We start from the raw sequence: 138391 nt of genomic DNA, 5'->3' as shown, positions 1-138391 counted from the left end.
CCGAGTTTTCAGTCTTCTGCCATGGTGGCTAGGGGTATATTTAGGGTTGCTCGTAAACAGTGAACAAGGAGGGTCCAGTTGCATGTGGGGCTGCGTAAAGGCTCCCCTGGGGAGTTCAGTTGTACCCAAAGCCTTCCTTTGGGGGCACTTTTGGATGGGCGAATGGGGCTCGTAACACATTTTCTGTGGCCCGAGCTTACAGTCGACTGCCAGGCGGGCCAGGGCTATATTTAGGGTTGCTGTGAAAGAGCGAATACGGAGGGTCCAGTTGCATGTGGGGCTGCGTTAAGGCTCCCCTGGGGAGTTCAGTTGTACCCAAAGCCTTCCTTTGGGGGCACTTTTGGATGGTCCAAGGGGAATCGCAATGCGTTTTCTGAGGCCCGCTTTTTCAGTCTTCTCCCATTGCGCCGAGGGCTATATTTAGGCTTACTGTGAAAGAGCGAATACGGAGGGTCCAGTTGCATGTGGGGCTGCATAAAGGCTCCCCTGGGGAGTTCACTTGTACCCAAAGCCTTCCTTTGGGGGCACTTCTGGATGGGTGAATGGGGCTTGAAACGCATTTTCTGGAGCCCGAGTTTTCAGTCTTCTGCCATGGTGGCTAGGGGTATATTTAGGGTTGCTCGTAAACAGTGAACAAGGAGGGTCCAGTTGCATGTGGGGCTGCGTAAAGGCTCCCCTGGGGAGTTCAGATGTACCCAAAGCCTTCCTTTGGGGGCACTTTTGGATGGGCGAATGGGGCTCGTAACACATTTTCTGTGGCCCGAGCTTTCAGTCGACTGCCAGGCGTGCTAGGGCTATATTTAGGGTTGCTGTGAAAGAGCGAATACGGAGGGTCCAGTTGCATGTGGGGCTGCGTTAAGGCTCCCCTGGGGAGTTCAGTTGTACCCAAAGCCTTCCTTTGGGGGCACTTTTGGATGGTCCAAGTGGAATCGCAATGCGTTTTCTGAGGCCCGTTTTTCAGTCTTCTCCCATTGCGCCGAGGGCTATATTTATGCTTGCTGTGAAAGAGCGAATACGGAGGGTCCAGTTGCATGTGGGGCTGCATAAAGGTTCCCCTGGGGAGTTCACTTGTACCCAAAGCCTTCCTTTGGGGGCACTTCTGGATGGGTGAATGGGGCTTGAAATGCATTTTCTGGAGCCCGAGTTTTCAGTCTTCTGCCATGGTGGCTAGGGGTATATTTAGGGTTGCTCGTAAACAGTGAACAAGGAGGGTCCAGTTGCATGTGGGGCTGCGTAAAGGCTCCCCTGGGGAGTTCAGTTGTACCCAAAGCCTTCCTCTGGGGGCACTTTTGGATGGGCGAATTAGGCTTTTAACAGTTTTTCTGTGGCCCGAATTTTCAGTCGACTGCCAGGCGGGCCAGGGCTATATTTAGGGTTGCTGTGAAAGAGTGAATACGGAGGGTCCAGTTGCATGTGGGGCTGCGTTAAGGCTCCCCTGGGGAGTTCAGTTGTACCCAAAGCCTTCCTTTGGGGGCACTTTTGGATGGTCCAAGGGGAATCGCAATGCGTTTTCTGAGGCCCGCTTTTTCAGTCTTCTCCCATTGCGCCGAGGGCTATATTTAGGCTTGCGGTGAAAGAGTGAACCCGGAGGGTCCAGTTGCATGTGGGGCTGCATAAAGGCTCCCCTGGGGAGTTCACTTGTACCCAAAGCCTTCCTTTGGGGGCACTTCTGGATGGGTGAATGGGGCTTGAAACGCATTTTCTGGAGCCCGAGTTTTCAGTCTTCTGCCATGGTGGCTAGGGGTATATTTAGGGTTGCTCGTAAACAGTGAACAAGGAGGGTCCAGTTGCATGTGGGGCTGCGTAAAGGCTCCCCTGGGGAGTTCAGTTGTACACAAAGCCTTCCTCTGGGGGCACTTTTGGATGGGCGAATGGGGCTCGTAACACATTTTCTATGGCCCGAGCTTTCAGTCGACTGCCAGGCGTTCTAGGGCTATATTTAGGCTTGCGGTGAAAGAGTGAACCCGGAGGGTCCAGTTGCATGTGGGGCTGCATAAAGGCTCCCCTGGGGAGTTCACTTGTACCCAAAGCCTTCCTTTGGGGGCACTTCTGGATGGGTGAATGGGGCTTGAAACGCATTTTCTGGAGCCCGAGTTCTCAGTCTTCTGCCATGGTGGCTAGGGGTATATTTAGGCTTGCTCGTAAACAGTGAACAAGGAGGGTCCAGTTGCATGTGGGGCTGCGTAAAGGCTCCCCTGGGGAGTTCAGTTGTACCCAAAGCCTTCCTCTGGGGGCACTTCTGGATGGGTGAATGGGGCTTGAAACGCATTTTCTGGAGCCCGAGTTTTCAGTCTTCTGCCATGGTGGCTAGGGGTATATTTAGGGTTGCTGTGAAAGAGCAAATACGGAGGGTCGTTGCATGTGGGGCTGCGTTAAGGCTCCCCTGGGGAGTTCAGTTGTACCCAAAGCCTTCCTTTGGGGGCACTTTTGGATGGTCCAAGTGGAATCGCAATGCGTTTTCTGAGGCCCGCTTTTTCAGTCTTCTCCCATTGCGCCGAGGGATATATTTAGGCTTGCGGTGAAAGAGTGAACCCGGAGGGTCCAGTTGCATGTGGGGCTGCATAAAGGCTCCCCTGGGGAGTTCAGTTGTACCCAAAGCCTTCCTTTGGGGGCACTTCTGGATGGGTGAATGGGGCTTGAAACGCATTTTCTGGAGCCCGAGTTTTCAGTCTTCTGCCATGGTGGCTAGGGGTATATTTAGGGTTGCTCGTAAACAGTGAACAAGGAGGGTCCAGTTGCATGTGGGGCTGCGTAAAGGCTCCCCTGGGGAGTTCAGTTGTACCCAAAGCCTTCCTCTGGGGGCACTTTTGGATGGGCGAATTAGGCTTTTAATGCATTTTCTGGGGCCCGAGTTTTCAGACGACTGCCAGGCGGGCCAGGGCTATATTTAGGGTTGATGTGAAAGAGCGAATACAGAGGGTCCAGTTGCATGTGGGGCTGCGTTAAGGCTCCCCTGGGGAGTTCAGTTGTACCCAAAGCCTTCCTTTGGGGGCACTTTTGGATGGTCCAAGTGGAATCGCAATGCGTTTTCTGAGGCCCGCTTTTTCAGTCTTCTCCCATTGCGCCGAGGGATATATTTAGGCTTGCGGTGAAAGAGTGAACCCGGAGGGTCCAGTTGCATGTGGGGCTGCATAAAGGCTCCCCTGGGGAGTTCACTTGTACCCAAAGCCTTCCTTTGGGGGCACTTCTGGATGGGTGAATGGGGCTTGAAACGCATTTTCTGGAGCCCGAGTTTTCAGTCTTCTGCCATGGTGGCTAGGGGTATATTTAGGGTTGCTCGTAAACAGTGAACAAGGAGGGTCCAGTTGCATGTGGGGCTGCGTAAAGGCTCCCCTGGGGAGTTCAGTTGTACCCAAAGCCTTCCTCTGGGGGCACTTTTGGATGGGCGAATTAGGCTTTTAACAGTTTTTCTGTGGCCCGAGTTTTCAGTCGACTGCCAGGCGGGCCAGGGCTATATTTAGGGTTGCTGTGAAAGAGGGAATACGGAGGGTCCAGTTGCATGTGGGGCTGCGTTAAGGCTCCCCTGGGGAGTTCAGTTGTACCCAAAGCCTTCCTTTGGGGGCACTTCTGGATGGTCCAAGGGGAATCGCAATGCGTTTTCTGAGGCCCGCTTTTTCAGTCTTCTCCCATTGCGCCGAGGGCTATATTTAGGCTTGCGGTGAAAGAGTGAACCCGGAGGGTCCAGTTGCATGTGGGGCTGCATAAAGGCTCCCCTGGGGAGTTCACTTGTACCCAAAGCCTTCCTTTTGGGGGCACTTCTGGATGGGTGAATGGGGCTTGAAACGCATTTTCTGGAGCCCGAGTTTTCAGACTTCTGCCATGGTGGCTAGGGGTATATTTAGGGTTGCTCGTAAACAGTGAACAAGGAGGGTCCAGTTGCATGTGGGGCTGCATAAAGGCTCCCCTGGGGAGTTCAGTTGTACCCAAAGCCTTCCTCTGGGGGCACTTTTGGATGGGCGAATGGGGCTCGTAACACATTTTCTATGGCCCGAGCTTTCAGTCGACTGCCAGGCGTGCTAGGGCTATATTTAGGCTTGCGGTGAAAGAGTGAACCCGGAGGGTCCAGTTGCATGTGGGGCTGCATAAAGGCTCCCCTGGGGAGTTCACTTGTACCCAAAGCCTTCCTTTGGGGGCACTTCTGGATGGGTGAATGGGGCTTGAAACGCATTTTCTGGAGCCCGAGTTTTCAGTCTTCTGCCATGATGGCTAGGGGTATATTTAGGGTTGCTCGTAAACAGTGAACAAGGAGGGTCCAGTTGCATGTGGGGCTGCGTAAAGGCTCCCCTGGGGAGTTCAGTTGTACCCAAAGCCTTCCTCTGGGGGCACTTTTGCATGGGTGAATTAGGCTTTCAATGCATTTTCTGTGGCCCGAGCGTTCAGTCGACTGCCAGGCGTGCTAGGGCTATATTTAGGGTTGCTGTGAAAGAGCAAATACGGAGGGTCCAGTTGCATGTGGGGCTGCGTTAAGGCTCCCCTGGGGAGTTCAGTTGTACCCAAAGCCTTCCTTTGGGGGCACTTTTGGATGGTCCAAGGGGAATCGCAATGCGTTTTCTGAGGCCCGCTTTTTCAGTCTTCTCCCATTGCGCCGAGGGCTATATTTAGGCTTGCTGTGAAAGAGCGAATACGGAGGGTCCAGTTGCATGTGGGGCTGCATAAAGGCTCCCCTGGGGAGTTCACTTGTACCCAAAGCCTTCCTTTGGGGGCACTTCTGGATGGGTGAATGGGGCTTGAAACGCATTTTGTGGAGCCCGAGTTCTCAGTCTTCTGCCATGGTGGCTAGGGGTATATTTAGGGTTGCTCGTAAACAGTGAACAAGGAGGGTCCAGTTGCATGTGGGGCTGCGTAAAGGCTCCCCTGGGGAGTTCAGTTGTACCCAAAGCCTTCCTCTGGGGGCACTTTTGGATGGGCGAATTAGGCTTTTAACAGTTTTTCTGTGGCCCGAGTTTTCAGTCGACTGCCAGGCGGGCCAGGGCTATATTTAGGGTTGCTGTGAAAGAGTGAATACGGAGGGTCCAGTTGCATGTGGGGCTGCGTTAAGGCTCCCCTGGGGAGTTCAGTTGTACACAAAGCCTTCCTCTGGGGGCACTTTTGGATGGTCCAAGGGGAATCGCAATGCGTTTTCTGAGGCCCGCTTTTTCAGTCTTCTCCCATTGCGCCGAGGGCTATATTTAGGCTTGCGGTGAAAGAGTGAACCCGGAGGGTCCAGTTGCATGTGGGGCTGCATAAAGGCTCCCCTGGGGAGTTCACTTGTACCCAAAGCCTTCCTTTGGGGGCACTTCTGGATGGGTGAATGGGGCTTGAAACGCATTTTCTGGGGCCCGAGTTTTCAGTCTTCTGCCATGGTGGCTAGGGGTATATTTAGGGTTGCTCGTAAACAGTGAACAAGGAGGGTCCAGTTGCATGTGGGGCTGCGTAAAGGCTCCCCTGGGGAGTTCAGTTGTACAAAAAGCCTTCCTCTGGGGGCACTTTTGGATGGGCGAATGGGGCTCGTAACACATTTTCTTTGGCCCGAGCTTTCAGTCGACTGCCAGGCGTACTAGGGCTATATTTAGGCTTGCGGTGAAAGAGTGAACCCGGAGGGTCCAGTTGCATGTGGGGCTGCATAAAGGCTCCCCTGGGGAGTTCAGTTGTACCCAAAGCCTTCCTTTGGGGGCACTTCTGGATGGGTGAATGGGGCTTGAAACGCATTTTCTGGAGCCCGAGTTTTCAGTCTTCTGCCATGGTGGCTAGGGGTATATTTAGGGTTGCTCGTAAACAGTGAACAAGGAGGGTCCAGTTGCATGTGGGGCTGCGTAAAGGCTCCCCTGGGGAGTTCAGTTGTACCCAAAGCCTTCCTCTGGGGGCACTTTTGGATGGGCGAATTAGGCTTTTAATGCATTTTCTGGGGCCCGAGTTTTCAGACGACTGCCAGGCGGGCCAGGGCTATATTTAGGGTTGCTGTGAAAGAGCGAATACGGAGGGTCCAGTTGCATGTGGGGCTGCGTTAAGGCTCCCCTGGGGAGTTCAGTTGTACCCAAAGCCTTCCTTTGGGGGCACTTTTGGATGGTCCAAGTGGAATCGCAATGCGTTTTCTGAGGCCCGCTTTTTCAGTCTTCTCCCATTGCGCCGAGGGCTATATTTAGGCTTGCGGTGAAAGAGTGAACAAGGAGGGTCCAGTTGCATGTGGGGCTGCATAAAGGCTCCCCTGGGGAGTTCACTTGTACCCAAAGCCTTCCTTTGGGGGCACTTCTGGATGGGTGAATGGGGCTTGAAACGCATTTTCTGGAGCCCGAGTTCTCAGTCTTCTGCCATGCTGGCTAGGGGTATATTTAGGGTTGCTCGTAAACAGTGAACAAGGAGGGTCCAGTTGCATGTGGGGCTGCGTAAAGGCTCCCCTGGGGAGTTCAGTTGTACCCAAAGCCTTCCTCTGGGGGCACTTTTGGATGGGCGAATGGGGCTCGTAACACATTTTCTGTGGCCCGAGCTTTCAGTCGACTGCCAGGCGTGCTAGGGCTATATTTAGGGTTGCTGTGAATGAGCGAATACGGAGGGTCCAGTTGCATGTGGGGCTGCGTTAAGGCTCCCCTGGGGAGTTCAGTTGTACCCAAAGCCTTCCTTTGGGGGCACTTTTGGATGGTCCAAGGGGAATCGCAATGCGTTTTCTGAGGCCCGCTTTTTCAGTCTTCTCCCATTGCGCCGAGGGCTATATTTAGGCTTGCGGTGAAAGAGTGAACCCGGAGGGTCCAGTTGCATGTGGGGCTGCATAAAGGCTCCCCTGGGGAGTTCACTTGTACCCAAAGCCTTCCTTTTGGGGGCACTTCTGGATGGGTGAATGGGGCTTGAAACGCATTTTCTGGAGCCCGAGTTTTCAGTCTTCTGCCATGGTGGCTAGGGGTATATTTAGGGTTGCTCGTAAACAGTGAACAAGGAGGGTCCAGTTGCATGTGGGGCTGCGTAAAGGCTCCCCTGGGGAGTTCAGTTGTACCCAAAGCCTTCCTCTGGGGGCACTTTTGGATGGGCGAATGGGGCTCGTAACACATTTTCTATGGCCCGAGCTTTCAGTCGACTGCCAGGCGTGCTAGGGCTATATTTAGGGTTGCTGTGAAAGAGCGAATACGGAGGGTCCAGTTGCATGTGGGGCTGCATAAAGGCTCCCCTGGGGAGTTCACTTGTACCCAAAGCCTTCCTTTGGGGGCACTTCTGGATGGGTGAATGGGGCTTGAAACGCATTTTCTGGAGCCCGAGTTTTCAGTCTTCTGCCATGGTGGCTAGGGGTATATTTAGGGTTGCTCGTAAACAGTGAACAAGGATGGTCCAGTTGCATGTGGGGCTGCGTAAAGGCTCCCCTGGGGAGTTCAGTTGTACACAAAGCCTTCCTCTGGGGGCACTTTTGGATGGGCGAATGGGGCTCGTAACACATTTTCTGTGGCCCGAGCTTTCAGTCGACTGCCAGGCGTGCTAGGGCTATATTTAGGCTTGCAGTGAAAGAGTGAACCCGGAGGGTCCAGTTGCATGTGGGGCTGCATAAAGGCTCCCCTGGGGAGTTCAGTTGTACCCAAAGCCTTCCTTTGGGGGCACTTCTGGATGGGTGAATGGGGCTTGAAACGCATTTTCTGGAGCCCGAGTTCTCAGTCTTCTGCCATGGTGGCTAGGGGTATATTTAGGGTTGCTCGTAAACAGTGAACAAGGAGGGTCCAGTTGCATGTGGGGCTGCGTAAAGGCTCCCCTGGGGAGTTCAGTTATACCCAAAGCCTTCCTCTGGGGGCACTTTTGAATGGGCGAATTAGGCTTTTAACAGTTTTTCTCTGGCCCGAGTTTTCAGTCGACTGCCAGGCGGGCCAGGGCTATATTTAGGGTTGCTGTGAATACGGAGGGTCCAGTTGCATGTGGGGCTGCGTTAAGGCTCCCCTGGGGAGTTCAGTTGTACCCAAAGCCTTCCTTTGGGGGCACTTTTGGATGGTCCAAGGGTAATAGCAATGCGTTTTCTGAGGCCCGCTTTTTCAGTCTTCTCCCATTGCGCCGAGGGCTATATTTAGGCTTGCGGTGAAAGAGTGAACCCGGAGGGTCCAGTTGCATGTGGGGCTGCATAAAGGCTCCCCTGGGGAGTTCACTTGTACCCAAAGCCTTCCTTTGGGGGCACTTCTGGATGGGTGAATGGCGCTTGAAATGCATTTTCTGGAGCCCGAGTTTTCAGTCTTCTGCCATGGTGGCTAGGGGTATATTTAGGGTTGCTCGTAAACAGTGAACAAGGAGGGTCCAGTTGCATGTGGGGCTGCGTAAAGGCTCCCCTGGGGAGTTCAGTTGTACCCAAAGCCTTCCTCTGGGGGCACTTTTGGATGGGCGAATGGGGCTCGTAACACATTTTCTGTGGCCCGAGCCTTCAGTCGACTGCCAGGCGTGCTAGGGCTATATTTAGGGTTGCTATAAAGAGCGAACACGGAGGGTCCAGTTGCATGTGGGGCTGCGTTAAGGCTCCCTTGGGGAGTTCAGTTGTACACAAAGCCTTCCTCTGGGGGCACTTTTGGATGGGCGAATTAGGCTTTTAACGCATTTTCTGGGACCCGAGTTTTCAGTCGACTGCCAGTCGGGCCAGGGCTATATTTAGGGTTGCTGTGAAAGAGCGAATACGGAGGGTCCAGTTGCATGTGGGGCTGCGTTAAGGCTCCCTTGGGGAGTCCAGTTGTACCCAAAGCCTTCCTTTGGGGGCACTTCTGGATGGGAGAATGGGGCTTGAAACGCTTTTTCTGTGGCCGGAGTTTTCAGTCTTCTGCCATGCTGGCTAGTGTTATATTTAGGGTTGCTTGTAAACAGCGAACACGGGGGGTCCAGTTGCGTATGGGCCTGCATAAAGGCTCCCCTGGGGAGTTCAGTTGTACCCATAGCCTTCCTTTGGAGGCACTTCTGGATGGGCGAATGGGGCTTGAAGCACGTTTTCTGGGGCCTGATTTTTCAGTCGTCTGCCATGCGGGCCAGGGTTATATTTAGCGTTGCTGTAAAAGAGCGAATACGAAGGGTCCAGTTGCATGTGGGGCTGCATAAAGGCTCCCCTGGGGAGTTCACTTGTACCCAAAGCCTTCCTTTGGGGGCACTTCTGGATGGGTGAATGGGGCTTGAAACGCTTTTTCTGTGGCCTGAGTTTTCAGTCTTCTGCCATGCTGGCTAGTGTTATATTTAGGGTTGCTGTAAAGAGCGAACACGGAGGGTCCAGTTGCATGTGGGGCTGCATAAAGGCTCCCCTGGGGAGTTCAGTTGTACCCAAAGCCTTCCTCTGGGGGCCCTTTTGGATGGGCGAATTAGGCTTTTAATGCATTTTCTGGGGCCCGAGTTTTCAGTCGACTGCCAGGCGGGCCAGGGCTATATTTAGGGTTGCTGTGAAAGAGCGAATACGGAGGGTCCAGTTGCATGTGGGGCTGCGTTAAGGCTCCCCTGGGGAGTTCAGTTGTACACAAAGCCTTCCTCTGGGGGCACTTTTGGATGGGCGAATTAGGCTTTTAACAGTTTTTCTGTGGCCCGAATTTTCAGTCGACTGCCAGGCGGGCCAGGGCTATATTTAGGGTTGCTGTGAAAGAGTGAATACGGAGGGTCCAGTTGCATGTGGGGCTGCGTTAAGGCTCCCCTGGGGAGTTCAGTTGTACCCAAAGCCTTCCTTTGGGGGCACTTTTGGATGGTCCAAGGGGAATCGCAATGCGTTTTCTGAGGCCCGCTTTTTCAGTCTTCTCCCATTGCGCCGAGGGCTCTATTTAGGCTTGCGGTGAAAGAGTGAACCCGGAGGGTCCAGTTGCATGTGGGGCTGCATAAAGGCTCCCCTGGGGAGTTCACTTGTACCCAAAGCCTTCCTTTTGGGGGCACTTCTGGATGGGTGAATGGGGCTTGAAACGCATTTTCTGGAGCCCGAGTTTTCAGTCTTCTGCCATGGTGGCTAGGGGTATATTTAGGGTTGCTCGTAAACAGTGAACAAGGAGGGTCCAGTTGCATGTGGGGCTGCATAAAGGCTCCCCTGGGGAGTCCAGTTGTACCCAAAGCCTTCCTCTGGGGGCACTTTTGGATGGGCGAATGGGGCTCGTAACACATTTTCTATGGCCCGAGCTTTCAGTCGACTGCCAGGCGTGCTTGGGCTATATTTAGGCTTGCGGTGAAAGAGTGAACCCGGAGGGTCCAGTTGCATGTGGGGCTGCATCAAGGCTCCCCTGGGGAGTTCACTTGTACCCAAAGCCTTCCTTTGGGGGCACTTCTGGATGGGCGAAAGGGGCTTGAAACGCTTTTTCTGTGGCCCGAGTTTTCAGTCTTCTGCCATGCTGGCTAGGGTTATATTTAGGGTTGCTGTAAAGAGCGAACACGGAGGGTCCAGTTGCATGTGGGGCTACATAAAGGCTCCCCTGAGGAGTTCAGATGTACCCAAAGCCTTCCTTTGGGGGCACTTTTGGATGGGCGAATGGGGCTCGTAACACATTTTCTTTGGCCCGAACTCTGAGTCGACTGCCAGGCGTGCTACGGCTTTATTTAGGCTTGCGGTGAAAGAGTGAACCCGGAGGGTCCAGTTGCATGTGGGGCTGCATAAAGGCTCCCCTGGGGAGTTCAGTTGTACCCAAAGCCTTCCTTTGGGGGCACTTCTGGATGGGTGAATGGGGCTTGAAACGCATTTTCTGGAGCCCGAGTTTTCAGTCTTCTGCCATGGTGGCTAGGGGTATATTTAGGGTTGCTCGTAAACAGTGAACAAGGAGGGTCCAGTTGCATGTGGGGCTGCATAAAGGCTCCCCTGGGGAGTTCAGTTGTACCCAAAGCCTTCCTCTGGGGGCACTTTTGGATGGGCGAATTAGGCTTTTAATGCATTTTCTAGGGCCCGAGTTTTCAGTCGACTGCCAGGCGGGCCAGGGCTATATTTAGGGTTGCTGTAAAGAGCGAATACGGAGGGTCCAGTTGCATGTGGGGCTGCGTTAAGGCTCCCCTGGGGAGTTCAGTTGTACACAAAGCCTTCCTCTGGGGGCACTTTTGGATGGGCGAATGGGGCTCGTAACACATTTTCTGTGGCCCGAGCTTTCAGTCGACTGCCAGGCGTGCTAGGGCTATATTTAGGCTTGCAGTGAAAGAGTGAACCCGGAGGGTCCAGTTGCATGTGGGGCTGCATAAAGGCTCCCCTGGGGAGTTCACTTGTACCCAAAGCCTTCCTTTGGGGGCACTTCTGGATGGGTGAATGGGGCTTGAAACGCATTTTCTGGAGCCCGAGTTCTCAGTCTTCTGCCATGGTGGCTAGGGGTATATTTAGGGTTGCTCGTAAACAGTGAACAAGGAGGGTCCAGTTGCATGTGGGGCTGCGTAAAGGCTCCCCTGGGGAGTTCAGTTGTACCCAAAGCCTTCCTCTGGGGGCACTTTTGGATGGGCGAATTAGGCTTTTAACAGTTTTTCTCTGGCCCGAGTTTTCAGTCGACTGCCAGGCGGGCCAGGGCTATATTTAGGGTTGCTGTGAATACGGAGGGTCCAGTTGCATGTGGGGCTGCATAAAGGCTCCCCTGGGGAGTTCACTTGTACCCAAAGCCTTCCTTTGGGGGCACTTCTGGATGGGTGAATGGGGCTTGAAACGCATTTTCTGGAGCCCGAGTTTTCAGTCTTCTGCCATGGTAGCTAGGGGTCTATTTAGGGTTGCTCGTAAACAGTGAACAAGGAGGGTCCAGTTGCATGTGGGGCTGCGTAAAGGCTCCCCTGGGGAGTTCACTTGTACACAAAGCCTTCCTCTGGGGGCACTTTTGGATGGGCGAATTAGGCTTTTAACGCATTTTCTGTGGCCCGAGTTTTCAGTCTTCTGCCATGCTGGCTTGCGTTATATTTAGGGTTGCTGTAAGAGCGAACACGGAGGGTCCAGTTGCATGTGGGGCTGCATAAAGGCTCCCCTGGGGAGTTCAGATGTACCCAAAGCCTTCCTTTGGGGGCACTTTTGGATGGGCGAATGGGGCTCGTAACACATTTTCTTTGGCCCGAGCTTTCAGTCGACTGCCAGGCGTGCTAGGGCTATATTTAGGCTTGCGGTGAAAGAGTGAACCCGGAGGGTCCAGTTGCATGTGGGGCTGCATAAAGGCTCCCCTGGGGAGTTCACTTGTACCCAAAGCCTTCCTTTGGGGGCACTTCTGGATGGGTGAATGGGGCTTGAAACGCATTTTCTGGAGCCCGAGTTCTCAGTCTTCTGCCATGCTGGCTAGGGGTATATTTAGGGTTGCTCGTAAACAGTGAACAAGGAGGGTCCAGTTGCATGTGGGGCTGCGTAAAGGCTCCCCTGGGGAGTTCAGTTGTACCCAAAGCCTTCCTCTGGGGGCCCTTTTGGATGGGCGAATTAGGCTTTTAATGCATTTTCTGGGGCCCGAGTTTTCAGTCGACTGCCAGGCGGGCCAGGGCTATATTTAGGGTTGCTGTGAAAGAGCGAATACGGAGGGTCCAGTTGCATGTGGGGCTGCGTTAAGGCTCCCCTGGGGAGTTCAGTTGTACACAAAGCCTTCCTCTGGGGGCACTTTTGGATGGGCGAATGGGGCTCGTAACACATTTTCTGTGGCCCGAGCTTTCAGTCGACTGCCAGGCGTGCTAGGGCTATATTTAGGCTTGCAGTGAAAGAGTGAACCCGGAGGGTCCAGTTGCATGTGGGGCTGCATAAAGGCTCCACTGGGGAGTTCACTTGTACCCAAAGCCTTCCTTTGGGGGCACTTCTGGATGGGTGAATGGGGCTTGAAACGCATTTTCTGGAGCCCGAGTTTTCAGTCTTCTGCCATGGTGGCTAGGGGTATATTTAGGGTTGCTCGTAAACAGTGAACAAGGAGGGTCCAGTTGCATGTGGGGCTGCGTAAAGGCTCCCCTGGGGAGTTCAGTTGTACACAAAGCCTTCCTCTGGGGGCACTTTTGGATGGGCGAATGGGGCTCGTAACACATTTTCTGTGGCCCGAGCCTTCAGTCGACTGCCAGGCGTGCTAGGGCTATATTTAGGGTTGCTATAAAGAGCGAACACGGAGGGTCCAGTTGCATGTGGGGCTGCGTTAAGGCTCCCCTGGGGAGTTCAGTTGTACCCAAAGCCTTCCTCTGGGGGCACTTTTGGATGGGCGAATTAGGCTTTTAACGCATTTTCTGGGACCCGAGTTTTCAGTCGACTGCCAGTCGGGCCAGGGCTATATTTAGGGTTGCTGTGAAAGAGCGAATACGGAGGGTCCAGTTGCATGTGGGGCTGCGTTAAGGCTCCCTTGGGGAGTCCAGTTGTACCCAAAGCCTTCCTTTGGGGGCACTTCTGGATGGGAGAATGGGGCTTGAAACGCTTTTTCTGTGGCCGGAGTTTTCAGTCTTCTGCCATGCTGGCTAGTGTTATATTTAGGGTTGCTTGTAAACAGCGAACACGGGGGGTCCAGTTGCGTATGGGCCTGCATAAAGGCTCCCCTGGGGAGTTCAGTTGTACCCAAAGCCTTCCTTTGGAGGCACTTCTGGATGGGCGAATGGGGCTTGAAGCACGTTTTCTGGGGCCCGATTTTTCAGTCGTCTGCCATGCGGGCCAGGGTTATATTTAGCGTTGCTGTAAAAGAGCGAATACGAAGGGTCCAGTTGCATGTGGGGCTGCATAAAGGCTCCCCTGGGGAGTTCAGTTGTACCCAAAGCCTTCCTTTGGGGGCACTTCTGGATGGGCGAAAGGGGCTTGAAACGCTTTTTCTGTGGCCTGAGTTTTCAGTCTTCTGCCATGCTGGCTAGTGTTATATTTAGGGTTGCTGTAAAGAGCGAACACGGAGGGTCCAGTTGCATGTGGGGCTGCATAAAGGCTCCCCTGGGGAGTCCAGTTGTACCCAAAGCCTTCCTTTGGGAGCACTTTTGGATGGGCGAATTAGGCTTTTAACGCATTTTCTGGGGCCCGAGTTTTCAGTCGACTGCCAGGTGGGCCAGGGCTACATTAAGGGTTGCTGTGAAAGAGTGAACCCGGAGGGTCCAGTTGCATGTGGGGCTGCATAAAGGCTCCCCTGGGGAGTTCACTTGTACCCAAAGCCTTCCTCTGGGGGCACTTTTGGATGGGCGAATGGGGCTCGTAACACATTTTCTGTGGCCCGAGCTTTCAGTCGACTGCCAGGCGTGCTAGGGCTATATTTAGGCTTGCGGTGAAAGAGTGAACCCGGAGGGTCCAGTTGCATGTGGGGCTGCGTAAAGGCTCCCCTGGGGAGTTCAGTTGTACCCAAAGCCTTCCTCTGGGGGCACTTTTGCATGGGTGAATTAGGCTTTTAATGCATTTTCTGGGGCCCGAGTTTTCAGTCGACTGCCAGGCGGGCCAGGGCTATATTTAGGGTTGCTGTGAAAGAGCGAATACGGAGGGTCCAGTTGCATTTGGGGCTGCGTTAAGGCTTCCCTGGGGAGTCCAGTTGTACCCAAAGCCTTCCTCTGGGGGCACTTTTGGATGGTCCAAGGGGAATCGCAGTGCGTTTTCTGAGGCCCGCTTTTTCAGTCTTCTCCCATTGCGCCGAGGGATATATTTAGGCTTGCGGTGAAATAGTGAACCCAGAGGGTCCAGTTGCATGTGGGGCTGCATAAAGGTTCCCCTGGGGAGATCACTTGTACCCAAAGCCTTCCTTTGGGGGCACTTCTGGATGGGCGAATTAGGCTTTTATCGCATTTTCTGTGGCCCGAGTTTTCAGTCGTCTGCCATGCGGGCCAGGGTTATATTTCGGGTTGCTGTGAAAGAGCGAATACGGAGTGTCCAGTTGCATGTGGGGCTGCATAAAGGCTCCCCTGGGGAGTTCACTTGTACCCAAAGCCTTCCTTTGGGGGCACTTCTGGATGGGTGAATGGGGCTTGAAACGCTTTTTCTGTGGCCCAAGTTTTCAGTCTTCTGCCATGCTGGCTAGGGTTATATTTAGGGTTACTGTAAAGAGCGAACACGGAGGGTCCAGTTGCATGTGGGGCTGCATAAAGGCTCCCCTGGGGAGTTCAGATGTACCCAAAGCCTTCCTTTGGGGGCACTTTTGGATGGGCGAATGGGGCTCGTAACACATTTTCTGTGGCCCGAGCTTTCAATCGACTGCCAGGCGTGCTGGGGCTATATTTAGGCTTGCGGTGAAAGAGTGAACCCGGAGGGTCCAGTTGCATGTGGGGCTGCATAAAGGCTCCCCTGGGGAGTTCAGTTGTACCCAAAGCCTTCCTTTGGGGGCACTTCTGGATGGGTGAATGGGGCTTGAAACGTATTTTCTGGAGCCCGAGTTTTCAGCCTTCTGCCATGCTGGCTAGTGATATATTTAGGGTTGCTTGTAAACAGAGAACACGAGGGGTCCAGTTGCGTATGGGCCTGCATAAAGGCTCCCCTGGGGAGTTCAGTTGTACCCAAAGCCTTCCTCTGGGGGCACTTTTGGATGGGCGAATTAGGCTTTTAACGCATTTTCTGGGGCCCGATTTTTCAGTCGTCTGCCATGCGGGCCAGGGTTATATTTAGGGTTGCTGTAAAGAGCGAATACGAAGGGTCCAGTTGCATGTGGGGCTGCATCAAGGCTCCCCTGGGGAGTTCTCTTGTACCCAAAGCCTTCCTTTGGGGGCACTTCTGGATGGGCGAAAGGGGCTTGAAACGCTTTTTCTGTGGCCCGAGTTTTCAGTCTTCTGCCATGCTGGCTAGGGTTATATTTAGGGTTGCTGTAAAGAGCGAACACGGAGGGTCCAGTTGCATGTGGGGCTGCGTAAAGGCTCCCCTGGGGAGTTCACTTGTACCCAAAGCCTTCCTTTGGGGGCACTTCTGGATGGGTGAATGGGGCTTGAAACGCTTTTTCTGTGGCCCGAGTTTTCTGTTTTCTGCCATGCTGGCTAGGGTTATATTTAGGGTTGCTTGTAAACAGCGAACACGGGTTGTCCAGGTGCATATGGGCCTGCATAAAGGCTCCCCTGGGGAGTTCAGTTGTACCCAAAGCCTTCCTTTGGAGGCACTTCTGGATGCTCGAATGGGGCTTGTAGCACGTTTTCTGGGCCCGAGTTTTCAGTCTTCTTCCATGCGGGCCAGGGTTATATTGAGGGTTGCTGTGAAAGATCGAACACGGAGGGTTCAGTTGCATGTGGGGCTGCGTTCAGGCTCCCTTGGGGAGTCCAGTTGTACCCAAAGCCTTCCTTTGGGGGCACTTCTGGATGGGCGAAAGGGGCTTGAAACGCTTTTTCTGTGGCCCGAGCTTTCAGTCGACTGCCAGGCGTGCTAGGGCTATATTTAGGCTTGCGGTGAAAGAGTGAACCCGGAGGGTCCAGTTGCATGTGGGGCTGCATCAAGGCTCCCCTGGGGAGTTCACTTGTACCCAAAGCCTTCCTCTGGGGGCACTTTTGCATGGGTGAATTAGGCTTTCAATGCATTTTCTGGGGCCCGAGTTTTCAGTCGACTGCCAGGCGGGCCAGGGCTATATTTAGGGTTGCTGTGAAAGAGCGAATACGGAGGGTCCAGTTGCATTTGGGTCTGCGTTAAGGCTTCCCTGGGGAGTCCAGTTGTACCCAAAGCCTTCCTCTGCGGGCACTTTTGGATGGTCCAAGGGGAATCGCAATGCGTTTTCGGAGGCCCACTTTTTCAGTCTTCTCCCATTGCGCCGAGGGCTATATTTAGGCTTGCGGTGAAAGAGTGAACCCAGAGGGTCCAGTTGCATGTGGGGCTGCATAAAGGCTCCCCTGGGGAGTTCAGTTGTACCCAAAGCCTTCCTTTGGGGGCACTTCTGGATGGGCGAATTAGGCTTTTATCGCATTTTCTGTGGCCCGAGTTTTCAGTCGTCTGCCATGCGGGCCAGGGTTATATTGAGGGTTGCTGTGAAAGATCGAATACGGAGGGTCCAGTTGCATGTGGGGCTGCGTTAAGGCTCCCTTGGGGAGTCCAGTTGTACCCAAAGCCTTCCTTTGGGGGCACTTCTGGATGGGCGAAAGGGGCTTGAAACGCTTTTTCTGTGGCCTGAGTTTTCAGTATTCTGCCATGCTGGCTAGTGTTATATTTAGGGTTGCTTGTAAACAGCGAACACGGGGGGTCCAGTTGCGTATGGGCCTGCATAAAGGCTCCCCTGGGGAGTTCAGTTGTACCCAAAGCCTTCCTTTGGAGGCACTTCTGGATGGGCGAAAGGGGCTTGAAACGCTTTTTCTGTGGCCTGAGTTTTCAGTCTTCTGCCATGCTGGCTAGTGTTATATTTAGGGTTGCTGTGAAAGAGCGAACACGGAGGGTCCAGTTGCATGTGGGGCTGCATAACGGCTCCCCTGGGGAGTTCAGTTGTACCCAAAGCCTTCCTCTGGGGGCACTTTTGGATGGGCGAATTAGGCTTTTAATGCATTTTCTGGGGCCCGAGTTTTCAGTCGACTGCCAGGCGGGCCAGGGCTATATTTAGGGTTGCTGTGAAAGAGCGAATACGGAGGGTCCAGTTGCATGTGGGGCTGCATAAAGGCTCCCCTGGGGAGTCCAGTTGTACACAAAGCCTTCCTTTGGGAGCACTTTTGGATGGGCGAATTAGGCTTTTAACGCATTTTCTGTGGCCCGAGTTTTCAGTTTTCTGCCATGCTGGCTAGTGTTATATTAGGGTTGCTTGTAAACAGCGAACACGGAGGGTCCAGTTGCATGTGGGGCTGCGTAAAGGCTCCCCTGGGGAGTTCAGATGTACCCAAAGCCTTCCTTTGGGGGCACTTTTGGATGGGCGAATGGGGCTCGTAACATATTTTCTTTGGCCCGAGCTTTCAGTCGACTGCCAGGCGTGCTAGGGATATATTTAGGCTTGCGGTGAAAGAGTGAACCCGGAGGGTCCAGTTGCATGTGGGGCTGCATAAAGGCTCCCCTGGGGAGTTCACTTGTACCCAAAGCCTTCCTTTGGGGGCACTTCTGGATGGGTGAATGGGGCTTGAAACGCATTTTCTGGAGCCCGAGTTTTCAGTCTTCTGCCATGGTGGCTAGGGGTATATTTAGGGTTGCTCGTAAACAGTGAACAAGGAGGGTCCAGTTGCATGTGGGGCTGCGTAAAGGCTCCCCTGGGGAGTTCAGTTGTACACAAAGCCTTCCTCTGGGGGCACTTTTGGATGGGCGAATGGGGCTCGTAACACATTTTCTGTGGCCCGAGCCTTCAGTCGACTGCCAGGCGTGCTAGGGCTATATTTAGGGTTGCTATAAAGAGCGAACACGGAGGGTCCAGTTGCATGTGGGGCTGCGTTAAGGCTCCCCTGGGGAGTTCAGTTGTACCCAAAGCCTTCCTCTGGGGGCACTTTTGGATGGGCGAATTAGGCTTTTAACGCATTTTCTGGGACCCGAGTTTTCAGTCGACTGCCAGTCGGGCCAGGGCTATATTTAGGGTTGCTGTGAAAGAGCGAATACGGAGGGTCCAGTTGCATGTGGGGCTGCGTTAAGGCTCCCTTGGGGAGTCCAGTTGTACCCAAAGCCTTCCTTTGGGGGCACTTCTGGATGGGAGAATGGGGCTTGAAACGCTTTTTCTGTGGCCGGAGTTTTCAGTCTTCTGCCATGCTGGCTAGTGTTATATTTAGGGTTGCTTGTAAACAGCGAACACGGGGGGTCCAGTTGCGTATGGGCCTGCATAAAGGCTCCCCTGGGGAGTTCAGTTGTACCCAAAGCCTTCCTTTGGAGGCACTTCTGGATGGGCGAATGGGGCTTGAAGCACGTTTTCTGGGGCCCGATTTTTCAGTCGTCTGCCATGCGGGCCAGGGTTATATTTAGCGTTGCTGTAAAAGAGCGAATACGAAGGGTCCAGTTGCATGTGGGGCTGCATAAAGGCTCCCCTGGGGAGTTCAGTTGTACCCAAAGCCTTCCTTTGGGGGCACTTCTGGATGGGCGAAAGGGGCTTGAAACGCTTTTTCTGTGGCCTGAGTTTTCAGTCTTCTGCCATGCTGGCTAGTGTTATATTTAGGGTTGCTGTAAAGAGCGAACACGGAGGGTCCAGTTGCATGTGGGGCTGCATAAAGGCTCCCCTGGGGAGTCCAGTTGTACCCAAAGCCTTCCTTTGGGAGCACTTTTGGATGGGCGAATTAGGCTTTTAACGCATTTTCTGGGGCCCGAGTTTTCAGTCGACTGCCAGGTGGGCCAGGGCTACATTAAGGGTTGCTGTGAAAGAGTGAACCCGGAGGGTCCAGTTGCATGTGGGGCTGCATAAAGGCTCCCCTGGGGAGTTCACTTGTACCCAAAGCCTTCCTCTGGGGGCACTTTTGGATGGGCGAATGGGGCTCGTAACACATTTTCTGTGGCCCGAGCTTTCAGTCGACTGCCAGGCGTGCTAGGGCTATATTTAGGCTTGCGGTGAAAGAGTGAACCCGGAGGGTCCAGTTGCATGTGGGGCTGCGTAAAGGCTCCCCTGGGGAGTTCAGTTGTACCCAAAGCCTTCCTCTGGGGGCACTTTTGCATGGGTGAATTAGGCTTTTAATGCATTTTCTGGGGCCCGAGTTTTCAGTCGACTGCCAGGCGGGCCAGGGCTATATTTAGGGTTGCTGTGAAAGAGCGAATACGGAGGGTCCAGTTGCATTTGGGGCTGCGTTAAGGCTTCCCTGGGGAGTCCAGTTGTACCCAAAGCCTTCCTCTGGGGGCACTTTTGGATGGTCCAAGGGGAATCGCAGTGCGTTTTCTGAGGCCCGCTTTTTCAGTCTTCTCCCATTGCGCCGAGGGATATATTTAGGCTTGCGGTGAAATAGTGAACCCAGAGGGTCCAGTTGCATGTGGGGCTGCATAAAGGTTCCCCTGGGGAGATCACTTGTACCCAAAGCCTTCCTTTGGGGGCACTTCTGGATGGGCGAATTAGGCTTTTATCGCATTTTCTGTGGCCCGAGTTTTCAGTCGTCTGCCATGCGGGCCAGGGTTATATTTCGGGTTGCTGTGAAAGAGCGAATACGGAGTGTCCAGTTGCATGTGGGGCTGCATAAAGGCTCCCCTGGGGAGTTCACTTGTACCCAAAGCCTTCCTTTGGGGGCACTTCTGGATGGGTGAATGGGGCTTGAAACGCTTTTTCTGTGGCCCAAGTTTTCAGTCTTCTGCCATGCTGGCTAGGGTTATATTTAGGGTTACTGTAAAGAGCGAACACGGAGGGTCCAGTTGCATGTGGGGCTGCATAAAGGCTCCCCTGGGGAGTTCAGATGTACCCAAAGCCTTCCTTTGGGGGCACTTTTGGATGGGCGAATGGGGCTCGTAACACATTTTCTGTGGCCCGAGCTTTCAATCGACTGCCAGGCGTGCTGGGGCTATATTTAGGCTTGCGGTGAAAGAGTGAACCCGGAGGGTCCAGTTGCATGTGGGGCTGCATAAAGGCTCCCCTGGGGAGTTCAGTTGTACCCAAAGCCTTCCTTTGGGGGCACTTCTGGATGGGTGAATGGGGCTTGAAACGTATTTTCTGGAGCCCGAGTTTTCAGCCTTCTGCCATGCTGGCTAGTGATATATTTAGGGTTGCTTGTAAACAGAGAACACGAGGGGTCCAGTTGCGTATGGGCCTGCATAAAGGCTCCCCTGGGGAGTTCAGTTGTACCCAAAGCCTTCCTCTGGGGGCACTTTTGGATGGGCGAATTAGGCTTTTAACGCATTTTCTGGGGCCCGATTTTTCAGTCGTCTGCCATGCGGGCCAGGGTTATATTTAGGGTTGCTGTAAAGAGCGAATACGAAGGGTCCAGTTGCATGTGGGGCTGCATCAAGGCTCCCCTGGGGAGTTCTCTTGTACCCAAAGCCTTCCTTTGGGGGCACTTCTGGATGGGCGAAAGGGGCTTGAAACGCTTTTTCTGTGGCCCGAGTTTTCAGTCTTCTGCCATGCTGGCTAGGGTTATATTTAGGGTTGCTGTAAAGAGCGAACACGGAGGGTCCAGTTGCATGTGGGGCTGCGTAAAGGCTCCCCTGGGGAGTTCACTTGTACCCAAAGCCTTCCTTTGGGGGCACTTCTGGATGGGTGAATGGGGCTTGAAACGCTTTTTCTGTGGCCCGAGTTTTCTGTTTTCTGCCATGCTGGCTAGGGTTATATTTAGGGTTGCTTGTAAACAGCGAACACGGGTTGTCCAGGTGCATATGGGCCTGCATAAAGGCTCCCCTGGGGAGTTCAGTTGTACCCAAAGCCTTCCTTTGGAGGCACTTCTGGATGCTCGAATGGGGCTTGTAGCACGTTTTCTGGGCCCGAGTTTTCAGTCTTCTTCCATGCGGGCCAGGGTTATATTGAGGGTTGCTGTGAAAGATCGAACACGGAGGGTTCAGTTGCATGTGGGGCTGCGTTCAGGCTCCCTTGGGGAGTCCAGTTGTACCCAAAGCCTTCCTTTGGGGGCACTTCTGGATGGGCGAAAGGGGCTTGAAACGCTTTTTCTGTGGCCCGAGCTTTCAGTCGACTGCCAGGCGTGCTAGGGCTATATTTAGGCTTGCGGTGAAAGAGTGAACCCGGAGGGTCCAGTTGCATGTGGGGCTGCATCAAGGCTCCCCTGGGGAGTTCACTTGTACCCAAAGCCTTCCTCTGGGGGCACTTTTGCATGGGTGAATTAGGCTTTCAATGCATTTTCTGGGGCCCGAGTTTTCAGTCGACTGCCAGGCGGGCCAGGGCTATATTTAGGGTTGCTGTGAAAGAGCGAATACGGAGGGTCCAGTTGCATTTGGGTCTGCGTTAAGGCTTCCCTGGGGAGTCCAGTTGTACCCAAAGCCTTCCTCTGCGGGCACTTTTGGATGGTCCAAGGGGAATCGCAATGCGTTTTCGGAGGCCCACTTTTTCAGTCTTCTCCCATTGCGCCGAGGGCTATATTTAGGCTTGCGGTGAAAGAGTGAACCCAGAGGGTCCAGTTGCATGTGGGGCTGCATAAAGGCTCCCCTGGGGAGTTCAGTTGTACCCAAAGCCTTCCTTTGGGGGCACTTCTGGATGGGCGAATTAGGCTTTTATCGCATTTTCTGTGGCCCGAGTTTTCAGTCGTCTGCCATGCGGGCCAGGGTTATATTTAGGGTTGCTGTGAAAGATCGAATACGGAGGGTCCAGTTGCATGTGGGGCTGCGTTAAGGCTCCCTTGGGGAGTCCAGTTGTACCCAAAGCCTTCCTTTGGGGGCACTTCTGGATGGGCGAAAGGGGCTTGAAACGCTTTTTCTGTGGCCTGAGTTTTCAGTATTCTGCCATGCTGGCTAGTGTTATATTTAGGGTTGCTTGTAAACAGCGAACACGGGGGGTCCAGTTGCGTATGGGCCTGCATAAAGGCTCCCCTGGGGAGTTCAGTTGTACCCAAAGCCTTCCTTTGGAGGCACTTCTGGATGGGCGAAAGGGGCTTGAAACGCTTTTTCTGTGGCCTGAGTTTTCAGTCTTCTGCCATGCTGGCTAGTGTTATATTTAGGGTTGCTGTGAAAGAGCGAACACGGAGGGTCCAGTTGCATGTGGGGCTGCATAACGGCTCCCCTGGGGAGTTCAGTTGTACCCAAAGCCTTCCTCTGGGGGCACTTTTGGATGGGCGAATTAGGCTTTTAATGCATTTTCTGGGGCCCGAGTTTTCAGTCGACTGCCAGGCGGGCCAGGGCTATATTTAGGGTTGCTGTGAAAGAGCGAATACGGAGGGTCCAGTTGCATGTGGGGCTGCATAAAGGCTCCCCTGGGGAGTCCAGTTGTACACAAAGCCTTCCTTTGGGAGCACTTTTGGATGGGCGAATTAGGCTTTTAACGCATTTTCTGGGGCCCGAGTTTTCAGTCGACTGCCAGGCGGGCCAGGGCTACATTTAGGGTTGCTGTGAAAGAGTGAACCCGGAGGGTCCAGTTGCATGTGGGGCTGCATAAAGGCTCCCCTGGGGAGTTCACTTGTACCCAAAGCCTTCCTTTGGGGGCACTTCTGGATTGGTGAATGGGGCTTGAAACGCTTTTTCTGTGGCCCGAGTTTTCAGTTTTCTGCCATGCTGGCTAGTGTTATATTAGGGTTGCTTGTAAACAGCGAACACGGAGGGTCCAGTTGCATGTGGGGCTGCGTAAAGGCTCCCCTGGGGAGTTCAGATGTACCCAAAGCCTTCCTTTGGGGGCACTTTTGGATGGGCGAATGGGGCTCGTAACATATTTTCTTTGGCCCGAGCTTTCAGTCGACTGCCAGGCGTGCTAGGGATATATTTAGGCTTGCGGTGAAAGAGTGAACCCGGAGGGTCCAGTTGCATGTGGGGCTGCATAAAGGCTCCCCTGGGGAGTTCACTTGTACCCAAAGCCTTCCTTTGGGGGCACTTCTGGATGGGCGAAAGGGGCTTGAAACGCTTTTTCTGTGGCCCGAGTTTTCAGTCTTCTGCCATGCTGGCTAGGGTTATATTTAGGGTTGCTGTAAAGAGCGAACACGGAGGGTCCAGTTGCATGTGGGGCTGCGTAAAGGCTCCCCTGGGGAGTTCACTTGTACCCAAAGCCTTCCTTTGGGGGCACTTCTGGATGGGTGAATGGGGCTTGAAACGCTTTTTCTGTGGCCCGAGTTTTCAGTCTTCTGCCATGCTGGCTAGGGTTATATTTAGGGTTGCTTGTAAACAGCGAACACGGGTTGTCCAGGTGCGTATGGGCCTGCATAAAGGCTCCCCTGGGGAGTTCAGTTGTACCCAAAGCCTTCCTTTGGGGGCACTTTTGGATGCTCAAATAGGGCTTGTAGCACGTTTTCTGGGCCCGAGTTTTCAGTCTTCTTCCATGCGGGCCAGGGTTATATTGAGTGTTGCTGTGAAAGATCGAATACGGAGGGTCCAGTTGCATGTGGGGCTGCGTTCAGGCTCCCTTGGGGAGTCCAGTTGTACCCAAAGCCTTCCTTTGGGGGCACTTCTGGATGGGCGAAAGGGGCTTGAAACGCTTTTTCTGTGGCCCGAGCTTTCAGTCGACTGCCAGGCGTGCTAGGGCTATATTTAGGCTTGCGGTGAAAGAGTGAACCCGGAGGGTCCAGTTGCATGTGGGGCTGCATCAAGGCTCCCCTGGGGAGTTCACTTGTACCCAAAGCCTTCCTCTGGGGGCACTTTTGCATGGGTGAATTAGGCTTTCAATGCATTTTCTGGGGCCCGAGTTTTCAGTCGACTGCCAGGCGGGCCAGGGCTATATTTAGGGTTGCTGTGAAAGAGCGAATACGGAGGGTCCAGTTGCATTTGGGGCTGCGTTAAGGCTTCCCTGGGGAGTCCAGTTGTACCCAAAGCCTTCCTTTGGGGGCACTTTTGGATGGTCCAAGGGGAATCGCAATGCGTTTTCTGAGGCCCGCTTTTTCAGTCTTCTCCCATTGCGCCGAGGGCTATATTTAGGCTTGCGGTGAAAGAGTGAACCCAGAGGGTCCAGTTGCATGTGGGGCTGCATAAAGGCTCCCCTGGGGAGTTCACTTGTACCCAAAGCCTTCCTTTGGGGGCACTTCTGGATGGGCGAATCAGGCTTTTATCGCATTTTCTGTGGCCCGAGTTTTCAGTCGTCTGCCATGCGGGCCAGGGTTATATTTAGGGTTGCTGTGAAAGAGCGAATACGGAGTGTCCAGTTGCATGTGGGGCTGCATCAAGGCTCCCCTGGGGAGTTCAGTTGTACCCAAAGCCTTCCTCTGGGGGCACTTTTGGATGGGCGAATTAGGCTTTTAACGCATTTTCTGGGGCCCGAGTTTTCAGTCGACTGCCAGGCGGGCCAGGGCTATATTTAGGGTTGCTGTGAAAGAGTGAACCCGGAGGGTCCAGTTGCATGTGGGGCTGCATAAAGGCTCCCCTGAGGAGTTCACTTGTACCCAAAGCCTTCCTTTGGGGGCACTTCTGGATGGGTGAATGGGGCTTGAAACGCTTTTTCTGTGGCCCGAGTTTTCAGTCTTCTGCCATGCTGGCTAGGGTTATATTTAGGGTTGCTGTAAAGAGCGAACACGGAGGGTCCAGTTGCATGTGGGGCTGCGTAAAGGCTCCCCTGGGGAGTTCAGATGTACCCAAAGCCTTCCTTTGGGGGCACTTTTGGATGGGCGAATGGGGCTCGTAACATATTTTCTTTGGCCCGAGCTTTCAGTCGACTGCCAGGCGTGCTAGGGATATATTTAGGCTTGCGGTGAAAGAGTGAACCCGGAGGGTCCAGTTGCATGTGGGGCTGCATAAAGGCTCCCCTGGGGAGTTCACTTGTACCCAAAGCCTTCCTTTGGGGGCACTTCTGGATGGGCGAAAGGGGCTTGAAACGCTTTTTCTGTGGCCCGAGTTTTCAGTCTTCTGCCATGCTGGCTAGGGTTATATTTAGGGTTGCTGTAAAGAGCGAACACGGAGGGTCCAGTTGCATGTGGGGCTGCGTAAAGGCTCCCCTGGGGAGTTCACTTGTACCCAAAGCCTTCCTTTGGGGGCACTTCTGGATGGGTGAATGGGGCTTGAAACGCTTTTTCTGTGGCCCGAGTTTTCAGTCTTCTGCCATGCTGGCTAGGGTTATATTTAGGGTTGCTTGTAAACAGCGAACACGGGTTGTCCAGGTGCGTATGGGCCTGCATAAAGGCTCCCCTGGGGAGTTCAGTTGTACCCAAAGCCTTCCTTTGGGGGCACTTTTGGATGCTCGAATGGGGCTTGTAGCACGTTTTCTGGGCCCGAGTTTTCAGTCTTCTTCCATGCGGGCCAGGGTTATATTGAGTGTTGCTGTGAAAGATCGAATACGGAGGGTCCAGTTGCATGTGGGGCTGCGTTCAGGCTCCCTTGGGGAGTCCAGTTGTACCCAAAGCCTTCCTTTGGGGGCACTTCTGGATGGGCGAAAGGGGCTTGAAACGCTTTTTCTGTGGCCCGAGCTTTCAGTCGACTGCCAGGCGTGCTAGGGCTATATTTAGGCTTGCGGTGAAAGAGTGAACCCGGAGGGTCCAGTTGCATGTGGGGCTGCATCAAGGCTCCCCTGGGGAGTTCACTTGTACCCAAAGCCTTCCTCTGGGGGCACTTTTGCATGGGTGAATTAGGCTTTCAATGCATTTTCTGGGGCCCGAGTTTTCAGTCGACTGCCAGGCGGGCCAGGGCTATATTTAGGGTTGCTGTGAAAGAGCGAATACGGAGGGTCCAGTTGCATTTGGGGCTGCGTTAAGGCTTCCCTGGGGAGTCCAGTTGTACCCAAAGCCTTCCTTTGGGGGCACTTTTGGATGGTCCTAGGGGAATCGCAATGCGTTTTCTGAGGCCCGCTTTTTCAGTCTTCTCCCATTGCGCCGAGGGCTATATTTAGGCTTGCGGTGAAAGAGTGAACCCAGAGGGTCCAGTTGCATGTGGGGCTGCATAAAGGCTCCCCTGGGGAGTTCAGTTGTACCCAAAGCCTTCCTTTGGGGGCACTTCTGGATGGGCGAATCAGGCTTTTATCGCATTTTCTGTGGCCCGAGTTTTCAGTCGTCTGCCATGCGGGCCAGGGTTATATTTAGGGTTGCTGTGAAAGAGCGAATACGGAGTGTCCAGTTGCATGTGGGGCTGCATCAAGGCTCCCCTGGGGAGTTCAGTTGTACCCAAAGCCTTCCTCTGGGGGCACTTTTGGATGGGCGAATTAGGCTTTTAACGCATTTTCTGGGGCCCGAGTTTTCAGTCGACTGCCAGGCGGGCCAGGGCTATATTTAGGGTTGCTGTGAAAGAGTGAACCCGGAGGGTCCAGTTGCATGTGGGGCTGCATAAAGGCTCCCCTGGGGAGTTCACTTGTACCCAAAGCCTTCCTTTGGGGGCACTTCTGGATGGGTGAATGGGGCTTGAAACGCTTTTTCTGTGGCCCGAGTTTTCAGTCTTCTGCCATGCTGGCTAGGGTTATATTTAGGGTTGCTGTAAAGAGCGAACACGGAGGGTCCAGTTGCATGTGGGGCTGCGTAAAGGCTCCCCTGGGGAGTTCAGATGTACCCAAAGCCTTCCTTTGGGGGCACTTTTGGATGGGCGAATGGGGCTCGTAACATATTTTCTTTGGCCCGAGCTTTCAGTCGACTGCCAGGCGTGCTAGGGATATATTTAGGCTTGCGGTGAAAGAGTGAACCCGGAGGGTCCAGTTGCATGTGGGGCTGCATAAAGGCTCCCCTGGGGAGTTCACTTGTACCCAAAGCCTTCCTTTGGGGGCACTTCTGGATGGGCGAAAGGGGCTTGAAACGCTTTTTCTGTGGCCCGAGTTTTCAGTCTTCTGCCATGCTGGCTAGGGTTATATTTAGGGTTGCTGTAAAGAGCGAACACGGAGGGTCCAGTTGCATGTGGGGCTGCGTAAAGGCTCCCCTGGGGAGTTCACTTGTACCCAAAGCCTTCCTTTGGGGGCACATCTGGATGGGTGAATGGGGCTTGAAACGCTTTTTCTGTGGCCCGAGTTTTCAGTCTTCTGCCATGCTGGCTAGGGTTATATTTAGGGTTGCTTGTAAACAGCGAACACGGGTTGTCCAGGTGCGTATGGGCCTGCATAAAGGCTCCCCTGGGGAGTTCAGTTGTACCCAAAGCCTTCCTTTGGGGGCACTTTTGGATGCTCGAATGGGGCTTGTAGCACGTTTTCTGGGCCCGAGTTTTCAGTCTTCTTCCATGCGGGCCAGGGTTATATTGAGTGTTGCTGTGAAAGATCGAATACGGAGGGTCCAGTTGCATGTGGGGCTGCGTTCAGGCTCCCTTGGGGAGTCCAGTTGTACCCAAAGCCTTCCTTTGGGGGCACTTCTGGATGGGCGAAAGGGGCTTGAAACGCTTTTTCTGTGGCCCGAGCTTTCAGTCGACTGCCAGGCGTGCTAGGGCTATATTTAGGCTTGCGGTGAAAGAGTGAACCCGGAGGGTCCAGTTGCATGTGGGGCTGCATCAAGGCTCCCCTGGGAGTTCACTTGTACCCAAAGCCTTCCTCTGGGGGCACTTTTGCATGGGTGAATTAGGCTTTCAATGCATTTTCTGGGGCCCGAGTTTTCAGTCGACTGCCAGGCGGGCCAGGGCTATATTTAGGGTTGATGTGAAAGAGCGAATACGGAGGGTCCAGTTGCATTTGGGGCTGCGTTAAGGCTTCCCTGGGGAGTCCAGTTGTACCCAAAGCCTTCCTTTGGGGGCACTTTTGGATGGTCCAAGGGGAATCGCAATGCGTTTTCTGAGGCCCGCTTTTTCAGTCTTCTCCCATTGCCCCGAGGGCTATATTTAGGCTTGCGGTGAAAGAGTGAACCCAGAGGGTCCAGTTGCATGTGGGGCTGCATAAAGGCTCCCCTGGGGAGTTCAGTTGTACCCAAAGCCTTCCTTTGGGGGCACTTCTGGATGGGCGAATCAGGCTTTTATCGCATTTTCTGTGGCCCGAGTTTTCAGTCGTCTGCCATGCGGGCCAGGGTTATATTTAGGGTTGCTGTGAAAGAGCGAATACGGAGTGTCCAGTTGCATGTGGGGCTGCATCAAGGCTCCCCTGGGGAGTTCAGTTGTACCCAAAGCCTTCCTCTGGGGGCACTTTTGGATGGGCGAATTAGGCTTTTAACGCATTTTCTGGGGCCCGAGTTTTCAGTCGACTGCCAGGCGGGCCAGGGCTATATTTAGGGTTGCTGTGAAAGAGTGAACCCGGAGGGTCCAGTTGCATGTGGGGCTGCATAAAGGCTCCCCTGGGGAGTTCACTTGTACCCAAAGCCTTCCTTTGGGGGCACTTCTGGATGGGTGAATGGGGCTTGAAACGCTTTTTCTGTGGCCCGAGTTTTCAGTCTTCTGCCATGCTGGCTAGGGTTATATTTAGGGTTGCTGTAAAGAGCGAACACGGAGGGTCCAGTTGCATGTGGGGCTGCGTAAAGGCTCCCCTGGGGAGTTCAGATGTACCCAAAGCCTTCCTTTGGGGCACTTTTGGATGGGCGAATGGGGCTCGTAACACATTTTCTTTGGCCCGAGCTTTCAGTCGACTGCCAGGCGTGCTTGGGTTATATTTAGGCTTGCGGTGAAAGAGTGAACCCGGAGGGTCCAGTTGCATGTGGGGCTGCATAAAGGCTCCCCTGGGGAGTTCACTTGTACCCAAAGCCTTCCTTTGGGGGCACTTCTGGATGGGTGAATGGGGCTTGAAACGCATTTTCTGGAGCCGAGTTTTCAGTCTTCTGCCATGCTGGCTAGGGTTATATTTAGGGTTGCTCGTAAACAGTGAACAAGGAGGGTCCAGTTGCATGTGGGGCTGCATAAAGGCTCCCCTGGGGAGTTCACTTGTACCCAAAGCCTTCCTTTGGGGGCACTTTTGGATGGGCGAATGGGGCTCGTAACACATTTTCTTTGGCCCGAGCTTTCAGTCGACTGCCAGGCGTGCTAGGGCTATATTTAGGCTTGCGGTGAAAGAGTGAACCCGGAGGGTCCAGTTGCATGTGGGGCTGCATAAAGGCTCCCCTGGGGAGTTCACTTGTACCCAAAGCCTTCCTTTGGGGGCACTTCTGGATGGGTGAATGGGGCTTGAAACGCTTTTTCTGTGGCCCGAGTTTTCAGTCTTCTGCCATGCTGGCTAGGGGTATATTTAGGGTTGCTGTAAAGAGCGAACACGGAGGGTCCAGTTGCATGTGGGGCTGCGTAAAGGCTCCCCTGGGGAGTTCAGATGTACCCAAAGCCTTCCTTTGGGGGCACTTTTGGATGGGCGAATGGGGCTCGTAACACATTTTCTTTGGCCCGAGCTTTCAGTCGACTGCCAGGCGTGCTAGGGCTATATTTAGGCTTGCGGTGAAAGAGTGAACCCGGAGGGTCCAGTTGCATGTGGGGCTGCATAAAGGCTCCCCTGGGGAGTTCACTTGTACCCAAAGCCTTCCTTTGGGGGCACTTCTGGATGGGTGAATGGGGCTTGAAACGCATTTTCTGGAGCCGAGTTTTCAGTCTTCTGCCATGCTGGCTAGGGGTATATTTAGGGTTGCTCGTAAACAGTGAACAAGGAGGGTCCAGTTGCATGTGGGGCTGCATAAAGGCTCCCCTGGGGAGTTCACTTGTACCCAAAGCCTTCCTTTGGGGGCACTTTTGGATGGGCGAATGGGGCTCGTAACACATTTTCTTTGGCCCGAGCTTTCAGTCGACTGCCAGGCGTGCTAGGGCTATATTTAGGCTTGCGGTGAAAGATCGAATACGGAGGGTCCAGTTGCATGTGGGGCTGCATAAAGGCTCCCCTGGGGAGTTCACTTGTACCCAAAGCCTTCCTTTGGGGGCACTTCTGGATGGGTGAATGGGGCTTGAAACGCTTTTTCTGTGGCCCGAGTTTTCAGTCTTCTGCCATGCTGGCTAGGGTTATATTTAGGGTTGCTGTAAAGAGCGAACACGGAGGGTCCAGTTGCATGTGGGGCTGCGTAAAGGCTCCCCTGGGGAGTTCAGATGTACCCAAAGCCTTCCTTTGGGGGCACTTTTGGATGGGCGAATGGGGCTCGTAACACATTTTCTTTGGCCCGAGCTTTCAGTCGACTGCCAGGCGTGCTTGGGCTATATTTAGGCTTGCGGTGAAAGAGTGAACCCGGAGGGTCCAGTTGCATGTGGGGCTGCATAAAGGCTCCCCTGGGGAGTTCACTTGTACCCAAAGCCTTCCTTTGGGGGCACTTCTGGATGGGTGAATGGGGCTTGAAACGCATTTTCTGGAGCCGAGTTTTCAGTCTTCTGCCATGCTGGCTAGGGGTATATTTAGGGTTGCTCGTAAACAGTGAACAAGGAGGGTCCAGTTGCATGTGGGGCTGCATAAAGGCTCCCCTGGGGAGTTCACTTGTACCCAAAGCCTTCCTTTGGGGGCACTTTTGGATGGGCGAATGGGGCTCGTAACACATTTTCTTTGGCCCGAGCTTTCAGTCGACTGCCAGGCGTGCTAGGGCTATATTTAGGCTTGCGGTGAAAGAGTGAACCCGGAGGGTCCAGTTGCATGTGGGGCTGCATAAAGGCTCCCCTGGGGAGTTCACTTGTACCCAAAGCCTTCCTTTGGGGGCACTTCTGGATGGGTGAATGGGGCTTGAAACGCTTTTTCTGTGGCCCGAGTTTTCAGTCTTCTGCCATGCTGGCTAGGGGTATATTTAGGGTTGCTGTAAAGAGCGAACACGGAGGGTCCAGTTGCATGTGGGGCTGCGTAAAGGCTCCCCTGGGGAGTTCACTTGTACCCAAAGCCTTCCTTTGGGGGCACTTCTGGATGGGTGAATGGGGCTTGAAACGCTTTTTCTGTGGCCCGAGTTTTCAGTCTTCTGCCATGCTGGCTAGGGTTATATTTAGGGTTGCTTGTAAACAGCGAACACGGGTTGTCCAGGTGCGTATGGGCCTGCATAAAGGCTCCCCTGGGGAGTTCAGTTGTACCCAAAGCCTTCCTTTGGGGGCACTTTTGGATGCTCAAATAGGGCTTGTAGCACGTTTTCTGGGCCCGAGTTTTCAGTCTTCTTCCATGCGGGCCAGGGTTATATTGAGTGTTGCTGTGAAAGATCGAATACGGAGGGTCCAGTTGCATGTGGGGCTGCGTTCAGGCTCCCTTGGGGAGTCCAGTTGTACCCAAAGCCTTCCTTTGGGGGCACTTCTGGATGGGCGAAAGGGGCTTGAAACGCTTTTTCTGTGGCCCGAGCTTTCAGTCGACTGCCAGGCGTGCTAGGGCTATATTTAGGCTTGCGGTGAAAGAGTGAACCCGGAGGGTCCAGTTGCATGTGGGGCTGCATCAAGGCTCCCCTGGGGAGTTCACTTGTACCCAAAGCCTTCCTCTGGGGGCACTTTTGCATGGGTGAATTAGGCTTTCAATGCATTTTCTGGGGCCCGAGTTTTCAGTCGACTGCCAGGCGGGCCAGGGCTATATTTAGGGTTGCTGTGAAAGAGCGAATACGGAGGGTCCAGTTGCATTTGGGGCTGCGTTAAGGCTTCCCTGGGGAGTCCAGTTGTACCCAAAGCCTTCCTTTGGGGGCACTTTTGGATGGTCCAAGGGGAATCGCAATGCGTTTTCTGAGGCCCGCTTTTTCAGTCTTCTCCCATTGCGCCGAGGGCTATATTTAGGCTTGCGGTGAAAGAGTGAACCCAGAGGGTCCAGTTGCATGTGGGGCTGCATAAAGGCTCCCCTGGGGAGTTCACTTGTACCCAAAGCCTTCCTTTGGGGGCACTTCTGGATGGGCGAATCAGGCTTTTATCGCATTTTCTGTGGCCCGAGTTTTCAGTCGTCTGCCATGCGGGCCAGGGTTATATTTAGGGTTGCTGTGAAAGAGCGAATACGGAGGGTCCAGTTGCATGTGGGGCTGCATCAAGGCTCCCCTGGGGAGTTCAGTTGTACCCAAAGCCTTCCTCTGGGGGCACTTTTGGATGGGCGAATTAGGCTTTTAACGCATTTTCTGGGGCCCGAGTTTTCAGTCGACTGCCAGGCGGGCCAGGGCTATATTTAGGGTTGCTGTGAAAGAGTGAACCCGGAGGGTCCAGTTGCATGTGGGGCTGCATAAAGGCTCCCCTGGGGAGTTCACTTGTACCCAAAGCCTTCCTTTGGGGGCACTTCTGGATGGGTGAATGGGGCTTGAAACGCTTTTTCTGTGGCCCGAGTTTTCAGTCTTCTGCCATGCTGGCTAGGGTTATATTTAGGGTTGCTGTAAAGAGCGAACACGGAGGGTCCAGTTGCATGTGGGGCTGCGTAAAGGCTCCCCTGGGGAGTTCAGATGTACCCAAAGCCTTCCTTTGGGGGCACTTTTGGATGGGCGAATGGGGCTCGTAACATATTTTCTTTGGCCCGAGCTTTCAGTCGACTGCCAGGCGTGCTAGGGATATATTTAGGCTTGCGGTGAAAGAGTGAACCCGGAGGGTCCAGTTGCATGTGGGGCTGCATAAAGGCTCCCCTGGGGAGTTCACTTGTACCCAAAGCCTTCCTTTGGGGGCACTTCTGGATGGGCGAAAGGGGCTTGAAACGCTTTTTCTGTGGCCCGAGTTTTCAGTCTTCTGCCATGCTGGCTAGGGTTATATTTAGGGTTGCTGTAAAGAGCGAACACGGAGGGTCCAGTTGCATGTGGGGCTGCGTAAAGGCTCCCCTGGGGAGTTCACTTGTACCCAAAGCCTTCCTTTGGGGGCACTTCTGGATGGGTGAATGGGGCTTGAAACGCTTTTTCTGTGGCCCGAGTTTTCAGTCTTCTGCCATGCTGGCTAGGGTTATATTTAGGGTTGCTTGTAAACAGCGAACACGGGTTGTCCAGGTGCGTATGGGCCTGCATAAAGGCTCCCCTGGGGAGTTCAGTTGTACCCAAAGCCTTCCTTTGGGGGCACTTTTGGATGCTCGAATGGGGCTTGTAGCACGTTTTCTGGGCCCGAGTTTTCAGTCTTCTTCCATGCGGGCCAGGGTTATATTTAGGGTTGCTGTAAAGAGCGAATACGGAGGGTCCAGTTGCATGTGGGGCTGCGTTCAGGCTCCCTTGGGGAGTCCAGTTGTACCCAAAGCCTTCCTTTGGGGGCACTTCTGGATGGGCGAAAGGGGCTTGAAACGCTTTTTCTGTGGCCCGAGCTTTCAGTCGACTGCCAGGCGTGCTAGGGCTATATTTAGGCTTGCGGTGAAAGAGTGAACCCGGAGGGTCCAGTTGCATGTGGGGCTGCATCAAGGCTCCCCTGGGGAGTTCACTTGTACCCAAAGCCTTCCTCTGGGGGCACTTTTGCATGGGTGAATTAGGCTTTCAATGCATTTTCTGGGGCCCGAGTTTTCAGTCGACTGCCAGGCGGGCCAGGGCTATATTTAGGGTTGCTGTGAAAGAGCGAATACGGAGGGTCCAGTTGCATTTGGGGCTGCGTTAAGGCTTCCCTGGGGAGTCCAGTTGTACCCAAAGCCTTCCTTTGGGGGCACTTTTGGATGGTCCAAGGGGAATCGCAATGCGTTTTCTGAGGCCCGCTTTTTCAGTCTTCTCCCATTGCGCCGAGGGCTATATTTAGGCTTGCGGTGAAAGAGTGAACCCAGAGGGTCCAGTTGCATGTGGGGCTGCATAAAGGCTCCCCTGGGGAGTTCACTTGTACCCAAAGCCTTCCTTTGGGGGCACTTCTGGATGGGCGAATCAGGCTTTTATCGCATTTTCTGTGGCCCGAGTTTTCAGTCGTCTGCCATGCGGGCCAGGGTTATATTTAGGGTTGCTGTGAAAGAGCGAATACGGAGGGTCCAGTTGCATGTGGGGCTGCATCAAGGCTCCCCTGGGGAGTTCAGTTGTACCCAAAGCCTTCCTCTGGGGGCACTTTTGGATGGGCGAATTAGGCTTTTAACGCTTTTTCTGTGGCCCGAGTTTTCAGTCTTCTGCCATGCTGGCTAGGGTTATATTTAGGGTTGCTGTAAAGAGCGAACACGGAGGGTCCAGTTGCATGTGGGGCTGCGTAAAGGCTCCCCTGGGGAGTTCAGATGTACCCAAAGCCTTCCTTTGGGGGCACTTTTGGATGGGCGAATGGGGCTCGTAACACATTTTCTTTGGCCCGAGCTTTCAGTCGACTGCCAGGCGTGCTTGGGTTATATTTAGGCTTGCGGTGAAAGAGTGAACCCGGAGGATCCAGTTGCATGTGGGGCTGCATAAAGGCTCCCCTGGGGAGTTCACTTGTACCCAAAGCCTTCCTTTGGGGGCACTTCTGGATGGGTGAATGGGGCTTGAAACGCATTTTCTGGAGCCGAGTTTTCAGTCTTCTGCCATGCTGGCTAGGGGTATATTTAGGGTTGCTCGTAAACAGTGAACAAGGAGGGTCCAGTTGCATGTGGGGCTGCATAAAGGCTCCCCTGGGGAGTTCACTTGTACCCAAAGCCTTCCTTTGGGGGCACTTTTGGATGGGCGAATGGGGCTCGTAACACATTTTCTTTGGCCCAAGCTTTCAGTCGACTGCCAGGCGTGCTAGGGCTATATTTAGGCTTGCGGTGAAAGAGTGAACCCGGAGGGTCCAGTTGCATGTGGGGCTGCATAAAGGCTCCCCTGGGGAGTTCACTTGTACCCAAAGCCTTCCTTTGGGGGCACTTCTGGATGGGTGAATGGGGCTTGAAACGCATTTTCTGGAGCCGAGTTTTCAGTCTTCTGCCATGGTGGCTAGGGGTATATTTAGGGTTGCTCGTAAACAGTGAACAAGGAGGGTCCAGTTGCATGTGGGGCTGCATAAAGGCTCCCCTGGGGAGTTCAGTTGTACCCAAAGCCTTCCTTTGGGGGCACTTTTGGATGGGCGAATGGGGCTCGTAACACATTTTCTTTGGCCCGAGCTTTCAGTCGACTGCCAGGCGTGCTAGGGCTATATTTAGGCTTGCGGTGAAAGAGTGAACCCGGAGGGTCCAGTTGCATGTGGGGCTGCATAAAGGCTCCCCTGGGGAGTTCACTTGTACCCAAAGCCTTCCTTTGGGGGCACTTCTGGATGGGTGAATGGGGCTTGAAACGCATTTTCTGGAGCCGAGTTTTCAGTCTTCTGCCATGGTGGCTAGGGGTATATTTAGGGTTGCTCGTAAACAGTGAACAAGGAGGGTCCAGTTGCATGTGGGGCTGCATAAAGGCTCCCCTGGGGAGTTCAGTTGTACCCAAAGCCTTCCTTTGGGGGCACTTTTGGATGGGCGAATGGGGCTCGTAACACATTTTCTTTGGCCCGAGCTTTCAGTCGACTGCCAGGCGTGCTAGGGCTATATTTAGGCTTGCGGTGAAAGAGTGAACCCGGAGGGTCCAGTTGCATGTGGGGCTGCATAAAGGCTCCCCTGGGGAGTTCACTTGTACCCAAAGCCTTCCTTTAGGGGCACTTCTGGATGGGTGAATGGGGCTTGAAACGCTTTTTCTGTGGCCCGAGTTTTCAGTCTTCTGCCATGCTGGCTAGGGTTATATTTAGGGTTGCTTGTAAACAGCGAACACGGGTTGTCCAGGTGCGTATGGGCCTGCATAAAGGCTCCCCTGGGGAGTTCAGTTGTACCCAAAGCCTTCCTTTTCGGGCACTTTTGGATGCTCGAATGGGGCTTGTAGCACGTTTTCTGGGCCCGAGTTTTCAGTCTTCTTCCATGCGGGCCAGGGTTATATTGAGTGTTGCTGTGAAAGATCGAATACGGAGGGTCCAGTTGCATGTGGGGCTGCGTTCAGGCTCCCTTGGGGAGTCCAGTTGTACCCAAAGCCTTCCTTTGGGGGCACTTCTGGATGGGCGAAAGGGGCTTGAAACGCTTTTTCTGTGGCCCGAGCTTTCAGTCGACTGCCAGGCGTGCTAGGGCTATATTTAGGCTTGCGGTGAAAGAGTGAACCCGGAGGGTCCAGTTGCATGTGGGGCTGCGTAAAGGCTCCCCTGGGGAGTTCAGTTGTACCCAAAGCCTTCCTTTGGGGGCACTTCTGGATGGGCGAATTAGGCTTTTATCGCATTTTCTCTGGCCCGAGTTTTCAGTCGTCTGCCATGCGGGCCAGGGTTATATTGAGGGTTGCTGTGAAAGATCGAATACGGAGGGTCCAGTTGCATGTGGGGCTGCGTTAAGGCTCCCTTGGGGAGTCCAGTTGTACCCAAAACCTTCCTTTGGGGGCACTTCTGGATGGGCGAAAGGGGCTTGAAACGCTTTTTCTGTGGCCCGAGTTTTCAGTTTCCTGCCATGCTGGCTAGTGTTATATTTAGGGTTGCTTGTAAACAGCGAACACGGGGGGTCCAGTTGCATGTGGGGCTGCATAAAGGCTCCCCTGGGGAGTTCAGTTGTACCCAAAGCCTTCCTTTGGAGGCACTTCTGGATGGGCGAATGGGGCTTGTAGCACGTTTTCTGGGGCCTGATTTTTCAGTCGTCTGTCATGCGGGCCAGGGTTATATTTAGCGTTGCTGTAAAAGAGCGAATACAGAGGGTCCAGTTGCATGTGGGGCTGCATAAAGGCTCCCCTGGGGAGTCCAGTTGTACCCAAAGCCTTCCTTTGGGGGCACTTTTGGATGGGCGAATTAGGCTTTTAACGCATTTTCTGGGGCCCGAGTTTTCAGTCGACTGCCAGGCAGGCCAGGGCTACATTTAGGGTTGCTGTGAAAGAGTGAACCCGGAGGGTCCAGTTGCATGTGGGGCTGCATAAAGGCTCCCCTGGGGAGTTCAGTTGTACCCAAAGCCTTCCTCTGGGGGCACTTTTGGATGGGCGAATTAGGCTTTTAACGCATTTTCTGTGGCCCGAGTTTTCAGTCTTCTGCCATGCTGGCTAGGGTTATATTTAGGGTTGCTGTAAAGAGCGAACCCGGAGGGTCCAGTTGCATGTGGGGCTGCGTAAAGGCTCCCCTGGGGAGTTCAGATGTACCCAAAGCCTTCCTTTGGGGGCACTTTTGGATGGGCGAATGGGGCTCGTAACACATTTTCTGTGGCCCGAGCTTTCAGTCGACTGCCAGGCGTGCTAGGGCTATATTTAGGCTTGCGGTGAAAGAGTGAACCCGGAGGGTCCAGTTGCATGTGGGGCTGCGTAAAGGCTCCCCTGGGGAGTTCAGTTGTACCCAAAGCCTTCCTCTGGGGGCACTTTTGCATGGGTGAATTAGGCTTTCAATGCATTTTCTGGGGCCCGAGTTTTCAGTCGACTGCCAGGCGGGCCAGGGCTATATTTAGGGTTGCTGTGAAAGAGCGAATACGGAGGGTCCAGTTGCATTTGGGGCTGCGTTAAGGCTTCCCTGGGGAGTCCAGTTGTACCCAAAGCCTTCCTTTGGGGGCACTTTTGGATGGTCCAAGGGGAATCGCAATGCGTTTTCTTAGGCCCGCTTTTTCAGTCTTCTCCCATTGCGCCGAGGGCTATATTTAGGCTTGCGGTGAAAGAGTGAACCCAGAGGGTCCAGTTGCATGTGGGGCTGCATAAAGGCTCCCCTGGGGAGTTCACTTGTACCCAAAGCCTTCCTTTGGGGGCACTTCTGGATGGGCGAATTAGGCTTTTATCGCATTTTCTGTGGCCCGAGTTTTCAGTCGTCTGCCATGCGGGCCAGGGTTATATTTAGGGTTGCTGTGAAAGAGCGAATACGGAGGGTCCAGTTGCATGTGGGGCTGCATCAAGGCTCCCCTGGGGAGTTCAGTTGTACCCAAAGCTTTCCTCTGGGGGCACTTTTGGATGGGCGAATTAGGCTTTTAACGCATTTTCTGTTGCCCGAGTTTTCAGTCTTCTGCCATGCTGGCTAGGGTTATATTTAGGGTTGCTGTAAAGAGCGAACACGGAGGGTCCAGTTGCATGTGGGGCTGCGTAAAGGCTCCCCTGGGGAGTTCAGATGTACCCAAAGCCTTCCTTTGGAGGCACTTCTGGATGGGCGAATGGGGCTTGTAGCACGTTTTCTGGGGCCTGATTTTTCAGTCGTCTGCCATGCGGGCCAGGGTTATATTTAGGGTTGCTGTAAAGAGCGAATACGGAGGGTCCGGTTGCATGTGGGGCTGCATAAAGGCTTCCCTGGGGAGTCCAGTTGTACCCAAAGCCTTCCTCTGGGGGCACTTTTGGATGGTCCAAGGGGAATCGCAATGCGTTTTCTGAGGCCCGCTTTTTCAGTCTTCTCCCATTGCGCCGAGGGCTATATTTAGGCTTGCGGTGAAAGAGTGAACCCGGAGGGTCCAGTTGCATGTGGGGCTGCATAAAGGCTCCCCTGGGGAGTTCACTTGTACCCAAAGCCTTCCTTTGGGGGCACTTCTGGATGGGCGAATTAGGCTTTTATCGCATTTTCTGTGGCCCGAGTTTTCAGTCGTCTGCCATGCGGGCCAGGGTTATATTTAGGGTTGCTGTGAAAGAGCTAATACGGAGTGTCCAGTTGCATGTGGGGCTGCATAAAGGCTCCCCTGGGGAGTTCAGTTGTACCCAAAGCCTTCCTCTGGGGGCACTTTTGGATGGGCGAATTAGGCTTTTAACGCATTTTCTGTGGCCCGAGTTTTCAGTCTTCTGCCATGCTGGCTAGGGTTATATTTAGGGTTGCTGTAAAGAGCGAACACGGAGGGTCCAGTTGCATGTGGGGCTGCGTAAAGGCTCCCCTGGGGAGTTCAGATGTACCCAAAGCCTTCCTTTGGGGGCACTTTTGGATGGGCGAATGGGGCTCGTAACACATTTTCTTTGGCCCGAGCTTTCAGTCGACTGCCAGGCGTGCTTGGGCTATATTTAGGCTTGCGGTGAAAGAGTGAACCCGGAGGGTCCAGTTGCATGTGGGGCTGCATAAAGGCTCCCCTGGGGAGTTCACTTGTACCCAAAGCCTTCCTTTGGGGGCACTTCTGGATGGGTGAATGGGGCTTGAAACGCATTTTCTGGAGCCGAGTTTTCAGTCTTCTGCCATGGTGGCTAGGGGTATATTTAGGGTTGCTCGTAAACAGTGAACAAGGAGGGTCCAGTTGCATGTGGGGCTGCATAAAGGCTCCCCTGGGGAGTTCACTTGTACACAAAGCCTTCCTTTGGGGGCACTTCTGGATGGGTAAATGGGGCTTGAAACGCTTTTTCTGTGGCCCGAGTTTTCTGTTTTCTGCCATGCTGGCTAGGGTTATATTTAGGGTTGCTTGTAAACAGCGAACACGGGGGGTCCAGTTGCGTATGGGCCTGCATAAAGGCTCCCCTGGGGAGTTCAGTTGTACCCAAAGCCTTCCTTTGGGGGCACTTCTGGATGGGTGAATGGGGCTTGAAACGCTTTTTCTGTGGCCCGAGTTTTCAGTCTTCTGCCATGCTGGCTAGGGTTATATTTAGGGTTGCTTGTAAACAGCGAACACGGGTTGTCCAGGTGCGTATGGGCCTGCATAAAGGCTCCCCTGGGGAGTTCAGTTGTACCCAAAGCCTTCCTTTGGGGGCACTTTTGGATGCTCAAATAGGGCTTGTAGCACGTTTTCTGGGCCCGAGTTTTCAGTCTTCTTCCATGCGGGCCAGGGTTATATTGAGGGTTGCTGTGAAAGATCGAATACGGAGGGTCCAGTTGCATGTGGGGCTGCATAAAGGCTCCCCTGGGGAGTTCAGTTGTACCCAAAGCCTTCCTTTGGGGGCACTTCTGGATGGGCGAAAGGGGCTTGAAACGCTTTTTCTGTGGCCCGAGTTTTCAGTCTTCTGCCATGCTGGCTAGGGTTATATTTAGGGTTGCTGTAAAGAGCGAACACGGAGGGTCCAGTTGCATGTGGGGCTGCATAAAGGCTCCCCTGGGGAGTTCAGATGTACCCAAAGCCTTCCTTTGGGGGCACTTTTGGATGGGCGAATGGAGCTCGTAACACATTTTCTGTGGCTCGAACTTTCAGTCGACTGCCAGGCGTACTAGGGCTATATTTAGGGTTGCGGTGAAAGAGTGAACCCGGAGGGTCCAGTTGCATGTGGGGCTGCATAAAGGCTCCCCTGGGGAGTTCACTTGTACCCAAAGCCTTCCTTTGGGGGCACTTCTGGATGGGCGAATTAGGCTTTTATCGCATTTTCTGTGGCCCGAGTTTTCAGTCGTCTGCCATGCGGGCCAGGGTTATATTTAGGGTTGCTGTGAAAGAGCGAATACGGAGGGTCCAGTTGCATGTGGGGCTGCATCAAGGCTCCCCTGGGGAGTTCAGTTGTACCCAAAGCCTTCCTCTGGGGGCACTTTTGGATGGGCGAATTAGGCTTTTAACGCATTTTCTGGGGCCCGAGTTTTCAGTCGACTGCCAGGTGGGCCAGGGCTATATTTAGGGTTGCTGTGAAAGAGTGAACCCGGAGGGTCCAGTTGCATGTGGGGCTGCATAAAGGCTCCCCTGGGGAGTTCACTTGTACCCAAAGCCTTCCTTTGGGGGCACTTCTGGATGGGTGAATGGGGCTTGAAACGCATTTTCTGGAGCCCGAGTTTTCAGTCTTCTGCCATGGTGGCTAGGGGTATATTTAGGGTTGCTCGTAAACAGTGAACAAGGAGGGTCCAGTTGCATGTGGGGCTGCATAAAGGCTCCCCTGGGGAGTTCACTTGTACCCAAAGCCTTCCTTTGGGGGCACTTTTGGATGGGCGAATGGGGCTCGTAACACATTTTCTTTGGCCCGAGCTTTCAGTCGACTGCCAGGCGTGCTAGGGCTATATTTAGGCTTGCGGTGAAAGATCGAATACGGAGGGTCCAGTTGCATGTGGGGCTGCGTTAAGGCTCCCTTGGGGAGTCCAGTTGTACCCAAAACCTTCCTTTGGGGGCACTTCTGGATGGGCGAAAGGGGTTTGAAACGCTTTTTCTGTGGCCCGAGTTTTCAGTTTTCTGCCATGCTGGCTAGTGATATATTTAGGGTTGCTTGTAAACAGCGAACACGGGGGGTCCAGTTGCGTATGGGCCTGCATAAAGGCTCCCCTGGGGAGTTCAGTTGTACCCAAAGCCTTCCTTTGGAGGCACTTCTGGATGGGCGAATGGGGCTTGTAGCACGTTTTCTGGGGCCTGATTTTTCAGTCGTCTGCCATGCGGGCCAGGGTTATATTTAGCGTTGCTGTAAAAGAGCGAATACAGAGGGTCCAGTTGCATGTGGGGCTGCATAAAGGCTCCCCTGGGGAGTTCACTTGTACCCAAAGCCTTCCTTTGGGGGCACTTCTGGATGGGCGAAAGGGGCTTGAAACGCTTTTTCTGTGGCCTGAGTTTTCAGTCTTCGGCCATGCTGGCTAGTGTTATATTTAGGGTTGCTGTAAAGAGCGAACACGGAGGGTCCGGTTGCATGTGGGGCTGCATCAAGGCTCCCCTGGGGAGTTCACTTGTACCCAAAGCCTTCCTCTGGGGGCACATTTGGATGGGCGAATTAGGCTTTTAATGCATTTTCTGGGGCCCGAGTTTTCAGTCGACTGCCAGGCGGGCCAGGGCTATATTTAGGGTTGCTGTGAAAGAGCGAATACGGAGGGTCCAGTTGCATGTGGGGCTGCATAAAGGCTCCCCTGGGGAGTCCAGTTGTACCCAAAGCCTTCCTTTGGGGGCACTTTTGGATGGGCGAATTAGGCTTTTAAAGCATTTTCTGGGGCCCGAGTTTTCAGTCGACTGCCAGGCGGGCCAGGGCTATATTTAGGGTTGCTGTGAAAGAGCGAATACGGAGGGTCCAGTTGCATTTGGGGCTGCGTTAAGGCTTCCCTGGGGAGTCCAGTTGTACCCAAAGCCTTCCTTTGGGGGCACTTTGGGATGGTCCAAGGGGAATCGCAATGCGTTTTCTGAGGCCCGCTTTTTCAGTCTTTTCCCATTGCGCCGAGGGCTATATTTAGGCTTGCGGTGAAAGAGTGAACCCAGAGGGTCCAGTTGCATGTGGGGCTGCATCAAGGCTCCCCTGGGGAGTTCAGTTGTACCCAAAGCCTTCCTCTGGGGGCACTTTTGGATGGGCGAATTAGGCTTTTAACGCATTTTCTGGGGCCCGAGTTTTCAGTCGACTGCCAGGCGGGCCAGGGCTATATTTAGGGTTGCTGTGAAAGAGTGAACCCGGAGGGTCCAGTTGCATGTGGGGCTGCATAAAGGCTCCCCTGGGGAGTTCACTTGTACCCAAAGCCTTCCTTTGGGGGCACTTCTGGATGGGTGAATGGGGCTTGAAACGCTTTTTCTGTGGCCCGAGTTTTCAGTCTTCTGCCATGCTGGCTAGGGTTATATTTAGGGTTGCTGTAAAGAGCGAACACGGAGGGTCCAGTTGCATGTGGGGCTGCGTAAAGGCTCCCCTGGGGAGTTCAGATGTACCCAAAGCCTTCCTTTGGGGGCACTTTTGGATGGGCGAATGGGGCTCGTAACATATTTTCTTTGGCCCGAGCTTTCAGTCGACTGCCAGGCGTGCTAGGGATATATTTAGGCTTGCGGTGAAAGAGTGAACCCGGAGGGTCCAGTTGCATGTGGGGCTGCATAAAGGCTCCCCTGGGGAGTTCAGTTGTACCCAAAGCCTTCCTTTGGGGGCACTTCTGGATGGGCGAAAGGGGCTTGAAACGCTTTTTCTGTGGCCCGAGTTTTCAGTCTTCTGCCATGCTGGCTAGGGTTATATTTAGGGTTGCTGTAAAGAGCGAACACGGAGGGTCCAGTTGCATGTGGGGCTGCGTAAAGGCTCCCCTGGGGAGTTCACTTGTACCCAAAGCCTTCCTTTGGGGGCACTTCTGGATGGGCGAAAGGGGCTTGAAACGCTTTTTCTGTGGCCCGAGTTTTCAGTTTCCTGCCATGCTGGCTAGTGTTATATTTAGGGTTGCTTGTAAACAGCGAACACGGGTTGTCCAGGTGCGTATGGGCCTGCATAAAGGCTCCCCTGGGGAGTTCAGTTGTACCCAAAGCCTTCCTTTGGGGGCACTTTTGGATGCTCGAATGGGGCTTGTAGCACGTTTTCTGGGCCCGAGTTTTCAGTCTTCTTCCATGCGGGCCAGGGTTATATTGAGTGTTGCTGTGAAAGATCGAATACGGAGGGTCCAGTTGCATGTGGGGCTGCATAAAGGCTCCCTTGGGGAGTCCAGTTGTACCCAAAGCCTTCCTTTGGAGGCACTTCTGGATGGGCGAAAGGGGCTTGAAACGCTTTTTCTGTGGCCCGAGCTTTCAGTCGACTGCCAGGCGTGCTAGGGCTATATTTAGGCTTGCGGTGAAAGAGTGAACCCGGAGGGTCCAGTTGCATGTGGGGCTGCATCAAGGCTCCCCTGGGGAGTTCACTTGTACCCAAAGCCTTCCTCTGGGGGCACTTTTGCATGGGTGAATTAGGCTTTCAATGCATTTTCTGGGGCCCGAGTTTTCAGTCGACTGCCAGGCGGGCCAGGGCTATATTTAGGGTTGCTGTGAAAGAGCGAATACGGAGGGTCCAGTTGCATTTGGGGCTGCGTTAAGGCTTCCCTGGGGAGTCCAGTTGTACCCAAAGCCTTCCTTTGGGGGCACTTCTGGATGGGTGAATGGGGCTTGAAACTCTTTTTCCGTGGCCCGAGTTTTCAGTCTTCTGCCATGCTGGCTAGGGTTATATTTAGGGTTGCTGTAAAGAGCGAACACGGAGGGTCCAGTTGCATGTGGGGCTGCGTAAAGGCTCCCCTGGGGAGTTCAGATGTACCCAAAGCCTTCCTTTGGAGGCACTTCTGGATGGGCGAATGGGGCTTGTAGCACGTTTTCTGGGGCCTGATTTTTCAGTCGTCTGCCATGCGGGCCAGGGTTATATTTAGGGTTGCTGTAAAGAGCGAACACGGAGGGTCCGGTTGCATGTGGGGCTGCATAAAGGCTTCCCTGGGGAGTCCAGTTGTACCCAAAGCCTTCCTCTGGGGGCACTTTTGGATGGTCCAAGGGGAATCGCAATGCGTTTTCTGAGGCCCGCTTTTTCAGTCTTCTCCCATTGCGCCGAGGGCTATATTTAGGCTTGCGGTGAAAGAGTGAACCCGGAGGGTCCAGTTGCATGTGGGGCTGCATAAAGGCTCCCCTGGGGAGTTCACTTGTACCCAAAGCCTTCCTTTGGGGGCACTTCTGGATGGGCGAATTAGGCTTTTATCGCATTTTCTGTGGCCCGAGTTTTCAGTCGTCTGCCATGCGGGCCAGGGTTATATTTAGGGTTGCTGTGAAAGAGCTAATACGGAGTGTCCAGTTGCATGTGGGGCTGCATCAAGGCTCCCCTGGGGAGTTCAGTTGTACCCAAAGCCTTCCTCTGGGGGCACTTTTGGATGGGCGAATTAGGCTTTTAACGCATTTTCTGTGGCCCGAGTTTTCAGTCTTCTGCCATGCTGGCTAGGGTTATATTTAGGGTTGCTGTAAAGAGCGAACACGGAGGGTCCAGTTGCATGTGGGGCTGCGTAAAGGCTCCCCTGGGGAGTTCAGATGTACCCAAAGCCTTCCTTTGGGGGCACTTTTGGATGGGCGAATGGGGCTCGTAACACATTTTCTTTGGCCCGAGCTTTCAGTCGACTGCCAGGCGTGCTTGGGCTATATTTAGGCTTGCGGTGAAAGAGTGAACCCGGAGGGTCCAGTTGCATGTGGGGCTGCATAAAGGCTCCCCTGGGGAGTTCACTTGTACCCAAAGCCTTCCTTTGGGGGCACTTCTGGATGGGTGAATGGGGCTTGAAACGCATTTTCTGGAGCCGAGTTTTCAGTCTTCTGCCATGGTGGCTAGGGGTATATTTAGGGTTGCTCGTAAACAGTGAACAAGGAGGGTCCAGTTGCATGTGGGGCTGCATAAAGGCTCCCCTGGGGAGTTCACTTGTACCCAAAGCCTTCCTTTGGGGGCACTTTTGGATGGGCGAATGGGGCTCGTAACACATTTTCTTTGGCCCGAGCTTTCAGTCGACTGCCAGGCGTGCTAGGGCTATATTTAGGCTTGCGGTGAAAGATCGAATACGGAGGGTCCAGTTGCATGTGGGGCTGCGTTAAGGCTCCCTTGGGGAGTCCAGTTGTACCCAAAACCTTCCTTTGGGGGCACTTCTGGATGGGCGAAAGGGGTTTGAAACGCTTTTTCTGTGGCCCGAGTTTTCAGTTTTCTGCCATGCTGGCTAGTGATATATTTAGGGTTGCTTGTAAACAGCGAACACGGGGGGTCCAGTTGCGTATGGGCCTGCATAAAGGCTCCCCTGGGGAGTTCAGTTGTACCCAAAGCCTTCCTTTGGAGGCACTTCTGGATGGGCGAATGGGGCTTGTAGCACGTTTTCTGGGGCCTGATTTTTCAGTCGTCTGCCATGCGGGCCAGGGTTATATTTAGCGTTGCTGTAAAAGAGCGAATACAGAGGGTCCAGTTGCATGTGGGGCTGCATAAAGGCTCCCCTGGGGAGTTCACTTGTACCCAAAGCCTTCCTTTGGGGGCACTTCTGGATGGGCGAAAGGGGCTTGAAACGCTTTTTCTGTGGCCTGAGTTTTCAGTCTTCGGCCATGCTGGCTAGTGTTATATTTAGGGTTGCTGTAAAGAGCGAACACGGAGGGTCCGGTTGCATGTGGGGCTGCATCAAGGCTCCCCTGGGGAGTTCACTTGTACCCAAAGCCTTCCTCTGGGGGCACATTTGGATGGGCGAATTAGGCTTTTAATGCATTTTCTGGGGCCCGAGTTTTCAGTCGACTGCCAGGCGGGCCAGGGCTATATTTAGGGTTGCTGTGAAAGAGCGAATACGGAGGGTCCAGTTGCATGTGGGGCTGCATAAAGGCTCCCCTGGGGAGTCCAGTTGTACCCAAAGCCTTCCTTTGGGGGCACTTTTGGATGGGCGAATTAGGCTTTTAAAGCATTTTCTGGGGCCCGAGTTTTCAGTCGACTGCCAGGCGGGCCAGGGCTATATTTAGGGTTGCTGTGAAAGAGCGAATACGGAGGGTCCAGTTGCATTTGGGGCTGCGTTAAGGCTTCCCTGGGGAGTCCAGTTGTACCCAAAGCCTTCCTTTGGGGGCACTTTGGGATGGTCCAAGGGGAATCGCAATGCGTTTTCTGAGGCCCGCTTTTTCAGTCTTTTCCCATTGCGCCGAGGGCTATATTTAGGCTTGCGGTGAAAGAGTGAACCCAGAGGGTCCAGTTGCATGTGGGGCTGCATCAAGGCTCCCCTGGGGAGTTCAGTTGTACCCAAAGCCTTCCTCTGGGGGCACTTTTGGATGGGCGAATTAGGCTTTTAACGCATTTTCTGGGGCCCGAGTTTTCAGTCGACTGCCAGGCGGGCCAGGGCTATATTTAGGGTTGCTGTGAAAGAGTGAACCCGGAGGGTCCAGTTGCATGTGGGGCTGCATAAAGGCTCCCCTGGGGAGTTCACTTGTACCCAAAGCCTTCCTTTGGGGGCACTTCTGGATGGGTGAATGGGGCTTGAAACGCTTTTTCTGTGGCCCGAGTTTTCAGTCTTCTGCCATGCTGGCTAGGGTTATATTTAGGGTTGCTGTAAAGAGCGAACACGGAGGGTCCAGTTGCATGTGGGGCTGCGTAAAGGCTCCCCTGGGGAGTTCAGATGTACCCAAAGCCTTCCTTTGGGGGCACTTTTGGATGGGCGAATGGGGCTCGTAACATATTTTCTTTGGCCCGAGCTTTCAGTCGACTGCCAGGCGTGCTAGGGATATATTTAGGCTTGCGGTGAAAGAGTGAACCCGGAGGGTCCAGTTGCATGTGGGGCTGCATAAAGGCTCCCCTGGGGAGTTCAGTTGTACCCAAAGCCTTCCTTTGGGGGCACTTCTGGATGGGCGAAAGGGGCTTGAAACGCTTTTTCTGTGGCCCGAGTTTTCAGTCTTCTGCCATGCTGGCTAGGGTTATATTTAGGGTTGCTGTAAAGAGCGAACACGGAGGGTCCAGTTGCATGTGGGGCTGCGTAAAGGCTCCCCTGGGGAGTTCACTTGTACCCAAAGCCTTCCTTTGGGGGCACTTCTGGATGGGCGAAAGGGGCTTGAAACGCTTTTTCTGTGGCCCGAGTTTTCAGTTTCCTGCCATGCTGGCTAGTGTTATATTTAGGGTTGCTTGTAAACAGCGAACACGGGTTGTCCAGGTGCGTATGGGCCTGCATAAAGGCTCCCCTGGGGAGTTCAGTTGTACCCAAAGCCTTCCTTTGGGGGCACTTTTGGATGCTCGAATGGGGCTTGTAGCACGTTTTCTGGGCCCGAGTTTTCAGTCTTCTTCCATGCGGGCCAGGGTTATATTGAGTGTTGCTGTGAAAGATCGAATACGGAGGGTCCAGTTGCATGTGGGGCTGCATAAAGGCTCCCTTGGGGAGTCCAGTTGTACCCAAAGCCTTCCTTTGGAGGCACTTCTGGATGGGCGAAAGGGGCTTGAAACGCTTTTTCTGTGGCCCGAGCTTTCAGTCGACTGCCAGGCGTGCTAGGGCTATATTTAGGCTTGCGGTGAAAGAGTGAACCCGGAGGGTCCAGTTGCATGTGGGGCTGCATCAAGGCTCCCCTGGGGAGTTCACTTGTACCCAAAGCCTTCCTCTGGGGGCACTTTTGCATGGGTGAATTAGGCTTTCAATGCATTTTCTGGGGCCCGAGTTTTCAGTCGACTGCCAGGCGGGCCAGGGCTATATTTAGGGTTGCTGTGAAAGAGCGAATACGGAGGGTCCAGTTGCATTTGGGGCTGCGTTAAGGCTTCCCTGGGGAGTCCAGTTGTACCCAAAGCCTTCCTTTGGGGGCACTTCTGGATGGGCGAAAGGGGCTTGAAACGCTTTTTCCGTGGCCCGAGTTTTCAGTCTTCTGCCATGCTGGCTAGGGTTATATTTAGGGTTGCTGTAAAGAGCGAACACGGAGGGTCCAGTTGCATGTGGGGCTGCGTAAAGGCTCCCCTGGGGAGTTCAGATGTACCCAAAGCCTTCCTTTGGAGGCACTTCTGGATGGGCGAATGGGGCTTGTAGCACGTTTTCTGGGGCCTGATTTTTCAGTCGTCTGCCATGCGGGCCAGGGTTATATTTAGGGTTGCTGTAAAGAGCGAACACGGAGGGTCCGGTTGCATGTGGGGCTGCATAAAGGCTTCCCTGGGGAGTCCAGTTGTACCCAAAGCCTTCCTCTGGGGGCACTTTTGGATGGTCCAAGGGGAATCGCAATGCGTTTTCTGAGGCCCGCTTTTTCAGTCTTCTCCCATTGCGCCGAGGGCTATATTTAGGCTTGCGGTGAAAGAGTGAACCCGGAGGGTCCAGTTGCATGTGGGGCTGCATAAAGGCTCCCCTGGGGAGTTCACTTGTACCCAAAGCCTTCCTTTGGGGGCACTTCTGGATGGGCGAATTAGGCTTTTATCGCATTTTCTGTGGCCCGAGTTTTCAGTCGTCTGCCATGCGGGCCAGGGTTATATTTAGGGTTGCTGTGAAAGAGCTAATACGGAGTGTCCAGTTGCATGTGGGGCTGCATCAAGGCTCCCCTGGGGAGTTCAGTTGTACCCAAAGCCTTCCTCTGGGGGCACTTTTGGATGGGCGAATTAGGCTTTTAACGCATTTTCTGTGGCCCGAGTTTTCAGTCTTCTGCCATGCTGGCTAGGGTTATATTTAGGGTTGCTGTAAAGAGCGAACACGGAGGGTCCAGTTGCATGTGGGGCTGCGTAAAGGCTCCCCTGGGGAGTTCAGATGTACCCAAAGCCTTCCTTTGGGGGCACTTTTGGATGGGCGAATGGGGCTCGTAACACATTTTCTTTGGCCCGAGCTTTCAGTCGACTGCCAGGCGTGCTTGGGCTATATTTAGGCTTGCGGTGAAAGAGTGAACCCGGAGGGTCCAGTTGCATGTGGGGCTGCATAAAGGCTCCCCTGGGGAGTTCACTTGTACCCAAAGCCTTCCTTTGGGGGCACTTCTGGATGGGTGAATGGGGCTTGAAACGCATTTTCTGGAGCCGAGTTTTCAGTCTTCTGCCATGGTGGCTAGGGGTATATTTAGGGTTGCTCGTAAACAGTGAACAAGGAGGGTCCAGTTGCATGTGGGGCTGCATAAAGGCTCCCCTGGGGAGTTCAGTTGTACCCAAAGCCTTCCTTTGGGGGCACTTCTGGATGGTCGAATGGGGCTTGTAGCACGTTTTCTGGGGCCAGAGTTTTCAGTCTTCTTTCATGCGGGCCAGGGTTATATTGAGGGTTGCTGTGAAAGATCGAATACGGAGGGTCCAGTTGCATGTGGGGCTGCATAAAGGCTCCCCTGGGGAGTTCAGTTGTACCCAAAGCCTTCCTTTGGGGGCACTTCTGGATGGGCGAAAGGGGCTTGAAACGCTTTTTCTGTGGCCCGAGTTTTCAGTCTTCTGCCATGCTGGCTAGGGTTATATTTAGGGTTGCTGTAAAGAGCGAACACGGAGGGTCCAGTTGCATGTGGGGCTGCATAAAGGCTCCCCTGGGGAGTTCAGATGTACCCAAAGCCTTCCTTTGGGGGCACTTTTGGATGGGCGAATGGAGCTCGTAACACATTTTCTGTGGCTCGAACTTTCAGTCGACTGCCAGGCGTACTAGGGCTATATTTAGGGTTGCGGTGAAAGAGTGAACCCGGAGGGTCCAGTTGCATGTGGGGCTGCATAAAGGCTCCCCTGGGGAGTTCACTTGTACCCAAAGCCTTCCTTTGGGGGCACTTCTGGATGGGCGAATTAGGCTTTTATCGCATTTTCTGTGGCCCGAGTTTTCAGTCGTCTGCCATGCGGGCCAGGGTTATATTTAGGGTTGCTGTGAAAGAGCGAATACGGAGGGTCCAGTTGCATGTGGGGCTGCATCAAGGCTCCCCTGGGGAGTTCACTTGTACCCAAAGCCTTCCTCTGGGGGCACTTTTGGATGGGCGAATTAGGCTTTTAACGCATTTTCTGGGGCCCGAGTTTTCAGTCGACTGCCAGGTGGGCCAGGGCTATATTTAGGGTTGCTGTGAAAGAGTGAACCCGGAGGGTCCAGTTGCATGTGGGGCTGCATAAAGGCTCCCCTGGGGAGTTCACTTGTACCCAAAGCCTTCCTTTGGGGGCACTTCTGGATGGGTGAATGGGGCTTGAAACGCATTTTCTGGAGCCGAGTTTTCAGTCTTCTGCCATGGTGGCTAGGGGTATATTTAGGGTTGCTCGTAAACAGTGAACAAGGAGGGTCCAGTTGCATGTGGGGCTGCATAAAGGCTCCCCTGGGGAGTTCACTTGTACTCAAAGCCTTCCTTTGGGGGCACTTTTGGATGGGCGAATGGGGCTCGTAACACATTTTCTTTGGCCCGAGCTTTCAGTCGACTGCCAGGCGTGCTAGGGCTATATTTAGGCTTGCGGTGAAAGATCGAATACGGAGGGTCCAGTTGCATGTGGGGCTGCGTTAAGGCTCCCTTGGGGAGTCCAGTTGTACCCAAAGCCTTCCTTTGGGGGCACTTCTGGATGGGCGAAAGGGGTTTGAAACGCTTTTTCTGTGGCCCGAGTTTTCAGTTTTCTGCCATGCTGGCTAGTGATATATTTAGGGTTGCTTGTAAACAGCGAACACGGGGGGTCCAGTTGCGTATGGGCCTGCATAAAGGCTCCCCTGGGGAGTTCAGTTGTACCCAAAGCCTTCCTTTGGAGGCACTTCTGGATGGGCGAATGGGGCTTGTAGCACGTTTTCTGGGGCCTGATTTTTCAGTCGTCTGCCATGCGGGCCAGGGTTATATTTAGCGTTGCTGTAAAAGAGCGAATACAGAGGGTCCAGTTGCATGTGGGGCTGCATAAAGGCTCCCCTGGGGAGTTCACTTGTACCCAAAGCCTTCCTTTGGGGGCACTTCTGGATGGGCGAAAGGGGCTTGAAACGCTTTTTCTGTGGCCTGAGTTTTCAGTCTTCGGCCATGCTGGCTAGTGTTATATTTAGGGTTGCTGTAAAGAGCGAACACGGAGGGTCCGGTTGCATGTGGGGCTGCATCAAGGCTCCCCTGGGGAGTTCAGTTGTACCCAAAGCCTTCCTCTGGGGGCACATTTGGATGGGCGAATTAGGCTTTTAATGCATTTTCTGGGGCCCGAGTTTTCAGTCGACTGCCAGGCGGGCCAGGGCTATATTTAGGGTTGCTGTGAAAGAGCGAATACGGAGGGTCCAGTTGCATGTGGGGCTGCATAAAGGCTCCCCTGGGGAGTTCAGTTGTACCCAAAGCCTTCCTCTGGGGGCACTTTTGGATGGGCGAATTAGGCTTTTAAAGCATTTTCTGGGGCCCGAGTTTTCAGTCTTCTGCCATGCTGGCTAGGGTTATATTTAGGGTTGCTGTAAAGAGCGAACACGGAGGGTCCAGTTGCATGTGGGGCTGCGTAAAGGCTCCCCTGGGGAGTTCAGATGTACCCAAAGCCTTCCTTTGGGGGCACTTTTGGATGGGCGAATGGGGCTCGTAACACATTCTCTTTGGCCCGAGCTTTCAGTCGACTGCCAGTCGTGCTAGGGCTATATTTAGGCTTGCGGTGAAAGAGTGAACCCGGAGGGTCCAGTTGCATGTGGGGCTGCGTAAAGGCTCCCCTGGGGAGTTCAGTTGTACCCAAAGCCTTCCTCTGGGGGCACTTTTGCTTGGGTGAATTAGGCTTTCAATGCATTTTCTGTGGCCCGAGTTTTCAGTCGACTGCCAGGCGGGCCAGGGCTATATTTAGGGTTGCTGTGAAAGAGCGAATACGGAGGGTCCAGTTGCATTTGGGGCTGCGTTAAGGCTTCCCTGGGGAGTCCAGTTGTACCCAAAGCCTTCCTTTGGGGGCACTTTGGGATGGTCCAAGGGGAATCGCAATGCGTTATCTGAGGCCCGCTTTTTCAGTCTTTTCCCATTGCGCCGAGAGCTATATTTAGGCTTGCGGTGAAAGAGTGAACCCAGAGGGTCCAGTTGCATGTGGGGCTGCATCAAGGCTCCCCTGGGGAGTTCAGTTGTACCCAAAGCCTTCCTCTGGGGGCACTTTTGGATGGGCGAATTAGGCTTTTAACGCATTTTCTGGGGCCCGAGTTTTCAGTCGACTGCCAGGCGGGCCAGGGATATATTTAGGGTTGCTGTGAAAGAGTGAACCCGGAGGGTCCAGTTGCATGTGGGGCTGCATAAAGGCTCCCCTGGGGAGTTCACTTGTACCCAAAGCCTTCCTTTGGGGGCACTTCTGGATGGGCGAAAGGGGCTTGAAACGCTTTTTCTGTGGCCCGAGTTTTCAGTCTTCTGCCATGCTGGCTAGGGTTATATTTAGGGTTGCTGTAAAGAGCGAACACGGAGGGTCCAGTTGCATGTGGGGCTGCGTAAAGGCTCCCCTGGGGAGTTCACTTGTACCCAAAGCCTTCCTTTGGGGGCACTTCTGGATGGGCGAAAGGGGCTTGAAACGCTTTTTCTGTGGCCCGAGTTTTCAGTTTCCTGCCATGCTGGCTAGTGTTATATTTAGGGTTGCTTGTAAACAGCGAACACGGGTTGTCCAGGTGCGTATGGGCCTGCATAAAGGCTCCCCTGGGGAGTTCAGTTGTACCCAAAGCCTTCCTTTGGGGGCACTTTTGGATGCTCGAATGGGGCTTGTAGCACGTTTTCTGGGCCCGAGTTTTCAGTCTTCTTCCATGCGGGCCAGGGTTATATTGAGTGTTGCTGTGAAAGATCGAATACGGAGGGTCCAGTTGCATGTGGGGCTGCGTTCAGGCTCCCTTGGGGAGTCCAGTTGTACCCAAAGCCTTCCTTTGGAGGCACTTCTGGATGGGCGAAAGGGGCTTGAAACGCTTTTTCTGTGGCCCGAGCTTTCAGTCGACTGCCAGGCGTGCTAGGGCTATATTTAGGCTTGCGGTGAAAGAGTGAACCCGGAGGGTCCAGTTGCATGTGGGGCTGCATCAAGGCTCCCCTGGGGAGTTCACTTGTACCCAAAGCCTTCCTCTGGGGGCACTTTTGCTTGGGTGAATTAGGCTTTCAATGCATTTTCTGGGGCCCGAGTTTTCAGTCGACTGCCAGGCGGGCCATGGCTATATTTAGGGTTGCTGTGAAAGAGCGAATACGGAGGGTCCAGTTGCATTTGGGGCTGCGTTAAGGCTTCCCTGGGGAGTCCAGTTGTACCCAAAGCCATCCTTTGGGGGCACTTTTGGATGGTCCAAGGGGAATCGCAATGCGTTTTCTGAGGCCCGCTTTTTCAGTCTTCTCCCATTGCGCCGAGGGCTATATTTAGGCTTGCGGTGAAAGAGTGAACCCAGAGGGTCCAGTTGCATGTGGGGCTGCATCAAGGCTCCCCTGGGGAGTTCACTTGTACCCAAAGCCTTCCTTTGGGGGCACTTCTGGATGGGCGAATCAGGCTTTTATCGCATTTTCTGTGGCCCGAGTTTTCAGTCGTCTGCCATGCGGGCCAGGGTTATATTTAGGGTTGCTGTGAAAGAGTGAACACGGAGGGTCCAGTTGCATGTGGGGCTGCATCAAGGCTCCCCTGGGGAGTTCAGTTGTACCCAAAGCCTTCCTTTGGGGGCACTTCTGGATGGGCGAATTAGGCTTTTATCGCATTTTCTGTGGCCCGAGTTTTCAGTCGTCTGCCATGCGGGCCAGGGTTATATTTAGGGTTGCTGTGAAAGAGCGAATACGGAGGGTCCAGTTGCATGTGGGGCTGCATCAAGGCTCCCCTGGGGAGTTCACTTGTACCCAAAGCCTTCCTCTGGGGGCACTTTTGGATGGGCGAATTAGGCTTTTAACGCATTTTCTGGGGCCCGAGTTTTCAGTCGACTGCCAGGTGGGCCAGGGCTATATTTAGGGTTGCTGTGAAAGAGTGAACCCGGAGGGTCCAGTTGCATGTGGGGCTGCATAAAGGCTCCCCTGGGGAGTTCACTTGTACCCAAAGCCTTCCTTTGGGGGCACTTCTGGATGGGTGAATGGGGCTTGAAACGCATTTTCTGGAGCCGAGTTTTCAGTCTTCTGCCATGGTGGCTAGGGGTATATTTAGGGTTGCTCGTAAACAGTGAACAAGGAGGGTCCAGTTGCATGTGGGGCTGCATAAAGGCTCCCCTGGGGAGTTCACTTGTACTCAAAGCCTTCCTTTGGGGGCACTTTTGGATGGGCGAATGGGGCTCGTAACACATTTTCTTTGGCCCGAGCTTTCAGTCGACTGCCAGGCGTGCTAGGGCTATATTTAGGCTTGCGGTGAAAGATCGAATACGGAGGGTCCAGTTGCATGTGGGGCTGCGTTAAGGCTCCCTTGGGGAGTCCAGTTGTACCCAAAGCCTTCCTTTGGGGGCACTTCTGGATGGGCGAAAGGGGTTTGAAACGCTTTTTCTGTGGCCCGAGTTTTCAGTTTTCTGCCATGCTGGCTAGTGATATATTTAGGGTTGCTTGTAAACAGCGAACACGGGGGGTCCAGTTGCGTATGGGCCTGCATAAAGGCTCCCCTGGGGAGTTCAGTTGTACCCAAAGCCTTCCTTTGGAGGCACTTCTGGATGGGCGAATGGGGCTTGTAGCACGTTTTCTGGGGCCTGATTTTTCAGTCGTCTGCCATGCGGGCCAGGGTTATATTTAGCGTTGCTGTAAAAGAGCGAATACAGAGGGTCCAGTTGCATGTGGGGCTGCATAAAGGCTCCCCTGGGGAGTTCACTTGTACCCAAAGCCTTCCTTTGGGGGCACTTCTGGATGGGCGAAAGGGGCTTGAAACGCTTTTTCTGTGGCCTGAGTTTTCAGTCTTCGGCCATGCTGGCTAGTGTTATATTTAGGGTTGCTGTAAAGAGCGAACACGGAGGGTCCGGTTGCATGTGGGGCTGCATCAAGGCTCCCCTGGGGAGTTCAGTTGTACCCAAAGCCTTCCTCTGGGGGCACATTTGGATGGGCGAATTAGGCTTTTAATGCATTTTCTGGGGCCCGAGTTTTCAGTCGACTGCCAGGCGGGCCAGGGCTATATTTAGGGTTGCTGTGAAAGAGCGAATACGGAGGGTCCAGTTGCATGTGGGGCTGCATAAAGGCTCCCCTGGGGAGTTCAGTTGTACCCAAAGCCTTCCTCTGGGGGCACTTTTGGATGGGCGAATTAGGCTTTTAAAGCATTTTCTGGGGCCCGAGTTTTCAGTCTTCTGCCATGCTGGCTAGGGTTATATTTAGGGTTGCTGTAAAGAGCGAACACGGAGGGTCCAGTTGCATGTGGGGCTGCGTAAAGGCTCCCCTGGGGAGTTCAGATGTACCCAAAGCCTTCCTTTGGGGGCACTTTTGGATGGGCGAATGGGGCTCGTAACACATTCTCTTTGGCCCGAGCTTTCAGTCGACTGCCAGTCGTGCTAGGGCTATATTTAGGCTTGCGGTGAAAGAGTGAACCCGGAGGGTCCAGTTGCATGTGGGGCTGCGTAAAGGCTCCCCTGGGGAGTTCAGTTGTACCCAAAGCCTTCCTCTGGGGGCACTTTTGCTTGGGTGAATTAGGCTTTCAATGCATTTTCTGTGGCCCGAGTTTTCAGTCGACTGCCAGGCGGGCCAGGGCTATATTTAGGGTTGCTGTGAAAGAGCGAATACGGAGGGTCCAGTTGCATTTGGGGCTGCGTTAAGGCTTCCCTGGGGAGTCCAGTTGTACCCAAAGCCTTCCTTTGGGGGCACTTTGGGATGGTCCAAGGGGAATCGCAATGCGTTATCTGAGGCCCGCTTTTTCAGTCTTTTCCCATTGCGCCGAGAGCTATATTTAGGCTTGCGGTGAAAGAGTGAACCCAGAGGGTCCAGTTGCATGTGGGGCTGCATCAAGGCTCCCCTGGGGAGTTCAGTTGTACCCAAAGCCTTCCTCTGGGGGCACTTTTGGATGGGCGAATTAGGCTTTTAACGCATTTTCTGGGGCCCGAGTTTTCAGTCGACTGCCAGGCGGGCCAGGGATATATTTAGGGTTGCTGTGAAAGAGTGAACCCGGAGGGTCCAGTTGCATGTGGGGCTGCATAAAGGCTCCCCTGGGGAGTTCACTTGTACCCAAAGCCTTCCTTTGGGGGCACTTCTGGATGGGCGAAAGGGGCTTGAAACGCTTTTTCTGTGGCCCGAGTTTTCAGTCTTCTGCCATGCTGGCTAGGGTTATATTTAGGGTTGCTGTAAAGAGCGAACACGGAGGGTCCAGTTGCATGTGGGGCTGCGTAAAGGCTCCCCTGGGGAGTTCACTTGTACCCAAAGCCTTCCTTTGGGGGCACTTCTGGATGGGCGAAAGGGGCTTGAAACGCTTTTTCTGTGGCCCGAGTTTTCAGTTTCCTGCCATGCTGGCTAGTGTTATATTTAGGGTTGCTTGTAAACAGCGAACACGGGTTGTCCAGGTGCGTATGGGCCTGCATAAAGGCTCCCCTGGGGAGTTCAGTTGTACCCAAAGCCTTCCTTTGGGGGCACTTTTGGATGCTCGAATGGGGCTTGTAGCACGTTTTCTGGGCCCGAGTTTTCAGTCTTCTTCCATGCGGGCCAGGGTTATATTGAGTGTTGCTGTGAAAGATCGAATACGGAGGGTCCAGTTGCATGTGGGGCTGCGTTCAGGCTCCCTTGGGGAGTCCAGTTGTACCCAAAGCCTTCCTTTGGAGGCACTTCTGGATGGGCGAAAGGGGCTTGAAACGCTTTTTCTGTGGCCCGAGCTTTCAGTCGACTGCCAGGCGTGCTAGGGCTATATTTAGGCTTGCGGTGAAAGAGTGAACCCGGAGGGTCCAGTTGCATGTGGGGCTGCATCAAGGCTCCCCTGGGGAGTTCACTTGTACCCAAAGCCTTCCTCTGGGGGCACTTTTGCTTGGGTGAATTAGGCTTTCAATGCATTTTCTGGGGCCCGAGTTTTCAGTCGACTGCCAGGCGGGCCATGGCTATATTTAGGGTTGCTGTGAAAGAGCGAATACGGAGGGTCCAGTTGCATTTGGGGCTGCGTTAAGGCTTCCCTGGGGAGTCCAGTTGTACCCAAAGCCATCCTTTGGGGGCACTTTTGGATGGTCCAAGGGGAATCGCAATGCGTTTTCTGAGGCCCGCTTTTTCAGTCTTCTCCCATTGCGCCGAGGGCTATATTTAGGCTTGCGGTGAAAGAGTGAACCCAGAGGGTCCAGTTGCATGTGGGGCTGCATCAAGGCTCCCCTGGGGAGTTCACTTGTACCCAAAGCCTTCCTTTGGGGGCACTTCTGGATGGGCGAATCAGGCTTTTATCGCATTTTCTGTGGCCCGAGTTTTCAGTCGTCTGCCATGCGGGCCAGGGTTATATTTAGGGTTGCTGTGAAAGAGTGAACACGGAGGGTCCAGTTGCATGTGGGGCTGCATCAAGGCTCCCCTGGGGAGTTCAGTTGTACCCAAAGCCTTCCTCTGGGGGCACTTTTGGATGGGTGAATTAGGCTTTTAACGCATTTTCTGGGGCCCGAGTTTTCAGTCGACTGCCAGGCGGGCCAGGGCTATATTTAGGGTTGCTGTGAAAGAGTGAACCCGGAGGGTCCAGTTGCATGTGGGGCTGCATAAAGGCTCCCCTGGGGAGTTCAGTTGTACCCAAAGCCTTCCTTTGGGGGCACTTCTGGATGGGTGAATGGGGCTTGAAACGCTTTTTCCGTGGCCCGAGTTTTCAGTCTTCTGCCATGCTGGCTAGGGTTATATTTAGGGTTGCTGTAAAGAGCGAACACGGAGGGTCCAGTTGCATGTGGGGCTGCGTAAAGGCTCCCCTGGGGAGTTCAGATGTACCCAAAGCCTTCCTTTGGGGGCACTTTTGGATGGGCGAATGGGGCTCGTAACACATTTTCTTTGGCCCGAGCTTTCAGTCGACTGCCAGGCGTGCTTGGGTTATATTTAGGCTTGCGGTGAAAGAGTGAACCCGGAGGGTCCAGTTGCATGTGGGGCTGCATAAAGGCTCCCCTGGGGAGTTCACTTGTACCCAAAGCCTTCCTTTGGGGGCACTTCTGGATGGGTGAATGGGGCTTGAAACGCATTTTCTGGAGCCGAGTTTTCAGTCTTCTGCCATGCTGGCTAGGGGTATATTTAGGGTTGCTCGTAAACAGTGAACCCGGAGGGTCCAGTTGCATGTGGGGCTGCGTAAAGGCTCCCCTGGGGAGTTCAGTTGTACCCAAAGCCTTCCTTTGGGGGCACTTTTGGATGGGCGAATGGGGCTCGTAACACATTTTCTTTGGCCCGAGCTTTCAGTAGACTGCCAGGCGTGCTAGGGCTATATTTAGGCTTGCGGTGAAAGAGTGAACCCGGAGGGTCCAGTTGCATGTGGGGCTTCATAAAGGCTCCCCTGGGGAGTTCACTTGTACCCAAAGCCTTCCTTTGGGGGCACTTCTGGATGGGTGAATGGGGCTTGAAACGCTTTTTCTGTGGCCCGAGTTTTCAGTCTTCTGCCATGCTGGCTAGGGTTATATTTAGGGTTGCTGTAAAGAGCGAACACGGAGGGTCCAGTTGCATGTGGGGCTGCGTAAAGGCTCCCCTGGGGAGTTCAGATGTACCCAAAGCCTTCCTTTGGGGGCACTTTTGGATGGGCGAATGGGGCTCGTAACACATTTTCTTTGGCCCGAGCTTTCAGTCGACTGCCAGGCGTGCTTGGGCTATATTTAGGCTTGCGGTGAAAGAGTGAACCCGGAGGGTCCAGTTGCATGTGGGGCTGCATAAAGGCTCCCCTGGGGAGTTCACTTGTACCCAAAGCCTTCCTTTGGGGGCACTTCTGGATGGGTGAATGGGGCTTGAAACGCATTTTCTGGAGCCGAGTTTTCAGTCTTCTGCCATGCTGGCTAGGGGTATATTTAGGGTTGCTCGTAAACAGTGAACAAGGAGGGTCCAGTTGCATGTGGGGCTGCATAAAGGCTCCCCTGGGGAGTTCACTTGTACCCAAAGCCTTCCTTTGGGGGCACTTTTGGATGGGCGAATGGGGCTCGTAACACATTTTCTTTGGCCCGAGCTTTCAGTCGACTGCCAGGCGTGCTTGGGCTATATTTAGGCTTGCGGTGAAAGAGTGAACCCAGAGGGTCCAGTTGCATGTGGGGCTGCATAAAGGCTCCCCTGGGGAGTTCACTTGTACCCAAAGCCTTCCTTTGGGGGCACTTCTGGATGGGCGAATTAGGCTTTTATCGCATTTTCTCTGGCCCGAGTTTTCAGTCGTCTGCCATGCGGGCCAGGGTTATATTGAGGGTTGCTGTGAAAGATCGAATACGGAGGGTCCAGTTGCATGTGGGGCTGCGTTAAGGCTCCCTTGGGGAGTCCAGTTGTACCCAAAACCTTCCTTTGGGGGCACTTCTGGATGGGCGAAAGGGGCTTGAAACGCTTTTTCTGTGGCCCGAGTTTTCAGTTTTCTGCCATTCTGGCTAGTGTTATATTTAGGGTTGCTTGTAAACAGCGAACACGGGGGGTCCAGTTGCGTATGGGCCTGCATAAAGGCTCCCCTAGGGAGTTCAGTTGTACCCAAAGCCTTCCTTTGGAGGCACTTCTGGATGGGCGAATTAGGCTTTTATCGCATTTTCTGTGGCCCGAGTTTTCAGTCGTCTGCCATGCGAGCCAGGGTTATATTTAGGGTTGCTGTGAAAGAGCTAATACGGAGTGTCCAGTTGCATGTGGGGCTGCATAAAGGCTCCCCTGGGGAGTTCAGTTGTACCCAAAGCCTTCCTTTGGGGGCACTTCTGGATGGGCGAATTAGGCTTTTAACGCATTTTCTGTGGCCCGAGTTTTCAGTCTTCTGCCATGCTGGCTAGGGTTATATTTAGGGTTGCTGTAAAGAGCGAACACGGAGGGTCCAGTTGCATGTGGGGCTGCGTAAAGGCTCCCCTGGGGAGTTCAGATGTACCCAAAGCCTTCCTTTGGGGGCACTTTTGGATGGGCGAATGGGGCTCGTAACACATTTTCTTTGGCCCGAGCTTTCAGTCGACTGCCAGGCGTGCTTGGGCTATATATAGGCTTGCGGTGAAAGAGTGAACCCGGAGGGTCCAGTTGCATGTGGGGCTGCATAAAGGCTCCCCTGGGGAGTTCACTTGTACCCAAAGCCTTCCTTTGGGGGCACTTCTGGATGGGTGAATGGGGCTTGAAACGCATTTTCTGGAGCCGAGTTTTCAGTCTTCTGCCATGGTGGCTAGGGGTATATTTAGGGTTGCTCGTAAACAGTGAACAAGGAGGGTCCAGTTGCATGTGGGGCTGCATAAAGGCTCCCCTGGGGAGTTCACTTGTACCCAAAGCCTTCCTTTGGGGGCACTTCTGGATGGGTGAATGGGGCTTGAAACGCTTTTTCTGTGGCCCGAGTTTTCTGTTTTCTGCCATGCTGGCTAGGGTTATATTTAGGGTTGCTTGTAAACAGCGAACACGGGGGGTCCAGTTGCGTATGGGCCTGCATAAAGGCTCCCCTGGGGAGTTCACTTGTACCCAAAGCCTTCCTTTGGGGGCACTTCTGGATGGGTGAATGGGGCTTGAAACGCTTTTTCTGTGGCCCGAGTTTTCAGTCTTCTGCCATGCTAGCTAGGGTTATATTTAGGGTTGCTTGTAAACAGCGAACACGGGTTGTCCAGGTGCGTATGGGCCTGCATAAAGGCTCCCCTGGGGAGTTCAGTTGTACCCAAAGCCTTCCTTTGGGGGCACTTTTGGATGGTCGAATGGGGCTTGTAGCACGTTTTCTGGGGCCAGAGTTTTCAGTCTTCTTTCATGCGGGCCAGGGTTATATTGAGGGTTGCTGTGAAAGATCGAATACGGAGGGTCCAGTTGCATGTGGGGCTGCATAAAGGCTCCCCTGGGGAGTTCAGTTGTACCCAAAGCCTTCCTTTGGGGGCACTTCTGAATGGGCGAAAGGGGCTTGAAACGCTTTTTCTGTGGCCCGAGTTTTCAGTCTTCTGCCATGGTGGCTAGGGTTATATTTAGGGTTGCTGTAAAGAGCGAACACGGCTAGGGTTATATTTAGGGTTGCTGTAAAGAGCGAACACGGAGGGTCCAGTTGCATGTGGGGCTGCATAAAGGCTCCCCTGGGGAGTTCAGATGTACCCAAAGCCTTCCTTTGGGGGCACTTTTGGATGGGCGAATGGAGCTCGTAACACATTTTCTGTGGCTCGAACTTTCAGTCGACTGCCAGGCGTACTAGGGCTATATTTAGGGTTCCGGTGAAAGAGTGAACCCGGAGGGTCCAGTTGCATGTGGGGCTGCATAAAGGCTCCCCTGGGGAGTTCACTTGTACCCAAAGCCTTCCTTTGGGGGCACTTCTGGATGGGCGAATTAGGCTTTTATCGCATTTTCTGTGGCCCGAGTTTTCAGTCGTCTGCCATGCGGGCCAGGGTTATATTTAGGGTTGCTGTGAAAGAGCGAATACGGAGGGTCCAGTTGCATGTGGGGCTGCATCAAGGCTCCCCTGGGGAGTTCAGTTGTACCCAAAGCCTTCCTCTGGGGGCACTTTTGGATGGGCGAATTAGGCTTTTAACGCATTTTCTGGGGCCCGAGTTTTCAGACGACTGCCAGGTGGGCCAGGGCTATATTTAGGGTTGCTGTGAAAGAGTGAACCCGGAGGGTCCAGTTGCATGTGGGGCTGCATAAAGGCTCCCCTGGGGAGTTCAGTTGTACCCAAAGCCTTCCTTTGGGGGCACTTCTGGATGGGTGAATGGGGCTTGAAACGCTTTTTCTGTGGCCCGAGTTTTCAGTCTTCTGCCATGCTGGCTAGGGTTATATTTAGGGTTGCTGTAAAGAGCGAACACGGAGGGTCCAGTTGCATGTGGGGCTGCGTAAAGGCTCCCCTGGGGAGTTCAGATGTACCCAAAGCCTTCCTTTGGGGGCACTTTTGGATGGGCGAATGGGGCTCGTAACACATTTTCTGTGGCCCGAGCTTTCAGTCGACTGCCAGGAGTGCTAGGGCTATATTTAGGCTTGCGGAGAAAGAGTGAACCCGGAGGGTCCAGTTGCATGTGGGGCTGCATAAAGGCTCCCCTGGGGAGTTCACTTGTACCCAAAGCCTTCCTTTGGGGGCACTTCTGGATGGGTGAATGGGGCTTGAAACGCATTTTCTGGAGCCGAGTTTTCAGTCTTCTGCCATGGTGGCTAGGGGTATATTTAGGGTTGCTCGTAAACAGTGAACACGGAGGGTCCAGTTGCATGTGGGGCTGCATAAAGGCTCCCCTGGGGAGTTCACTTGTACCCAAAGCCTTCCTTTGGGGGCACTTCTGGATGGGTGAATGGGGCTTGAAACGCTTTTTCTGTGGCCCGAGTTTTCTGTTTTCTGCCATGCTGGCTAGGGTTATATTTAGGTTTGCTTGTAAACAGCAAACACGGGGGGTCCAGTTGCGTATGGGCCTGCATAAAGGCTCCCCTGGGGAGTTCAGTTGTACCCAAAGCCTTCCTTTGGGGGCACTTCTGGATGGGTGAATGGGGCTTGAAACGCATTTTCTGTGGCCCGAGTTTTCAGTCTTCTGCCATGCTGGCTAGGGTTATATTTAGGGTTGCTTGTAAACAGCGAACACGGGTTGTCCAGGTGCATATGGGCCTGCATAAAGGCTCCCCTGGGGAGTTCAGTTGTACCCAAAGCCTTCCTTTGGGGGCACTTTTGGATGGTCGAATGGGGCTTGTAGCACGTTTTCTGGAGCCCGAGTTTTCAGTCTTCTTCCATGCGGGCCAGGGTTATATTGAGGGTTGCTGTGAAAGATCGAATACGGAGGGTCCAGTTGCATGTGGGGCTGCATAAAGGCTTCCCTGGGGAGTTCAGTTGTACCCAAAGCCTTCCTTTGGGGGCACTTCTGGATGGGCGAAAGGGGCTTGAAACGCTTTTTCTGTGGCCCGAGTTTTCAGTCTTCTGCCATGCTGGCTAGGGTTATATTTAGGGTTGCTGTAAAGAGCGAACACGGAGGGTCCAGTTGCATGTGGGGCTGCGTAAAGGCTCCCCTGGGGAGTTCAGTTGTACCCAAAGCCTTCCTTTGGAGGCACTTTTGGATGGGCGAATGGGGCTCGTAACACATTTTCTGTGGCTCGAACTTTCAGTCGACTGCCAGGCGTGCTAGGATTATAATTAGGCTTTCGGTGAAAGAGTGAACCCGGAGGGTCCAGTTGCATGTGGGGCTTCATAAAGGCTCCCCTGGGGAGTTCAGTTGTACCCAAAGCCTTCCTTTGCGGGCACTTCTGGATGGGCGAAAGGGGCTTGAAACGCTTTTTCTGTGGCCCGAATTTTCAGTCTTCTGCCATGGTGGCTAGGGGTATATTTAGGGTTGCTCGTAAACAGTGAACAAGGAGGGTCCAGTTGCATGTGGGGCTGCGTAAAGGCTCCCCTGGGGAGTCCAGTTGTACCCAAAGCCTTCCTTTGGGGGCACTTCTGGATGGGCAAAAGGGGCTTGAAACGCTTTTTCTGTGGCCCGAGTTTTCAGTCTTCTGCCATGCTGGCTAGGGTTATATTTAGGGTTGCTGTAAAGAGCGAACACGGAGGGTCCAGTTGCATGTGGGGCTGCGTAAAGGCTCCCCTGGGGAGTTCAGTTGTACCCAAAGCCTTCCTTTGGGGGCACTTTTGGATGGGCGAATGGGGCTCGTAACACATTTTCTGTGGCTCGAACTTTCAGTCGACTGCCAGGCGTGCTAGGGCTATATTTAGGCTTGCGGTGAAAGAGTGAACCCGGAGGGTCCAGTTGCATGTGGGGCTGCATAAAGGCTCCCCTGGGGAGTTCACTTGTACCCAAAGCCTTCCTTTGGGGGCACTTCTGGATGGGTGAATGGGGCTTGAAACGCTTTTTCTGTGGCCAGAGTTTTCAGTCTTCTGCCATGGTGGCTAGGGTTATATTTAGGGTTGCTTGTAAACAGCGAACACGTGTTGTCCAGGTGCGTATGGGCCTGCATAAAGGCTCCCCTGGGGAGTTCAGTTGTACCCAAAGCCTTCCTTTGGGGGCACTTCTGGATGGGCGAAAGGGGCTTGAAACGCTTTTTCTGTGGCCCGAGTTTTCAGTCTTCTGCCATGCTGGCTAGGGTTATATTTAGGGTTGCTGTAACGAGCGAACACGTAGGGTCCAGTTGCATGTGGGGCTGCGTAAAGGCTCCCCTGGGGAGTTCAGATGTACCCAAAGCCTTCCTTTGGGGGCACTTTTGGATGGGCGAATGGGGCTCGTAACACATTTTCTGTGGCCCGAGCTTTCAATCGACTGCCAGGCGTGCTAGGGCTATATTTAGGGTTGCGGTGAAAGAGTGAACCCGGAGGGTCCAGTTGCATGTGGGGCTGCATAAAGGCTCCCCTGGGGAGTTCAGTTGTACCCAAAGCCTTCCTTTGGGGGCACTTCTGGATGGGTGAATGGGGCTTGAAACGCTTTTTTTGCGGCCCGAGTTTTCAGTTTTCTGCCATGCTGGCTAGTGTTATATTTAGGGTTGCTTGTAAGCAGCGACCACGGGGGGTCCAGTTGCGTATGGGCCTGCATAAAGGCTCACCTGGGGAGTTCAGTTGTACCCAAAGCCTTCCACTGGGCACTTTTGGATGGTCGAATGGGGCTTCTAGCACGTTTTCTGGGGCCCGATTTTTCAGTCGTCTGCAATGCGGGCCAGGGTTATATTTAAGGTTGCTGTGAAAGAGCGAATACGGAGGGTCCAGTTGCATGTGGGGCTGCATAAAGGCTCCCCTGGGGAGTTCAGTTGTACCCAAAGCCTTCCTTTGGGGGCACTTTTGGATGGGCGAATGGGGCTCGTAACACATTTTCTGTGGCCCGAGCTTTCAGTCGACTGCCAGGAGTGCTAGGGCTATATTTAGGCTTGCGGAGAAAGAGTGAACCCGGAGGGTCCAGTTGCATGTGGGGCTGCATAAAGGCTCCCCTGGGGAGTTCACTTGTACCCAAAGCCTTCCTTTGGGGGCACTTCTGGATGGGTGAATGGGGCTTGAAACGCATTTTCTGGAGCCCGAGTTTTCAGTCTTCTGCCATGGTGGCTAGGGGTATATTTAGGGTTGCTCGTAAACAGTGAACACGGAGGGTCCAGTTGCATGTGGGGCTGCATAAAGGCTCCCCTGGGGAGTTCACTTGTACCCAAAGCCTTCCTTTGGGGGCACTTCTGGATGGGTGAATGGGGCTTGAAACGCTTTTTCTGTGGCCCGAGTTTTCTGTTTTCTGCCATGCTGGCTAGGGTTATATTTAGGTTTGCTTGTAAACAGCGAACACGGGGGGTCCAGTTGCGTATGGGCCTGCATAAAGGCTCCCCTGGGGAGTTCAGTTGTACCCAAAGCCTTCCTTTGGGGGCACTTCTGGATGGGTGAATGGGGCTTGAAACGCATTTTCTGTGGCCCGAGTTTTCAGTCTTCTGCCATGCTGGCTAGGGTTATATTTAGGGTTGCTTGTAAACAGCGAACACGGGTTGTCCAGGTGCATATGGGCCTGCATAAAGGCTCCCCTGGGGAGTTCAGTTGTACCCAAAGCCTTCCTTTGGGGGCACTTTTGGATGGTCGAATGGGGCTTGTAGCACGTTTTCTGGAGCCCGAGTTTTCAGTCTTCTTCCATGCGGGCCAGGGTTATATTGAGGGTTGCTGTGAAAGATCGAATACGGAGGGTCCAGTTGCATGTGGGGCTGCATAAAGGCTCCCCTGGGGAGTTCAGTTGTACCCAAAGCCTTCCTTTGGGGGCACTTCTGGATGGGCGAAAGGGGCTTGAAACGCTTTTTCTGTGGCCCGAGTTTTCAGTCTTCTGCCATGCTGGCTAGGGTTATATTTAGGGTTGCTGTAAAGAGCGAACACGGAGGGTCCAGTTGCATGTGGGGCTGCGTAAAGGCTCCCCTGGGGAGTTCAGTTGTACCCAAAGCCTTCCTTTGGAGGCACTTTTGGATGGGCGAATGGGGCTCATAACACATTTTCTGTGGCTCGAACTTTCAGTCGACTGCCAGGCGTGCTAGGATTATAATTAGGCTTTCGGTGAAAGAGTGAACCCGGAGGGTCCAGTTGCATGTGGGGCTTCATAAAGGCTCCCCTGGGGAGTTCAGTTGTACCCAAAGCCTTCCTTTGCGGGCACTTCTGGATGGGCGAAAGGGGCTTGAAACGCTTTTTCTGTGGCCCGAATTTTCAGTCTTCTGCCATGGTGGCTAGGGGTATATTTAGGGTTGCTCGTAAACAGTGAACAAGGAGGGTCCAGTTGCATGTGGGGCTGCGTAAAGGCTCCCCTGGGGAGTCCAGTTGTACCCAAAGCCTTCCTTTGGGGGCACTTCTGGATGGGCAAAAGGGGCTTGAAACGCTTTTTCTGTGGCCCGAGTTTTCAGTCTTCTGCCATGCTGGCTAGGGTTATATTTAGGGTTGCTGTAAAGAGCGAACACGGAGGGTCCAGTTGCATGTGGGGCTGCGTAAAGGCTCCCCTGGGGAGTTCAGTTGTACCCAAAGCCTTCCTTTGGGGGCACTTTTGGATGGGCGAATGGGGCTCGTAACACATTTTCTGTGGCTCGAACTTTCAGTCGACTGCCAGGCGTGCTAGGGCTATATTTAGGCTTGCGGTGAAAGAGTGAACCCGGAGGGTCCAGTTGCATGTGGGGCTGCATAAAGGCTCCCCTGGGGAGTTCACTTGTACCCAAAGCCTTCCTTTGGGGGCACTTCTGGATGGGTGAATGGGGCTTGAAACGCTTTTTCTGTGGCCAGAGTTTTCAGTCTTCTGCCATGGTGGCTAGGGTTATATTTAGGGTTGCTTGTAAACAGCGAACACGTGTTGTCCAGGTGCGTATGGGCCTGCATAAAGGCTCCCCTGGGGAGTTCAGTTGTACCCAAAGCCTTCCTTTGGGGGCACTTCTGGATGGGCGAAAGGGGCTTGAAACGCTTTTTCTGTGGCCCGAGTTTTCAGTCTTCTGCCATGCTGGCTAGGGTTATATTTAGGGTTGCTGTAACGAGCGAACACGTAGGGTCCAGTTGCATGTGGGGCTGCGTAAAGGCTCCCCTGGGGAGTTCAGATGTACCCAAAGCCTTCCTTTGGGGGCACTTTTGGATGGGCGAATGGGGCTCGTAACACATTTTCTGTGGCCCGAGCTTTCAATCGACTGCCAGGCGTGCTAGGGCTATATTTAGGGTTGCGGTGAAAGAGTGAACCCGGAGGGTCCAGTTGCATGTGGGGCTGCATAAAGGCTCCCCTGGGGAGTTCAGTTGTACCCAAAGCCTTCCTTTGGGGGCACTTCTGGATGGGTGAATGGGGCTTGAAACGCTTTTTTTGCGGCCCGAGTTTTCAGTTTTCTGCCATGCTGGCTAGTGTTATATTTAGGGTTGCTTGTAAGCAGCGACCACGGGGGGTCCAGTTGCGTATGGGCCTGCATAAAGGCTCACCTGGGGAGTTCAGTTGTACCCAAAGCCTTCCACTGGGCACTTTTGGATGGTCGAATGGGGCTTCTAGCACGTTTTCTGGGGCCCGATTTTTCAGTCGTCTGCAATGCGGGCCAGGGTTATATTTAAGGTTGCTGTGAAAGAGCGAATACGGAGGGTCCAGTTGCATGTGGGGCTGCATAAAGGCTCCCCTGGGGAGTTCAGTTGTACCCAAAGCCTTCCTTTGGGGGCACTTTTGGATGGGCGAATGGGGCTCGTAACACATTTTCTGTGGCCCGAGCTTTCAGTCGACTGCCAGGAGTGCTAGGGCTATATTTAGGCTTGCGGAGAAAGAGTGAACCCGGAGGGTCCAGTTGCATGTGGGGCTGCATAAAGGCTCCCCTGGGGAGTTCACTTGTACCCAAAGCCTTCCTTTGGGGGCACTTCTGGATGGGTGAATGGGGCTTGAAACGCATTTTCTGGAGCCCGAGTTTTCAGTCTTCTGCCATGGTGGCTAGGGGTATATTTAGGGTTGCTCGTAAACAGTGAACACGGAGGGTCCAGTTGCATGTGGGGCTGCATAAAGGCTCCCCTGGGGAGTTCACTTGTACCCAAAGCCTTCCTTTGGGGGCACTTCTGGATGGGTGAATGGGGCTTGAAACGCTTTTTCTGTGGCCCGAGTTTTCAGTCTTCTGCCATGCTGGCTAGGGTTATATTTAGGTTTGCTTGTAAACAGCGAACACGGGGGGTCCAGTTGCGTATGGGCCTGCATAAAGGCTCCCCTGGGGAGTTCAGTTGTACCCAAAGCCTTCCTTTGGGGGCACTTCTGGATGGGTGAATGGGGCTTGAAACGCATTTTCTGTGACCCGAGTTTTCAGTCTTCTGCCATGCTGGCTAGGGTTATATTTAGGGTTGCTTGTAAACAGCGAACACGGGTTGTCCAGGTGCATATGGGCCTGCATAAAGGCTCCCCTGGGGAGTTCAGTTGTACCCAAAGCCTTCCTTTGGGGGCACTTTTGGATGGTCGAATGGGGCTTGTAGCACGTTTTCTGGAGCCCGAGTTTTCAGTCTTCTTCCATGCGGGCCAGGGTTATATTGAGGGTTGCTGTGAAAGATCGAATACGGAGGGTCCAGTTGCATGTGGGGCTGCATAAAGGCTCCCCTGGGGAGTTCACTTGTACCCAAAGCCTTCCTTTGGGGGCACTTCTGGATGGGCGAAAGGGGCTTGAAACGCTTTTTCTGTGGCCCGAGTTTTCAGTCTTCTGCCATGCTGGCTAGGGTTATATTTAGGGTTGCTGTAAAGAGCGAACACGGAGGGTCCAGTTGCATGTGGGGCTGCGTAAAGGCTCCCCTGGGGAGTTCAGTTGTACCCAAAGCCTTCCTTTGGAGGCACTTTTGGATGGGCGAATGGGGCTCGTAACACATTTTCTGTGGCTCGAACTTTCAGTCGACTGCCAGGCGTGCTAGGATTATAATTAGGCTTTCGGTGAAAGAGTGAACCCGGAGGGTCCAGTTGCATGTGGGGCTTCATAAAGGCTCCCCTGGGGAGTTCAGTTGTACCCAAAGCCTTCCTTTGCGGGCACTTCTGGATGGGCGAAAGGGGCTTGAAACGCTTTTTCTGTGGCCCGAATTTTCAGTCTTCTGCCATGGTGGCTAGGGGTATATTTAGGGTTGCTCGTAAACAGTGAACAAGGAGGGTCCAGTTGCATGTGGGGCTGCGTAAAGGCTCCCCTGGGGAGTCCAGTTGTACCCAAAGCCTTCCTTTGGGGGCACTTCTGGATGGGCAAAAGGGGCTTGAAACGCATTTTCTGGAGCCGAGTTTTCAGTCTTCTGCCATGGTGGCTAGGGGTATATTTAGGGTTGCTCGTAAACAGTGAACACGGAGGGTCCAGTTGCATGTGGGGCTGCATAAAGGCTCCCCTGGGGAGTTCACTTGTACCCAAAGCCTTCCTTTGGGGGCACTTCTGGATGGGTGAATGGGGCTTGAAACGCTTTTTCTGTGGCCCGAGTTTTCTGTTTTCTGCCATGCTGGCTAGGGTTATATTTAGGTTTGCTTGTAAACAGCGAACACGGGGGGTCCAGTTGCGTATGGGCCTGCATAAAGGCTCCCCTGGGGAGTTCAGTTGTACCCAAAGCCTTCCTTTGGGGGCACTTCTGGATGGGTGAATGGGGCTTGAAACGCATTTTCTGTGGCCCGAGTTTTCAGTCTTCTGCCATGCTGGCTAGGGTTATATTTAGGGTTGCTTGTAAACAGCGAACACGGGTTGTCCAGGTGCATATGGGCCTGCATAAAGGCTCCCCTGGGGAGTTCAGTTGTACCCAAAGCCTTCCTTTGGGGGCACTTTTGGATGGTCGAATGGGGCTTGTAGCACGTTTTCTGGAGCCCGAGTTTTCAGTCTTCTTCCATGCGGGCCAGGGTTATATTGAGGGTTGCTGTGAAAGATCGAATACGGAGGGTCCAGTTGCATGTGGGGCTGCATAAAGGCTCCCCTGGGGAGTTCAGTTGTACCCAAAGCCTTCCTTTGGGGGCACTTCTGGATGGGCGAAAGGGGCTTGAAACGCTTTTTCTGTGGCCCGAGTTTTCAGTCTTCTGCCATGCTGGCTAGGGTTATATTTAGGGTTGCTGTAAAGAGCGAACACGGAGGGTCCAGTTGCATGTGGGGCTGCGTAAAGGCTCCCCTGGGGAGTTCAGTTGTACCCAAAGCCTTCCTTTGGAGGCACTTTTGGATGGGCGAATGGGGCTCGTAACACATTTTCTGTGGCTCGAACTTTCAGTCGACTGCCAGGCGTGCTAGGATTATAATTAGGCTTTCGGTGAAAGAGTGAACCCGGAGGGTCCAGTTGCATGTGGGGCTTCATAAAGGCTCCCCTGGGGAGTTCAGTTGTACCCAAAGCCTTCCTTTGGGGGCACTTCTGGATGGGCGAAAGGGGCTTGAAACGCTTTTTCTGTGGCCCGAATTTTCAGTCTTCTGCCATGGTGGCTAGGGGTATATTTAGGGTTGCTCGTAAACAGTGAACACGGAGGGTCCAGTTGCATGTGGGGCTGCGTAAAGGCTCCCCTGGGGAGTCCAGTTGTACCCAAAGCCTTCCTTTGGGGGCACTTCTGGATGGGCAAAAGGGGCTTGAAACGCTTTTTCTGTGGCCCGAGTTTTCAGTCTTCTGCCATGCTGGCTAGGGTTATATTTAGGGTTGCTGTAAAGAGCGAACACGGAGGGTCCAGTTGCATGTGGGGCTGCGTAAAGGCTCCCCTGGGGAGTTCAGTTGTACCCAAAGCCTTCCTTTGGGGGCACTTTTGGATGGGCGAATGGGGCTCGTAACACATTTTCTGTGGCTCGAACTTTCAGTCGACTGCCAGGCGTGCTAGGGCTATATTTAGGCTTGCGGTGAAAGAGTGAACCCGGAGGGTCCAGTTGCATGTGGGGCTGCATAAAGGCTCACCTGGGGAGTCCAGTTGTACCCAAAGCCTTCCTTTGGGGGCACTTCTGGATGGGTGAATGGGGCTTGAAACGCTTTTTCTGTGGCCCGAGTTTTCAGTCTTCTGCCATGGTGGCTAGGGTTATATTTAGGGTTGCTTGTAAACAGCGAACACGTGTTGTACAGGTGCGTATGGGCCTGCATAAAGGCTCCCCTGGGGAGTTCAGTTGTACCCAAAGCCTTCCTTTGGGGGCACTTCTGGATGGGCGAAAGGGGCTTGAAACGCTTTTTCTGTGGCCCGAGTTTTCAGTCTTCTGCCATGCTGGCTAGGGTTATATTTAGGGTTGCTGTAACGAGCGAACACGGAGGGTCCAGTTGCATGTGGGGCTGCGTAAAGGCTCCCCTGGGGAGTTCAGATGTACCCAAAGCCTTCCTTTGGGGGCACTTTTGGATGGGCGAATGGGGCTCGTAACACATTTTCTGTGGCCCGAGCTTTCAATCGACTGCCAGGCGTGCTAGGGCTATATTTAGGGTTGCGGTGAAAGAGTGAACCCGGAGGGTCCAGTTGCATGTGGGGCTGCATAAAGGCTCCCCTGGGGAGTTCAGTTGTACCCAAAGCCTTCCTTTGGGGGCACTTCTGGATGGGTGAATGGGGCTTGAAACGCTTTTTTTGCGGCCCGAGTTTTCAGTTTTCTGCCATGCTGGCTAGTGTTATATTTAGGGTTGCTTGTAAGCAGCGACCACGGGGGGTCCAGTTGCGTATGGGCCTGCATAAAGGCTCACCTGGGGAGTTCAGTTGTACCCAAAGCCTTCCACTGGGCACTTTTGGATGGTCGAATGGGGCTTCTAGCACGTTTTCTGGGGCCCGATTTTTCAGTCGTCTGCAATGCGGGCCAGGGTTATATTTAAGGTTGCTGTGAAAGAGCGAATACGGAGGGTCCAGTTGCATGTGGGGCTGCATAAAGGCTCCCCTGGGGAGTTCAGTTGTACCCAAAGCCTTCCTTTGGGGGCACTTCTGGAAGGGTGAATGGGGCTTGAAACGTATTTTCTGGAGCCCGAGTTTTCAGTCTTCTGCCATGGTGGCTAGTGTTATATTTAGGGTTGCTTGTAAACAGCGAACACGGGGGAACGCCTGTCTTGGGCGAATCGGGGAAGGAGATCCCACGACACAGTGGTCCGGCCACGAGCTGCATGCGTTGCAGCCGTGTCGTGAAACAAGAGGCTGTCATCCTCTGGCTCGGGGGCTGGTTGTCCCCGAGACGAAAGCTTCTGTCCTGTCCGGAGCGGCGGCCGTCCTTCCCGAACAGCCACGCTCCGGTCCCGGGCGATGTGTGTGCTAGCCGCACTAGGACCCGGTCGAACCTCTGTCGGCTCCGCTATTTCGATCGCAGGAAACGTGTGTCCCTCTACGGGCTGCGTGGGTCCGGCTTCCCGAGCCCCTAGGCTCCGGTCCTGCGCGACGTGTGTGCTAGCCGCACCGGGGTCCGTGTCCCGACTTGGGCGGCTCGACTAAAATGATCGCAAGATACGGGTGACCCGCCACAAGCGGTGTGCCTGCCAGCCTTGCCGCGAAGCGTGTGGCTGTCCTCCGCCGGCTCGTGTGCTGGCAGTCGCGGGGCCAAGGGGTTCTGTCCTCTACGGAGCGGCAGCCGTCCGTCCCGAACAACCACGCTCCTATGCTGGGCGACGTGTGTGCTAGCCGCACTGGGGTCCGGGTTCTGTCTTGGGCGAATCGGGGAAGGAGATCCCACGACACAGTGGTCCGGCCACGAGCTGCGTGCGTAGCAGCCGTGTCGTGAAACAAGAGGCTGTCATCCTCTGGCTCGGGGGCTGGTTGTCCCCGAGACGAAAGCTTCTGTCCTGTCCGGAGCGGCGGCCGTCCTTCCCGAACAGCCACGCTCCGGTCCCGGGCGATGTGTGTGCTAGCCGCACTAGGACCCGGTCGAACCTCTGTCGGCTCCGCTATTTCGATCGCAGGAAACGTGTGTCCCTCTACGGGCTGCGTGGGTCCGGCTTCCCGAGCCCCTAGGCTCCGGTCCTGCGCGACGTGTGTGCTAGCCGCACCGGGGTCCGGGTGCCGTCTCGGGCGGACTGGGGACAACGATCCCAAGACACGGTTGTCCGGCCACGAGCGGCATGAAAGCCAGACTTGCCGCGAAGCGTCAGGCTTTCGTTCAACGGCTAGGAGTTACGCCGTCCCTGGGACCGGGGATTCAGACATTCCAGTGCGGCAGGCGTCCGGATGTGGACACTGGGCTTCGGTCCTGGGCGACGTGTATGCTAGCCGCGCCGGGGTCCGGGTCCCGCCTTGGGCGGCTCGACGAAAGTGATCGCAAGACACGGTTGTGCGGCCACAAGCGGTGTGGCTGCTAGCGTTGCCGCGAAGCAGGAAGCTGTGTTCCGTTCTCTCGGCAACTATCCGTCCCGGAGCGGCAGCCGTCCGTCCCGAGCACCCTCGCTCCTTTCCTGGGCGACGTGTACGCTAGCCGCGCCGGGGTCCGGGTCCCGCCTCGGGCGGCTCGACGAAAGTGATCGCAAGACACGGTTGTGCGGCCACACGCGCTGTGGCTGCCAGCCGTGTCGAGAAGTGGAGGCTGTCGTTCAGCGGCTCGGAGTTACGCAGTGCCGGGGACCAAGGATTCAGACAGTCCAGAGCGGCAGGCGTCCGGATATGGACCCTGGGCTTTGGTCCTGGACGACGTGTGTGCTAGCCGCACTGGGGTCCGGGTTCTGTCTTGGGCGGCTCGGGGAAGGAGATCCCACGACACAGTGGTCCGGCCACGAGCTGCATGAGTAGCAGCCGTGTCGTGAAACAAGAGGCTGTCATCCTCTGCCTCGGGGGCTGGTTTACCTCGAGACGAAAGCTTCTGTCCTGTGCGGAGCGGCGGCCGTCCTTCCCGAACAACCACGCTCCTATGCTGGGCGACGTGTGTGCTAGCCGCACTGGGGTCCGGGTTCTGTCTTGGGCGAATCGGGGAAGGAGATCCCACGACACAGTGGTCCGGCCACGAGCTGCGTGCGTAGCAGCCGTGTCGTGAAACAAGAGGCTGTCATCCTCTGGCTTGGGGGCTGGTTGTCCCCGAGACGAAAGCTTCTGTCCTGTCCGGAGCGGCGGCCGTCCTTCCCGAACAGCCACGCTCCGGTCCCGGGCGATGTGTGTGCTAGCCGCACTAGGACCCGGTCGAACCTCTGTCGGCTCCGCTATTTCGATCGCAGGAAACGTGTGTCCCTCTACGGGCTGCGTGGGTCCGGCTTCCCGAGCCCCTAGGCTCCGGTCCTGCGCGACGTGTGTGCTAGCCGCACCGGGGTCCGTGTCCCGCCTTGGGCGGCTCGACTAAAATGATCGCAAGATACGGGTGACCCGCCACAAGCGGTGTGCCTGCCAGCCTTGCCGCGAAGCGTGTGGCTGTCCTCCGCCGGCTCCTGGGCTGGCAGTCGCGGGGCCAAGGGGTTCTGTCCTCTACGGAGCGGCAGCCGTCCGTCCCGAACAACCACGCTCCTATGCTGGGCGACGTGTGTGCTAGCCGCACTGGGGTCCGGGTTCTGTCTTGGGCGAATCGGGGAAGGAGATCCCACGACACAGTGGTCCGGCCACGAGCTGCGTGCGTAGCAGCCGTGTCGTGAAACAAGAGGCTGTCATCCTCTGGCTCGGGGGCTGGCTGTCCCCGAGACGAAAGCTTCTGTCCTGTCCGGAGCGGCGGCCGTCCTTCCCGAACAGCCACGCTCCGGTCCCGGGCGATGTGTGTGCTAGCCGCACTAGGACCCGGTCGAACCTCTGTCGGCTCCGCTATTTCGATCGCAGGAAACGTGTGTCCCTCTACGGGCTGCGTGGGTCCGGCTTCCCGAGCCCCTAGGCTCCGGTCCTGCGCGACGTGTGTGCTAGCCGCACCGGGGTCCGTGTCCCGCCTTGGGCGGCTCGACTAAAATGATCGCAAGATACGGGTGACCCGCCACAAGCGGTGTGCCTGCCAGCCTTGCCGCGAAACGTGTGGCTGTCCTCCGCCGGCTCGTGGGCTGGCAGTCGCGGGGCCAAGGGGTTCTGTCCTCTACGGAGCGGCAGCCGTCCGTCCCGAACAACCACGCTCCTATGCTGGGCGACGTGTGTGCTAGCCGCACTGGGGTCCGGGTTCTGTCTTGGGCGAATCGGGGAAGGAGATCCCACGACACAGTGGTCCGGCCACGACCTGCGTGCGTAGCAGCCGTTTCGTGAAACAAGAGGCTGTCATCCTCTGGCTCGGGGGCTGGTTGTCCCCGAGACGAAAGCTTCTGTCCTGTCCGGAGCGGCGGCCGTCCTTCCCGAACAGCCACGCTCCGGTCCCGGGCGATGTGCCGCACTAGGACCCGGTCGAACCTCTGTCGGCTCCGCTATTTCGATCGCAGGAAACGTGTGTCCCTCTACGGGCTGCGTGGGTCCGGCTTCCCGAGCCCCTAGGCTCCGGTCCTGCGCGACGTGTGTGCTAGCCGCACCGGGGTCCGGGTGCCGTCTCGGGCGGACTGGGGACAACGATCCCAAGACACGGTTGTCCGGCCACGAGCGGCATGAAAGCCAGACTTGCCGCGAAGCGTCAGGCTTTCGTTGAACGGCTAGGAGTTACGCCGTCCCTGGGACCGGGGATTCAGACAGTCCAGAGCGGCAGGCGTCCGGATGTGGACCCTGGGCTTCGGTCCTGGGCGACGTGTGTGCTAGCCGCACTAGGACCCGGTCGAACCTCTGTCGGCTCCACTATTTCGATCGCAGGACACGAGTGTCCCTCCACGGGCAGCGTGGGTCCGGCTTCCCGAGGCATTTGACTCCGTCCTGCGTGTCGTGTTTGCTCGCCGCACCGGGGTCCGGATCCCATTTCGGGCGCCTCGGGGAAGGAGATCCTACGACACGGTTGTCCGGCCACAAGCGCTGTGGCTGCCAGCCGTGTCGAGAAGTGAAGGCTGTCGTTCAGCGGCTCGGAGTGACGCCGTCCCTGGGACCTGGGATTCAGACATTCCAGAGCGGCAGCCGTCCGTCCCGAGCACCCTCGCTCCTTTCCTGGGCGACGTGTACGCTAGCCGCGCCGGGGTCCGGGTCCCACCCTGGGCGGCTCGACGAAAGTGATCGCAAGACACGGTTGTGCGGCCACGCGCGCTGTGGCTGCCAGCCGTGTCGAGAAGTGGAGGCTGTCGTTCAGCGGCTCGGAGTTACGCAGTGCCGGGGACCGGGGATTCAGACAGTCCAGAGCGGCAGGCGTCCGGATATGGACCCTGGGCTTCGGTCCTGGGCGACGTGTGTGCTAGCCGCACCGGGGTCCGGGTGCCGTCTCGGGCGGACTGGGGACAACGATCCCAAGACACGGTAGTCCGGCCACGAGCGGCATGAAAGCCAGACTTGCCGCGAAGCGTCAGGCTTTCGTTCAACGGCTAGGAGTTACGCCGTCCCTGGGACCGGGGATTCAGACAGTCCAGAGCGGCAGGCTTCCGGATATGGACACTGGGCTTCGGTCCTGGGCGACGTGTGTGCTAGCCGCACTGGGGTCCGGGTTCTGTCTTGGGCGAATCGGGGAAGGAGATCCCACGACACAGTGGTCCGGCCACGACCTGCGTGCGTAGCAGCCGTGTCGTGAAACAAGAGGCTGTCATCCTCTGGCTCGGGGGCTGGTTTACCTCGAGACGAAAGCTTCTGTCCTGTGCGGAGCGGCGGCCGTCCTTCCCGAACAGCCACGCTCCGGTCCCGGGCGATGTGTGTGCTAGCCGCACTAGGACCCGGTCGAACCTCTGTCGGCTCCGCTATTTCGATCGCAGGAAACGTGTGTCCCTCTACGGGCTGCGTGGGTCCGGCTTCCCGAGCCCCTAGGCTCCTGTCCTGCGCGACGTGTGTGCTAGCCGCACCGGGGTCCGTGTCCCGCCTTGGGCGGCTCGACTAAAATGATCGCAAGATACGGGTGACCCGCCACAAGCGGTGTGCCTGCCAGCCTTGCCGCGAAGCGTGTGGCTGTCCTCCACCGGCTCGTGGGCTGGCAGTCGCGGGGCCAAGGGGTTCTGTCCTCTACGGAGCGGCAGCCGTCCGTCCCGAACAACCACGCTCCTATGCTGGGCGACGTGTGTGCTAGCCGCACTGGGGTCCGGGTTCTGTCTTGGGCGAATCGGGGAAGGAGATCCCACGACACAGTGGTCCGGCCACGAGCTGCGTGCGTAGCAGCCGTGTCGTGAAACAGGAGGCTGTCATCCTCTGGCTCGGGGGCTGGCTGTCCCCGAGACGAAAGCTTCTGTCCTGTGCGGAGCGGCGGCCGTCCTTCCCGAACAGCCACGCTCCGGTCCCGGGCGATGTGTGTGCTAGCCGCACTAGGACCCGGTCGAACCTCTGTCGGCTCCGCTATTTCGATCGCAGGAAACGTGTGTCCCTCTACGGGCTGCGTGGGTCCGGCTTCCCGAGCCCCTAGGCTCCGGTCCTGCGCGACGTGTGTGCTAGGCGCACCGGGGTCCGGGTGCCGTCTCGGGCGGACTGGGGACAACGATCCCAAGACACGGTTGTCCGGCCACGAGCGGCATGAAAGCCAGACTTGCCGCGAAGCGTCAGGCTTTCGTTCAACGGCTAGGAGTTACGCCGTCCCTGGGACGGGGGATTCAGACATTCCAGAGCGGCAGGCGTCCGGATGTGGACCCTGGGCTTCGGTCCTGGGCGACGTGTATGCTAGCCGCGCCGGGGTCCGGGTCCCGCCTTGGGCGGCTCGACGAAAGTGATCGCAAGACACGGTTGTGCGGCCACAAGCGGTGTGGCTGCTAGCGTTGCCGCGAAGCAGGAAGCTGTGTTCCGTTCTCTTGGCAACTATCCGTCCCGGAGCGGCAGCCGTCCGTCCCGAGCACCCTCGCTCCTTTCCTGGGCGACGTGTACGCTAGCCGCGCCGGGGTCCGGGTCCCACCCTGGGCGGCTCGACGAAAGTGATCGCAAGACACGGTTGTGCGGCCGCACGCGCTGTGGCTGCCAGCCGTGTCGAGAAGTGGAGGCTGTCGTTCAGCGGCTCGGAGTTACGCAGTGCCGGGGACCGGGGATTCAGACAGTCCAGAGCGGCAGGCGTCCGGATATGGACCCTGGGCTTCGGTCCTGGACGACGTGTGTGCTAGCCGCACTGGGGTCCGGGTTCTGTCTTGGGCGAATCGGGGAAGGAGATCCCACGACACAGTGGTCCGGCCACGAGCTGCGTGCGTAGCAGCCGTTTCGTGAAACAAGAGGCTGTCATCCTCTGGCTCGGGGGCTGGTTGTCCCCGAGACGAAAGCTTCTGTCCTGTCCGGAGCGGCGGCCGTCCTTCCCGAACAGCCACGCTCCGGTCCCGGGCGATGTGTGTGCTAGCCGCACTAGGACCCGGTCGAACCTCTGTCGGCTCCGCTATTTCGATCGCAGGAAACGTGTGTCCCTCTACGGGCTGCGTGGGTCCGGCTTCCCGAGCCCCTAGGCTCCGGTCCTGCGCGACGTGTGTGCTAGCCGCACCGGGGTCCGGGTGCCGTCTCGGGCGGACTGGGGACAACGATCCCAAGACACGGTTGTCCGGCCACGAGCGGCATGAAAGCCAGACTTGCCGCGAAGCGTCAGGCTTTCGTTGAACGGCTAGGAGTTACGCCGTCCCTGGGACCGGGGATTCAGACAGTCCAGAGCGGCAGGCGTCCGGATGTGGACCCTGGGCTTCGGTCCTGGGCGACGTGTGTGCTAGCCGCACTAGGACCCGGTCGAACCTCTGTCGGCTCCACTATTTCGATCGCAGGACACGAGTGTCCCTCCACGGGCAGCGTGGGTCCGGCTTCCCGAGGCATTTGACTCCGTCCTGCGTGTCGTGTTTGCTCGCCGCACCGGGGTCCGGATCCCATTTCGGGCGCCTCGGGGAAGGAGATCCTACGACACGGTTGTCCGGCCACAAGCGCTGTGGCTGCCAGCCGTGTCGAGAAGTGAAGGCTGTCGTTCAGCGGCTCGGAGTGACGCCGTCCCTGGGACCTGGGATTCAGACATTCCAGAGCGGCAGCCGTCCGTCCCGAGCACCCTCGCTCCTTTCCTGGGCGACGTGTACGCTAGCCGCGCCGGGGTCCGGGTCCCACCCTGGGCGGCTCGACGAAAGTGATCGCAAGACACGGTTGTGCGGCCACGCGCGCTGTGGCTGCCAGCCGTGTCGAGAAGTGGAGGCTGTCGTTCAGCGGCTCGGAGTTACGCAGTGCCGGGGACCGGGGATTCAGACAGTCCAGAGCGGCAGGCGTCCGGATATGGACCCTGGGCTTCGGTCCTGGGCGACGTGTGTGCTAGCCGCACTGGGGTCCGGGTTCTGTCTTGGGCGAATCGGGGAAGGAGATCCCACGACACAGTGGTCCGGCCACGAGCTGCGTGCGTAGCAGCCGTGTCGTGAAACAAGAGGCTGTCATCCTCTGGCTTGGGGGCTGGTTGTCCCCGAGACGAAAGCTTCTGTCCTGTCCGGAGCGGCGGCCGTCCTTCCCGAACAGCCACGCTCCGGTCCCGGGCGATGTGTGTGCTAGCCGCACTAGGACCCGGTCGAACCTCTGTCGGCTCCGCTATTTCGATCGCAGGAAACGTGTGTCCCTCTACGGGCTGCGTGGGTCCGGCTTCCCGAGCCCCTAGGCTCCGGTCCTGCGCGACGTGTGTGCTAGCCGCACCGGGGTCCGTGTCCCGCCTTGGGCGGCTCGACTAAAATGATCGCAAGATACGGGTGACCCGCCACAAGCGGTGTGCCTGCCAGCCTTGCCGCGAAGCGTGTGGCTGTCCTCCGCCGGCTCCTGGGCTGGCAGTCGCGGGGCCAAGGGGTTCTGTCCTCTACGGAGCGGCAGCCGTCCGTCCCGAACAACCACGCTCCTATGCTGGGCGACGTGTGTGCTAGCCGCACTGGGGTCCGGGTTCTGTCTTGGGCGAATCGGGGAAGGAGATCCCACGACACAGTGGTCCGGCCACGAGCTGCATGCGTAGCGGCCGTGTCGTGAAACAGGAGGCTGTCATCCTCTGGCTCGGGGGCTGGCTGTCCCCGAGACGAAAGCTTCTGTCCTGTCCGGAGCGGCGGCCGTCCTTCCCGAACAGCCACGCTCCGGTCCCGGGCGATGTGTGTGCTAGCCGCACTAGGACCCGGTCGAACCTCTGTCGGCTCCGCTATTTCGATCGCAGGAAACATGTGTCCCTCTACGGGCTGCGTGGGTCCGGCTTCCCGAGCCCCTAGGCTCCGGTCCTGCCCGACGTGTGTGCTAGCCGCGCCGGGGTCCGGGTCCCGCCTTGTGCGGCTCGAGGAAAGTGATAGCAAGACACGGTTGTCCGGCCACACGCGCTGTGGCTGCCAGCCGTGTCGAGAAGTGGAGGCTGTCGTTCAGCGGCTCGGAGTTACGCCGTCCCTGGGACCGGGGATTCAGACAGTCCAGAGCGGCAGGCGTCCGGATGTGGACCCTGGGCTTCGGTCCTGGGCGACGTGTGTGCTAGCCGCACTGGGGTCCGGGTTCTGTCTTGGGCGGCTCGGGGAAGGTGATCCCACGACACAGTGGTCCGGCCACGAGCTGCATGCGTAGCAGCCGTGTCGTGAAACAAGAGGCTGTCATCCTCTGGCTCGGGGGCTGGCTGTCCCCGAGACGAAAGCTTCTGTCCTGTGCGGAGCGGCGTCCGTCCTTCCCGAACAGCCACGCTCCGGTCCCGGGCGATGTGTGTGCTAGCCGCACTAGGACCCGGTCGAACCTCTGTCGGCTCCGCTATTTCGATCGCAGGAAACGTGTGTCCCTCTACGGGCTGCGTGGGTCCGGCTTCCCGAGCCCCTAGGCTCCGGTCCTGCGCGACGTGTGTGCTAGCCGCACCGGGGTCCGGGTGCCGTCTCGGGCGGACTGGGGACAACGATCCCAAGACACGGTAGTCCGGCCACGAGCGGCATGAAAGCCAGACTTGCCGCGAAGCGTCAGGCTTTCGTTCAACGGCTAGGAGTTACGCCATCCCTGGGACCGGGGATTCAGACAGTCCAGAGCGGCAGGCGTCCGGATATGGACACTGGGCTTCGGTCCTGGGCGACGTGTGTGCTAGCCGCACTGGGGTCCGGGTTCTGTCTTGGGCGAATCGGGGAAGGAGATCCCACGACACAGTGGTCCGGCCACGACCTGCGTGCGTAGCAGCCGTGTCGTGAAACAAGAGGCTGTCATCCTCTGGCTCGGGGGCTGGTTTACCTCGAGACGAAAGCTTCTGTCCTGTGCGGAGCGGCGGCCGTCCTTCCCGAACAACCACGCTCCTATGCTGGGCGACGTGTGTGCTAGCCGCACTGGGGTCCGGGTTCTGTCTTGGGCGAATCGGGGAAGGAGATCCCACGACACAGTGGTCCGGCCACGAGCTGCGTGCGTAGCAGCCGTTTCGTGAAACAAGAGGCTGTCATCCTCTGGCTCGGGGGCTGGCTGTCCCCGAGACGAAAGCTTCTGTCCTGTGCGGAGCGGCGGCCGTCCTTCCCGAACAGCCACGCTCCGGTCCCGGGCGATGTGTGTGCTAGCCGCACTAGGACCCGGTCGAACCTCTGTCGGCTCCGCTATTTCGATCGCAGGAAACGTGTGTCCCTCTACGGGCTGCGTGGGTCCGGCTTCCCGAGCCCCTAGGCTCCTGTCCTGCGCGACGTGTGTGCTAGCCGCACCGGGGTCCGTGTCCCGCCTTGGGCGGCTCGACTAAAATGATCGCAAGATACGGGTGACCCGCCACAAGCGGTGTGCCTGCCAGCCTTGCCGCGAAGCGTGTGGCTGTCCTCCACCGGCTCGTGGGCTGGCAGTCGCGGGGCCAAGGGGTTCTGTCCTCTACGGAGCGGCAGCCGTCCGTCCCGAACAACCACGCTCCTATGCTGGGCGACGTGTGTGCTAGCCGCACTGGGGTCCGGGTTCTGTCTTGGGCGAATCGGGGAAGGAGATCCCACGACACAGTGGTCCGGCCACGAGCTGCGTGCGTAGCAGCCGTGTCGTGAAACAGGAGGCTGTCATCCTCTGGCTCGGGGGCTGGCTGTCCCCGAGACGAAAGCTTCTGTCCTGTGCGGAGCGGCGGCCGTCCTTCCCGAACAGCCACGCTCCGGTCCCGGGCGATGTGTGTGCTAGCCGCACTAGGACCCGGTCGAACCTCTGTCGGCTCCGCTATTTCGATCGCAGGAAACGTGTGTCCCTCTACGGGCTGCGTGGGTCCGGCTTCCCGAGCCCCTAGGCTCCGGTCCTGCGCGACGTGTGTGCTAGGCGCACCGGGGTCCGGGTGCCGTCTCGGGCGGACTGGGGACAACGATCCCAAGACACGGTTGTCCGGCCACGAGCGGCATGAAAGCCAGACTTGCCGCGAAGCGTCAGGCTTTCGTTCAACGGCTAGGAGTTACGCCGTCCCTGGGACCGGGGATTCAGACATTCCAGAGCGGCAGGCGTCCGGATGTGGACACTGGGCTTCGGTCCTGGGCGACGTGTATGCTAGCCGCGCCGGGGTCCGGGTCCCGCCTTGGGCGGCTCGACGAAAGTGATCGCAAGACACGGTTGTGCGGCCACAAGCGGTGTGGCTGCTAGCGTTGCCGCGAAGCAGGAAGCTGTGTTCCGTTCTCTTGGCAACTATCCGTCCCGGAGCGGCAGCCGTCCGTCCCGAGCACCCTCGCTCCTTTCCTGGGCGACGTGTACGCTAGCCGCGCCGGGGTCCGGGTCCCACCCTGGGCGGCTCGACGAAAGTGATCGCAAGACGGTTGTGCGGCCGCACGCGCTGTGGCTGCCAGCCGTGTCGAGAAGTGGAGGCTGTCGTTCAGCGGCTCGGAGTTACGCAGTGCCGGGGACCGGGGATTCAGACAGTCCAGAGCGGCAGGCGTCCGGATATGGACCCTGGGCTTCGGTCCTGGACGACGTGTGTGCTAGCCGCACTGGGGTCCGGGTTCTGTCTTGGGCGAATCGGGGAAGGAGATCCCACGACACAGTGGTCCGGCCACGAGCTGCGTGCGTAGCAGCCGTTTCGTGAAACAAGAGGCTGTCATCCTCTGGCTCGGGGGCTGGTTGTCCCCGAGACGAAAGCTTCTGTCCTGTCCGGAGCGGCGGCCGTCCTTCCCGAACAGCCACGCTCCGGTCCCGGGCGATGTGTGTGCTAGCCGCACTAGGACCCGGTCGAACCTCTGTCGGCTCCGCTATTTCGATCGCAGGAAACGTGTGTCCCTCTACGGGCTGCGTGGGTCCGGCTTCCCGAGCCCCTAGTCTCCGGTCCTGCGCGACGTGTGTGCTAGCCGCACCGGGGTCCGGGTGCCGTCTCGGGCGGACTGGGGACAACGATCCCAAGACACGGTTGTCCGGCCACGAGCGGCATGAAAGCCAGACTTGCCGCGAAGCGTCAGGCTTTCGTTGAACGGCTAGGAGTTACGCCGTCCCTGGGACCGGGGATTCAGACAGTCCAGAGCGGCAGGCGTCCGGATGTGGACCCTGGGCTTCGGTCCTGGGCGACGTGTGTGCTAGCCGCACTAGGACCCGGTCGAACCTCTGTCGGCTCCACTATTTCGATCGCAGGACACGAGTGTCCCTCCACGGGCAGCGTGGGTCCGGCTTCCCGAGGCATTTGACTCCGTCCTGCGTGTCGTGTTTGCTCGCCGCACCGGGGTCCGGATCCCATTTCGGGCGCCTCGGGGAAGGAGATCCTACGACACGGTTGTCCGGCCACAAGCGCTGTGGCTGCCAGCCGTGTCGAGAAGTGAAGGCTGTCGTTCAGCGGCTCGGAGTGACGCCGTCCCTGGGACCTGGGATTCAGACATTCCAGAGCGGCAGCCGTCCGTCCCGAGCACCCTCGCTCCTTTCCTGGGCGACGTGTACGCTAGCCGCGCCGGGGTCCGGGTCCCACCCTGGGCGGCTCGACGAAAGTGATCGCAAGACACGGTTGTGCGGCCACGCGCGCTGTGGCTGCCAGCCGTGTCGAGAAGTGGAGGCTGTCGTTCAGCGGCTCGGAGTTACGCAGTGCCGGGGACCGGGGATTCAGACAGTCCAGAGCGGCAGGCGTCCGGATATGGACCCTGGGCTTCGGTCCTGGGCGACGTGTGTGCTAGCCGCACTGGGGTCCGGGTTCTGTCTTGGGCGAATCGGGGAAGGAGATCCCACGACACAGTGGTCCGGCCACGACCTGCGTGCGTAGCAGCCGTGTCGTGAAACAAGAGGCTGTCATCCTCTGGCTCGGGGGCTGGTTTACCTCGAGACGAAAGCTTCTGTCCTGTGCGGAGCGGCGGCCGTCCTTCCCGAACAACCACGCTCCTATGCTGAGCGACGTGTGTGCTAGCCGCACTGGGGTCCGGGTTCTGTCTTGGGCGAATCGGGGAAGGAGATCCCACGACACAGTGGTCCGGCCACGAGCTGCGTGCGTAGCAGCCGTTTCGTGAAACAAGAGGCTGTCATCCTCTGGCTTGGGGGCTGGTTGTCCCCGAGACGAAAGCTTCTGTCCTGTCCGGAGCGGCGGCCGTCCTTCCCGAACAGCCACGCTCCGGTCCCGGGCGATGTGTGTGCTAGCCGCACTAGGACCCGGTCGAACCTCTGTCGGCTCCGCTATTTCGATCGCAGGAAACGTGTGTCCCTCTACGGGCTGCGTGGGTCCGGCTTCCGGAGCCCCTAGGCTCCTGTCCTGCGCGACGTGTGTGCTAGCCGCACCGGGGTCCGTGTCCCGCCTTGGGCGGCTCGACTAAAATGATCGCAAGATACGGGTGACCCGCCACAAGCGGTGTGCCTGCCAGCCTTGCCGCGAAGCGTGTGGCTGTCCTCCACCGGCTCGTGGGCTGGCAGTCGCGGGGCCAAGGGGTTCTGTCCTCTACGGAGCGGCAGCCGTCCGTCCCGAACAACCACGCTCCTATGCTGGGCGACGTGTGTGCTAGCCGCACTGGGGTCCGGGTTCTGTCTTGGGCGAATCGGGGAAGGAGATCCCACGACACAGTGGTCCGGCCACGACCTGCGTGCGTAGCAGCCGTGTCGTGAAACAAGAGGCTGTCATCCTCTGGCTCGGGGGCTGGCTGTCCCCGAGACGAAAGCTTCTGTCCTGTGCGGAGCGGCGGCCGTCCTTCCCGAACAGCCACGCTCCGGTCCCGGGCGATGTGTGTGCTAGCCGCACTAGGACCCGGTCGAACCTCTGTCGGCTCCGCTATTTCGATCGCAGGAAACGTGTGTCCCTCTACGGGCTGCGTGGGTCCGGCTTCCCGAGCCCCTAGGCTCCGGTCCTGCGCGACGTGTGTGCTAGGCGCACCGGGGTCCGGGTGCCGTCTCGGGCGGACTGGGGACAACGATCCCAAGACACGGTTGTCCGGCCACGAGCGGCATGAAAGCCAGACTTGCCGCGAAGCGTCAGGCTTTCGTTGAACGGCTAGGAGTTACGCCGTCCCTGGGACCGGGGATTCAGACATTCCAGAGCGGCAGGCGTCCGGATGTGGACACTGGGCTTCGGTCCTGGGCGACGTGTATGCTAGCCGCGCCGGGGTCCGGGTCCCGCCTTGGGCGGCTCGACGAAAGTGATCGCAAGACACGGTTGTGCGGCCACAAGCGGTGTGGCTGCCAGCCGTGTCGAGAAGTGGAGGCTGTCGTTCAGCGGCTCGGCGTTACGCAGTGCCGGGGACCGGGGATTCAGACAGTCCAGAGCGGCAGGCGTCCGGATGTGGACCCTGGGCTTCGGTCCTGGGCGACGTGTGTGCTAGCCGCACTGGGGTCCGGGTTCTGTCTTGGGCGGCTCGGGGAAGGAGATCCCACGACACAGTGGTCCGGCCACGAGCTGCATGCGTAGCAGCCGTGTCGTGAAACAAGAGGCTGTCGTCCTCTGGCTCGGGGGCTGGTTTACCTCGAGACGAAAGCTTCTGTCCTGTCCGGAGCGGCGGCCGTCCTTCCCGAACAGCCACGCTCCGGTCCCGGGCGATGTGTGTGCTAGCCGCACTAGGACCCGGTCGAACCTCTGTCGGCTCCGCTATTTCGATCGCAGGAAACGTGTGTCCCTCTACGGGCTGCGTGGGTCCGGCTTCCCGAGCCCCTAGGCTCCGGTCCTGCGCGACGTGTGTGCTAGCCGCACCGGGGTCCGTGTCCCGCCTTGGGCGGCTCGACTAAAATGATCGCAAGATACGGGTGACCCGCCACAAGCGTTGTGCCTGCCAGCCTTGCCTCGAAGCGTGTGGCTGTCCTCCGCCGGCTCGTGGGCTGGCAGTCGCGGGGCCAAGGGGTTCTGTCCTCTACGGAGCGGCAGCCGTCCGTCCAGAACAACCACGCTCCTATGCTGGGCGACGTGTGTGCTAGCCGCACTGGGGTCCGGGTTCTGTCTTGGGCGGCTCGGGGAAGGAGATCCCACGACACAGTGGTCCGGCCACGACCTGCGTGCGTAGCAGCCGTTTCGTGAAACAAGAGGCTGTCGTCCTCTGGCTCGGGGGCTGGTTTACCTCGAGACGAAAGCTTCTGTCCTGTGCGGAGCGGCGGCCGTCCTTCCCGAACAACCACGCTCCTATGCTGGGCGACGTGTGTGCTAGCCGCACTGGGGTCCGGGTTCTTTCTTGGGCGAATCGGGGAAGGACATCCCACGACACAGTGGTCCGGCCACGAGCTGCATGCGTAACAGCCGTGCCGTGAAACTAGAGGCTGTCATCCTCTGGCTCGGGGGCTGGTTTTCCCCAAGACGAAAGCTTCTGTCCTGTGCGGAGCGGCGGCCGTCCTTCCCGAACAGCCACGCTCCGGTCCCACGCGATGTGTGTGCTAGCCGCACTAGGACCCGGTCGAACCTCTGTCGGCTCCGCTATTTCGATCGCAGGAAACGTATGTCCCTCTACGGGCTGCGTGGGTCCGGCTTCCCGAGCCCCTAGGCTCCTGTCCTGCGCGACGTGTGTGCTAGCCGCACCGGGGTCCGTGTCCCGACTTGGGTGGCTCGACTAAAATGACCGCAAGATACGGGTGACCCGCCACAAGCGGTGTGCCTGCCAGCCTTGCCGCGAAACGTGTGGCTGTCCTCCGCCGGCTCGTGGGCTGGCAGTCGCGGGGACATGGGGTTCTGTCCTCTACGGAGCGGCAGCCGTCCGTCCCGAACAACCACGCTCCTATGCTGGGCGACGTGTGTGCTAGCCGCACTGGGGTCCGGGTTCTGTCTTGGGCGAATCGGGGAAGGAGATCCCACGACACAGTGGTCCGGCCACGAGCTGCGTGCGTAGCAGCCGTTTCGTGAAAAAAGAGGCTGTCATACTCTGGCTCGGGGGCTGGCTGTCCCCGAGACGAAAGCTTCTGTCCTGTGCGGAGCGGCGGCCGTCCTTCCCGAACAGCCACGCTCCGGTCCCGGGCGATGTGTGTGCTAGCCGCACTAGGACCCGGTCGAACCTCTGTCGGCTCCGCTATTTCGATCGCAAGAAACGTGTGTCCCTCTACGGGCTGCGTGGGTCCGGCTTCCCGAGCCCCTAGGCTCCGGTCCTGCGCGACGTGTGTGCTAGCCGCACCGGGGTCCGGGTGCCGTCTCGGGCGGACTGGGGACAACGATCCCAAGACACGGTTGTCCGGCCACGAGCGGCATGAAAGCCAGACTTGCCGCGAAGCGTCAGGCTTTCGTTCAACGGCTAGGAGTTACGCCGTCCCTGGGACGGGGGATTCAGACATTCCAGAGCGGCAGGCGTCCGGATGTGGACCCTGGGCTTCGGTCCTGGGCGACGTGTATGCTAGCCGCGCCGGGGTCCGGGTCCCGCCTTGGGCGGCTCGACGAAAGTGATCGCAAGACACGGTTGTGCGGCCACAAGCGCTGTGGCTGCCAGCCGTGTCGAGAAGTGGAGGCTGTCGTTCAGCGGCTCGGCGTTACGCAGTGCCGGGGACCAGGGATTCAGACAGTCCAGAGCGGCAGGCGTCCGGATGTGGACCCTGGGCTTCGGTCCTGGGCGACGTGTGTGCTAGCCGCACTGGGGTCCGGCTTCTGTCTTGGGCGGCTCGGGGAAGGAGATCCCACGACACAGTGGTCCGGCCACGAGCTGCATGCGTAGCAGCCGTGTCGTGAAACAAGAGGCTGTCGTCCTCTGGCTCGGGGGCTGGTTTACCTCGAGACGAAAGCTTCTGTCCTGTGCGGAGCGGCGGCCGTCCTTCCCGAACAACCACGCTCCTATGCTGGGCGACGTGTGTGCTAGCCGCACTGGGGTCCGGGTTCTGTCTTGGGCGAATCGGGGAAGGACATCCCACGACACAGTGGTCCGGCCACGAGCTGCGTGCGTAGCAGCCGTTTCGTGAAACAAGAGGCTGTCATCCTCTGGCTCAGGGGCTGGCTGTCCCCGAGACGAATGCTTCTGTCCTGTCCGGAGCGGCGGCCGTCCTTCCCGAACAGCCACGCTCCGGTCCCGGGCGATGTGTGTGCTAGCCGCACTAGGACCCGGTCGAACCTCTGTCGGCTCCGCTATTTCGATCGCAGGAAACGTGTGTCCCTCTACGGGCTGCGTGGGTCCGGCTTCCCGAGCCCCTAGGCTCCGGTCCTGCGCGACGTGTGTGCTAGCCGCACCGGGGTCCGTGTCCCGCCTTGGGCGGCTCGACTAAAATGATCGCAAGATACGGGTGACCCGCCACAAGCTTTGTGCCTGCCTTGCCTCGAAGCGTGTGGCTGTCCTCCGCCGGCTCGTGGGCTGGCAGTCGCGGGGCCAAGGGGTTCTGTCCTCTACGGAGCGGCAGCCGTCCGTCCAGAACAACCACGCTCCTATGCTGGGCGACGTGTGTGCTAGCCGCACTGGGGTCCGGGTTCTGTCTTGGGCGGCTCGGGGAAGGAGATCCCACGACACAGTGGTCCGGCCACGACCTGCGTGCGTAGCAGCCGTTTCGTGAAACAAGAGGCTGTCGTCCTCTGGCTCGGGGGCTGGTTTACCTCGAGACGAAAGCTTCTGTCCTGTGCGGAGCGGCGGCCGTCCTTCCCGAACAACCACGCTCCTATGCTGGGCGACGTGTGTGCTAGCCGCACTGGGGTCCGGGTTCTTTCTTGGGCGAATCGGGGAAGGACATCCCACGACACAGTGGTCCGGCCACGAGCTGCATGCGTAACAGCCGTGCCGTGAAACTAGAGGCTGTCATCCTCTGGCTCGGGGGCTGGTTTTCCCCAAGACGAAAGCTTCTGTCCTGTGCGGAGCGGCGGCCGTCCTTCCCGAACAGCCACGCTCCGGTCCCAAGCGATGTGTGTGCTAGCCGCACTAGGACCCGGTCGAACCTCTGTCGGCTCCGCTATTTCGATCGCAGGAAACGTATGTCCCTCTACGGGCTGCGTGGGTCCGGCTTCCCGAGCCCCTAGGCTCCGGTCTTGCGCGACGTGTGTGCTAGCCGCACCGGGGTCCGTGTCCCGACTTGGGTGGCTCGACTAAAATGACCGCAAGATACGGGTGACCCGCCACAAGCGGTGTGCCTGCCAGCCTTGCCGCGAAGCGTGTGGCTGTCCTCCGCCGGCTCGTGTGCTGGCAGTCGCGGGGACATGGGGTTCTGTCCTCTACGGAGCGGCAGCCGTCCGTCCCGAACAACCACGCTCCTATGCTGGGCGACGTGTGTGCTAGCCGCACTGGGGTCCGGGTTCTGTCTTGGGCGAATCGGGGAAGGAGATCCCACGACACAGTGGTCCGGCCACGAGCTGCGTGCGTAGCAGCCGTTTCGTGAAAAAAGAGGCTGTCATACTCTGGCTCGGGGGCTGGCTGTCCCCGAGACGAAAGCTTCTGTCCTGTGCGGAGCGGCGGCCGTCCTTCCCGAACAGCCACGCTCCGGTCCCGGGCGATGTGTGTGCTAGCCGCACTAGGACCCGGTCGAACCTCTGTCGGCTCCGCTATTTCGATCGCAGGAAACGTGTGTCCCTCTACGGGCTGCGTGGGTCCGGCTTCCCGAGCCCCTAGGCTCCGGTCCTGCGCGACGTGTGTGCTAGCCGCACCGGGGTCCGGGTGCCGTCTCGGGCGGACTGGGGACAACGATCCCAAGACACGGTTGTCCGGCCACGAGCGGCATGAAAGCCAGACTTGCCGCGAAGCGTCAGGCTTTCGTTCAACGGCTAGGAGTTACGCCGTCCCTGGGACGGGGGATTCAGACATTCCAGAGCGGCAGGCGTCCGGATGTGGACCCTGGGCTTCGGTCCTGGGCGACGTGTATGCTAGCCGCGCCGGGGTCCGGGTCCCGCCTTGGGCGGCTCGACGAAAGTGATCGCAAGACACGGTTGTGCGGCCACAAGCGCTGTGGCTGCCAGCCGTGTCGAGAAGTGGAGGCTGTCGTTCAGCGGCTCGGCGTTACGCAGTGCCGGGGACCAGGGATTCAGACAGTCCAGAGCGGCAGGCGTCCGGATGTGGACCCTGGGCTTCGGTCCTGGGCGACGTGTGTGCTAGCCGCACTGGGGTCCGGCTTCTGTCTTGGGCGGCTCGGGGAAGGAGATCCCACGACACAGTGGTCCGGCCACGAGCTGCATGCGTAGCAGCCGTGTCGTGAAACAAGAGGCTGTCGTCCTCTGGCTCTGGGGCTGGTTTACCTCGAGACGAAAGCTTCTGTCCTGTGCGGAGCGGCGGCCGTCCTTCCCGAACAACCACGCTCCTATGCTGGGCGACGTGTGTGCTAGCCGCACTGGGTTCCGGGTTCTGTCTTGGGCGAATCGGGGAAGGAGATCCCACGACACAGTGGTCCGGCCACGAGCTGCATGCGTAGCAGCCGTGTCGTGAAACAAGAGGCTGTCGTCCTCTGGCTCGGGGGCTGGTTTACCTCGAGACGAAAGCTTCTGTCCTGTGCGGAGCGGCGGCCGTCCTTCCCGAACAGCCACGCTCCGGTCCCGGGCGATGTGTGTGCTAGCCGCACTAGGACCCGGTCGAACCTCTGTCGGCTCCGCTATTTCGATCGCAGGAAACGTGTGTCCCTCTACGGGCTGCGTGGGTCCGGCTTCCCGAGCCCCTAGGCTCCGGTCCTGCCCGACGTGTGTGCTAGCCGCACCGGGGTCCGGGTCCCGCCTTGTGCGGCTCGAGGAAAGTGATAGCAAGACACGGTTGTCCGGCCACACGCGCTGTGGCTGCCAGCCGTGTCGAGAAGTGGAGGCTGTCGTTCAGCGGCTCGGAGTTACGCCGTCCCTGGGACTGGGGATTCAGACAGTCCAGAGCGGCAGGCGTCCGGATGTGGACCCTGGGCTTCGGTCCTGGGCGACGTGTGTGCTAGCCGCACTGGGGTCCGGGTTCTGTCTTGGGCGGCTCGGGGAAGGAGATCCCACGACACAGTGGTCCGGCCACGAGCTGCATGCGTAGCAGCCGTGTCGTGAAACAAGAGGCTGTCGTCCTCTGGCTCTGGGGCTGGTTTACCTCGAGACGAAAGCTTCTGTCCTGTGCGGAGCGGCGGCCGTCCTTCCCGAACAACCACGCTCCTATGCTGGGCGACGTGTGTGCTAGCCGCACTGGGTTCCGGGTTCTGTCTTGGGCGAATCGGGGAAGGAGATCCCACGACACAGTGGTCCGGCCACGAGCTGCATGCGTAGCAGCCGTGTCGTGAAACAAGAGGCTGTCGTCCTCTGGCTCGGGGGCTGGTTTACCTCGAGACGAAAGCTTCTGTCCTGTGCGGAGCGGCGGCCGTCCTTCCCGAACAGCCACGCTCCGGTCCCGGGCGATGTGTGTGCTAGCCGCACTAGGACCCGGTCGAACCTCTGTCGGCTCCGCTATTTCGATCGCAGGAAACGTGTGTCCCTCTACGGGCTGCGTGGGTCCGGCTTCCCGAGCCCCTAGGCTCCGGTCCTGCCCGACGTGTGTGCTAGCCGCACCGGGGTCCGGGTCCCGCCTTGTGCGGCTCGAGGAAAGTGATAGCAAGACACGGTTGTCCGGCCACACGCGCTGTGGCTGCCAGCCGTGTCGAGAAGTGGAGGCTGTCGTTCAGCGGCTCGGAGTTACGCCGTCCCTGGGACTGGGGATTCAGACAGTCCAGAGCGGCAGGCGTCCGGATGTGGACCCTGGGCTTCGGTCCTGGGCGACGTGTGTGCTAGCCGCACTGGGGTCCGGGTTCTGTCTTGGGCGAATCGGGGAAGGAGATCCCACGACACAGTGGTCCGGCCACGAGCTGCGTGCGTAGCAGCCGTTTCGTGAAACAAGAGGCTGTCATCCTCTGGCTCGGGGGCTGGCTGTCCCCGAGACGAAAGCTTCTGTCCTGTCCGGAGCGGCGGCCGTCCTTCCCGAACAGCCACGCTCCGGTCCCGGGCGATGTGTGCTAGCCGCACTAGGACCCGGTCGAACCTCTGTCGGCTCCGCAATTTCGATCGCAGGAAACGTGTGTCCCTCTACGGGCTGCGTGGGTCCGGCTTCCCGAGCCCCTAGGCTCCGGTCCTGCGCGACGTGTGTGCTAGCCGCACCGGGGTCCGGGTGCCGTCTCGGGCGGACTGGGGACAACGATCCCAAGACACGGTTGTCCGGCCACGAGCGGCATGAAAGCCAGACTTGCCGCGAAGCGTCAGGCTTTCGTTCAACGGCTAGGAGTTACGCCGTCCCTGGGACGGGGGATTCAGACATTCCAGAGCGGCAGGCGTCCGGATGTGGACCCTGGGCTTCGGTCCTGGGCGACGTGTATGCTAGCCGCGCCGGAGTCCGGGTCCCGCCTTGGGCGGCTCGACGAAAGTGATCGCAAGACACGGTTGTGCGGCCACAAGCGCTGTGGCTGCCAGCCGTGTCGAGAAGTGGAGGCTGTCGTTCAGCGGCTCGGCGTTACGCAGTGCCGGGGACCGGGGATTCAGACAGTCCAGAGCGGCAGGCGTCCGGATGTGGACCCTGGGCTTCGGTCCTGGGCGACGTGTGTGCTAGCCGCACTGGGGTCCGGGTTCTGTCTTGGGCGAATCGGGGAAGGACATCCCACGACACAGTGGACCGGCCACGAGCTGCATGCGTAACAGCCGTGCCGTGAAACAAGAGGCTGTCATCCTCTGTCTCGGGGGCTGGTTGTCCCCGAGACGAAAGCTTCTGTCCTGTGCGGAGCGGCGGCCGTCCTTCCCGAACAGCCACGCTCCGGTCCCGGGCGATGTGTGTGCTAGCCGCACTAGGACCCGGTCGAACCTCTGTCGGCTCCGCTATTTCGATCGCAGGAAACTTGTGTCCCTCTACGGGCTGCGTGGGTCTGGCTTCCCGAGCCCCTAGGCTCCGGTCCTGCGCGACGTGTGTGCTAGCCGCACCGGGGTCCGTGTCCCGCCTTGGGCGGCTCGACTAAAATGATCGCAAGATACGGGTGACCCGCCACAAGCGGTGTGCCTGCCAGCCTTGCCTCGAAGCGTGTGGCTGTCCTCCGCCGGCTCGTGGGCTGGCAGTCGCGGGGCCAAGGGGTTCTGTCCTCTACGGAGCGGCAGCCGTCCGTCCCGAACAACCACGCTCCTGTGCTGGGCGACGTGTGTGCTAGCCGCACTGGGGTCCGGGTTCTGTCTTGGGCGAATCGGGGAAGGAGATCCCACGACACAGTGGTCCGGCCACGAGCTGCATGCGTAGCGGCCGTGTCGTGAAACAGGAGGCTGTCGTCCTCTGGCTCGGGGGCTGGCTGTCCCCGAGACGAAAGCTTCTGTCCTGTGCGGAGCGGCGGCCGTCCTTCCCGAACAGCCACGCTCCGGTCCCGGGCGATGTGTGTGCTAGCCGCACTAGGACCCGGTCGAACCTCTGTCGGCTCCGCTATTTCGATCGCAGGAAACATGTGTCCCTCTACGGGCTGCGTGGGTCCGGCTTCCCGAGCCCCTAGGCTCCGGTCCTGCCCGACGTGTGTGCTAGCCGCACCGGGGTCCGGGTCCCGCCTTGTGCGGCTCGAGGAAAGTGATAGCAAGACACGGTTGTCCGGCCACACGCGCTGTGGCTGCCAGCCGTGTCGAGAATTGGAGGCTGTCGTTCAGCGGCTCGGAGTTACGCCGTCCCTGGGACCGGGGATTCAGACAGTCCAGAGCGGCAGGCGTCCGGATGTGGACCCTGGGCTTCGGTCCTGGGCGACGTGTGTGCTAGCCGCACTGGGGTCCGGGTTCTGTCTTGGGCGAATCGGGGAAGGAGATCCCACGACACAGTGGTCCGGCCACGAGCTGCGTGCGTAGCAGCCGTTTCGTGAAACAAGAGGCTGTCATCCTCTGGCTCGGGGGCTGGCTGTCCCCGAGACGAAAGCTTCTGTCCTGTCCGGAGCGGCGGCCATCCTTCCCGAACAGCCACGCTCCGGTCCCAAGCGATGTGTGCTAGCCGCACTAGGACCCGGTCGAACCTCTGTCGGCTCCGCAATTTCGATCGCAGGAAACGTGTGTCCCTCTACGGGCTGCGTGGGTCCGGCTTCCCGAGCCCCTAGGCTCCGGTCCTGCGCGACGTGTGTGCTAGCCGCACCGGGGTCCGTGTCCCGACTTGGGTGGCTCGACTAAAATGACCGCAAGATACGGGTGACCCGCCACAAGCGTTGTGCCTGCCAGCCTTGCCTCGAAGCGTGTGGCTGTCCTCCGCCGGCTCGTGGGCTGGCAGTCGCGGGGCCAAGGGGTTCTGTCCTCTACGGAGCGGCAGCCGTCCGTCCCGAACAACCACGCTCCTATGCTGGGCGACGTGTGTGCTAGCCGCACTGGGGTCCGGGTTCTGTCTTGGGCGGCTCGGGGAAGGAGATCCCACGACACAGTGGTCCGGCCACGAGCTGCGTGCGTAGCAGCCGTTTCGTGAAACAAGAGGCTGTCGTCCTCTGGCTCGGGGGCTGGTTTACCTCGAGACGAAAGCTTCTGTCCTGTGCGGAGCGGCGGCCGTCCTTCCCGAACAACCACGCTCCTATGCTGGGCGACGTGTGTGCTAGCCGCACTGGGGTCCGGGTTCTTTCTTGGGCGAATCGGGGAAGGACATCCCACGACACAGTGGTCCGGCCACGAGCTGCATGCGTAACAGCCGTGCCGTGAAACTAGAGGCTGTCATCCTCTGGCTCGGGGGCTGGTTTTCCCCAAGACGAAAGCTTCTGTCCTGTGCGGAGCGGCGGCCGTCCTTCCCGAACAGCCACGCTCCGGTCCCAAGCGATGTGTGTGCTAGCCGCACTGGGACCCGGTCGAACCTCTGTCGGCTCCGCTATTTCGATCGCAGGAAACGTATGTCCCTCTACGGGCTGCGTGGGTCCGGCTTCCCGAGCCCCTAGGCTCCGGTCCTGCGCGACGTGTGTGCTAGCCGCACCGGGGTCCGTGTCCCGCCTTGGGCGGCTCGACTAAAATGACCGCAAGATACGGGTGACCCGCCACAAGCGGTGTGCCTGCCAGCCTTGCCGCGAAGCGTGTGGCTGTCCTCCGCCGGCTCGTGTGCTGGCAGTCGCGGGGACATGGGGTTCTGTCCTCTACGGAGCGGCAGCCGTCCGTCCCGAACAACCACGCTCCTATGCTGGGCGACGTGTGTGCTAGCCGCACTGGGGTCCGGGTTCTGTCTTGGGCGAATCGGGGAAGGACATCCCACGACACAGTGGTCCGGCCACGAGCTGCGTGCGTAGCAGCCGTTTCGTGAAACAAGAGGCTGTCATCCTCTGGCTCGGGGGCTGGTTGTCCCCGAGACGAAAGCTTCTGTCCTGTGCGGAGCGGCGGCCGTCCTTCCCGAACAGCCACGCTCCGGTCCCGGGCGATGTGTGTGCTAGCCGCACTAGGACCCGGTCGAACCTCTGTCGGCTCCGCTATTTCGATCGCAGGAAACGTGTGTCCCTCTACGGGCTGCGTGGGTCCGGCTTCCCGAGCCCCTAGGCTCCGGTCCTGCGCGACGTGTGTGCTAGCCGCACCGGGGTCCGGGTGCCGTCTCGGGCGGACTGGGGACAACGATCCCAAGACACGGTTGTCCGGCCACGAGCGGCATGAAAGCCAGACTTGCCGCGAAGCGTCAGGCTTTCGTTCAACGGCTAGGAGTTACGCCGTCCCTGGGACGGGGGATTCAGACATTCCAGAGCGGCAGGCGTCCGGATGTGGACCCTGGGCTTCGGTCCTGGGCGACGTGTATGCTAGCCGCGCCGGGGTCCGGGTCCCGCCTTGGGCGGCTCGACGAAAGTGATCGCAAGACACGGTTGTGCGGCCACAAGCGCTGTGGCTGCCAGCCGTGTCGAGAAGTGGAGGCTGTCGTTCAGCGGCTCGGCGTTACGCAGTGCCGGGGACCGGGGATTCAGACAGTCCAGAGCGGCAGGCGTCCGTATGTGGACCCTAGGCTTCGGTCCTGGGCGACGTGTGTGCTAGCCGCACTGGGGTCCGGGTTCTGTCTTGGGCGAATCGGGGAAGGAGATCCCACGACACAGTGGTCCGGCCACGAGCTGCATGCGTAACAGCCGTGCCGTGAAACAAGAGGCTGTCATCCTCTGGCTCGGGGGCTGGTTTTCCCCAAGACGAAAGCTTCTGTCCTGTGCGGAGCGGCGGCCGTCCGTCCCGAACAACCACGCTCCTATGCTGGGCGACGTGTGTGCTAGCCGCACTGTGGTCCGGGTTCTGTCTTGGGCGGCTCGGGGAAGGACATCCCACGACACAGTGGTCCGGCCACGAGCTGCATGCGTAACAGCCGTGCCGTGAAACAAGAGGCTGTCATCCTCTGGCTCGGGGGCTGGTTTTCCCCAAGACGAAAGCTTCTGTCCTGTGCGGAGCGGCGGCCGTCCTTCCCGAACAGCCACGCTCCGGTCCCAAGCGATGTGTGTGCTAGCCGCACTAGGACCCGGTCGAACCTCTGTCGGCTCCGCTATTTCGATCGCAGGAAACGTGTGTCCCTCTACGGGCTGCGTGGGTCCGGCTTCCCGAGCCCCTAGGCTCCGGTCCTGCGCGACGTGTGTGCTAGCCGCACCGGGGTCCGGGTGCCGTCTCGGGCGGACTGGGGACAACGATCCCAAGACACGGTTGTCCGGCCACGAGCGGCATGAAAGCCAGACTTGCCGCGAAGCGTCAGGCTTTCGTTCAACGGCTAGGAGTTACGCCGTCCCTGGGACGGGGGATTCAGACATTCCAGAGCGGCAGGCGTCCGGATGTGGACCCTGGGCTTCGGTCCTGGGCGACGTGTATGCTAGCCGCGCCGGGGTCCGGGTCCCGCCTTGGGCGGCTCGACGAAAGTGATCGCAAGACACGGTTGTGCGGCCACAAGCGCTGTGGCTGCCAGCCGTGTCGAGAAGTGGAGGCTGTCGTTCAGCGGCTCGGCGTTACGCAGTGCCGGGGACCGGGGATTCAGACAGTCCAGAGCGGCAGGCGTCCGGATGTGGACCCTGGGCTCCGGTCCTGGGCGACGTGTGTGCTAGCCGCACCGGGGTCCGGGTGCCGTCTCGGGCGGACTGGGGACAACGATCCCAAGACACGGTTGTCCGGCCACGAGCGGCATGAAAGCCAGACTTGCCGCGAAGCGTCAGGCTGTCGTTCAACGGCTAGGAGTTACGCCGTCCCTGGGACGGGGGATTCAGACATTCCAGAGCGGCAGGCGTCCGGATGTGGACCCTGGGCTTCGGTCCTGGGCGACGTGTATGCTAGCCGCGCCGGGGTCCGGGTCCCGCCTTGGGCGGCTCGACGAAAGTGATCGCAAGACACGGTTGTGCGGCCACAAGCGCTGTGGCTGCCAGCCGTGTCGAGAAGTGGAGGCTGTCGTTCAGCGGCTCGGCGTTACGCAGTGCCGGGGACCAGGGATTCAGACAGTCCAGAGCGGCAGGCGTCCGGATGTGGACCCTGGGCTTCGGTCCTGGGCGACGTGTGTGCTAGCCGCACTGGGGTCCGGCTTCTGTCTTGGGCGGCTCGGGGAAGGAGATCCCACGACACAGTGGTCCGGCCACGAGCTGCATGCGTAGCAGCCGTGTCGTGAAACAAGAGTCTGTCGTCCTCTGGCTCTGGGGCTGGTTTACCTCGAGACGAAAGCTTCTGTCCTGTGCGGAGCGGCGGCCGTCCTTCCCGAACAACCACGCTCCTATGCTGGGCGACGTGTGTGCTAGCCGCACTGGGTTCCGGGTTCTGTCTTGGGCGAATCGGGGAAGGAGATCCCACGACACAGTGGTCCGGCCACGAGCTGCATGCGTAGCAGCCGTGTCGTGAAACAAGAGGCTGTCGTCCTCTGGCTCGGGGGCTGGTTTACCTCGAGACGAAAGCTTCTGTCCTGTGCGGAGCGGCGGCCGTCCTTCCCGAACAGCCACGCTCCGGTCCCGGGCGATGTGTGTGCTAGCCGCACAAGGACCCGGTCGAACCTCTGTCGGCTCCGCTATTTCGATCGCAGGAAACGTGTGTCCCTCTACGGGCTGCGTGGGTCCGGCTTCCCGAGCCCCTAGGCTCCGGTCCTGCCCGACGTGTGTGCTAGCCGCACCGGGGTCCGGGTCCCGCCTTGTGCGGCTCGAGGAAAGTGATAGCAAGACACGGTTGTCCGGCCACACGCGCTGTGGCTGCCAGCCGTGTCGAGAAGTGGAGGCTGTCGTTCAGCGGCTCGGAGTTACGCCGTCCCTGGGACTGGGGATTCAGACAGTCCAGAGCGGCAGGCGTCCGGATGTGGACCCTGGGCTTCGGTCCTGGGCGACGTGTGTGCTAGCCGCACTGGGGTCCGGGTTCTGTCTTGGGCGAATCGGGGAAGGAGATCCCACGACACAGTGGTCCGGCCACGAGCTGCGTGCGTAGCAGCCGTTTCGTGAAACAAGAGGCTGTCATCCTCTGGCTCGGGGGCTGGCTGTCCCCGAGACGAAAGCTTCTGTCCTGTCCGGAGCGGCGGCCGTCCTTCCCGAACAGCCACGCTCCGGTCCCGGGCGATGTGTGCTAGCCGCACTAGGACCCGGTCGAACCTCTGTCGGCTCCGCAATTTCGATCGCAGGAAACGTGTGTCCCTCTACGGGCTGCGTGGGTCCGGCTTCCCGAGCCCCTAGGCTCCGGTCCTGCGCGACGTGTGTGCTAGCCGCACCGGGGTCCGTGTCCCGCCTTGGGCGGCTCGACTAAAATGATCGCAAGATACGGGTGACCCGCCACAAGCGTTGTGCCTGCCAGCCTTGCCTCGAAGCGTGTGGCTGTCCTCCGCCGGCTCGTGGGCTGGCAGTCGCGGGGCCAAGGGGTTCTGTCCTCTACGGAGCGGCAGCCGTCCGTCCCGAACAACCACGCTCCTATGCTGGGCGACGTGTGTGCTAGCCGCACTGGGGTCCGGGTTCTGTCTTGGGCGAATCGGGGAAGGACATCCCACGACACAGTGGTCCGGCCACGAGCTGCGTGCGTAACAGCCGTGCCGTGAAACAAGAGGCTGTCATCCTCTGGCTCGGGGGCTGGTTTTCCCCAAGACGAAAGCTTCTGTCCTGTGCGGAGCGGCGGCCGTCCTTCCCGAACAGCCACGCTCCGGTCCCGGGCGATGTGTGTGCTAGCCGCACTAGGACCCGGTCGAACCTCTGTCGGCTCCGCTATTTCGATCGCAGGAAACGTGTGTCCCTCTACGGGCTGCGTGGGTCCGGCTTCCCGAGCCCCTAGGCTCCGGTCCTGCGCGACGTGTGTGCTAGCCGCACCGGGGTCCGGGTGCCGTCTCGGGCGGACTGGGGACAACGATCCCAAGACACGGTTGTCCGGCCACGAGCGGCATGAAAGCCAGACTTGCCGCGAAGCGTCAGGCTTTCGTTCAACGGCTAGGAGTTACGCCGTCCCTGGGACGGGGGATTCAGACATTCCAGAGCGGCAGGCGTCCGGATGTGGACCCTGGGCTTCGGTCCTGGGCGACGTGTATGCTAGCCGCGCCGGGGTCCGGGTCCCGCCTTGGGCGGCTCGACGAAAGTGATCGCAAGACACGGTTGTGCGGCCACAAGCGCTGTGGCTGCCAGCCGTGTCGAGAAGTGGAGGCTGTCGTTCAGCGGCTCGGCGTTACGCAGTGCCGGGGACCGGGGATTCAGACAGTCCAGAGCGGCAGGCGTCCGTATGTGGACCCTAGGCTTCGGTCCTGGGCGACGTGTGTGCTAGCCGCACTGGGGTCCGGGTTCTGTCTTGGGCGGCTCGGGGAAGGAGATCCCACGACACAGTGGTCCGGCCACGAGCTGCATGCGTAGCAGCCGTTTCGTGAAACAAGAGGCTGTCGTCCTCTGGCTCGGGGGCTGGTTTACCTCGAGACGAAAGCTTCTGTCCTGTGCGGAGCGGCGGCCGTCCGTCCCGAACAACCACGCTCCTATGCTGGGCGACGTGTGTGCTAGCCGCACTGTGGTCCGGGTTCTGTCTTGGGCGGCTCGGGGAAGGACATCCCACGACACAGTGGTCCGGCCACGAGCGGCATGCGTAACAGCCGTGCCGTGAAACAAGAGGCTGTCATCCTCTGGCTCGGGGGCTGGTTTTCCCCAAGACGAAAGCTTCTGTCCTGTGCGGAGCGGCGGCCGTCCTTCCCGAACAGCCACGCTCCGGTCCCGGGCGATGTGTGTGCTAGCCGCACTAGGACCCGGTCGAACCTCTGTCGGCTCCGCTATTTCGATCGCAGGAAACGTGTGTCCCTCTACGGGCTGCGTGGGTCCGGCTTCCCGAGCCCCTAGGCTCCGGTCCTGCGCGACGTGTGTGCTAGCCGCACCGGGGTCCGGGTGCCGTCTCGGGCGGACTGGGGACAACGATCCCAAGACACGGTTGTCCGGCCACGAGCGGCATGAAAGCCAGACTTGCCGCGAAGCGTCAGGCTTTCGTTCAACGGCTAGGAGTTACGCCGTCCCTGGGACCGGGGATTCAGACATTCCAGAGCGGCAGGCGTCCGGATGTGGACCCTGGGCTTCGGTCCTGGGCGACATGTATGCTAGCCGCGCCGGGGTCCGGGTCCCGCCTTGGGCGGCTCGACGAAAGTGATCGCAAGACACGGTTGTGCGGCCACAAGCGCTGTGGCTGCCAGCCGTGTCGAGAAGTGGAGGCTGTCGTTCAGCGGCTCGGCGTTACGCAGTGCCAGGGACCGGGGATTCAGACAGTCCAGAGCGGCAGGCGTCCGGATGTGGACCCTGGGCTTCGGTCCTGGGCGACGTGTGTGCTAGCCGCACTGGGGTCCGGGTTCTGTCTTGGGCGGCTCGGGGAAGGAGATCCCACGACACAGTGGTCCGGCCACGAGCTGCGTGCGTAGCAGCCGTTTCGTGAAACAAGAGGCTGTCGTCCTCTGGCTCGGGGGCTGGTTTACCTCGAGACGAAAGCTTCTGTCCTGTGCGGAGCGGCGGCCGTCCTTCCCGAACAGCCACGCTCCGGTCCCGGGCGATGTGTGTGCTAGCCGCACTAGGACCCGGTCGAACCTCTGTCGGCTCCGCTATTTCGATCGCAGGAAACGTGTGTCCCTCTACGGGCTGCGTGGGTCCGGCTTCCCGAGCCCCTAGGCTCCGGTCCTGCGCGACGTGTGTGCTAGCCGCACCGGGGTCCGGGTGCCGTCTCGGGCGGACTGGGGACAACGATCCCAAGACACGGTTGTCCGGCCACGAGCGGCATGAAAGCCAGACTTGCCGCGAAGCGTCAGGCTTTCGTTCAACGGCTAGGAGTTACGCCGTCCCTGGGACGGGGGATTCAGACATTCCAGAGCGGCAGGCGTCCGGATGTGGACCCTGGGCTTCGGTCCTGGGCGACGTGTATGCTAGCCGCGCCGGGGTCCGGGTCCCGCCTTGGGCGGCTCGACGAAAGTGATCGCAAGACACGGTTGTGCGGCCACAAGCGCTGTGGCTGCCAGCCGTGTCGAGAAGTGGAGGCTGTCGTTCAGCGGCTCGGCGTTACGCAGTGCCGGGGACCAGGGATTCAGACAGTCCAGAGCGGCAGGCGTCCGGATGTGGACCCTGGGCTTCGGTCCTGGGCGACGTGTGTGCTAGCCGCACTGGGGTCCGGCTTCTGTCTTGGGCGGCTCGGGGAAGGAGATCCCACGACACAGTGGTCCGGCCACGAGCTGCATGCGTAGCAGCCGTGTCGTGAAACAAGAGGCTGTCGTCCTCTGGCTCTGGGGCTGGTTTACCTCGAGACGAAAGCTTCTGTCCTGTGCGGAGCGGCGGCCGTCCTTCCCGAACAACCACGCTCCTATGCTGGGCGACGTGTGTGCTAGCCGCACTGGGTTCCGGGTTCTGTCTTGGGCGAATCGGGGAAGGAGATCCCACGACACAGTGGTCCGGCCACGAGCTGCATGCGTAGCAGCCGTGTCGTGAAACAAGAGGCTGTCGTCCTCTGGCTCGGGGGCTGGTTTACCTCGAGACGAAAGCTTCTGTCCTGTGCGGAGCGGCGGCCGTCCTTCCCGAACAGCCACGCTCCGGTCCCGGGCGATGTGTGTGCTAGCCGCACTAGGACCCGGTCGAACCTCTGTCGGCTCCGCTATTTCGATCGCAGGAAACGTGTGTCCCTCTACGGGCTGCGTGGGTCCGGCTTCCCGAGCCCCTAGGCTCCGGTCCTGCGCGACGTGTGTGCTAGCCGCACCGGGGTCCGTGTCCCGCCTTGGGCGGCTCGACTAAAATGATCGCAAGATACGGGTGACCCGCCACAAGCGTTGTGCCTGCCAGCCTTGCCGCGAAGCGTGTGGCTGTCCTCCGCCGGCTCGTGGGCTGGCAGTCGCGGGGCCAAGGGGTTCTGTCCTCTACGGAGCGGCAGCCGTCCGTCCCGAACAACCACGCTCCTATGCTGGGCGACGTGTGTGCTAGCCGCACTGGGTTCCGGGTTCTGTCTTGGGCGAATCGGGGAAGGACATCCCACGACACAGTGGTCCGGCCACGAGCTGCGTGCGTAACAGCCGTGCCGTGAAACAAGAGGCTGTCATCCTCTGGCTCGGGGGCTGGTTTTCCCCAAGACGAAAGCTTCTGTCCTGTGCGGAGCGGCGGCCGTCCTTCCCGAACAGCCACGCTCCGGTCCCGGGCGATGTGTGTGCTAGCCGCACTAGGACCCGGTCGAACCTCTGTCGGCTCCGCTATTTCGATCGCAGGAAACGTGTGTCCCTCTACGGGCTGCGTGGGTCCGGCTTCCCGAGCCCCTAGGCTCCGGTCCTGCGCGACGTGTGTGCTAGCCGCACCGGGGTCCGGGTGCCGTCTCGGGCGGACTGGGGACAACGATCCCAAGACACGGTTGTCCGGCCACGAGCGGCATGAAAGCCAGACTTGCCGCGAAGCGTCAGGCTTTCGTTCAACGGCTAGGAGTTACGCCGTCCCTGGGACGGGGGATTCAGACATTCCAGAGCGGCAGGCGTCCGGATGTGGACCCTGGGCTTCGGTCCTGGGCGACGTGTATGCTAGCCGCGCCGGGGTCCGGGTCCCGCCTTGGGCGGCTCGACGAAAGTGATCGCAAGACACGGTTGTGCGGCCACAAGCGCTATGGCTGCCAGCCGTGTCGAGAAGTGGAGGCTGTCGTTCAGCGGCTCGGCGTTACGCAGTGCCGGGGAACGGGGATTCAGACAGTCCAGAGCGGCAGGCGTCCGGATGTGGACCCTGGGCTTCGGTCCTGGGCGACGTGTGTGCTAGCCGCACTGGGGTCCGGGTTCTGTCTTGGGCGGCTCGGGGAAGGAGATCCCACGACACAGTGGTCCGGCCACGACCTGCGTGCGTAGCAGCCGTTTCGTGAAACAAGAGGCTGTCGTCCTCTGGCTCGGGGGCTGGTTTACCTCGAGACGAAAGCTTCTGTCCTGTGCGGAGCGGCGGCCGTCCTTCCCGAACAACCACGCTCCTATGCTGGGCGACGTGTGTGCTAGCCGCACTGGGGTCCGGGTTCTTTCTTGGGCGAATCGGGGAAGGACATCCCACGACACAGTGGTCCGGCCACGAGCTGCATGCGTAACAGCCGTTTCGTGAAACTAGAGGCTGTCATCCTCTGGCTCGGGGGCTGGTTTTCCCCAAGACGAAAGCTTCTGTCCTGTGCGGAGCGGCGGCCGTCCTTCCCGAACAGCCACGCTCCGGTCCCAAGCGATGTGTGTGCTAGCCGCACTAGGACCCGGTCGAACCTCTGTCGGCTCCGCTATTTCGATCGCAGGAAACGTATGTCCCTCTACGGGCTGCGTGGGTCCGGCTTCCCGAGCCCCTAGGCTCCGGTCTTGCGCGACGTGTGTGCTAGCCGCACCGGGGTCCGTGTCCCGACTTGGGTGGCTCGACTAAAATGACCGCAAGATACGGGTGACCCGCCACAAGCGGTGTGCCTGCCAGCCTTGCCGCGAAGCGTGTGGCTGTCCTCCGCCGGCTCGTGTGCTGGCAGTCGCGGGGACATGGGGATCTGTCCTCTACGGAGCGGCAGCCGTCCGTCCCGAACAACCACGCTCCTATGCTGGGCGACGTGTGTGCTAGCCGCACTGGGGTCCGGGTTCTGTCTTGGGCGAATCGGGGAAGGAGATCCCACGACACAGTGGTCCGGCCACGAGCTGCGTGCGTAGCAGCCGTTTCGTGAAAAAAGAGGCTGTCATACTCTGGCTCGGGGGCTGGCTGTCCCCGAGACGAAAGCTTCTGTCCTGTGCGGAGCGGCGGCCGTCCTTCCCGAACAGCCACGCTCCGGTCCCGGGCGATGTGTGTGCTAGCCGCACTAGGACCCGGTCGAGCCTCTGTCGGCTCCGCTATTTCGATCGCAGGAAACGTGTGTCCCTCTACGGGCTGCGTGGGTCCGGCTTCCCGAGCCCCTAGGCTCCGGTCCTGCGCGACGTGTGTGCTAGCCGCACCGGGGTCCGGGTGCCGTCTCGGGCGGACTGGGGACAACGATCCCAAGACACGGTTGTCCGGCCACGAGCGGCATGAAAGCCAGACTTGCCGCGAAGCGTCAGGCTTTCGTTCAACGGCTAGGAGTTACGCCGTCCCTGGGACGGGGGATTCAGACATTCCAGAGCGGCAGGCGTCCGGATGTGGACCCTGGGCTTCGGTCCTGGGCGACGTGTATGCTAGCCGCGCCGGGGTCCGGGTCCCGCCTTGGGCGGCTCGACGAAAGTGATCGCAAGACACGGTTGTGCGGCCACAAGCGCTGTGGCTGCCAGCCGTGTCGAGAAGTGGAGGCTGTCGTTCAGCGGCTCGGCGTTACGCAGTGCCGGGGACCAGGGATTCAGACAGTCCAGAGCGGCAGGCGTCCGGATGTGGACCCTGGGCTTCGGTCCTGGGCGACGTGTGTGCTAGCCGCACTGGGGTCCGGCTTCTGTCTTGGGCGGCTCGGGGAAGGAGATCCCACGACACAGTGGTCCGGCCACGAGCTGCATGCGTAGCAGCCGTGTCGTGAAACAAGAGTCTGTCGTCCTCTGGCTCTGGGGCTGGTTTACCTCGAGACGAAAGCTTCTGTCCTGTGCGGAGCGGCGGCCGTCCTTCCCGAACAACCACGCTCCTATGCTGGGCGACGTGTGTGCTAGCCGCACTGGGTTCCGGGTTCTGTCTTGGGCGAATCGGGGAAGGAGATCCCACGACACAGTGGTCCGGCCACGAGCTGCATGCGTAGCAGCCGTGTCGTGAAACAAGAGGCTGTCGTCCTCTGGCTCGGGGGCTGGTTTACCTCGAGACGAAAGCTTCTGTCCTGTGCGGAGCGGCGGCCGTCCTTCCCGAACAGCCACGCTCCGGTCCCGGGCGATGTGTGTGCTAGCCGCACAAGGACCCGGTCGAACCTCTGTCGGCTCCGCTATTTCGATCGCAGGAAACGTGTGTCCCTCTACGGGCTGCGTGGGTCCGGCTTCCCGAGCCCCTAGGCTCCGGTCCTGCCCGACGTGTGTGCTAGCCGCACCGGGGTCCGGGTCCCGCCTTGTGCGGCTCGAGGAAAGTGATAGCAAGACACGGTTGTCCGGCCACACGCGCTGTGGCTGCCAGCCGTGTCGAGAAGTGGAGGCTGTCGTTCGGCGGCTCGGAGTTACGCCGTCCCTGGGACTGGGGATTCAGACAGTCCAGAGCGGCAGGCGTCCGGATGTGGACCCTGGGCTTCGGTCCTGGGCGACGTGTGTGCTAGCCGCACTGGGGTCCGGGTTCTGTCTTGGGCGAATCGGGGAAGGAGATCCCACGACACAGTGGTCCGGCCACGAGCTGCGTGCGTAGCAGCCGTTTCGTGAAACAAGAGGCTGTCATCCTCTGGCTCGGGGGCTGGCTGTCCCCGAGACGAAAGCTTCTGTCCTGTCCGGAGCGGCGGCCGTCCTTCCCGAACAGCCACGCTCCGGTCCCGGGCGATGTGTGCTAGCCGCACTAGGACCCGGTCGAACCTCTGTCGGCTCCGCTATTTCGATCGCAGGAAACGTGTGTCCCTCTACGGGCTGCGTGGGTCCGGCTTCCCGAGCCCCTAGGCTCCGGTCCTGCGCGACGTGTGTGCTAGCCGCACCGGGGTCCGTGTCCCGCCTTGGGCGGCTCGACTAAAATGATCGCAAGATACGGGTGACCCGCCACAAGCGTTGTGCCTGCCAGCCTTGCCTCGAAGCGTGTGGCTGTCCTCCGCCGGCTCGTGGGCTGGCAGTCGCGGGGCCAAGGGGTTCTGTCCTCTACGGAGCGGCAGCCGTCCGTCCCGAACAACCACGCTCCTATGCTGGGCGACGTGTGTGCTAGCCGCACTGGGGTCCGGGTTCTGTCTTGGGCGAATCGGGGAAGGACATCCCACGACACAGTGGTCCGGCCACGAGCTGCGTGCGTAACAGCCGTGCCGTGAAACAAGAGGCTGTCATCCTCTGGCTCGGGGGCTGGTTTTCCCCAAGACGAAAGCTTCTGTCCTGTGCGGAGCGGCGGCCGTCCTTCCCGAACAGCCACGCTCCGGTCCCGGGCGATGTGTGTGCTAGCCGCACTAGGACCCGGTCGAACCTCTGTCGGCTCCGCTATTTCGATCGCAGGAAACGTGTGTCCCTCTACGGGCTGCGTGGGTCCGGCTTCCCGAGCCCCTAGGCTCCGGTCCTGCGCGACGTGTGTGCTAGCCGCACCGGGGTCCGGGTGCCGTCTCGGGCGGACTGGGGACAACGATCCCAAGACACGGTTGTCCGGCCACGAGCGGCATGAAAGCCAGACTTGCCGCGAAGCGTCAGGCTTTCGTTCAACGGCTAGGAGTTACGCCGTCCCTGGGACGGGGGATTCAGACATTCCAGAGCGGCAGGCGTCCGGATGTGGACCCTGGGCTTCGGTCCTGGGCGACGTGTATGCTAGCCGCGCCGGGGTCCGGGTCCCGCCTTGGGCGGCTCGACGAAAGTGATCGCAAGACACGGTTGTGCGGCCACAAGCGCTGTGGCTGCCAGCCGTGTCGAGAAGTGGAGGCTGTCGTTCAGCGGCTCGGCGTTACGCAGTGCCGGGGACCGGGGATTCAGACAGTCCAGAGCGGCAGGCGTCCGGATGTGGACCCTGGGCTTCGGTCCTGGGCGACGTGTGTGCTAGCCGCACTGGGGTCCGGGTTCTGTCTTGGGCGGCTCGGGGAAGGAGATCCCACGACACAGTGGTCCGGCCACGAGCTGCATGCGTAGCAGCCGTGTCGTGAAACAAGAGGCTGTCGTCCTCTGGCTCGGGGGCTGGTTTACCTCGAGACGAAAGCTTCTGTCCTGTGCGGAGCGGCGGCCGTCCTTCCCGAACAACCACGCTCCTATGCTGGGCGACGTGTGTGCTAGCCGCACTGGGGTCCGGGTTCTGTCTTGGGCGAATCGGGGAAGGACATCCCACGACACAGTGGTCCGGCCACGAGCTGCGTGCGTAGCAGCCGTTTCGTGAAACAAGAGGCTGTCATCCTCTGGCTCGGGGGCTGGCTGTCCCCGAGACGAAAGCTTCTGTCCTGTCCGGAGCGGCGGCCGTCCTTCCCGAACAGCCACGCTCCGGTCCCGGGCGATGTGTGTGCTAGCCGCACTAGGACCCGGTCGAACCTCTGTCGGCTCCGCTATTTCGATCGCAGGAAACGTATGTCCCTCTACGGGCTGCGTGGGTCCGGCTTCCCGAGCCCCTAGGCTCCGGTCTTGCGCGACGTGTGTGCTAGCCGCACCGGGGTCCGTGTCCCGACTTGGGTGGCTCGACTAAAATGACCGCAAGATACGGGTGACCCGCCACAAGCGGTGTGCCTGCCAGCCTTGCCGCGAAGCGTGTGGCTGTCCTCCGCCGGCTCGTGTGCTGGCAGTCGCGGGGACATGGGGTTCTGTCCTCTACGGAGCGGCAGCCGTCCGTCCCGAACAACCACGCTCCTATGCTGGGCGACGTGTGTGCTAGCCGCACTGGGGTCCGGGTTCTGTCTTGGGCGAATCGGGGAAGGACATCCCACGACACAGTGGTCCGGCCACGAGCTGCGTGCGTAGCAGCCGTTTCGTGAAAAAAGAGGCTGTCATACTCTGGCTTGGGGGCTGGCTGTCCCCGAGACGAAAGCTTCTGTCCTGTGCGGAGCGGCGGCCGTCCTTCCCGAACAGCCACGCTCCGGTCCCGGGCGATGTGTGTGCTAGCCGCACTAGGACCCGGTCGAGCCTCTGTCGGCTCCGCTATTTCGATCGCAGGAAACGTGTGTCCCTCTACGGGCTGCGTGGGTCCGGCTTCCCGAGCCCCTAGGCTCCGGTCCTGCGCGACGTGTGTGCTAGCCGCACCGGGGTCCGGGTGCCGTCTCGGGCGGACTGGGGACAACGATCCCAAGACACGGTTGTCCGGCCACGAGCGGCATGAAAGCCAGACTTGCCGCGAAGCGTCAGGCTTTCGTTCAACGGCTAGGAGTTACGCCGTCCCTGGGACGGGGGATTCAGACATTCCAGAGCGGCAGGCGTCCGGATGTGGACCCTGGGCTTCGGTCCTGGGCGACGTGTATGCTAGCCGCGCCGGGGTCCGGGTCCCGCCTTGGGCGGCTCGACGAAAGTGATCGCAAGACACGGTTGTGCGGCCACAAGCGCTGTGGCTGCCAGCCGTGTCGAGAAGTGGAGGCTGTCGTTCAGCGGCTCGGCGTTACGCAGTGCCGGGGACCAGGGATTCAGACAGTCCAGAGCGGCAGGCGTCCGGATGTGGACCCTGGGCTTCGGTCCTGGGCGACGTGTGTGCTAGCCGCACTGGGGTCCGGGTTCTGTCTTGGGCGAATCGGGGAAGGAGATCCCACGACACAGTGGTCCGGCCACGAGCTGCATGCGTAGCAGCCGTGTCGTGAAACAAGAGGCTGTCGTCCTCTGGCTCGGGGGCTGGTTTACCTCGAGACGAAAGCTTCTGTCCTGTCCGGAGCGGCGGCCGTCCTTCCCGAACAGCCACGCTCCGGTCCCGGGCGATGTGTGTGCTAGCCGCACTAGGACCCGGTCGAACCTCTGTCGGCTCCGCTATTTCGATCGCAGGAAACGTATGTCCCTCTACGGGCTGCGTGGGTCCGGCTTCCCGAGCCCCTAGGCTCCGGTCTTGCGCGACGTGTGTGCTAGCCGCACCGGGGTCCGTGTCCCGACTTGGGTGGCTCGACTAAAATGACCGCAAGATACGGGTGACCCGCCACAAGCGGTGTGCCTGCCAGCCTTGCCGCGAAGCGTGTGGCTGTCCTCCGCCGGCTCGTGTGCTGGCAGTCGCGGGGACATGGGGTTCTGTCCTCTACGGAGCGGCAGCCGTCCGTCCCGAACAACCACGCTCCTATGCTGGGCGACGTGTGTGCTAGCCGCACTGGGGTCCGGGTTCTGTCTTGGGCGAATCGGGGAAGGAGATCCCACGACACAGTGGTCCGGCCACGAGCTGCGTGCGTAGCAGCCGTTTCGTGAAAAAAGAGGCTGTCATACTCTGGCTTGGGGGCTGGCTGTCCCCGAGACGAAAGCTTCTGTCCTGTGCGGAGCGGCGGCCGTCCTTCCCGAACAGCCACGCTCCGGTCCCGGGCGATGTGTGTGCTAGCCGCACTAGGACCCGGTCGAGCCTCTGTCGGCTCCGCTATTTCGATCGCAGGAAACGTGTGTCCCTCTACGGGCTGCGTGGGTCCGGCTTCCCGAGCCCCTAGGCTCCGGTCCTGCGCGACGTGTGTGCTAGCCGCACCGGGGTCCGGGTGCCGTCTCGGGCGGACTGGGGACAACGATCCCAAGACACGGTTGTCCGGCCACGAGCGGCATGAAAGCCAGACTTGCCGCGAAGCGTCAGGCTTTCGTTCAACGGCTAGGAGTTACGCCGTCCCTGGGACGGGGGATTCAGACATTCCAGAGCGGCAGGCGTCCGGATGTGGACCCTGGGCTTCGGTCCTGGGCGACGTGTATGCTAGCCGCGCCGGGGTCCGGGTCCCGCCTTGGGCGGCTCGACGAAAGTGATCGCAAGACACGGTTGTGCGGCCACAAGCGCTGTGGCTGCCAGCCGTGTCGAGAAGTGGAGGCTGTCGTTCAGCGGCTCGGCGTTACGCAGTGCCGGGGACCAGGGATTCAGACAGTCCAGAGCGGCAGGCGTCCGGATGTGGACCCTGGGCTTCGGTCCTGGGCGACGTGTGTGCTAGCCGCACTGGGGTCCGGGTTCTGTCTTGGGCGAATCGGGGAAGGAGATCCCACGACACAGTGGTCCGGCCACGAGCTGCATGCGTAGCAGCCGTGTCGTGAAACAAGAGGCTGTCGTCCTCTGGCTCGGGGGCTGGTTTACCTCGAGACGAAAGCTTCTGTCCTGTGCGGAGCGGCGGCCGTCCTTCCCGAACAACCACGCTCCTATGCTGGGCGACGTGTGTGCTAGCCGCACTGGGTTCCGGGTTCTGTCTTGGGCGAATCGGGGAAGGAGATCCCACGACACAGTGGTCCGGCCACGAGCTGCATGCGTAGCAGCCGTGTCGTGAAACAAGAGGCTGTCGTCCTCTGGCTCGGGGGCTGGTTTACCTCGAGACGAAAGCTTCTGTCCTGTGCGGAGCGGCGGCCGTCCTTCCCGAACAGCCACGCTCCGGTCCCGGGCGATGTGTGTGCTAGCCGCACTAGGACCCGGTCGAACCTCTGTCGGCTCCGCTATTTCGATCGCAGGAAACGTGTGTCCCTCTACGGGCTGCGTGGGTCCGGCTTCCCGAGCCCCTAGGCTCCGGTCCTGCCCGACGTGTGTGCTAGCCGCACCGGGGTCCGGGTCCCGCCTTGTGCGGCTCGAGGAAAGTGATAGCAAGACACGGTTGTCCGGCCACACGCGCTGTGGCTGCCAGCCGTGTCGAGAAGTGGAGGCTGTCGTTCAGCGGCTCGGAGTTACGCCGTCCCTGGGACTGGGGATTCAGACAGTCCAGAGCGGCAGGCGTCCGGATGTGGACCCTGGGCTTCGGTCCTGGGCGACGTGTGTGCTAGCCGCACTGGGGTCCGGGTTCTGTCTTGGGCGAATCGGGGAAGGAGATCCCACGACACAGTGGTCCGGCCACGAGCTGCGTGCGTAGCAGCCGTTTCGTGAAACAAGAGGCTGTCATCCTCTGGCTCGGGGGCTGGCTGTCCCCGAGACGAAAGCTTCTGTCCTGTCCGGAGCGGCGGCCGTCCTTCCCGAACAGCCACGCTCCGGTCCCGGGCGATGTGTGCTAGCCGCACTAGGACCCGGTCGAACCTCTGTCGGCTCCGCAATTTCGATCGCAGGAAACGTGTGTCCCTCTACGGGCTGCGTGGGTCCGGCTTCCCGAGCCCCTAGGCTCCGGTCCTGCGCGACGTGTGTGCTAGCCGCACCGGGGTCCGTGTCCCGCCTTGGGCGGCTCAACTAAAATGATCGCAAGATACGGGTGACCCGCCACAAGCGTTGTGCCTGCCAGCCTTGCCTCGAAGCGTGTGGCTGTCCTCCGCCGGCTCGTGGGCTGGCAGTCGCGGGGCCAAGGGGTTCTGTCCTCTACGGAGCGGCAGCCGTCCGTCCCGAACAACCACGCTCCTATGCTGGGCGACGTGTGTGCTAGCCGCACTGGGGTCCGGGTTCTGTCTTGGGCGAATCGGGGAAGGACATCCCACGACACAGTGGTCCGGCCACGAGCTGCATGCGTAACAGCCGTGCCGTGAAACAAGAGGCTGTCATCCTCTGGCTCGGGGGCTGGTTTTCCCCAAGACGAAAGCTTCTGTCCTGTGCGGAGCGGCGGCCGTCCTTCCCGAACAGCCACGCTCCGGTCCCAAGCGATGTGTGTGCTAGCCGCACTAGGACCCGGTCGAACCTCTGTCGGCTCCGCTATTTCGATCGCAGGAAACGTGTGTCCCTCTACGGGCTGCGTGGGTCCGGCTTCCCGAGCCCCTAGGCTCCGGTCCTGCGCGACGTGTGTGCTAGCCGCACCGGGGTCCGGGTGCCGTCTCGGGCGGACTGGGGACAACGATCCCAAGACACGGTTGTCCGGCCACGAGCGGCATGAAAGCCAGACTTGCCGCGAAGCGTCAGGCTTTCGTTCAACGGCTAGGAGTTACGCCGTCCCTGGGACGGGGGATTCAGACATTCCAGAGCGGCAGGCGTCCGGATGTGGACCCTGGGCTTCGGTCCTGGGCGACGTGTATGCTAGCCGCGCCGGGGTCCGGGTCCCGCCTTGGGCGGCTCGACGAAAGTGATCGCAAGACACGGTTGTGCGGCCACAAGCGCTGTGGCTGCCAGCCGTGTCGAGAAGTGGAGGCTGTCGTTCAGCGGCTCGGCGTTACGCAGTGCCGGGGACCGGGGATTCAGACAGTCCAGAGCGGCAGGCGTCCGGATGTGGACCCTGGGCTTCGGTCCTGGGCGACGTGTGTGCTAGCCGCACTGGGGTCCGGGTTCTGTCTTGGGCGAATCGGGGAAGGACATCCCACGACACAGTGGTCCGGCCACGAGCTGCATGCGTAGCAGCCGTGCCGTGAAACAAGAGGCTGTCATCCTCTGTCTCGGGGGCTGGTTGTCCCCGAGACGAAAGCTTCTGTCCTGTGCGGAGCGGCGGCCGTCCTTCCCGAACAGCCACGCTCCGGTCCCGGGCGATGTGTGTGCTAGCCGCACTAGGACCCGGTCGAACCTCTGTCGGCTCCGCTATTTCGATCGCAGGAAACGTGTGTCCCTCTACGGGCTGCGTGGGTCCGGCTTCCCGAGCCCCTAGGCTCCGGTCCTGCGCGACGTGTGTGCTAGCCGCACCGGGGTCCGTGTCCCGCCTTGGGCGGCTCGACTAAAATGATCGCAAGATACGGGTGACCCGCCAAAAGCGGTGTGCCTGCCAGCCTTGCCGCGAAGCGTGTGGCTGTCCTCCGCCGGCTCGTGGGCTGGCAGTCGCGGGGACATGGGGTTCTGTCCTCTACGGAGCGGCAGCCGTCCGTCCCGAACAACCACGCTCCTGTGCTGGGCGACGTGTGTGCTAGCCGCACTGGGGTCCGGGTTCTGTCTTGGGCGAATCGGGGAAGGAGATCCCACGACACAGTGGTCCGGCCACGAGCTGCGTGCGTAGCAGCCGTGTCGTGAAACAGGAGGCTGTCATCCTCTGGCTCGGGGGCTGGCTGTCCCCGAGACGAAAGCTTCTGTCCTGTCCGGAGCGGCGGCCGTCCTTCCCGAACAGCCACGCTCCGGTCCCGGGCGATGTGTGTGCTAGCCGCACTAGGACCCGGTCGAACCTCTGTCGGCTCCGCTATTTCGATCGCAGGAAACATGTGTCCCTCTACGGGCTGCGTGGGTCCGGCTTCCCGAGCCCCTAGGCTCCGGTCCTGCCCGACGTGTGTGCTAGCCGCACCGGGGTCCGGGTCCCGCCTTGTGCGGCTCGAGGAAAGTGATAGCAAGACACGGTTGTCCGGCCACACGCGCTGTGGCTGCCAGCCGTGTCGAGAATTGGAGGCTGTCGTTCAGCGGCTCGGAGTTACGCCGTCCCTGGGACCGGGGATTCAGACAGTCCAGAGCGGCAGGCGTCCGGATGTGGACCCTGGGCTTCGGTCCTGGGCGACGTGTGTGCTAGCCGCACTGGGGTCCGGGTTCTGTCTTGGGCGAATCGGGGAAGGAGATCCCACGACACAGTGGTCCGGCCACGAGCTGCGTGCGTAGCAGCCGTTTCGTGAAACAAGAGGCTGTCATCCTCTGGCTCGGGGGCTGGCTGTCCCCGAGACGAAAGCTTCTGTCCTGTCCGGAGCGGCGGCCGTCCTTCCCGAACAGCCACGCTCCGGTCCCGGGCGATGTGTGCTAGCCGCACTAGGACCCGGTCGAACCTCTGTCGGCTCCGCAATTTCGATCGCAGGAAACGTGTGTCCCTCTACGGGCTGCGTGGGTCCGGCTTCCCGAGCCCCTAGGCTCCGGTCCTGCGCGACGTGTGTGCTAGCCGCACCGGGGTCCGTGTCCCGCCTTGGGCGGCTCGACTAAAATGATCGCAAGATACGGGTGACCCGCCACAAGCGGTGTGCCTGCCAGCCTTGCCTCGAAGCGTGTGGCTGTCCTCCGCCGGCTCGTGGGCTGGCAGTCGCGGGGCCAAGGGGTTCTGTCCTCTACGGAGCGGCAGCCGTCCGTCCCGAACAACCACGCTCCTATGCTGGGCGACGTGTGTGCTAGCCGCACTGGGGTCCGGGTTCTGTCTTGGGCGAATCGGGGAAGGAGATCCCACGACACAGTGGTCCGGCCACGAGCTGCATGCGTAGCAGCCGTGTCGTGAAACAAGAGGCTGTCGTCCTCTGGCTCGGGGGCTGGTTTACCTCGAGACGAAAGCTTCTGTCCTGTGCGGAGCGGCGGCCGTCCTTCCCGAACAGCCACGCTCCTATGCTGGGCGACGTGTGTGCTAGCCGCACTGGGGTCCGGGTTCTTTCTTGGGCGAATCGGGGAAGGACATCCCACGACACAGTGGTCCGGCCACGAGCTGCATGCGTAACAGCCGTGCCGTGAAACTAGAGGCTGTCATCCTCTGGCTCGGGGGCTGGTTTTCCCCAAGACGAAAGCTTCTGTCCTGTGCGGAGCGGCGGCCGTCCTTCCCGAACAGCCACGCTCCGGTCCCAAGCGATGTGTGTGCTAGCCGCACTAGGACCCGGTCGAACCTCTGTCGGCTCCGCTATTTCGATCGCAGGAAACGTATGTCCCTCTACGGGCTGCGTGGGTCCGGCTTCCCGAGCCCCTAGGCTCCGGTCCTGCGCGACGTGTGTGCTAGCCGCACCGGGGTCCGGGTGCCGTCTCGGGCGGACTGGGGACAACGATCCCAAGACACGGTTGTCCGGCCACGAGCGGCATGAAAGCCAGACTTGCCGCGAAGCGTCAGGCTTTCGTTCAACGGCTAGGAGTTACGCCGTCCCTGGGACGGGGGATTCAGACATTCCAGAGCGGCAGGCGTCCGGATGTGGACCCTGGGCTTCGGTCCTGGGCGACGTGTATGCTAGCCGCGCCGGGGTCCGGGTGCCGTCTCGGGCGGACTGGGGACAACGATCCCAAGACACGGTTGTCCGGCCACGAGCGGCATGAAAGCCAGACTTGCCGCGAAGCGTGAGGCTTTCGTTCAACGGCTAGGAGTTACGCCGTCCCTGGGACGGGGGATTCAGACATTCCAGAGCGCAGGCGTCCGGATGTGGACCCTGGGCTTCGGTCCTGGGCGACGTGTATGCTAGCCGCGCCGGGGTCCGGGTCCCGCCTTGGGCGGCTCGACGAAAGTGATCGCAAGACACGGTTGTGCGGCCACAAGCGCTGTGGCTGCCAGCCGTGTCGAGAAGTGGAGGCTGTCGTTCAGCGGCTCGGCGTTACGCCGTCCCTGGGACCGGGGATTCAGACAGTCCAGAGCGGCAGGCGTCCGGATGTGGACCCTGGGCTTCGGTCCTGGGCGACGTGTGTGCTAGCCGCACTGGGGTCCGGGTTCTGTCTTGGGCGAATCGGGGAAGGACATCCCACGACACAGTGGTCCGGCCACGAGCTGCATGCGTAGCAGCCGTTTCGTGAAACAAGAGGCTGTCATCCTCTGTCTCGGGGGCTGGTTGTCCCCGAGACGAAAGCTTCTGTCCTGTGCGGAGCGGCGGCCGTCCTTCCCGAACAGCCACGCTCCGGTCCCGGGCGATGTGTGTGCTAGCCGCACTAGGACCCGGTCGAACCTCTGTCGGCTCCGCTATTTCGATCGCAGGAAACGTGTGTCCCTCTACGGGCTGCGTGGGTCCGGCTTCCCGAGCCCCTAGGCTCCGGTCCTGCGCGACGTGTGTGCTAGCCGCACCGGGGTCCGTGTCCCGCCTTGGGCGGCTCGACTAAAATGATCGCAAGATACGGGTGACCCGCCACAAGCGTTGTGCCTGCCAGCCTTGCCGCGAAGCGTGTGGCTGTCCTCCGCCGGCTCGTGGGCTGGCAGTCGCGGGGACATGGGGTTCTGTCCTCTACGGAGCGGCAGCCGTCCGTCCCGAACAACCACGCTCCTATGCTGGGCGACGTGTGTGCTAGCCGCACTGGGGTCCGGGTTCTGTCTTGGGCGAATCGGGGAAGGAGATCCCACGACACAGTGGTCCGGCCACGAGCTGCGTGCGTAGCAGCCGTGTCGTGAAACAAGAGGCTGTCATCCTCTGGCTCGGGGGCTGGCTGTCCCCGAGACGAAAGCTTCTGTCCTGTGCGGAGCGGCGGCCGTCCTTCCCGAACAGCCACGCTCCGGTCCCGGGCGATGTGTGTGCTAGCCGCACTAGGACCCGGTCGAACCTCTGTCGGCTCCGCTATTTCGATCGCAGGAAACGTGTGTCCCTCTACGGGCTGCGTGGGTCCGGCTTCCCGAGCCCCTAGGCTCCGGTCCTGCGCGACGTGTGTGCTAGCCGCACCGGGGTCCGGGTGCCGTCTCGGGCGGACTGGGGACAACGATCCCAAGACACGGTTGTCCGGCCACGAGCGGCATGAAAGCCAGACTTGCCGCGAAGCGTCAGGCTTTCGTTCAACGGCTAGGAGTTACGCCGTCCCTGGGACGGGGGATTCAGACATTCCAGAGCGGCAGGCGTCCGGATGTGGACCCTGGGCTTCGGTCCTGGGCGACGTGTATGCTAGCCGCGCCGGGGTCCGGGTCCCGCCTTGGGCGGCTCGACGAAAGTGATCGCAAGACACGGTTGTGCGGCCACAAGCGCTGTGGCTGCCAGCCGTGTCGAGAAGTGGAGGCTGTCGTTCAGCGGCTCGGCGTTACGCAGTGCCGGGGACCGGGGATTCAGACAGTCCAGAGCGGCAGGCGTCCGGATGTGGACCCTGGGCTTCGGTCCTGGGCGACGTGTGTGCTAGCCGCACTGGGGTCCGGGTTCTGTCTTGGGCGAATCGGGGAAGGACATCCCACGACACAGTGGTCCGGCCACGAGCTGCGTGCGTAGCAGCCGTTTCGTGAAACAAGAGGCTGTCGTCCTCTGGCTCGGGGGCTGGTTTACCTCGAGACGAAAGCTTCTGTCCTGTGCGGAGCGGCGGCCGTCCTTCCCGAACAACCACGCTCCTATGCTGGGCGACGTGTGTGCTAGCCGCACTGTGGTCCGGGTTCTGTCTTGGGCGAATCGGGGAAGGAGATCCCACGACACAGTGGTCCGGCCACGAGCTGCATGCGTAACAGCCGTGCCGTGAAACAAGAGGCTGTCATCCTCTGGCTCGGGGGCTGGTTTTCCCCAAGACGAAAGCTTCTGTCCTGTGCGGAGCGGCGGCCGTCCTTCCCGAACAGCCACGCTCCGGTCCCAAGCGATGTGTGTGCTAGCCGCACTAGGACCCGGTCGAACCTCTGTCGGCTCCGCTATTTCGATCGCAGGAAACATGTGTCCCTCTACGGGCTGCGTGGGTCCGGCTTCCCGAGCCCCTAGGCTCCGGTCCTGCGCGACGTGTGTGCTAGCCGCACCGGGGTCCGGGTGCCGTCTCGGGCGGACTGGGGACAACGATCCCAAGACACGGTTGTCCGGCCACGAGCGGCATGAAAGCCAGACTTGCCGCGAAGCGTCAGGCTTTCGTTCAACGGCTAGGAGTTACGCCGTCCCTGGGACGGGGGATTCAGACATTCCAGAGCGGCAGGCGTCCGGATGTGGACCCTGGGCTTCGGTCCTGGGCGACGTGTATGCTAGCCGCGCCGGGGTCCGGGTCCCGCCTTGGGCGGCTCGACGAAAGTGATCGCAAGACACGGTTGTGCGGCCACAAGCGCTGTGGCTGCCAGCCGTGTCGAGAAGTGGAGGCTGTCGTTCAGCGGCTCGGCGTTACGCAGTGCCGGGGACCGGGGATTCAGACAGTCCAGAGCGGCAGGCGTCCGGATGTGGACCCTGGGCTTCGGTCCTGGGCGACGTGTGTGCTAGCCGCACTGGGGTCCGGGTTCTGTCTTGGGCGAATCGGGGAAGGACATCCCACGACACAGTGGTCCGGCCACGAGCTGCATGCGTAGCAGCCGTTTCGTGAAACAAGAGGCTGTCATCCTCTGTCTCGGGGGCTGGTTGTCCCCGAGACGAAAGCTTCTGTCCTGTGCGGAGCGGCGGCCGTCCTTCCCGAACAGCCACGCTCCGGTCCCGGGCGATGTGTGTGCTAGCCGCACTAGGACCCGGTCGAACCTCTGTCGGCTCCGCTATTTCGATCGCAGGAAACGTGTGTCCCTCTACGGGCTGCATGGGTCCGGCTTCCCGAGCCCCTAGGCTCCGGTCCTGCGCGACGTGTGTGCTAGCCGCACCGGGGTCCGTGTCCCGCCTTGGGCGGCTCGACTAAAATGATCGCAAGATACGGGTGACCCGCCACAAGCGGTGTGCCTGCCAGCCTTGCCGCGAAGCGTGTGGCTGTCCTCCGCCGGCTCGTGGGCTGGCAGTCGCGGGGACATGGGGTTCTGTCCTCTACGGAGCGGCAGCCGTCCGTCCCGAACAACCACGCTCCTATGCTGGGCGACGTGTGTGCTAGCCGCACTGGGGTCCGGGTTCTGTCTTGGGCGAATCGGGGAAGGAGATCCCACGACACAGTGGTCCGGCCACGACCTGCGTGCGTAGCAGCCGTGTCGTGAAACAAGAGGCTGTCATCCTCTGGCTCGGGGGCTGGCTGTCCCCGAGACGAAAGCTTCTGTCCTGTGCGGAGCGGCGGCCGTCCTTCCCGAACAGCCACGCTCCGGTCCCAAGCGATGTGTGTGCTAGCCGCACTAGGACCCGGTCGAACCTCTGTCGGCTCCGCTATTTCGATCGCAGGAAACGTGTGTCCCTCTACGGGCTGCGTGGGTCCGGCTTCCCGAGCCCCTAGGCTCCGGTCCTGCGCGACGTGTGTGCTAGCCGCACCGGGGTCCGGGTGCCGTCTCGGGCGGACTGGGGACAACGATCCCAAGACACGGTTGTCCGGCCACGAGCGGCATGAAAGCCAGACTTGCCGCGAAGCGTCAGGCTTTCGTTCAACGGCTAGGAGTTACGCCGTCCCTGGGACGGGGGATTCAGACATTCCAGAGCGGCAGGCGTCCGGATGTGGACCCTGGGCTTCGGTCCTGGGCGACGTGTATGCTAGCCGCGCCGGGGTCCGGGTCCCGCCTTGGGCGGCTCGACGAAAGTGATCGCAAGACACGGTTGTGCGGCCACAAGCGCTGTGGCTGCCAGCCGTGTCGAGAAGTGGAGGCTGTCGTTCAGCGGCTCGGCGTTACGCAGTGCCGGGGACCGGGGATTCAGACAGTCCAGAGCGGCAGGCGTCCGGATGTGGACCCTGGGCTTCGGTCCTGGGCGACGTGTGTGCTAGCCGCACTGGGGTCCGGGTTCTGTCTTGGGCGAATCGGGGAAGGACATCCCACGACACAGTGGTCCGGCCACGAGCTGCATGCGTAGCAGCCGTTTCGTGAAACAAGAGGCTGTCATCCTCTGTCTCGGGGGCTGGTTGTCCCCGAGACGAAAGCTTCTGTCCTGTGCGGAGCGGCGGCCGTCCTTCCCGAACAGCCACGCTCCGGTCCCGGGCGATGTGTGTGCTAGCCGCACTAGGACCCGGTCGAACCTCTGTCGGCTCCGCTATTTCGATCGCAGGAAACGTGTGTCCCTCTACGGGCTGCGTGGGTCCGGCTTCCCGAGCCCCTAGGCTCCGGTCCTGCGCGACGTGTGTGCTAGCCGCACCGGGGTCCGTGTCCCGCCTTGGGCGGCTCGACTAAAATGATCGCAAGATACGGGTGACCCGCCACAAGCGGTGTGCCTGCCAGCCTTGCCGCGAAGCGTGTGGCTGTCCTCCGCCGGCTCGTGGGCTGGCAGTCGCGGGGACATGGGGTTCTGTCCTCTACGGAGCGGCAGCCGTCCGTCCCGAACAACCACGCTCCTATGCTGGGCGACGTGTGTGCTAGCCGCACTGGGGTCCGGGTTCTGTCTTGGGCGAATCGGGGAAGGAGATCCCACGACACAGTGGTCCGGCCACGAGCTGCGTGCGTAGCAGCCGTGTCGTGAAACAAGAGGCTGTCATCCTCTGGCTCGGGGGCTGGCTGTCCCCGAGACGAAAGCTTCTGTCCTGTGCGGAGCGGCGGCCGTCCTTCCCGAACAGCCACGCTCCGGTCCCGGGCGATGTGTGTGCTAGCCGCACTAGGACCCGGTCGAACCTCTGTCGGCTCCGCTATTTCGATCGCAGGAAACGTGTGTCCCTCTACGGGCTGCGTGGGTCCGGCTTCCCGAGCCCCTAGGCTCCGGTCCTGCGCGACGTGTGTGCTAGCCGCACCGGGGTCCGGGTGCCGTCTCGGGCGGACTGGGGACAACGATCCCAAGACACGGTTGTCCGGCCACGAGCGGCATGAAAGCCAGACTTGCCGCGAAGCGTCAGGCTTTCGTTCAACGGCTAGGAGTTACGCCGTCCCTGGGACGGGGGATTCAGACATTCCAGAGCGGCAGGCGTCCGGATGTGGACCCTGGGCTTCGGTCCTGGGCGACGTGTATGCTAGCCGCGCCGGGGTCCGGGTCCCGCCTTGGGCGGCTCGACGAAAGTGATCGCAAGACACTGTTGTGCGGCCACAAGCGGTGTGGCTGCTAGCGTTGCCGCGAAGCAGGAAGCTGTGTTCCGTTCTCTTGGCAACTATCCGTCCCGGAGCGGCAGCCGTCCGTCCCGAGCACCCTCGCTCCTTTCCTGGGCGACGTGTACGCTAGCCGCGCCGGGGTCCGGGTCCCACCCTGGGCGGCTCGACGAAAGTGATCGCAAGACACGGTTGTGCGGCCACGCGCGCTGTGGCTGCCAGCCGTGTCGAGAAGTGGAGGCTGTCGTTCAGCGGCTCGGAGTTACGAAGTGGCGGAGACCGGGGATTCAGACAGTCCAGAGCAGCAGGCGTCCGGATATGGACCCTGGGCTTTGGTCCTGGACGACGTGTGTGCTAGCCGCACTGGGGTCCGGGTTCTGTCTTGGGCGGCTCGGGGAAGGAGATCCCACGACACAGTGGTCCGGCCACGAGCTGCATGCGTAGCAGCCGTGTCGTGAAACAAGAGGCTGTCATCCTCTGGCTCGGGGGCTGGTTTACCTCGAGACGAAAGCTTCTGTCCTGTGCGGAGCGGCGGCCGTCCTTCCCGAACAGCCACGCTCCGGTCCCGGGCGATGTGTGTGCTAGCCGCACTAGGACCCGGTCGAACCTCTGTCGGCTCCGCAATTTCGATCGCAGGAAACGTGTGTCCCTCTACGGGCTGCGTGGGTCCGGCTTCCCGAGCCCCTAGGCTCCGGTCCTGCGCGACGTGTGTGCTAGCCGCACCGGGGTCCGTGTCCCGCCTTGGGCGGCTCGACTAAAATGATCGCAAGATACGGGTGACCCGCCACAAGCGTTGTGCCTGCCAGCCTTGCCGCGAAGCGTGTGGCTGTCCTCCGCCGGCTCGTGGGCTGGCAGTCGCGGGGACATGGGGTTCTGTCCTCTACGGAGCGGCAGCCGTCCGTCCCGAACAACCACGCTCCTATGCTGGGCGACGTGTGTGCTAGCCGCACTGGGGTCCGGGTTCTGTCTTGGGCGAATCGGGGAAGGAGATCCCACGACACAGTGGTCCGGCCACGAGCTGCGTGCGTAGCAGCCGTGTCGTGAAACAAGAGGCTGTCATCCTCTGGCTCGGGGGCTGGCTGTCCCCGAGACGAAAGCTTCTGTCCTGTGCGGAGCGGCGGCCGTCCTTCCCGAACAGCCACGCTCCGGTCCCGGGCGATGTGTGTGCTAGCCGCACTAGGACCCGGTCGAACCTCTGTCGGCTCCGCTATTTCGATCGCAGGAAACGTGTGTCCCTCTACGGGCTGCGTGGGTCCGGCTTCCCGAGCCCCTAGGCTCCGGTCCTGCGCGACGTGTGTGCTAGCCGCACCGGGGTCCGGGTGCCGTCTCGGGCGGACTGGGGACAACGATCCCAAGACACGGTTGTCCGGCCACGAGCGGCATGAAAGCCAGACTTGCCGCGAAGCGTCAGGCTTTCGTTCAACGGCTAGGAGTTACGCCGTCCCTGGGACGGGGGATTCAGACATTCCAGAGCGGCAGGCGTCCGGATGTGGACCCTGGGCTTCGGTCCTGGGCGACGTGTATGCTAGCCGCGCCGGGGTCCGGGTCCCGCCTTGGGCGGCTCGACGAAAGTGATCGCAAGACACGGTTGTGCGGCCACAAGCGCTGTGGCTGCCAGCCGTGTCGAGAAGTGGAGGCTGTCGTTCAGCGGCTCGGCGTTACGCAGTGCCGGGGACCGGGGATTCAGACAGTCCAGAGCGGCAGGCGTCCGTATGTGGACCCTAGGCTTCGGTCCTGGGCGACGTGTGTGCTAGCCGCACTGGGGTCCGGGTTCTGTCTTGGGCGGCTCGGGGAAGGAGATCCCACGACACAGTGGTCCGGCCACGAGCTGCGTGCGTAGCAGCCGTTTCGTGAAACAAGAGGCTGTCGTCCTCTGGCTCGGGGGCTGGTTTACCTCGAGACGAAAGCTTCTGTCCTGTGCGGAGCGGCGGCCGTCCTTCCCGAACAACCACGCTCCTATGCTGGGCGACGTGTGTGCTAGCCGCACTGTGGTCCGGGTTCTGTCTTGGGCGGCTCGGGGAAGGACATCCCACGACACAGTGGTCCGGCCACGAGCTGCATGCGTAACAGCCGTGCCGTGAAACAAGAGGCTGTCATCCTCTGGCTCGGGGGCTGGTTTTCCCCAAGACGAAAGCTTCTGTCCTGTGCGGAGCGGCGGCCGTCCTTCCCGAACAGCCACGCTCCGGTCCCAAGCGATGTGTGTGCTAGCCGCACTAGGACCCGGTCGAACCTCTGTCGGCTCCGCTATTTCGATCGCAGGAAACGTGTGTCCCTCTACGGGCTGCGTGGGTCCGGCTTCCCGAGCCCCTAGGCTCCGGTCCTGCGCGACGTGTGTGCTAGCCGCACCGGGGTCCGGGTGCCGTCTCGGGCGGACTGGGGACAACGATCCCAAGACACGGTTGTCCGGCCACGAGCGGCATGAAAGCCAGACTTGCCGCGAAGCGTCAGGCTTTCGTTCAACGGCTAGGAGTTACGCCGTCCCTGGGACGGGGGATTCAGACATTCCAGAGCGGCAGGCGTCCGGATGTGGACCCTGGGCTTCGGTCCTGGGCGACGTGTATGCTAGCCGCGCCGGGGTCCGGGTCCCGCCTTGGGCGGCTCGACGAAAGTGATCGCAAGACACGGTTGTGCGGCCACAAGCGCTGTGGCTGCCAGCCGTGTCGAGAAGTGGAGGCTGTCGTTCAGCGGCTCGGCGTTACGCAGTGCCGGGGACCGGGGATTCAGACAGTCCAGAGCGGCAGGCGTCCGGATGTGGACCCTGGGCTTCGGTCCTGGGCGACGTGTGTGCTAGCCGCACTGGGGTCCGGGTTCTGTCTTGGGCGAATCGGGGAAGGACATCCCACGACACAGTGGTCCGGCCACGAGCTGCATGCGTAGCAGCCGTGTCGTGAAACAAGAGGCTGTCATCCTCTGGCTCGGGGGCTGGTTTACCTCGAGACGAAAGCTTCTGTCCTGTGCGGAGCGGCGGCCGTCCTTCCCGAACAGCCACGCTCCGGTCCCGGGCGATGTGTGTGCTAGCCGCACTAGGACCCGGTCGAACCTCTGTCGGCTCCGCTATTTCGATCGCAGGAAACGTGTGTCCCTCTACGGGCTGCATGGGTCCGGCTTCCCGAGCCCCTAGGCTCCGGTCCTGCGCGACGTGTGTGCTAGCCGCACCGGGGTCCGTGTCCCGCCTTGGGCGGCTCGACTAAAATGATCGCAAGATACGGGTGACCCGCCACAAGCGGTGTGCCTGCCAGCCTTGCCGCGAAGCGTGTGGCTGTCCTCCGCCGGCTCGTGGGCTGGCAGTCGCGGGGACATGGGGTTCTGTCCTCTACGGAGCGGCAGCCGTCCGTCCCGAACAACCACGCTCCTATGCTGGGCGACGTGTGTGCTAGCCGCACTGGGGTCCGGGTTCTGTCTTGGGCGAATCGGGGAAGGAGATCCCACGACACAGTGGTCCGGCCACGACCTGCGTGCGTAGCAGCCGTGTCGTGAAACAAGAGGCTGTCATCCTCTGGCTCGGGGGCTGGCTGTCCCCGAGACGAAAGCTTCTGTCCTGTGCGGAGCGGCGGCCGTCCTTCCCGAACAGCCACGTTCCGGTCCCAAGCGATGTGTGTGCTAGCCGCACTAGGACCCGGTCGAACCTCTGTCGGCTCCGCTATTTCGATCGCAGGAAACGTGTGTCCCTCTACGGGCTGCGTGGGTCCGGCTTCCCGAGCCCCTAGGCTCCGGTCCTGCGCGACGTGTGTGCTAGCCGCACCGGGGTCCGGGTGCCGTCTCGGGCGGACTGGGGACAACGATCCCAAGACACGGTTGTCCGGCCACGAGCGGCATGAAAGCCAGACTTGCCGCGAAGCGTCAGGCTTTCGTTCAACGGCTAGGAGTTACGCCGTCCCTGGGACGGGGGATTCAGACATTCCAGAGCGGCAGGCGTCCGGATGTGGACCCTGGGCTTCGGTCCTGGGCGACGTGTATGCTAGCCGCGCCGGGGTCCGGGTCCCGCCTTGGGCGGCTCGACGAAAGTGATCGCAAGACACGGTTGTGCGGCCACAAGCGCTGTGGCTGCCAGCCGTGTCGAGAAGTGGAGGCTGTCGTTCAGCGGCTCGGCGTTACGCAGTGCCGGGGACCGGGGATTCAGACAGTCCAGAGCGGCAGGCGTCCGGATGTGGACCCTGGGCTTCGGTCCTGGGCGACGTGTGTGCTAGCCGCACTGGGGTCCGGGTTCTGTCTTGGGCGAATCGGGGAAGGACATCCCACGACACAGTGGTCCGGCCACGAGCTGCATGCGTAGCAGCCGTTTCGTGAAACAAGAGGCTGTCATCCTCTGGCTCGGGGGCTGGTTGTCCCCGAGACGAAAGCTTCTGTCCTGTGCGGAGCGGCGGCCGTCCTTCCCGAACAGCCACGCTCCGGTCCCGGGCGATGTGTGTGCTAGCCGCACTAGGACCCGGTCGAACCTCTGTCGGCTCCGCTATTTCGATCGCAGGAAACGTGTGTCCCTCTACGGGCTGCATGGGTCCGGCTTCCCGAGCCCCTAGGCTCCGGTCCTGCGCGACGTGTGTGCTAGCCGCACCGGGGTCCGTGTCCCGCCTTGGGCGGCTCGACTAAAATGATCGCAAGATACGGGTGACCCGCCACAAGCGGTGTGCCTGCCAGCCTTGCCGCGAAGCGTGTGGCTGTCCTCCGCCGGCTCGTGGGCTGGCAGTCGCGGGGACATGGGGTTCTGTCCTCTACGGAGCGGCAGCCGTCCGTCCCGAACAACCACGCTCCTATGCTGGGCGACGTGTGTGCTAGCCGCACTGGGGTCCGGGTTCTGTCTTGGGCGAATCGGGGAAGGAGATCCCACGACACAGTGGTCCGGCCACGACCTGCGTGCGTAGCAGCCGTGTCGTGAAACAAGAGGCTGTCATCCTCTGGCTCGGGGGCTGGCTGTCCCCGAGACGAAAGCTTCTGTCCTGTGCGGAGCGGCGGCCGTCCTTCCCGAACAGCCACGCTCCGGTCCCAAGCGATGTGTGTGCTAGCCGCACTAGGACCCGGTCGAACCTCTGTCGGCTCCGCTATTTCGATCGCAGGAAACGTGTGTCCCTCTACGGGCTGCGTGGGTCCGGCTTCCCGAGCCCCTAGGCTCCGGTCCTGCGCGACGTGTGTGCTAGCCGCACCGGGGTCCGGGTGCCGTCTCGGGCGGACTGGGGACAACGATCCCAAGACACGGTTGTCCGGCCACGAGCGGCATGAAAGCCAGACTTGCCGCGAAGCGTCAGGCTTTCGTTCAACGGCTAGGAGTTACGCCGTCCCTGGGACGGGGGATTCAGACATTCCAGAGCGGCAGGCGTCCGGATGTGGACCCTGGGCTTCGGTCCTGGGCGACGTGTATGCTAGCCGCGCCGGGGTCCGGGTCCCGCCTTGGGCGGCTCGACGAAAGTGATCGCAAGACACGGTTGTGCGGCCACAAGCGCTGTGGCTGCCAGCCGTGTCGAGAAGTGGAGGCTGTCGTTCAGCGGCTCGGCGTTACGCAGTGCCGGGGACCGGGGATTCAGACAGTCCAGAGCGGCAGGCGTCCGGATGTGGACCCTGGGCTTCGGTCCTGGGCGACGTGTGTGCTAGCCGCACTGGGGTCCGGGTTCTGTCTTGGGCGAATCGGGGAAGGACATCCCACGACACAGTGGTCCGGCCACGAGCTGCATGCGTAGCAGCCGTTTCGTGAAACAAGAGGCTGTCATCCTCTGTCTCGGGGGCTGGTTGTCCCCGAGACGAAAGCTTCTGTCCTGTGCGGAGCGGCGGCCGTCCTTCCCGAACAGCCACGCTCCGGTCCCGGGCGATGTGTGTGCTAGCCGCACTAGGACCCGGTCGAACCTCTGTCGGCTCCGCTATTTCGATCGCAGGAAACGTGTGTCCCTCTACGGGCTGCGTGGGTCCGGCTTCCCGAGCCCCTAGGCTCCGGTCCTGCGCGACGTGTGTGCTAGCCGCACCGGGGTCCGTGTCCCGCCTTGGGCGGCTCGACTAAAATGATCGCAAGATACGGGTGACCCGCCACAAGCGGTGTGCCTGCCAGCCTTGCCGCGAAGCGTGTGGCTGTCCTCCGCCGGCTCGTGGGCTGGCAGTCGCGGGGACATGGGGTTCTGTCCTCTACGGAGCGGCAGCCGTCCGTCCCGAACAACCACGCTCCTATGCTGGGCGACGTGTGTGCTAGCCGCACTGGGGTCCGGGTTCTGTCTTGGGCGAATCGGGGAAGGAGATCCCACGACACAGTGGTCCGGCCACGAGCTGCGTGCGTAGCAGCCGTGTCGTGAAACAAGAGGCTGTCATCCTCTGGCTCGGGGGCTGGCTGTCCCCGAGACGAAAGCTTCTGTCCTGTGCGGAGCGGCGGCCGTCCTTCCCGAACAGCCACGCTCCGGTCCCGGGCGATGTGTGTGCTAGCCGCACTAGGACCCGGTCGAACCTCTGTCGGCTCCGCTATTTCGATCGCAGGAAACGTGTGTCCCTCTACGGGCTGCGTGGGTCCGGCTTCCCGAGCCCCTAGGCTCCGGTCCTGCGCGACGTGTGTGCTAGCCGCACCGGGGTCCGGGTGCCGTCTCGGGCGGACTGGGGACAACGATCCCAAGACACGGTTGTCCGGCCACGAGCGGCATGAAAGCCAGACTTGCCGCGAAGCGTCAGGCTTTCGTTCAACGGCTAGGAGTTACGCCGTCCCTGGGACGGGGGATTCAGACATTCCAGAGCGGCAGGCGTCCGGATGTGGACCCTGGGCTTCGGTCCTGGGCGACGTGTATGCTAGCCGCGCCGGGGTCCGGGTCCCGCCTTGGGCGGCTCGACGAAAGTGATCGCAAGACACTGTTGTGCGGCCACAAGCGGTGTGGCTGCTAGCGTTGCCGCGAAGCAGGAAGCTGTGTTCCGTTCTCTTGGCAACTATCCGTCCCGGAGCGGCAGCCGTCCGTCCCGAGCACCCTCGCTCCTTTCCTGGGCGACGTGTACGCTAGCCGCGCCGGGGTCCGGGTCCCACCCTGGGCGGCTCGACGAAAGTGATCGCAAGACACGGTTGTGCGGCCACGCGCGCTGTGGCTGCCAGCCGTGTCGAGAAGTGGAGGCTGTCGTTCAGCGGCTCGGCGTTACGCAGTGCCAGGGACCGGGGATTCAGACAGTCCAGAGCGGCAGGCGTCCGGATGTGGACCCTGGGCTTCGGTCCTGGGCGACGTGTGTGCTAGCCGCACTGGGGTCCGGGTTCTGTCTTGGGCGGCTCGGGGAAGGAGATCCCACGACACAGTGGTCCGGCCACGAGCTGCATGCGTAGCAGCCGTGTCGTGAAACAAGAGGCTGTCATCCTCTGGCTCGGGGGCTGGTTTACCTCGAGACGAAAGCTTCTGTCCTGTGCGGAGCGGCGGCCGTCCTTCCCGAACAACCACGCTCCTATGCTGGGCGACGTGTGTGCTAGCCGCACTGGGTTCCGGGTTCTGTCTTGGGCGAATCGGGGAAGGAGATCCCACGACACAGTGGTCCGGCCACGAGCTGCATGCGTAGCAGCCGTGTCGTGAAACAAGAGGCTGTCATCCTCTGGCTCGGGGGCTGGCTGTCCCCGAGACGAAAGCTTCTGTCCTGTGCGGAGCGGCGGCCGTCCTTCCCGAACAGCCACGCTCCGGTCCCGGGCGATGTGTGTGCTAGCCGCACTAGGACCCGGTCGAACCTCTGTCGGCTCCGCTATTTCGATCGCAGGAAACGTGTGTCCCTCTACGGGCTGCGTGGGTCCGGCTTCCCGAGCCCCTAGGCTCCGGTCCTGCGCGACGTGTGTGCTAGCCGCACCGGGGTCCGTGTCCCGCCTTGGGCGGCTCGACTAAAATGATCGCAAGATACGGGTGACCCGCCACAAGCGGTGTGCCTGCCAGCCTTGCCGCGAAGCGTGTGGCTGTCCTCCGCCGGCTCGTGGGCTGGCAGTCGCGGGGACATGGGGTTCTGTCCTCTACGGAGCGGCAGCCGTCCGTCCCGAACAACCACGCTCCTATGCTGGGCGACGTGTGTGCTAGCCGCACTGGGGTCCGGGTTCTGTCTTGGGCGAATCGGGGAAGGAGATCCCACGACACAGTGGTCCGGCCACGAGCTGCGTGCGTAGCAGCCGTGTCGTGAAACAAGAGGCTGTCATCCTCTGGCTCGGGGGCTGGCTGTCCCCGAGACGAAAGCTTCTGTCCTGTCCGGAGCGGCGGCCGTCCTTCCCGAACAGCCACGCTCCGGTCCCGGGCGATGTGTGTGCTAGCCGCACTAGGACCCGGTCGAACCTCTGTCGGCTCCGCAATTTCGATCGCAGGAAACGTGTGTCCCTCTACGGGCTGCGTGGGTCCGGCTTCCCGAGCCCCTAGGCTCCGGTCCTGCGCGACGTGTGTGCTAGCCGCACCGGGGTCCGTGTCCCGCCTTGGGCGGCTCGACTAAAATGATCGCAAGATACGGGTGACCCGCCACAAGCGTTGTGCCTGCCAGCCTTGCCTCGAAGCGTGTGGCTGTCCTCCGCCGGCTCCTGGGCTGGCAGTCGCGGGGCCAAGGGGTTCTGTCCTCTACGGAGCGGCAGCCGTCCGTCCAGAACAACCACGCTCCTATGCTGGGCGACGTGTGTGCTAGCCGCACTGGGGTCCGGGTTCTGTCTTGGGCGGCTCGGGGAAGGAGATCCCACGACACAGTGGTCCGGCCACGAGCTGCGTGCGTAGCAGCCGTTTCGTGAAACAAGAGGCTGTCGTCCTCTGGCTCGGGGGCTGGTTTACCTCGAGACGAAAGCTTCTGTCCTGTGCGGAGCGGCGGCCGTCCTTCCCGAACAACCACGCTCCTATGCTGGGCGACGTGTGTGCTAGCCGCACTGGGGTCCGGGTTCTTTCTTGGGCGAATCGGGGAAGGACATCCCACGACACAGTGGTCCGGCCACGAGCTGCATGCGTAGCAGCCGTGTCGTGAAACAAGAGGCTGTCATCCTCTGGCTCGGGGGCTGGCTGTCCCCGAGACGAAAGCTTCTGTCCTGTGCGGAGCGGCGGCCGTCCTTCCCGAACAGCCACGCTCCGGTCCCAAGCGATGTGTGTGCTAGCCGCACTAGGACCCGGTCGAACCTCTGTCGGCTCCGCTATTTCGATCGCAGGAAACGTATGTCCCTCTACGGGCTGCGTGGGTCCGGCTTCCCGAGCCCCTAGGCTCCGGTCCTGCGCGACGTGTGTGCTAGCCGCACCGGGGTCCGGGTGCCGTCTCGGGCGGACTGGGGACAACGATCCCAAGACACGGTTGTCCGGCCACGAGCGGCATGAAAGCCAGACTTGCCGCGAAGCGTCAGGCTTTCGTTCAACGGCTAGGAGTTACGCCGTCCCTGGGACGGGGGATTCAGACATTCCAGAGCGGCAGGCGTCCGGATGTGGACCCTGGGCTTCGGTCCTGGGCGACGTGTATGCTAGCCGCGCCGGGGTCCGGGTGCCGTCTCGGGCGGACTGGGGACAACGATCCCAAGACACGGTTGTCCGGCCACGAGCGGCATGAAAGCCAGACTTGCCGCGAAGCGTCAGGCTTTCGTTCAACGGCTAGGAGTTACGCCGTCCCTGGGACGGGGGATTCAGACATTCCAGAGCGGCAGGCGTCCGGATGTGGACCCTGGGCTTCGGTCCTGGGCGACGTGTATGCTAGCCGCGCCGGGGTCCGGGTCCCGCCTTGGGCGGCTCGACGAAAGTGATCGCAAGACACGGTTGTGCGGCCACAAGCGCTGTGGCTGCCAGCCGTGTCGAGAAGTGGAGGCTGTCGTTCAGCGGCTCGGCGTTACGCCGTCCCTGGGACCGGGGATTCAGACAGTCCAGAGCGGCAGGCGTCCGGATGTGGACCCTGGGCTTCGGTCCTGGGCGACGTGTGTGCTAGCCGCACTGGGGTCCGGGTTCTGTCTTGGGCGAATCGGGGAAGGACATCCCACGACCCAGTGGTCCGGCCACGAGCTGCATGCGTAGCAGCCGTTTCGTGAAACAAGAGGCTGTCATCCTCTGTCTCGGGGGCTGGTTGTCCCCGAGACGAAAGCTTCTGTCCTGTGCGGAGCGGCGGCCGTCCTTCCCGAACAGCCACGCTCCGGTCCCGGGCGATGTGTGTGCTAGCCGCACTAGGACCCGGTCGAACCTCTGTCGGCTCCGCTATTTCGATCGCAGGAAACGTGTGTCCCTCTACGGGCTGCGTGGGTCCGGCTTCCCGAGCCCCTAGGCTCCGGTCCTGCGCGACGTGTGTGCTAGCCGCACCGGGGTCCGTGTCCCGCCTTGGGCGGCTCGACTAAAATGATCGCAAGATACGGGTGACCCGCCACAAGCGGTGTGCCTGCCAGCCTTGCCGCGAAGCGTGTGGCTGTCCTCCGCCGGCTCGTGGGCTGGCAGTCGCGGGGACATGGGGTTCTGTCCTCTACGGAGCGGCAGCCGTCCGTCCCGAACAACCACGCTCCTATGCTGGGCGACGTGTGTGCTAGCCGCACTGGGGTCCGGGTTCTGTCTTGGGCGAATCGGGGAAGGAGATCCCACGACACAGTGGTCCGGCCACGAGCTGCGTGCGTAGCAGCCGTGTCGTGAAACAAGAGGCTGTCATCCTCTGGCTCGGGGGCTGGCTGTCCCCGAGACGAAAGCTTCTGTCCTGTCCGGAGCGGCGGCCGTCCTTCCCGAACAGCCACGCTCCGGTCCCGGGCGATGTGTGTGCTAGCCGCACTAGGACCCGGTCGAACCTCTGTCGGCTCCGCAATTTCGATCGCAGGAAACGTGTGTCCCTCTACGGGCTGCGTGGGTCCGGCTTCCCGAGCCCCTAGGCTCCGGTCCTGCGCGACGTGTGTGCTAGCCGCACCGGGGTCCGTGTCCCGCCTTGGGCGGCTCGACTAAAATGATCGCAAGATACGGGTGACCCGCCACAAGCGTTGTGCCTGCCAGCCTTGCCTCGAAGCGTGTGGCTGTCCTCCGCCGGCTCCTGGGCTGGCAGTCGCGGGGCCAAGGGGTTCTGTCCTCTACGGAGCGGCAGCCGTCCGTCCAGAACAACCACGCTCCTATGCTGGGCGACGTGTGTGCTAGCCGCACTGGGGTCCGGGTTCTGTCTTGGGCGGCTCGGGGAAGGAGATCCCACGACACAGTGGTCCGGCCACGAGCTGCGTGCGTAGCAGCCGTTTCGTGAAACAAGAGGCTGTCGTCCTCTGGCTCGGGGGCTGGTTTACCTCGAGACGAAAGCTTCTGTCCTGTGCGGAGCGGCGGCCGTCCTTCCCGAACAACCACGCTCCTATGCTGGGCGACGTGTGTGCTAGCCGCACTGGGGTCCGGGTTCTTTCTTGGGCGAATCGGGGAAGGACATCCCACGACACAGTGGTCCGGCCACGAGCTGCATGCGTAACAGCCGTGCCGTGAAACTAGAGGCTGTCATCCTCTGGCTCGGGGGCTGGTTTTCCCCAAGACGAAAGCTTCTGTCCTGTCCGGAGCGGCGGCCGTCCTTCCCGAACAGCCACGCTCCGGTCCCAAGCGATGTGTGTGCTAGCCGCACTAGGACCCGGTCGAACCTCTGTCGGCTCCGCTATTTCGATCGCAGGAAACGTATGTCCCTCTACGGGCTGCGTGGGTCCGGCTTCCCGAGCCCCTAGGCTCCGGTCCTGCGCGACGTGTGTGCTAGCCGCACCGGGGTCCGGGTGCCGTCTCGGGCGGACTGGGGACAACGATCCCAAGACACGGTTGTCCGGCCACGAGCGGCATGAAAGCCAGACTTGCCGCGAAGCGTCAGGCTTTCGTTCAACGGCTAGGAGTTACGCCGTCCCTGGGACGGGGGATTCAGACATTCCAGAGCGGCAGGCGTCCGGATGTGGACCCTGGGCTTCGGTCCTGGGCGACGTGTATGCTAGCCGCGCCGGGGTCCGGGTGCCGTCTCGGGCGGACTGGGGACAACGATCCCAAGACACGGTTGTCCGGCCACGAGCGGCATGAAAGCCAGACTTGCCGCGAAGCGTCAGGCTTTCGTTCAACGGCTAGGAGTTACGCCGTCCCTGGGACGGGGGATTCAGACATTCCAGAGCGGCAGGCGTCCGGATGTGGACCCTGGGCTTCGGTCCTGGGCGACGTGTATGCTAGCCGCGCCGGGGTCCGGGTCCCGCCTTGGGCGGCTCGACGAAAGTGATCGCAAGACACGGTTGTGCGGCCACAAGCGCTGTGGCTGCCAGCCGTGTCGAGAAGTGGAGGCTGTCGTTCAGCGGCTCGGCGTTACGCCGTCCCTGGGACCGGGGATTCAGACAGTCCAGAGCGGCAGGCGTCCGGATGTGGACCCTGGGCTTCGGTCCTGGGCGACGTGTGTGCTAGCCGCACTGGGGTCCGGGTTCTGTCTTGGGCGAATCGGGGAAGGACATCCCACGACCCAGTGGTCCGGCCACGAGCTGCATGCGTAGCAGCCGTTTCGTGAAACAAGAGGCTGTCATCCTCTGTCTCGGGGGCTGGTTGTCCCCGAGACGAAAGCTTCTGTCCTGTGCGGAGCGGCGGCCGTCCTTCCCGAACAGCCACGCTCCGGTCCCGGGCGATGTGTGTGCTAGCCGCACTAGGACCCGGTCGAACCTCTGTCGGCTCCGCTATTTCGATCGCAGGAAACGTGTGTCCCTCTACGGGCTGCGTGGGTCCGGCTTCCCGAGCCCCTAGGCTCCGGTCCTGCGCGACGTGTGTGCTAGCCGCACCGGGGTCCGGGTCCCGCCTTGGGCGGCTCGACTAAAATGATCGCAAGATACGGGTGACCCGCCACAAGCGTTGTGCCTGCCAGCCTTGCCGCGAAGCGTGTGGCTGTCCTCCGCCGGCTCGTGGGCTGGCAGTCGCGGGGACATGGGGTTCTGTCCTCTACGGAGCGGCAGCCGTCCGTCCCGAACAACCACGCTCCTATGCTGGGCGACGTGTGTGCTAGCCGCACTGGGGTCCGGGTTCTGTCTTGGGCGAATCGGGGAAGGAGATCCCACGACACAGTGGTCCGGCCACGAGCTGCGTGCGTAGCAGCCGTGTCGTGAAACAAGAGGCTGTCATCCTCTGGCTCGGGGGCTGGCTGTCCCCGAGACGAAAGCTTCTGTCCTGTGCGGAGCGGCGGCCGTCCTTCCCGAACAGCCACGCTCCGGTCCCGGGCGATGTGTGTGCTAGCCGCACTAGGACCCGGTCGAACCTCTGTCGGCTCCGCTATTTCGATCGCAGGAAACGTGTGTCCCTCTACGGGCTGCGTGGGTCCGGCTTCCCGAGCCCCTAGGCTCCGGTCCTGCGCGACGTGTGTGCTAGCCGCACCGGGGTCCGGGTGCCGTCTCGGGCGGACTGGGGACAACGATCCCAAGACACGGTTGTCCGGCCACGAGCGGCATGAAAGCCAGACTTGCCGCGAAGCGTCAGGCTTTCGTTCAACGGCTAGGAGTTACGCCGTCCCTGGGACGGGGGATTCAGACATTCCAGAGCGGCAGGCGTCCGGATGTGGACCCTGGGCTTCGGTCCTGGGCGACGTGTATGCTAGCCGCGCCGGGGTCCGGGTCCCGCCTTGGGCGGCTCGACGAAAGTGATCGCAAGACACGGTTGTGCGGCCACAAGCGCTGTGGCTGCCAGCCGTGTCGAGAAGTGGAGGCTGTCGTTCAGCGGCTCGGCGTTACGCAGTGCCGGGGACCGGGGATTCAGACAGTCCAGAGCGGCAGGCGTCCGTATGTGGACCCTAGGCTTCGGTCCTGGGCGACGTGTGTGCTAGCCGCACTGGGGTCCGGGTTCTGTCTTGGGCGGCTCGGGGAAGGAGATCCCACGACACAGTGGTCCGGCCACGAGCTGCGTGCGTAGCAGCCGTTTCGTGAAACAAGAGGCTGTCGTCCTCTGGCTCGGGGGCTGGTTTACCTCGAGACGAAAGCTTCTGTCCTGTGCGGAGCGGCGGCCGTCCTTCCCGAACAACCACGCTCCTATGCTGGGCGACGTGTGTGCTAGCCGCACTGTGGTCCGGGTTCTGTCTTGGGCGGCTCGGGGAAGGACATCCCACGACACAGTGGTCCGGCCACGAGCTGCATGCGTAACAGCCGTGCCGTGAAACAAGAGGCTGTCATCCTCTGGCTCGGGGGCTGGTTTTCCCCAAGACGAAAGCTTCTGTCCTGTGCGGAGCGGCGGCCGTCCTTCCCGAACAGCCACGCTCCGGTCCCAAGCGATGTGTGTGCTAGCCGCACTAGGACCCGGTCGAACCTCTGTCGGCTCCGCTATTTCGATCGCAGGAAACGTGTGTCCCTCTACGGGCTGCGTGGGTCCGGCTTCCCGAGCCCCTAGGCTCCGGTCCTGCGCGACGTGTGTGCTAGCCGCACCGGGGTCCGGGTGCCGTCTCGGGCGGACTGGGGACAACGATCCCAAGACACGGTTGTCCGGCCACGAGCGGCATGAAAGCCAGACTTGCCGCGAAGCGTCAGGCTTTCGTTCAACGGCTAGGAGTTACGCCGTCCCTGGGACGGGGGATTCAGACATTCCAGAGCGGCAGGCGTCCGGATGTGGACCCTGGGCTTCGGTCCTGGGCGACGTGTATGCTAGCCGCGCCGGGGTCCGGGTCCCGCCTTGGGCGGCTCGACGAAAGTGATCGCAAGACACGGTTGTGCGGCCACAAGCGCTGTGGCTGCCAGCCGTGTCGAGAAGTGGAGGCTGTCGTTCAGCGGCTCGGCGTTACGCAGTGCCGGGGACCGGGGATTCAGACAGTCCAGAGCGGCAGGCGTCCGGATGTGGACCCTGGGCTTCGGTCCTGGGCGACGTGTGTGCTAGCCGCACTGGGGTCCGGGTTCTGTCTTGGGCGAATCGGGGAAGGACATCCCACAACACAGTGGTCCGGCCACGAGCTGCATGCGTAGCAGCCGTTTCGTGAAACAAGAGGCTGTCATCCTCTGTCTCGGGGGCTGGTTGTCCCCGAGACGAAAGCTTCTGTCCTGTGCGGAGCGGCGGCCGTCCTTCCCGAACAGCCACGCTCCGGTCCCGGGCGATGTGTGTGCTAGCCGCACTAGGACCCGGTCGAACCTCTGTCGGCTCCGCTATTTCGATCGCAGGAAACGTGTGTCCCTCTACGGGCTGCGTGGGTCCGGCTTCCCGAGCCCCTAGGCTCCGGTCCTGCGCGACGTGTGTGCTAGCCGCACCGGGGTCCGTGTCCCGCCTTGGGCGGCTCGACTAAAATGATCGCAAGATACGGGTGACCCGCCACAAGCGTTGTGCCTGCCAGCCTTGCCGCGAAGCGTGTGGCTGTCCTCCGCCGGCTCGTGGGCTGGCAGTCGCGGGGACATGGGGTTCTGTCCTCTACGGAGCGGCAGCCGTCCGTCCCGAACAACCACGCTCCTATGCTGGGCGACGTGTGTGCTAGCCGCACTGGGGTCCGGGTTCTGTCTTGGGCGAATCGGGGAAGGAGATCCCACGACACAGTGGTCCGGCCACGAGCTGCGTGCGTAGCAGCCGTGTCGTGAAACAAGAGGCTGTCATCCTCTGGCTCGGGGGCTGGCTGTCCCCGAGACGAAAGCTTCTGTCCTGTGCGGAGCGGCGGCCGTCCTTCCCGAACAGCCACGCTCCGGTCCCGGGCGATGTGTGTGCTAGCCGCACTAGGACCCGGTCGAACCTCTGTCGGCTCCGCTATTTCGATCGCAGGAAACGTGTGTCCCTCTACGGGCTGCGTGGGTCCGGCTTCCCGAGCCCCTAGGCTCCGGTCCTGCGCGACGTGTGTGCTAGCCGCACCGGGGTCCGGGTGCCGTCTCGGGCGGACTGGGGACAACGATCCCAAGACACGGTTGTCCGGCCACGAGCGGCATGAAAGCCAGACTTGCCGCGAAGCGTCAGGCTTTCGTTCAACGGCTAGGAGTTACGCCGTCCCTGGGACGGGGGATTCAGACATTCCAGAGCGGCAGGCGTCCGGATGTGGACCCTGGGCTTCGGTCCTGGGCGACGTGTATGCTAGCCGCGCCGGGGTCCGGGTCCCGCCTTGGGCGGGTCGACGAAAGTGATCGCAAGACACGGTTGTGCGGCCACAAGCGCTGTGGCTGCCAGCCGTGTCGAGAAGTGGAGGCTGTCGTTCAGCGGCTCGGCGTTACGCAGTGCCGGGGACCGGGGATTCAGACAGTCCAGAGCGGCAGGCGTCCGGATGTGGACCCTGGGCTTCGGTCCTGGGCGACGTGTGTGCTAGCCGCACTGGGGTCCGGGTTCTGTCTTGGGCGAATCGGGGAAGGACATCCCACGACACAGTGGTCCGGCCACGAGCTGCATGCGTAGCAGCCGTTTCGTGAAACAAGAGGCTGTCATCCTCTGTCTCGGGGGCTGGTTGTCCCCGAGACGAAAGCTTCTGTCCTGTGCGGAGCGGCGGCCGTCCTTCCCGAACAGCCACGCTCCGGTCCCGGGCGATGTGTGTGCTAGCCGCACTAGGACCCGGTCGAACCTCTGTCGGCTCCGCTATTTCGATCGCAGGAAACGTGTGTCCCTCTACGGGCTGCGTGGGTCCGGCTTCCCGAGCCCCTAGGCTCCGGTCCTGCGCGACGTGTGTGCTAGCCGCACCGGGGTCCGTGTCCCGCCTTGGGCGGCTCGACTAAAATGATCGCAAGATACGGGTGACCCGCCACAAGCGGTGTGCCTGCCAGCCTTGCCGCGAAGCGTGTGGCTGTCCTCCGCCGGCTCGTGGGCTGGCAGTCGCGGGGACATGGGGTTCTGTCCTCTACGGAGCGGCAGCCGTCCGTCCCGAACAACCACGCTCCTATGCTGGGCGACGTGTGTGCTAGCCGCACTGGGGTCCGGGTTCTGTCTTGGGCGAATCGGGGAAGGAGATCCCACGACACAGTGGTCCGGCCACGAGCTGCGTGCGTAGCAGCCGTGTCGTGAAACAAGAGGCTGTCATCCTCTGGCTCGGGGGCTGGCTGTCCCCGAGACGAAAGCTTCTGTCCTGTGCGGAGCGGCGGCCGTCCTTCCCGAACAGCCACGCTCCGGTCCCGGGCGATGTGTGTGCTAGCCGCACTAGGACCCGGTCGAACCTCTGTCGGCTCCGCTATTTCGATCGCAGGAAACGTGTGTCCCTCTACGGGCTGCGTGGGTCCGGCTTCCCGAGCCCCTAGGCTCCGGTCCTGCGCGACGTGTGTGCTAGCCGCACCGGAGTCCGGGTGCCGTCTCGGGCGGACTGGGGACAACGATCCCAAGACACGGTTGTCCGGCCACGAGCGGCATGAAAGCCAGACTTGCCGCGAAGCGTCAGGCTTTCGTTCAACGGCTAGGAGTTACGCCGTCCCTGGGACGGGGGATTCAGACATTCCAGAGCGGCAGGCGTCCGGATGTGGACCCTGGGCTTCGGTCCTGGGCGACGTGTATGCTAGCCGCGCCGGGGTCCGGGTCCCGCCTTGGGCGGGTCGACGAAAGTGATCGCAAGACACTGTTGTGCGGCCACAAGCGGTGTGGCTGCTAGCGTTGCCGCGAAGCAGGAAGCTGTGTTCCGTTCTCTTGGCAACTATCCGTCCCGGAGCGGCAGCCGTCCGTCCCGAGCACCCTCGCTCCTTTCCTGGGCGACGTGTACGCTAGCCGCGCCGGGGTCCGGGTCCCACCCTGGGCGGCTCGACGAAAGTGATCGCAAGACACGGTTGTGCGGCCACAAGCGCTGTGGCTGCCAGCCGTGTCGAGAAGTGGAGGCTGTCGTTCAGCGGCTCGGAGTTACGAAGTGGCGGAGACCGGGGATTCAGACAGTCCAGAGCAGCAGGCGTCCGGATATGGACCCTGGGCTTTGGTCCTGGACGACGTGTGTGCTAGCCGCACTGGGGTCCGGGTTCTGTCTTGGGCGGCTCGGGGAAGGAGATCCCACGACACAGTGGTCCGGCCACGAGCTGCATGCGTAGCAGCCGTGTCGTGAAACAAGAGGCTGTCATCCTCTGGCTCGGGGGCTGGTTTACCTCGAGACGAAAGCTTCTGTCCTGTGCGGAGCGGCGGCCGTCCTTCCCGAACAACCACGCTCCTATGCTGGGCGACGTGTGTGCTAGCCGCACTGGGTTCCGGGTTCTGTCTTGGGCGAATCGGGGAAGGAGATCCCACGACACAGTGGTCCGGCCACGAGCTGCATGCGTAGCAGCCGTGTCGTGAAACAAGAGGCTGTCATCCTCTGGCTCGGGGGCTGGCTGTCCCCGAGACGAAAGCTTCTGTCCTGTGCGGAGCGGCGGCCGTCCTTCCCGAACAGCCACACTCCGGTCCCGGGCGATGTGTGTGCTAGCCGCACTAGGACCCGGTCGAACCTCTGTCGGCTCCGCTATTTCGATCGCAGGAAACGTGTGTCCCTCTACGGGCTGCGTGGGTCCGGCTTCCCGAGCCCCTAGGCTCCGGTCCTGCGCGACGTGTGTGCTAGCCGCACCGGGGTCCGTGTCCCGCCTTGGGCGGCTCGACTAAAATGATCGCAAGATACGGGTGACCCGCCACAAGCGGTGTGCCTGCCAGCCTTGCCGCGAAGCGTGTGGCTGTCCTCCACCGGCTCGTGGGCTGGCAGTCGCGGGGACATGGGGTTCTGTCCTCTACGGAGCGGCAGCCGTCCGTCCCGAACAACCACGCTCCTATGCTGGGCGACGTGTGTGCTAGCCGCACTGGGTTCCGGGTTCTGTCTTGGGCGAATCGGGGAAGGAGATCCCACGACACAGTGGTCCGGCCACGACCTGCGTGCGTAGCAGCCGTGTCGTGAAACAAGAGGCTGTCATCCTCTGGCTCGGGGGCTGGCTGTCCCCGAGACGAAAGCTTCTGTCCTGTGCGGAGCGGCGGCCGTCCTTCCCGAACAGCCAC

This window comes from Anas acuta, chromosome 17 (genome assembly GCF_963932015.1).
Source record: "Anas acuta chromosome 17, bAnaAcu1.1, whole genome shotgun sequence".
Classification (NCBI taxonomy): Eukaryota; Metazoa; Chordata; class Aves; order Anseriformes; family Anatidae; genus Anas; species Anas acuta.
Note: the sequence above shows the minus strand (reverse complement) of the source record.